The 102606-nt window shown below is 47.9% G+C and overlaps 6 protein-coding genes across 17 annotated transcripts; 2 read left to right on the top strand and 4 right to left on the bottom strand.

The window, feature by feature from the left end:
* Nucleotides 1-15567: 15567 nt before the first annotated feature.
* On the top strand, nucleotides 15568-32965 carry NPR2 (natriuretic peptide receptor 2). Of its 4 annotated transcripts, none has more exons than XM_081152411.1 (22): nucleotides 15568-16489; nucleotides 17314-17501; nucleotides 22806-22919; nucleotides 23221-23356; nucleotides 23829-23923; nucleotides 24147-24279; nucleotides 24504-24588; nucleotides 25053-25173; nucleotides 25336-25410; nucleotides 25610-25687; nucleotides 25917-26021; nucleotides 26143-26214; nucleotides 28664-28823; nucleotides 29013-29168; nucleotides 29277-29445; nucleotides 29608-29754; nucleotides 30208-30331; nucleotides 30519-30587; nucleotides 31816-31990; nucleotides 32062-32160; nucleotides 32425-32516; nucleotides 32648-32965. In XM_081152411.1, exons 1-22 carry the CDS (start codon nucleotides 15823-15825, stop codon nucleotides 32711-32713), a joined length of 3126 nt encoding a protein of 1041 aa, XP_081008537.1. In that variant the 5' UTR covers nucleotides 15568-15822; the 3' UTR covers nucleotides 32714-32965. The 4 variants fall into 4 exon arrangements, with proteins under 4 accessions (XP_081008537.1, XP_081008536.1, XP_081008539.1 ...); XM_081152410.1 differs by having other exon boundaries at nucleotides 15725-16489; nucleotides 25044-25173; XM_081152413.1 differs by lacking the exon at nucleotides 25336-25410 and having other exon boundaries at nucleotides 15725-16489.
* A 107-nt stretch (nucleotides 32966-33072) lies between these two features.
* SPAG8 (sperm associated antigen 8) lies at nucleotides 33073-35704 on the bottom strand. The gene is made up of 7 exons (XM_081152414.1): nucleotides 35414-35704; nucleotides 34444-35311; nucleotides 34147-34321; nucleotides 33900-33945; nucleotides 33705-33819; nucleotides 33507-33569; nucleotides 33073-33397 (listed from the first exon to the last, which is right to left on the bottom strand). Exons 1-7 carry the CDS (start codon nucleotides 35632-35634, stop codon nucleotides 33209-33211), a joined length of 1677 nt encoding a protein of 558 aa, XP_081008540.1. The 5' UTR covers nucleotides 35635-35704; the 3' UTR covers nucleotides 33073-33208.
* A 540-nt stretch (nucleotides 35705-36244) lies between these two features.
* On the bottom strand, nucleotides 36245-38588 carry HINT2 (histidine triad nucleotide binding protein 2). Of its 2 annotated transcripts, none has more exons than XM_081152415.1 (5): nucleotides 38262-38588; nucleotides 36927-37067; nucleotides 36726-36830; nucleotides 36549-36621; nucleotides 36245-36429 (listed from the first exon to the last, which is right to left on the bottom strand). In XM_081152415.1, the coding sequence occupies exons 1-5, from the start codon at nucleotides 38340-38342 to the stop codon at nucleotides 36338-36340; spliced, it is 492 nt and encodes a 163-aa protein (XP_081008541.1). In that variant the 5' UTR covers nucleotides 38343-38588; the 3' UTR covers nucleotides 36245-36337. The 2 variants fall into 2 exon arrangements, with proteins under 2 accessions (XP_081008541.1, XP_081008542.1); XM_081152416.1 differs by having other exon boundaries at nucleotides 36245-36440; nucleotides 38262-38412.
* Nucleotides 38589-42155: 3567 nt separating this feature from the next.
* On the bottom strand, nucleotides 42156-51067 carry FAM221B (family with sequence similarity 221 member B). 2 transcript variants are annotated; one of them, XM_081151201.1, is made up of 7 exons: nucleotides 50907-51067; nucleotides 48489-49224; nucleotides 48198-48341; nucleotides 43398-43508; nucleotides 42983-43180; nucleotides 42671-42790; nucleotides 42156-42306 (listed from the first exon to the last, which is right to left on the bottom strand). In XM_081151201.1, the coding sequence occupies exons 2-7, from the start codon at nucleotides 49222-49224 to the stop codon at nucleotides 42269-42271; spliced, it is 1347 nt and encodes a 448-aa protein (XP_081007327.1). In that variant the 5' UTR covers nucleotides 50907-51067; the 3' UTR covers nucleotides 42156-42268. The 2 variants fall into 2 exon arrangements, with proteins under 2 accessions (XP_081007327.1, XP_081007326.1); XM_081151200.1 differs by lacking the exon at nucleotides 50907-51067 and having other exon boundaries at nucleotides 48489-49299.
* Nucleotides 51068-51442: 375 nt separating this feature from the next.
* TMEM8B (transmembrane protein 8B) lies at nucleotides 51443-77684 on the top strand (the record flags this gene model as incomplete). Of its 7 annotated transcripts, none has more annotated exons than XM_081151192.1 (13): nucleotides 51443-52346; nucleotides 56847-57036; nucleotides 57416-57623; nucleotides 63747-63880; nucleotides 64208-64473; nucleotides 65061-65386; nucleotides 68492-68585; nucleotides 68778-68901; nucleotides 68970-69112; nucleotides 69366-69544; nucleotides 76128-76274; nucleotides 76408-76524; nucleotides 76778-77684. In XM_081151192.1, 13 exons carry the CDS (start codon nucleotides 51443-51445, stop codon nucleotides 77141-77143), a joined length of 3198 nt encoding a protein of 1065 aa, XP_081007318.1. In that variant the 3' UTR covers nucleotides 77144-77684. The 7 variants fall into 7 exon arrangements, with proteins under 7 accessions (XP_081007318.1, XP_081007319.1, XP_081007320.1 ...); XM_081151193.1 differs by having other exon boundaries at nucleotides 76774-77684; XM_081151194.1 differs by lacking the exons at nucleotides 76128-76274; nucleotides 76408-76524; nucleotides 76778-77684 and adding an exon at nucleotides 71004-71116.
* Nucleotides 77685-79568: 1884 nt separating this feature from the next.
* LOC308564067 (uncharacterized protein) lies at nucleotides 79569-90670 on the bottom strand (the record flags this gene model as incomplete). Its single annotated transcript, XM_081151773.1, is given in 7 exon segments — nucleotides 79569-79654; nucleotides 80589-80676; nucleotides 80678-81615; nucleotides 81618-81662; nucleotides 81665-81817; nucleotides 89264-89382; nucleotides 89736-90670. Coding segments are annotated over 7 exon segments (2364 nt in total).
* Between the last annotated feature and the right edge of the window lie 11936 nt (nucleotides 90671-102606).

Genomic DNA, 102606 nt, shown 5'->3' with positions numbered 1-102606 from the left:
CCCACCCGAGGAAAGTTAGGATAGATGCCAGCGGCATGTGGCCTGGCTGGGCAGGTAGCTCCGGGCACTCGGCTGCATGCGTACCTGCCTCAGCACCACCACTGTCCCAGCACTGGCTGCACCCATTGCCAAGGAAGAACCATGTGGTTGAAACACATCCACTACGCCTGACCCTGTCAAACCTGTGGATAGATTCTTGTGGTCTGTTATTTCTGTTGGCACCCACTTTTTCTGCATGCTGTACTTTTTCAGTAATAATCTATGGAGCTCTCCACCATATGCTTTTGTTTGTTTCCTGCAAGGATTAGTCAGAAATTAGCCAAAAATTGCTGTCTTCCTGTTCCAAAAGTCTGTAACCTTTATGTTTGGGCACTGGGTGCAAGGGATGCCTATAGACCTTAGCTTATTTCAGGACCCATGATTAACATACCCTGAGTATAAATAATGAATTTGTAGGCCCAGTGGTGTCTTGCAATTTCTATATAGGAGAAGCTTAAGGACAGAAATCTGATTGGAAGGCGGAGGGAGGCAGAAGATTTGTCTTGAAGTTGAGTCCACATAGTAATGTGATTTGCTGACTAGGACTGACCACCAGAAACCGAAAAGATGGGAATAATAAACATGTACTTTGTTCATATAAGCGAGTTTTGTAAATGTAGAATCTAGGACCTTTTTAAAAAATCTTCTTTGGCTGATCATTTCATTTACTTAGTTTCTTCTATCTCCAAACCAGATATGACACCATTAACCTGACCATTTCAAGCACATGCTTTGCTGACTTTTTTTTCAATTTATGTATTTTTATTTGGTTTACTTTATGGGGAGGGGGAAGGAGTTCATTGCCATTGATGCCAACAACTCTTCCGCAGATCCTCCAAGCAATCTTTCCCTTGTGAGCTGTACTGTAAAATTCTAGTCATTGCTGTTGTGCAATATCAAAATACCTTATACATGTAGCAATGACAGCACACATGTCCACACCCAATGAAATAAGGTCATGTCCCTGAAATTATCCCCATTGAGGTGATAGCTAATGCCATGACTGTGGATGAACTCACCAAGGAAGTGAGTATGGGAAGGAGAATGCAGAAAGCCGAAAACTAAGGCATGGGGGTGGGAAGCCTACAGTTCAAAGGAGGAAGAGGGTCTTTGCTGGACTGAGAGATCACCGGGCAGTGAGATGGAAGGATGACTGGGAGAATGAGCTGTGGCAGAAGCCATGGTAAGAGTTTTAAGAAGAAGGTGATGGGAAGCAGCCCAAGTGCCCATCAGTAGATGAGTGGGTAAAAAAGCTGTGTGACATTTACACCATGGAATACTACGCAGCTGAAAGAAGGATCTCATACCCTTTGGGACAGTGTGGATGGACCTGGAGAATATTATGCTAAGTGAAATAAGCCAGGCAGAGAAAGACAAACATCACATGATCTCGCTTATACGTGGAATCTAAAGAACTTAATAAACTGATGACCAGAATAGATTCAATGACATGGAAGCATCGATGAGACTGACGAATGTCAGAGGGATGGAGGAGTGCAGGTGGGTGGAGGGGAAGAGAGTAACCAAAGAATTTATATGCATCTATGCACAACCCAAGGACACGGACAATGGTGGGGAGAGGGACTGGGGAGGGACATGGAATGGGGTGGAATGGGTCATTGGGGAGAAAAAGGGACATCTGTAATATTTTAAACAAAAATTAAAAAAATAATAATTTAAAAGAAGGTGGTGGTCAACAGTGTCCAATGTGATTGAGGTATAGTGGAGGAGCTTGCTGCCATCTGTAAACTGGGAACTTCAGTGTTCTTCCTCATCTAGATTGTTTATAAAAATTTTACACTAATTCGATTCCACAAATATTTGTTGAGCTGCATACTGACTGCAGTAGGGTTGTATAAAAGGCATAAAGTGTTTTAGGTAATATGTCTTTGTAAACAAATATACCAGTAATTTATATATAAAAGCTACATGAATTTTTATTGGTATATTTGTTAAATGGAAACTACAGACTTATTTTAATGATATAAAAATTTTTTTGGTATCTTTTCATCGCCATGACACCTTTTAAAAGAGAAAATACCCTCATATTTCTTACTACAAAACCAATACATAATCATTGAAAATACAGTTAAATATAAAATTCTAATCCATACTGTCCAAGGATAGCCATTCTCAACATTTTGATTTATTTCATTCCAGATTCTTCTGCGTGTGCGTGTGCTTTTAATGAAACTGGGTTTGTTCCATACATCTTTCAACATTCTATTTTCACCTGATGGTGTGTGGTAAACAATTTTTCTTATCACACATCTCTGGAATAGTGTTTAATGGGCCACTTGGATTTTAATGTATAAGGGTAATATAATTTAATTACACAGTGCCCTATAATTAGAAATTGAGATCTCTCCTAATTTTTCATTATTAAAGACAAGACTGTGTTAGTATCTTTGTGGCTAAATCTGTGATTTTCTTTAGCTAAATTCTTGAAGTGGAATTGATGGGTTAGTGGTAAAAATGTTTTAAAGGCTTTTGATGGAGATTGCCAAGCTGCTTTTTAAAGTTATACCAGATCATACCTCACGAACAGTTATGAGAATATTTTCCTGCACAGTTGCTAGCATTAGGTATTATTATTTCTAAAACAGTTTTTATAGATGAAAAAATAGTTTTTCATTTTAATTTTATAGCCAGTTTAAAATTACACATATGGCACTTGCCAGTTCGGCTCAGTGGTTGTTAGGGCATCAGCCTTCGGACCAAAGGCTCCTGGGTTCGATTCTGGCCAAGGGCACATAGCTCCGTTGCAGGCTCCATCCTGAGCCCTGGGGGTGCGTGCAGGAGGCAATCAGTTGATGTGTCTCTCACATTGATGTTTTCCTCTTTCTCTCCCTTCCACTCTCTCTGAAAAGCAATGGAAAAAATATCCTCAGGTGAGAATTCAAATATAATAAAAAATTTTAAAATTATATATATGTATATATGTATACATATGTATATATACATATGTGGTAAATAATAATTCTTTGAAGATAAATTTTATCAAAAGAGCTAAAAATTATTCTAAATTGGTTTAATGAAGTGGATGACCAATCTGGGTGCTACTGTTTTTAGCTGAATGTAGATGGGACTCTGAAGTGATCATATCCCTGTTCTGTCACTTACTAACTAGGTAGTTGTGGGTAGTTGGTTAATGTCTCTAGGTCTGTGTCTTTACCAAATGGGGACTATAATAGTACCTGTCTTAGAGGGTTGTTAGGCAGGTCAAATAAGATACTAGATGCAACACTCATGGCACAGTAGTTGGCATAGGCACAAAATAAACATTAGCAATAGTTATTAGTGAGACTGATTGAAGGCAGCATCACAAGTGGAATTCAGAAAGAGTTTTTTAAAGATATCATTTTGGAAGTAATCATCTAGGCTCTGAAGGATAGTGCTCTTTCCATCAACAAATACTCTAGGTGCTAAGGGGATCCAAAGATGAATAAAACATGTCTTCTGTTTTCAAGTAGCTTACTGCCTGGCAGGAGGGATGAGAAGCACCCACATTACTCAGTGCAGGCCAAAAGTGAAAGCCTCCACGCAAGAGATACAGATAAGACACTGAAGGTTCAGGTGAAAGACAATCCTCTAACCCAAGGCAGCATGTGAACCAGACCTTGAAGAATGGTTAGGATTTGAATACGCAAAACAGGATGGGAGTGGGGAGGGCGTTCGAGGCAGCAGGAATCAGCAGGAATCACATAAAGGCAAGTAAAGCTGGAGATAGAAATCTCAGCATTGTCAACCTCTGGCACTAGCTAAAACCATGAAGGTGGATAAATAGGTAATTGGTACAGAGTGCACAGCCAGACTTGGAAGTGCAGAGATTTTGAACTTTTATTTTTAGGCCTGACGTTTCCCTCCCAGGGATACTGTATCTTTCAGGTATATTTGGTCTGATCCAGAGAGAAAGAAAGGGCAGGGGGCGAGGAGAAGAGAGAAAACTAAGATTCATAACTCCCAGTCCAATCTGAAGCTCCATCTCCGGGCTTTCTGCCTATTCCCTGCCATGCACGGCCAGGCCCTTGTAGAAGAGGCTTGTGTCCTTGTTATCAGTCTCCTCTGGGTCACTTCCTCTCTCTGCAACAAAGCTTGTCTTGCTCTCCCCTTCCCCACAGTTGGTTCAAAGAAGATGATGGCCAGTGGTGGTTTTGATAGATGGTGCATTAGCTTTTTACGCACATGGATAACCCCTTAGACACACATGCATTGCATATCTCACCACCAGCAGGTGAACCCTGTACATCCTCTTGCTCTTCCAGAAAGTTCTGTTAGGGTTGGCACACCAGCTCGCCTTCCCTTCCAAAGCCCACAGCTCCCGTTGGGACCACGTGAATTTAAAAATCCCTTCTCATCACTCCTGGGTCCTCAGGAGACAGCCTCCAGCCGCCCACACCCTCAGAAGCGCATGCATATCCCTGAGAGGCTGGCCACCAGAGCTCTGGAGAGGGCAGGCTGCAGGGGCCTGTCACTGGATGACCCAACGGGCAAAGTGTGTGCCTAGGGCACCGGGAAAACAAGGCCACCAAACAGATTTGGAGGAAAAGATTTTGATACATATTTTAAGTGTGAAACATCTGAATTTATTTCACTTCCTTACACATACATTGTACGGATTGATTTTATTTTCATTTATTCTTTAAGGGGTGGGATACAATAACCTTTCAGTGTTTTGGGTTTCTAAAGGTCTTAACCTAGCTCTGTGCAGGTACAGGCTCCTCTTGACTCATCCTAAATTTTAAGGGGGACTCAATCATGTCCATGTCCTTATGAGTGTCAGCAGTCCCCTCCCCATATTATCCTGGGGGAATGAAGCCCATAATACTCCTTTCTCTGTCTTTCCCCCAAATTCCTTTTCTCTACTGTGTTCTTTTGGGAGAAGAGAAAAATCAATTCACTCCTCTGTGTAACTCAGTCTGGACTCACAACAAGAGCAGTGAACTTTGAATTTAGCAATTTTGGAATCAGAGTCTTTGCTCTCAGTATCAGTGAATGCATTTTTGATTTAGCTACCACATTTAGAGTCCAGCCAGGAAAACAGAAATCACTCTAAGTATTAAGCCAAAGGGAGTTTTACCCAAAGGATTAACTATGAAAGTGAAAAAAGAGCTGGGAAGCCATTCAAGGGAAGGTGAGGCAACCCAGAGATTAGCAACAGCAGGAATTTTCTGTCACCCCTAAGCTGAAGGTAGGAGGAGAGGGAACCCAGGAGCCAGGATAAGTTAGAGGCTGGAACTTGGAAGGGCCTACCTCAGGGAAGCTGGGGCCATAGGGGACACACAGCTTCTGTCAGAGATGTTGGCCAAGGCAGAGAGAGCAGGGGAAGAAATGCTCTTCCTTCCTTCTGACTCCAGTCTTCTGCGGATCTGATAAACAGGCGGAGGACTGAAGGGGTTGGATAGGGCCAGCGGGGGGGGGGGGGGGGGGGGGCTCACATCCATTTACGACTTCACACAGTCATATAACCGCTCTGTCCCATAAACTGGCTCTTGTCCCTTCCTAGTTGGTTTACTTCCTAAGGGTGGGTGGGGCAGGGAATCAAATTACCTCTGAAGGCCCTCAACAAATACTTGTTATATTGAACTGAATTTAACAGTTTCTAAACTGTCTTCTGGTCGTGTCAATGACTTTCTCCCCTCCTTAGAGTTTTCAACAAAGAGATAAAAGATTTGAAAACCTTTGCATGATCTTAAGAAAATAAGTAAACTCATTCTTTTAGAACATCTCACCTCTCTAGAATATGCCCTTAGATTGCTGATGGTAGGGACAGCCTGCTTCATTTTGGGGTAGGAAATCGCCACAATGATTACTGTGATAATGGGCACTTATCTAATCCTTTTCAATTTAACAAGGTACTCAGACATTTATTGTCATTGTAAATTGGTTTGAATATGGGGTTCTTGGAACCTGTTTATTGACCTCTGTCAGGTTAGTGTAAAGCTTAGATTTGAAAGAAAAACATTAGGGCTCTTCTCTTGTTTTCTTAACTGCAACCTTCTCTGCTTTAGTTGTTAGACAATTCAGTTACTTACAGTTTTAAAAATATATCCTCACCTAAGGATATGTTTATTGATTTTGGGGGGGAGGGGGAGAGGGAAACGTTGCCTCCCATATGTGCCCGACTGGGGATCAATCAAACCCACGACCTACGTATGTGCCCTGATCAGAAATGGGACCTGCAACCTTTTGGTGTATGCTACAACCAACTGAGCCACCCGGCTGGGGCTCAGTTACTTTCAATAATTGGTGGGAGATTTTCTCAGCTGTCATTTGGTGGGAGAGGCTGGTGTCACATTACCACTCCATTTTTCTCTCCTAGGGACCTAGCAGGTGTTTGAGGACGATGACTGACTCATCTATTTACATGGAGTCTTTGCAGTCATGTATATCATACCTGTTGTCTGGGGAGTCCAATTTTCATCCAAATGTGTGTGCATGAATGTATTTTAATAATCAGCCCTGAAATAATATGCAAAAATTTTTATATGCATATGTGCCCTTTTTTTATTGGAAAGAAAGTGTCCATGGCTTTCATCCAGTATTCTATCCCCAGTCTGTCTCTGTCTTCTTTCTTTATTCTGCCTGAACCTTCAACTCCTGGTTCTTTCTCTCACTCAGAAGATGACCTTGCCTCTTCATATAGGAATGCAGTTGAGCTCCTTATTTCGTATAATCTCTCCTTCACTTCAGCATATTGTAGAATATATTGAGTTGATTTTTTCTATTTCCCTGAAATTAGTTACTGAGGTTCAAAGATGGGGACAAAGAAGCACTAAGTACCACACATTCTAGAGAGAGTTGTTAATAATTAATGTCAGATACTCTCTCCAGGGCTTATAAAGAGGTTGCAGAACTAGCCCTGATACTTCCAACAACTAACCCCACCCATCCCTCATCAACCCACCTCATTCCCAGTCTAAGATACAAGATAACTCAAGGGAGGGAGTCATGAGCCCAGCAGGGAGTACTCCCCCCCCCCCCCCCAACCAAGCAAGAAGGTATCAAAGAGAGTCCACATGAAAGAGACCGATTTCACATTCTCTGGTTAGGCTGTATGTTCGGACAGTGGACTTTGTCAGCTCTGCATTTATCTGGGAAGAGGAAAGGAAATTAGAGAGAGGTGGAAGGACAGGTGGTTCTGGCGGTGGAATAGCCTGTATTTATTTCTGTTTGGCTTAGCAAACACACATGAGTTTCTTGTGGTCAAAGGGACGCTGAGAAAGCTGACCCCAGCCGTCTTGCTGGTAGCCCATCCAAGAGGCTTCCTGCTGGACAGGAGGTAGAAAGGGCTAAAGGAGATGACTTGGAGCAGGGTTGTCTGTATGAGAGCTCAGTTCAGTGGAGAGGCCTCACGGGACTTTCTAAAGAACACACACAAGTGCACCATAAGAGGTCTGGCATTTTGACATCTGCCGGAAAACGGGCTGGGATGGCCTGTCATCCACAGCCAGCAGTGATTTGCAGTAACTACCCTGTTAACTGAAGAGACAACTATCTCTTTCCTCTCTGTTTTCCTCCTGGTGCCCAACCCCTGAAGAGCTAAAACCCTTCTAGAGAACCTTCTAGAGAACTAGAAGAGGAAGAGGAGAAGCCACAGAAAGGACCATATTCTCCTGCCTACTTCAGGTTCCTTAAGTCATGGCTCGAGCTTGGGCTGGAAAAGGGGAGGAGATGAGTTCTACATTGGACCTCAGATTCGAGTTTTAAACCATTTGGGTTGGACTGAGTTTTTTCACATAACCAAAAGGGAGAAGAGAGTTGTAGAATCTGTTCATGCTGTTGTGACAAGTGGGAAGGAGACATTTGTCATGGCATAGATAAAGAAGACTGTGATAGGGTGGGGGGTTATGTTTATACCTGAGTTCAAAGCTCAGTAGATAAATTTAGCTATCACTAAATCCATCCTTGAATCCATTGTCCCATCTTTGCCTGCAGTCTCAGGGGAAATATTCCTTTTCCTATCAAGTGAATCCGTTCATCTGTACTCTTATTTACTCATTGAGAGAACATTTATTTGACTCTAAAATGTATTGCCAGTGTTGAGGCACAAAGATTAAACATGACAGCATTCTTTCTTCATGGAACACGCAATCCAGTGGGGTAGGTAGAAAGTAGCTGCCTATTTTAAAAACAGTGTATGAAGGGTTATAAAAACTGGGGTGGAAGGACTCAGAGAAGAGTAGTTAGAAGTCAAGGGAAGATAAGACATTTCAGGCTGATGAACTAATGCGGCCCACTTAGAGAACTAAGAATAGTTCTGCATGTTTAGAAGGCAGACGTAGCAGCAGGGGAGGCTGAGAGGAAGGCCAGAGCCGAATCCCAATGGGCTGACATGCTTGCTCTCTACCCTGTAGGCCAGTGGTTCTTAACAGCAGTGGTACTGCCCTGGAGGGGCATTTGGGACATTTGTGGGGCATTTTTGATTGCTATAGTGATAGGAGGTGGAATTTACTGGCATTTTAGTAGTTGGGAGCTACAGATGCTGGACTCTGTGCAATGTGCAATGTGAGAACATTTCCACATAATTAAGAACATATTGTTTTAAAATAAGTATTAACCTTTCTACCTACTCCTCTCAGTCAGGTATTCCATGAGAGAAGAAATTTTATCCTGTTAATCTTTGTACTTCAACACTGGCAATGCATTTTGGATGTCAAATAAATGTCCTGAATTCTGTATGATTTAGAATTCCTGAATCTTGCATAATTTTCTAATGTTCCACCAAACTTTTGTACAGGGTGTTTTATATAAATAAATCTGGTCTATGATTGCTTATCCTAACACTAGTGTTTAATCTAGCACGTTTTTTAATGTAATGGCTTCTGATCTTAATTCTCTTACACCCTAACTTACTCATTTTTTATAGTTATGTACACACATCTGAGTGCTTCCTTAAGTCTTAAATAGTCAGGTCCAACCATTTATGATTTGAAATACCTATTATTATTATTGTCTTTCATTCCTCTTTTATATTACAGCTAGGACACTTTTGGTGTTTTGAAATTACGTGTATAGATAGGTTGTGTTATCTATGAATTTAATTTTAGATCAGTAAAGGTGCTGTTATTTAAAATATTTATTTGAAGAAGAGAGACTTAGGTCTGATAGGGTTGAGTTACTATGTAGCCAATGATTTTCAAAACATTATTTTGAGCCTCAGAGCTCAAAACTTTTTTGCTCATGAGCTCCCTAAAGTAATAATAACCCTCTTGCACAGTTTTAAGTGGAATTCTTACATTTATTATCACAAGTTTAAATTTATGACTTGTTAACGGGAGATAGAAAACATCAGTCACTTTATAAGTTGAAATCAGCTGAGGATTGACTGTAATCATAATAAATATCTCATGATGACTTGATAAAGTAGACTAAAACCTTACTGAATCAAGCATGCCAAATACAAAATAAATTACTTAACTTTTATCCACGCTTTTTATTCAGTGTATTTGAACTTTTTGGTAGCCTGCAAAACTTTCCAATTACAATTTTTGTTTGTTTGTTTGAAGTCAAGTCATTGAACTATAATTTATATACAGTACAATTCAACTATTTTAGTGTACTCATTACTTTTAAAAGGAAGTATGTCACTAATGTAGTCTCCTTCGGCTGTGCTGATTGTAGGGAAGCCCAGCATGGGCTAAACACCCCCCATTTCCAATGCCAAGTTTTACCCTTAACAGATGTATAAACATGGTGGGAGAAGGCAGGAAGCCCCATTAGTTTAAGTTACCTTGATTAATCTTTAAATTTCCCTAGACTAGTATCTTCATTTATACATCCCTTTGCTTTGGGTCCCTGCCGTTTTTACACCCTAGAACAGTTCATCATAATAAGATTGGCAAGGGCAAGGGACAAGCCTTTCTTTTGTAAAGTGGGAGGAGGACTGTGTGACACAGGCCCGTTCTCGGGCAGATCAGTTTTAGGGAAGAGTGCACGTGCAAGATGAGGACCTGGACGTGGATTCCTTTGAATACCCCTTGGGACATCTTTCTGTGCTGCCCCTTTTGAAGGGCACCACCCAGAGGGTCAGGGTCTCGGAAGGCACTAAGGGCAAGGGACCCTGTTTCTGGGTCCACCACTGCTACTTCATCTGTAACAGCTGGACTTCTTTTCTGTTTTATGCTTAAGCTTTTGTTTGAAAGAAGGGTTTTGCTGCTAAAAATAACAGTTTGAAAAACACAGCTTTCATGGGGAACCTTTTAAGGATTTTAAGCAGTGAAGTGACATAATTAGGTTTTTGTTTCAAAAGGTCACTTTGGCATCTGAACACACTGTGGAGAATGAACTGGAGGGAGGTGAGATGGGAGGCCCAGGGATTTGTCACAGAGGCTGTTGCAACAGTCCGAAGGAAAAATGTAAGAAATGGCAGCTCTGGGCCCCATCCCACAGTGGTGGCACCCACTTTAGAGGGAGCAGGGCTTCCTGGTTTGCAAATCGCCACCCAGCTGCTTCTCACACTTACATTCTCTGCTGGCCTTTGCCTCTGTGATCCCTGCCTTAGAGAGCCATCTTTCCTCTTTATCCAGTAGATCCTGATGACCACCAAGTCCTGTTGTTTCTTCCTTCAGATTATCTCATATTTGTTTCTCTCTCTTTATTATTAGTCCATCATCCCAGACAGGGCACTTACCATCTCCTGGTTAGATTTCTCCAGAAGCCTCTAAACTGGTCTTCCTGCCTTCAGCCTGTCTGTCAACCAACCCTACATCACCACGGCCAACTACTCTTTTGTTTGTGCTGACATATTGCAGCCACACAAAAGAATACAGTTTTGTCAAACCTTGCTTCAGATTTCCCCTCCTCTTCCAGTCTTTGGCTTCTCTAGAAAAATTCTAAGTAGAGCAGAACGAAATAGTGATGAACGCATGTCAGTTCCCTAGAAGCTGTTGTGATCATGCTTCCTTTGTTGCTGCTTTTTAAAAAATCTTCACCCTAGGATATTTTCTCCATTGCTTTTCAGAGAAAGTGGAAGGATGGGGGCGGGGGGATATAGATGTGAGAGCACATTGATGAGTTGCCTCCCGCTCGCCAAGCAGGGCTGGGGACTGTGCCCTTGGCTGGAATTGAACCTGGGGCCCTTCGGTCTGTGGGCCGACACTCTAACTGCTGAGCCAGACCAGCTAGGACCCGTTGCTTCTTTTTATGTGAGATATTTGTAAATTGAGCAGGACTTAAAAGGTGAGGGAACGCATGCCACTTTTTCTTAGTAGAAGTTTTTGTGCAGACAGAATTTTAAGTGGCCTGGAGAAGGAAATAGAACAGAGAATATTGTAGTTGAGCCTTTATGCTATCAGATGATCCCCAGGGGTGGTAATTACTGGGCTTGATAATAATGGTGAAGGGTGCTAATAGGAACATAGGGAAGCAGTACATGTACCTGGGAAACAGGCCAAGTGTGGGAGAGCCACGGATGCCACTGGGACCTTTCTGGACACTCACAGAGGTGCTGCTTTGAGCTTGGTTGGAGCAAATGAGTGAAAAATGAGTTCGCTTGGACCTTGAATCATCTTGAAGATAAATTCTCCTGACAATTCTAAAATTCCTTTTTAGGAATCACTGGCTCTCTATGAAGGATTTTCCATAGAAAAACTACTCTTCTGGACTGTCTTTTCACAAAACTGGTATTTCTGACCCTTAGAGTATGGTATCAGTTCAACTCTTAGAATACGTATCTAGACAGGTAAGTTAGAAGGTGAGATATGATTTGAAAATATTTTAAATGTAAAAACTTTTTAACTCTAAAAGAAAGCAGTGTGTAAATTCGAAGTAAAAACCCTGACTCTTTAAACAATAACAGCAGCTCTTTAAGGTTATTGAATATTATGAGAAGGGGAATGAACTGGACCTAAGGTCTAGAACCAGACTGCGCTGCTATATGGAGAGAGGGAAGTAGGGAAGGGAGGGGGCCACGTGAGCAATAATGGGGGTTTGACCTGTTTTCAGGATTCTCTCTCTCCCTTGGTGGGGCTAAAAGAAATAATGCAGAATTTTAGTAAAGTTTTTCTTTGTCATCAGTATATTTCACTATGTTTCTCTTTTTACACTGCTTCCTCCTCTCCCTTATTGAAATGCTGCATTTGAAATGTATCTTTTCTGCCTCATTTTATCTTAGTTTCCATGGCTGTTCTCTTCCCTCTGTTGGCAGGTTCTCCTGGACCTGTCTGTCTTGTGTGCAGTAGACAATCACATATAATCAAAGCCTTGTTCAGCAAGTCAGGTGAGTCAAGCAGAGAGAAGGCTGGAAGGTGTTTTGTTTCGCTGGAATCATAGACCCAAGGCATTGTCTGGTGTAGAGCAAACCTGAGGGTCCAGAGTTAGCTGTAACATCAGGTAAGTTATAAAACCGCTGAGTGCTGAACTGGGAGTCAATTTACAGCATCAAGGCTTGTCATGGAGATCAGCATGAGCCTAAATCCTACGGTGGTTACAGGACTTAGCAAGGGTCTTGAGGTTCCTTAGGCCTGAGAGTGACTGAGGTCAGGATTTCTTTCCACTAAGGAACAGGGCAGCTTGGAAACCACAGCAGCGTCTAGCAGCTAGCTGATCTGATGTTCCACAGTTTTGTTCTGGATTCAAAGTGAGGTGTTTGGGCTGGCCCTGGCGCAGAAGAAATTATAGATGGTGTCTGCAAAAGAGGCATTATCAACCTGACAGAGAGAAAGTTGGATCCTAACTGGGTGCTACTCAGGCCAGCAGGATCTTTAGATTTCCCAGGCTTTGTATGAGCTGCAGTGAAGTCACCAAATATAGCCAAAACCTTACTGTCCACATCAGTGAGAGCAGTGATGACTTAGATAATTCGAATGTATAGGTAACCAAAGTTTTCATTTACCTAACATTTTCAACCCTCTTTCCCCAAATGAAAAACAAAACCTTTTTACTGCCTTTCATACATTAAGCGATTAACTTTTCTTTCTCTGCCCTTTCCCCCTTTTTAGTATTAGTGGCCAGCTGGAAGGAAGAGGGAGTGAGAAAGATGCTTGAAATGACATACCACTCACTTGAACTTGTTTGGGAGTCTGGGCAACAGTGGTGATTGGTCCTTAGCTGGGTCTGCAGGTGTTCCAGAGAGACTTGTCTGGGTCTTCAGTGGCCATTACCCTGTAAGGTTGGCTTCACATGGTGAGTTCCATGAGTCAGTGGGATAGCTGTACAGAGCTCCACCTTAGAGACCAGCAAACCTGATTTTAGTCTCCGCTCTGTTATTAAAAGCCAAGTCGGGTTGGGGGAGGAAGCTATGTGACTTCCCCCTCTGGGACTCAGTTTCAATTATCTTTACAAGAGGGGACTGAACAACATATTTATAAAATTCCTCCTAGCCCTGACATTCTGTGATTCTGGCAGAGATTGTGTCATTTGGGATTTGCTTCTCTCATTAAGCTGTGTGTAGTTGCTTTATAAGTGTTATTTGGTTGGCTTGGTCTAAAGTTAGGGCCATGTCTTTCCCCATCACCCTTCTATCCTTCTTTTCCTTGCTCAGAGAAAACGAAAATCCTTTTCACTACCAGTGTTGGAAGCTGGAACTGGAGTTGCCATCCCTCCTTGTTAAAAAAGGAGCTTACTTCTACTTCTACTGGGCTTGGGGCAAAAGACAGTTGTTGGGGGGCTTGCCTTTGGTCTTGGACCCTCAGGGACCCAATTATATGTTCCTTAAAGGGAAGGGCTGCATCATTCAGCCCCCTTTTTTTTTCCTTTTAATTCACCCCTCCCTGCCACTGTGCCAGGCAGCCAGTGTTCAATAAAGAAATAGCGTACCTAAGAATAAAATAGCATTGTCCTTAAATTTCCCCCAAAAACCACTAGGTGTCGCCTTCATCTCAGAGAAACTACACCCCCTCCTCTCTCCCCGCACTCCCACCCTGGCCTCCCTCCCACTACCCAGAAGCTCTCTCAGCTTCTTGGCGCTGTGATTTCTGGAGAAGCAGCTTGAAGGGGGAGACAAACTGTGGCTCTTGGCAGGGGGAGGAGAATGGGTTTATGTGCATGTCCTTTATGACAACTGAGAAAAACTCCCCAAGGTCCCATAGCAGTCCCTCCCAGCAATCATGATATCACCCCTCGCAAGCTGTTCCTCAGAATCAGATCAGCACTCCAGATATGGGGTATCTGGGGTGAGCCTTCTAGGTTGGAAGCTTGGGAGTGGCGTGGAACCCAAGGGGGATACAGTAGACTTCTCTTGCTGGGGGACTGTTCTGCTTAGTCAATCCATGAGCTTTTATCGGGTGCTAGCCTGTGCTGTGTCGCGACACAAAAGAGACAAGAGTCTGTTCTGGGCTCCTGCCCTGGAGCAGATGGTATGGTGGGAGCCCAGTGGGCTGTGGCGGGCCGGCCTCTAAGGACACGGAGGGCACGCGGGGGGCATGGGGTGGGAAGAGGGAGCTCGGAGGAGTGTTGAGTCCTAAGGAAGAAGGAGACTCATGGGCATTGTAAGAACGCAGGAAAAATCGATCCTGGGCGCCTCTTGGTCCTGGAGGGGCCAGTCTTCAGCCGGCAGGCATGTCTTACTGGTGCAGGAGCGAGAGGTTCCTGGCAGTGAGGAGGGTGGTATGGTTTCCTAGGTGGAGGACTCGCGAAGATTCCAAATAGTTGGGGATTCCTGGCTGCTTCCTGGAGACTGGAGTGTTTGAGGGACCCTGCGGAGTTAGGAGAGGGGACCCTAACAAGGGAGGGCCCCTGAGGGGTGTGGGAAGAGAGGCTCCGGGCCGGTAGGACAGTGTGAGATGGAGAGAGCGAGCGAGCCCAGGGGCCTGGGGGAGACAGGGGTAGGCCCTTAAAGTGAAGGGACACCCGGAAACCTCGCCGGCCTGCGAGGCCCCGGGTGGAGCCCCCGAATTGTCACCGGGGGGTTGAGACCTGGGAGGTCCCTTGGCGCCCCGTTGGGGGGTGGAGGCGGGGAGACGGCAGGCGCCGGAGGGTGGGGCGGGGCCGCGGGGAGGGGGCGGGGAGGCGCGGGCGGGGCGGGCAGCTCGCCCGGGGAGTCACACTGGCCGCCGCCGCCGCCGGCGCAGCGAGCGGAGACGGGCCGGGCCGCGGCGACCTGACCTGGACGAGCGGCGCCGGGGGCCCCGGCGGGGGGCGGGAGGAAGCGCCGGGCAGCGCCTGCAGCCCGGGCCCGGCGGAGCGGAGCAGAGAGGAGCTGGGACGCGGGTGGGGCCGCCGCAGCCCCGGATGGGACCAGCGCCCTGGGCCCGTTAGTCCGAGCTGGAGCTTCAGGAGAAGCCTTCCCAGGGAGCTTCACCCCTGCCCGTCTCCCCTCCGGCCCAGGCCTCGCTTCGCTCCCCGCCCGCCCATGGTCCCAGTCTTGCCGCGGTGCGGGCCCCCTCCCACCTTACCCCCGTGGTCGCCGCTCTCTGCCCTCCCAGCCCCTTCGGCTGGGAGGTACCCCCAGGCCTTTTCTTTTTACCAGCCTCCCCCCCAACCCCCACCCCATCCCAGCCTCGGATCCCCTTCTCCTTCTGAACTGTAGATTCAAAAACCTGCTTCACCCCTCACTGCCCCCATCCTAGTCGCAGCCCCCTCGGCCCGTCCTCCTCCTGCCACCCTGCTCTTGGTCCTGGGTCCTTGCCCTGGGCAGGCGGGCAGACCCACTCCTCACCCACCCTGGGCCTTCCTCCATCTCCTCCTCTCCCACCCACCACTTTTGATCCCTGCCTGTCTAGCTTGCCCTCACTTCTCTCCCCGCCGTCTTCCCCAGGTTCCAGGCTGGGTGGTGCTTGTGCCTCCAGGGTAGGCCAGAGTGGCCCCAGGTTCTGGGGGGGGTGGGACTTCTGCTTTCTCCCCATGGCACTGCCATCACTCCTGCTGTTGGTGGCAGCCCTGGCAGGTGGGGTGCGTCCTCCCTTGGCACGGAACCTGACGCTGGCAGTGGTGCTGCCAGAACACAACCTGAGCTATGCCTGGGCCTGGCCACGGGTGGGTCCTGCTGTGGCACTAGCTGTGGAAGCGCTGGGCAGGGCACTGCCCGTGGACTTGCGGTTTGTCAGCTCTGAACTAGATGGCGCCTGCTCTGAGTACCTGGCACCACTGCGCGCGGTGGACCTCAAGCTGTACCATGACCCTGACCTGCTGTTGGGCCCCGGTTGCGTGTACCCCGCTGCCTCTGTGGCCCGCTTTGCCTCTCACTGGCACCTTCCCTTGCTGACTGCGGGTGCTGTGGCCTCTGGGTTTGCGGCTAAGAATGAGCATTATCGTACCCTGGTGCGCACTGGCCCCTCTGCTCCCAAGCTGGGTGAGTTTGTAGTGACATTACACGGGCACTTCAATTGGACTACCCGTGCTGCCTTGCTGTACCTGGATGCTCGCACAGACGACCGGCCGCACTACTTCACCATCGAGGGCGTCTTTGAGGCCCTGCAGGGCAGCAACCTCAGTGTGCAGCACCACGTGTATGCCCGTGAGCCAGGGGGTCCTGAGCAGGCCACCCACTTCATCCGGTCCAACGGGCGCAGTGAGTGTGGCCCGGGCTATTTTAGGGTCAGGGGAGGAGGGTCGCTGCGCTCTTGGAGCTGAGCACTGGGGAACTGTAGATGGAGACAGGCGTTGAGAAGCTGTTTGTGGTGGTTGGGTTATCAAGCAGCACGTGTGGACAGGGCACCTGTGTGAGGGCTAAGGCATTGTATTATGGGAACTTGCTGACGTCATAGGCAGACGTAAACAAGGAATGAGATAGTGTGAGGGCTGAAGCATGTGTCGGGGGAGAAGGTGGGGTTGGGGGGAAATTGCATTTGTGGAGCAATGTGAGTGCCCTAGAGTAGAGAGTGAGGTGCACTCAAAATGTGTGACTATCAGACTGGGGAGCCAAGACCCCCATAGTGTGGGCCTATGATAAATCACTAAAACAGTGATGCCTTTATAAATGGGCTTGGGGATTCAGCAGACTGGGTTGGGAAAGACAAGTAAAGCTCACACTGAGAAATTCTGAGCAGCCAGTGCCTTTGAGTCTAGAGAAAGGCAGGGCAAAGTGGGGGAGTGAGGAGGGCTGGGTGGGGAGCAGCAGGCAGGGGTCTGGGAAGAGAAGGAGCTTCAGTCTGATAGCTCCCTTCCTCTGGGGGCTGGAGTCGGGCCCTGACCTCTGCCAGATGGTTCATACAGCCCGAGGGTACTTATGACATATACTCCAAGGGGGAGGGATGGGGAGCATCTGTTGGGTGGTTGATAGGTTAGGGCACTCTTCCTTGCTAAAGATGGAAATGCAGATGGTTTTAGAGAGGGGGCTGTTTGGGGACCTGGAGACGTTCTCAGAGTGCCCCTCTGTTGTATACCTGCTCCCAGTTGTATATATCTGCGGCCCTCTGGAGATGCTGCATGAGATCCTGCTTCAGGCCCAGAGGGAGAACCTGACCAATGGGGATTATGTCTTCTTTTACCTGGATGTCTTTGGGGAGAGTCTCCGTGCAGGCCGGCCCTGGCAGGACAATCGCACCTGGGAACAGGCCCAGGCCCTCAGAGAGGCCTTTCAGGTATCATTTAAGCCAACTTGAAGGAGGTGGGGGAAGTGGAGCTTCTTTGGAGATTCTCTGTCTCTCACAAGACACCCCCTACCCAGAAACCCCCCAAACAGGGCAAGAATTGTGAGCTGCAGGAGTGAAATGAACAGAGGTTTTTCTAGCCTAGTATCATTCTTTATTACTTCCCCACCTTTGTGACTCTTTTTCAGTGTGTCTGCCCAGACTACCTCCCAAGATCCCAGAACACTGACTTTCCTAAGTGCCAGTAGTAGACTATAGTGTGGGGGAGAAATGTTCAGGAAAAGATCTGGTCCCAGGTGGTAGGAGGGCTTCTACCCTTTCTGGAGAGGTGAGGCATGGTGTGATACAATTAGATACAAGTGTGCTAAAGGATATGATTATGTGTCCTGGAGCAGACACTAGGAACTTCAGTGGTTCAGAGGAAGGAGAATCAGTATGTATGGCTGGGGTTAGGGATGGCTTTTATAAAGGAAGTGAAGCTCTATTGTGACTTTAAAGATAGATGTCATATTCCTAGTCAGAGTGTGAGTGAGGATCCAGGCAGGCTGAGCAAAGAGTAAAAGATTGGAATGGGCATGTTTGGGAGACCAAGAAGATACTGATTTGGCAAGCAAGAACAGTTCACCTGAAGTGGATACAGAAAATAATATTGTAGAGGTATAATCAAATTAAGGAGAGCTCCAAACCTAAGATTAAGGCACTTGGACTTGAATGTGGTCTGTGAGTTGGACTGGAAGAAGAGGAGGCCAGAGGCAGTGAGACCACCTGTAATAGGTTAGAATGGAGGGAGGTGATAGGACCTTGAACTAGGGTGATGATAGCAGGAATGGAAAGATGGATTTGAGAAACAATTTGTAGGGCAAATTGACATTACTCTGTTCATTTCACTCCTCTTATCAAAACTTTCAATGACTTATTTCCTACAGAATTAAGTCCCAACTCATTATTTCATTTAAGACCTTCTACAGTCTGCCCTCAACCTACTTTTTCAGTCTACCTCCTAGTACCCTTCATGCCAAGTATTCCAGCCTCCGACCCCTGGGCTTCCCTGTCCCTCCCACTCCATCTTTGTGACCTGTGATCCTTTTGTCTGGAATACTCTTCCTTCCCTCCCCCCAAATCTCTGCCTCTCAAGATCATACCCATGAATTGTTCTCTGATCCTCTCACTAATTTTTCACTAACTTATGTACATAAGTATTTCTTAATTATTTACCCATATCCATCCTTTCCTCAAAAAGGATTTGAGATGGTGTCTGGGATAACCTTAAGGTCCTTGCAGCCTGGAGATTCTTTAACTCTAAGTAGATGTGTATGAGGGCTGGTCTTAGGTGACTACCTTTCCCAGTGAAAAAGATTTCATGAGTAATATTTGTGTATGCGATCGTGACTGACTAATGTGTGTCTGACCGTGAATGACATCTGTTTGCGTGCCTGAGTATGAGTCTGTGACTGTCACACTTGAACATAGGCAGTGGCAGGACAGGTTTTGCTTATGTCATAACTTTTGCCTAAAACAACCTTTTCACCTTTGTCCATCTGGGTAATGCTTAAGTGTTCTTCAGATAGATTATTTTTCCTTCTAGGAAACAATGCCTGAATCTCCAGGTTAGACTGAGTTTTTCAGTGTCTGATTCATTTGAAGACTGATTTTTTTCCTGTTAGTGTTTATTGAGCACCTATTATGTCCCACTCACTGTGCTAGGTACTGGTGTACAGTGGAGAACATAACAGATGTAGTCCCTTCTTTTTTGGAGCTTTCATTTCGTAGGATAGACAGACATTAAGCAAATAAATACAAATATAGAATAAAATGTGATGTGTTAAAAAAAAAAAAAAGACAATAGACTGGTATAAGAAGAAAATAGCAAGGGGATTGTATTTTAGCTAGTTTGATCAAAGAAGGTCCCTAGGACCCTCCTGGATGGGAGGATTCCATAGCCTTTGGGATGTATTTTTCTCTGTGGAAGGAACATTTCTGTTTCTTATGTGAGAATTTCTATCAGTCAAGGGGCCCCAGCACTTAGGGTAGGGGAAGGAGGGATCTTGTCAGCTAACAATCAGTTATATAAATTAATTTTCAGTTCTCCCACTCATTGCAGGCATTATTCAGACAGAAAAAGAGGAAGAGTTTGCTTACAACACAACAGAAGGGGAGAGAGGCTGTCAAGAATATGCTGAGGGGAAACCAAAGCTTTGGGGTGGGATGGGGGTGACTGGGTGGTAAGATGTCCTCTGGCAAAGCTACTCTCCTCCTTTTCCAAAGCTGAAGCAGGGCAGGGGTAAGGGGAGTTGGGTCGTCAGCCCAGCCAAGGATTAAAGTGCAGAGCACCCTACTCCAGAGATACCTGGCCCACTCGGGTCCAAAACCAGGCCAGTCTGAAAGAGGTGGCAGTAGAGGCGAGGAGTCCTTGGTGCAGATGCTCAAAGCGTTTCCAGAAGGGTCTCCTGCTCAAGGAAAGGTCCCAGCTCATGTTAGATAGCTGCTTGAGGGCAGGGATCATGTTCATCTTTGTATTCCATGTGCCGAGCACGTATTTGTTGAATTAAAATGTACGTTGGGGGGAGCAGGGAGAGGGCTAGGAATTCCTTTGGACAGGAGTAGAGCTCGCAGGTATTGTAAACCAAGATGATCAACCAGCATAGGGAAAAATAAGCAGACGCAGTGGAACTAAATGAGCAAATGGCCAGGCTCTTAAGGATCCAGAGGCCCAGGCTGAGCATTTGAGGACTACAGGGTCAGAAGCCCAGGCAGAGGTCACAACCTGGATGACCAGGGTGATATTGTGCTCCAGATGGGAGACAGCAGCAGCTAGAATGGAACAAGCACTAAACCAAGGGCTGTGTGTGAGGCCGAACCTCTTTGGGAGACCTTTCTTTGTCTTTTTAAGCCACAGTTAACAGGGCCTCCTGTGGCTGGCTGCTGGAGCAGGTCGCAGTGTGGGGGGGCCCCCAGGCAGCGGCAGGCGCTTGCACGTTTCCTGGGTGCACCCCTGGCTTCCAGCCACAGCTAAGCCCACTTATGGCAGCCTCTGCTTGTTTCGTGTGTGTTTTTTCCACTGGGGGTCCACTGTGAAATGGGACACAGTTACTTACCCTCACCTTCTTCTCTTTGACTCCGGCACAAGCACAGGGGCTCTATGGAAGTTCTTCTTCTTTTTTTTTTAAGTAGCTAGTAACCACAGCAAAACAGAGTCTAGCAAAGCAGTTTTTAAAGTGTGGTCTTGGGATCCTGGGGGCCCCTGAAGTCAAAACTATTTTAAAAATTAGACTAAGATGTTATTTGCCTCTGTCACTCTCATTCTTCCATGATTGTACAGTGGAGTTTTCCAGAGGCTACGTGACGTGTGATGATGTCATCACTCTGGCAGCTATGGGAAACATGCTTGTGTTTTAAATTTCTGTTGGTTTTAATTTCTAATATTGTAAATATGATAGATATAACCCAAATAAATAAAAGCGCTTTGGGGTCCTCAATAATTTTTAGTAGTGTAAAGGAGTCATGAGACTAAGCAGTTTGAGAACTGCTAGTCTAGCAAACAAACAAACCTCTCTAGGTTTAGTAAGTGTTTAAAAAGCATTAAAAATCTATCATTAACCTTTATGTTGAAATATAAATTGTGTTAAACCTAATCTCTTCCAGCTCTTTTACTGACTTTTTACATTGTTTGCCAACAATATCCTACCCTTCTATTTTTCTTTTATTCTTGGAACAGGTGTCACTGAAAGAGCCCTTCCAACCCCATCCTCAGTCCCTCCCTCCTTTTTAATTTTCCCGAGAGCAGGAGAGTATTAGAAGTGTGTGATCAAGCATCCAAGTGCTCCAGTAAGAATAATTATGTCATAAAGCAAACGCCAGTCTAATATAATGAATGTACATTAGAAACTGATCTCTCCCGAGCCGATTTGGCTCAGTGGTTAGAGCATCGGCCCTCAGACTGAAGGTCTTGGGTTTGATTTCTGCCAAGGGCACACACCTTGGTTGCAGGCTTGATCCCCAGCCCTGGTCGGGGCCCGTGCAGGAGGCAACCAATCCATGTGTCACTCTCACATTGATGTTTTTCTCTCTCTCTCTGTTCCCCCCTCTCCCTTCGAATCTCTCAGAAGAGCAATGGAAAAAAATATCCTTAGGTGAGGATTAAAAAAAAAAAGAAGAAAGAAACTGACTTCATTATTTCCTACCTGGAATGAATTGATATATAATAGATTGTATGTGACCAATGTGTATCTCTATGATCTATATGTGCTTTCTGTAACAGGAATTAACAAAACTGATAGAAATGACTAGGTTTAAATCTGTCATTTCACAATGTCACATTTCACGATATATATTCATCTGAAGTCTTTCCCTGAAGCTGCAGAGCCAGTTTCTTGTCCAGGTCAGAGGCTGGTCTCAGTGATTGTGCAGGACTGGAGTGGAGGTAGAGGCCAGTGTGTCCATCAGCTAAGAAAGGGGAAATGTGTGAGGCCAGTGGGAACAAGGCAGCCAGCCAGCCCAGTGAGAGAAGAGACACGCCGACTTGTGGCCAGTGAGATGTGTACATGGCTGAGACCAGATATGTCATTAGCTTATCTGTGAAATGTGTGTAGGCGTGTGACTATGTGTTTTCGCTGTGATGCATGTCTATTACTTAGTGACGTGTAGGATCGCGCCAGTATGCAGGACCGTGCTGCTGATGGTAGGTGTTCCACACATGTTAAATGAATGGGCTCATGGTTTTTCACAGATGGAATCACTGTCGCAAAGTATTTCCCCCAGTTGTCATAGGATCTGAAATATCTTTGATTCACTGGGTGGAGGCACTGTGTTCAAATGTCCCAAATGGAAATGTAAACATTTTATTGATAACATTAATAGTAATTAACACCTCAGATAGGACCTGTTACTCAGTGGCCCTCTTGATTGTGAACAGGTACCCAGAAAGGATGGGACAGAGATGCTGTGAGTGCTGTGGCACCCCTAGGTTGTGGTAGGGGCTTCAGGAAGATGAGGGCCTGGGTTTTAGGGATGGAGTTGACTTCATCTGTTTTCCAGGCTCCACCATCCCAGAACCATCCTATCTACCTTTCATGGAGGTGTGCCACTCCCTCTCCCCAGATGTATTAAACACACACTACACATACTGTCCCCCCGCAACAGGCACATAACATAGAGTTTAGTATCCTCTCAGCCTTCAGACACATCCATGTATATTTTATATCATGTGTATTTCACAAGTTCCCCTCTCCTGCTTCCTCTCTTCTAATGCCCATCTTGAATATCCTGTTCACTCTTCCCCATGTGCTGCTGGTACAGACGGTATTGGTTATCACATACCGAGAACCCCCAAATCCTGAGTATCAAGAATTCCAGAATCGTCTGCTGATAAGAGCCCGGGAAGATTTTGGTGTGGAGCTGGCCCCCTCCCTGGTGAGTAGATCTCTTTCCTGAGAATCAGGCCAGGCTGTGAGGGAAGGCTTTTCTCTCTAACTCAGCATTAAGTCGTGGCCATGGAGCCAGCCCTACTTTGAGGGCTGTCCACTTCCATGCAGGATTTTCCTTCTGCCCTAGCGTCCAGTGAGGTAGGGATGGCCCCTTAGAAATGAGAGGAGGAAAGAAAGCAAACCAGAAGAGAGAAAAGGTAGAAGGAAACCCCAGTGATGGGAAAGGGGGCTGGGGAAGGGGGCCTGGCAGAGTATTTGGAGAGCACTGTTGGAGTTACCACCCCCAGATGAACCTCATCGCCGGCTGCTTCTATGATGGGATCCTGCTATATGCTGAAGTCCTGAATGAGACAATCCAGGAAGGAGGCACCCGGGAAGATGGACTTCGAATTGTGGAAAAAATGCAGGGACGAAGATACCACGGTAATAAAGAGGGTCAGATGGAGGCCAGAGGGCTGCTATCAGGCTCAGGAGTGAAGTGGGCAGAAGAAAATACAGATACTGGAGCAGGGAGGAGAGTTAGTAGGGATTAGAGAACATGGCAGAGGTGGACACATATTAAAAGTGGGGTCAGGAGCTCTGGCCAGGTGGCTCTGTTGGAGTGTCCCATGCACCAAAGGGTTGCGGGTTCAATTCCAGTCAGGGCAGATACTTAGGTTGCAGGTTCGAACCCTGGTTGGGGCACATAAGGGAGGCAACCAATTAATGTTTCTCACATTGATGTTCTCTCTCTCTGTCTCAAAGAAAAAAAAAATCAATAAAGACATATCCTCGGGTGAGAGAAAAAAACCAAAACAGGGTCAGGGAAGGACTGTGGGGAAATTGGAGGGACTGTAGAGATAGGAGAGGGGCCTAAGGTAGATCTTAATGTAAGGGCTACGCTTTTCTGTCTTAGGTGTAACTGGACTGGTTGTTATGGACAAGAACAATGACCGGGAGACTGATTTTGTCCTGTGGGCCATGGGAGACCTGGATTCTGGAAACTTTCAGGTGATGGGGGAGCAGACAAGGAGAGTGTGGGCCTTGCAAGTCCAGCTTTCAAGGGTTCAATGGGGCAGAATCAGAGGTACTGGAGGCAGGGACTTATTTTCTCTGCTGGAGTTGCATCCTGGGTGGGTAGAAGGTTGGGGAGAAGAGAAACCAAGTAACGGGGGTCCTGGGGAGGAGGCTGGTGGGAGCAGGCCCGTGGGCCCAGTCCTTTCCTTCCTCACAGCCTGCAGCCCACTACTCAGGAGCCGAGAAGCAGATTTGGTGGACGGGACGGCCTATCCCCTGGGTGAAAGGGGCACCCCCCTTGGACAATCCCCCCTGTGCCTTTGACTTGGACGACCCATCCTGTGATAAAAGTGGGTGTGTGCAGGGACTGGGAGAGATCCTTCCTCCCTCTACTTCCCGGTCTTCTCCCTGCCCTCACGATTCCCCACCTTAGCTCTACTTTTACCCCTACTCCTACACCCCTCCTTACTTCTTCCCCTCAAAAAACCTGTCTACTCCCTGCATCCTGAGCATCACCCTCCCCATCTTACAACTCCACACACAGTCTTTCTCAGGGTCCCCCTCTCCCCTTTAGCTCCACTTTCAACTCTGGCCATTGTGGCGCTGGGCACAGGAATCACCTTCATCATGTTTGGCGTGTCCAGCTTCCTCATCTTCCGGTGAGTTCTGGGCTTTCCGCTGACTGCGTCCCTCTCTCCCCATTGCCACCCTTCTGGCTGAGCCCTACCGCCTGGGGTGGGGGCAGGCCTCTTAATTTGGTGGTTGTCTCTTAGACCTAATGTCCTCCTCTCTAGCCTTTTTTTTAGTTGTCTTTTAGCCTCAGTGTTGTTTTCCCACTTTTGGTTCAAGACTAAGTATATTAAATAGTGATTTTGAGTGGGGTGAATTTTCCACGGATGCTACCATTTCAAGTAACAACTTTTTCCTTCAGCCTCTGTATTTCTAAGTGAACACAAGGCGTGTGTCAGATATGCCGAGAACGCCACCTTCTCTCTCAGTCCTGTGTCTCAGGTGTAACAATCGCAGCTTCAGGAGCTGCAGGGAAGCCCCTGCAACCCCACTGTTGCTTTATGGGGTGGTAGAATTGGGCTTGCCAGTCAACTGAGGTGTGCAGTCCTTACAGAAAACTGATGCTGGAGAAGGAGCTGGCCAGCATGTTGTGGCGCATTCGCTGGGAAGAGCTGCAATTTGGCAATTCAGAGCGATATCACAAAGGTGCAGGCAGTCGCCTCACACTGTCACTGGTGAGCCCCCGTCTCAGCTGTCCCTCTGCTTTCCCTTGAGTTCCTGTCCTTTCTTACCCTGGACCTTTCCCAGCACATTGGCCTGTAATGATAGCCCCTGCACTACCACCATCATCTAATGTTCCTTTCATCCTTCCGCCTCCATGTTGCCCTTGGCCCCAGCGGGGATCCAGTTACGGCTCGCTTATGACAGCCCATGGGAAATACCAGATCTTTGCCAACACCGGTCACTTCAAGGTGAACAGTCATCCGCTTGCCCTGGTCCCCACCATTTCATCCTGTCTCATCCCCATCTGTCACCTCTTCCCATGAACCTCTGCCCCTCATAATGTCCAGCTGAGCTCCTGGATGCTCCCACCGTTCTCCAGTATTCTGAGCACCCAGAAACTCCTTTTGATATTAATTTTCCCTTTTCTCCTTTCACTCCCACTATCAGGGAAATGTTGTTGCCATCAAACATGTGAATAAGAAGCGCATTGAGCTGACCCGGCAGGTTCTGTTTGAACTCAAACATGTACGTAAAGGTGTATGGGTTGAAGGCAAAGGCTAAACAGGGATGGGGAAGAGAGTGAGGAGGACTGTGGAATAGTGAAATTGGCTAGGAGGGCAATGGATTCATTTATAAACGACTTTAAGTTGTAAGTACAATTAAGAGAAAGGTCATCTCATACAGTGGTCGATTTCTGTATCTACTTTTCAGCTTTTTCAATTCTCTTTTCCTTCCTCCTTTTTTTCCCCCCTAGATGAGAGATGTTCAGTTCAACCATCTCACTCGCTTCATTGGTGCTTGCATAGACCCTCCCAACATTTGCATTGTCACTGAGTATTGTACTCGTGGGAGTTTACAGGTGAGGGATAGGTGGAGATTACAGGGGTGGGGGAGATAGACCCAAAGTTACATTGACTCTCTGCAGGTGATAGCTAGTGGGACTAGGATAGTCACATAATCCATTTCATGTCACTTGCCAGGATATTCTGGAAAATGACAGCATCAACTTGGACTGGATGTTTCGCTACTCACTCATTAATGACCTTGTTAAGGTGAGTCTTCCATACGCCTCTTTAAGAGTTCATCTACTTTAAATGCCTCCATCTTTCTATCTTTGCTTATGCTCTGAAAGTCCCATAGTCTCCATCCCCCTATTCCTATTGTTGGGTAATAATGGGTAAAAAAGGGTCTGAGGTTTTTAATTGGGGGGAATGAGTTTTATCTGCCACAAACAGTCCTGTACTTGTAGAGAGTTTCTGTTTTTCTGCCCTAGATATCTCAAATCTCCATTTTTATTTTTTTTTAACCCTTCGAGAGCTTATATTAAAATCCCTCAGCAGGGAAAAGATGAATGGGGTCTCAAAATATATATATATATATTTTTTTTAGGTTTCCTTTTTAAAAAATGTTTTTATTGATTTCAGAGAGAGTAAGGGAGAGGGAGAGAGAAACATCAACGATGAGAGACAATCATCAATCTGCTGCCTCCTGCACGCCCCCTACTGGGGATCGAGCCCGCAACCCAGACATGTGCTGTGACCAGGAATCAAACCATGACCTCCAGGTTCATGGGTTGATGCTCAACCACTGAGCCACCCTGGCCGGGCTATCTCAGTTTTTTCATAATTTACTCTCTGACCAATATTTGGCATATCTTCTCTTTTGTTCCAAAAAACTGAAATGTAAAAAAGAACATTTACTAATAAAACTAAGAGAAACCAAAGACAATGATTATAAACCTTTGGTATCTTCTGATTAGTATGTTTCAGCTATTTTTCAGGTGACCCAGAGGTCCATGAATTTGCAAGGGTATCAATTTGAATCTTGCATGGGTTTGACAGGTGTTTAGAAACAAGTGCCGTAGCCAATGAGCTAGACTAGCAGATCATTCGTACCACACTTGAAGCTGGCTTTGATTTTTTCTGCTTAATTTTCATGAAATTATTTTAATATCTTTTGTGTGTGTGAAAGCTTGCCATCAAATGAAGGACAAAAAGTTGATGTAGCCCGGCCATTGTCCCATGCACCAGGAGGTTGCAGGTTCAATTCCTGGTCAGGGCAAATGCCCGGGTTGCAGGCTCATTCCTAGTAGGGGGTGTGCAGGAGGCAGCTGATTGATGTTTCTCTCTCATCGATGTTTCTATCTCTCTTTCCCTTCCTCTCTCTAAAATCAATAAAAACATATTTTAAAAAAAAGTTGATATGGTGCCCAACTGGAGGTATGATGATAAATATAAGAAAAACATGATTTGAGAGAACAGTGATTTGATGCAAAAGTGATTTAGGCCCTAGTCAGTTTTGCGCAGTGATTAGAGCATCAGTCTGCGGACTGAAGGGTCCTGGGCTCAAATCTGGCCAAGGGCACGTACCTTGGTTGCAGGCTCAATCCCGGGCCCTGGTTGAGGTCGGGGTGCTTGCAGGAGGCAACCAGTCGATGTGTCTCCCTCACACTGAGAAACGACGATGTTTTTCTCTCTCTCTTTCTCTCTCACTCTCTCTGAAAAGCAATGGAAAAAATACCCTCAGGTGAGGATTAAAAAAAAAAAAGAAGTGATTTAGAACAAAGGAGAAGTCGAATCATTTCTGTATTCACAAATTTGGAGATTCTCAAAGGTTTTGTTGGTATCAAAAAGAATAAAAAGGAAGAGGTCACAGAAGCTGGTGTTAGGAATTTAGTTTAGGCAGAGGTGTTTTGGTTAGCATACGAAACATTGTACCCTTTTTCCACTCCACATGAACTGACTAGGGTGGGTCCCAGGGTTTCATTTTGCTAAACACTGCTCTGCCCTCTTAGGACCTGCCTTATAATCCCGTATAGGCAAAGATTCTCTCCTATCAGCTCCATGGGGCCAGAAGTGTCAGCCTTCTGCATTGGCTTGGCAGCTGTCTCCTACTTTGGTCCATTTTCCAGGCTTTTATTTTTTTCTAGGTTTTTCTAATTTACTTCTTTCTACACTTTCTCTTTGGCCCAGCATCCCCGCTGGTAGATCGCTTTCCTCCTGCATCCTGACTTGCCTGCCTACACATGGGTATACATTAAAGTTTACAACTAGTTAGTCTTCCTTGATGCATCTAGGCACTCTTGATACCTGCTTGGGTCTTAAGCCATGTCTTCCTACACAGTGGCTATGCATCTGAGGCAACCATGGGTGTCATACCATTCTTGGAGTTCACCCTCATAGTTCCGTTCCCTTTGCTACTCAGAAGACTGACTGCCCTTTCCAGGATAATAACTGATAGCTACCCTTGTCCTTCCTCTTAAGCATTTCTCCTACCCCTGGTACCTGAGTACCAATAGTCTGCATACGGTACAAAGAAGGGATGGCTCTCCTATTCCGCCTGCTTCCTCGGTGGAAACTGTGCTCAGGAAGCCTTCCACAATTAGCTTACTATTTTTATGGTCCCAAGATCTTTAGACAGCTAGTTAATGCCCATCTCATGAAAAGGGGGTATCCTAAGCCAGAAACTATCTAATCCCATGACTTGATCTGTGTCCTGCAGGGCATGGCCTTTCTCCATAACAGCATTATTGCATTCCATGGGAGTCTCAAGTCCTCCAACTGTGTGGTGGATAGTCGTTTTGTGCTCAAAATCACAGACTATGGCCTGGCCAGCTTCCGATCAACTGCTGAACCTGATGACAGCCATGCTCTCTATGCCAGTGAGGCCTCCCCCTACCCCCATCCCTCAAACCCACTTTTATATTGCTCTTCTAGCCCTGGTCATTTCCACCTAGGGAGGGTGGGAGAGGGAGATGGAGTGACAGTATGGTGAGCATTGTGGGAATGAGCCTAGGTGGTCTTGGGAATACCCTTTTTGAGAACTTGACCAGCCTATTCCTTCTTTTCAGAGAAGCTATGGACTGCCCCAGAACTGCTCAGTGGGAACCCCTTGCCAACCACAGGAATGCAGAAGGCTGATGTCTATAGCTTTGGGATCATCTTACAGGAGATAGCACTTCGCAGTGGTCCTTTCTACTTGGAGAGCCTGGACCTCAGCCCCAAAGGTGAGAGTCAGTCATCTACTACGCCCAACCTCCTCTGCCTGGGGCTCCTCTACCTGGGGGGGGGGGGGGGAGGCGCTGTTCTTTATCCAAACTCTTTATCTCCTTCAGAGATTGTTCAGAAGGTCAGAAATGGTCAGCGGCCATATTTCCGGCCTAGCATTGACCGGACCCAACTGAATGAGGAACTAGTTTTGCTGATGGAGCGATGTTGGGCCCAGGACTCAGCTGAGCGGCCAGACTTTGGACAGATTAAGTGCTTCATTCGCCGTTTTAACAAGTGAGAGGGCACTGAGGGGCAGGGGCTCCCCAGGGATAGAGCCTCATCAGGTTTAATGGATGAGGTGGGGCTGGTCGGGGCCAAGAGTGTGGGTTGGGTAGAAGAGTCCTGGGAGTCTTGAGAATCTTGGAGCAGGTACTATATTCTTGCTTCCTCCCCCAGGGAGGGTGGCACGAGCATACTGGACAACCTCCTATTGCGCATGGAGCAGTATGCCAATAACCTGGAGAAGCTGGTGGAGGAACGCACACAGGCCTATCTGGAGGAGAAACGCAAGGCTGAGGCTCTGCTCTATCAAATTCTACCCCAGTGAGACTTTTGTCCCCCTTCCTGACTTTTCCTTTGATATTCTGCTCTGTTGGATTCTGCCTCATCAATCTCCTAACTTGCCTCCCAACTCTCAGAACACTGCTTTGTTGCGTCTGGCCACAGTGAGCCTTCCTGGCTAGAGACTGTTTTCATTCTGTCTCCAAATGAGCTGTGCTGCCTTCTTCTTACGACACTGGTCTACATGCCTTTGCTCTAGCAAGTGTATGTAGAACAATCCCAACTTGAGACATTTAGCCACCATCCCCAGGGAGCCCATTTCACTCACCCATTACCTTGTGCTAGACCGTGATGTCTTCCCAGCCACCTTCCTTCTCCTCCACCAGGCTCAGCTTTCATGTTAGAACTCATTTCTGATCCAGCCACACACTCCTTTCTGTCCTCCCCATCTCATCATCTTTCTGAGTTGGCTCAAACTACACCCTTGCTTTCTAGTTCAGTGGCAGAGCAGTTAAAGCGGGGAGAGACTGTGCAGGCCGAGGCCTTTGACAGTGTTACCATCTACTTCAGTGACATCGTTGGCTTCACAGCTTTATCAGCAGAGAGCACCCCCATGCAGGTGAGACCATGGGTGAGATTAGGGGGTGGGATAGCGACCTGGGGGAACTTCACTGGGTAATAGGGATCCTTGATAATAGGAAAGATTAATTTGTTTTAGAGTTCCTGTATCTTGTTCTGGTTCTTGGGTTAAGAATCATTAGAAAGTTGGGCACAATTCTCAGGGCCTCAACTTTTCCATCCATTAGGTGGTGACACTTCTTAACGACCTGTATACCTGCTTTGATGCCATAATTGACAACTTTGACGTCTACAAGGTGAGAGCTGGGGCCACCTTCCTACTGAGACCCCTTTAAAACCCAGTCTCCCTGAACCCCACATGCCTTACCTGTTCCATGGTCAATTTTCCCTCCTGAGTCTCCAGCATCCTAGTGCTGGAGTGCCCTTTGTAGACAAATGAGGCTCTGGCACTCTAACTGTATGTTCCAGTCTAATTTCTTGGGAATCCTTAGGCTCCCTTAATTGGAACCGTTACAATATTTAGCCCCCATCTGCTAAATTTTCCTAAGGGTATAAATGCAACCCATCCATCTTTTCTCTTCTCTCCATCCCCCCAGACATGGAAGAATCATACAGGATGTGGGTACAGAATGATGCATTGGGGTGAGGGACAGACTATGTTGTAAAAGTTTTTTGTTGAAGTCAGTGATTTGGCACAGGGTGGGCTGTATTGTGCTTGGGAGTAAAAATTATTTGAATATTGGCTTTGTGGCTAATTGTATGGCCTTGGGCAAGTAACAGAAACTCCCTGTGTCTCAGATGTCTTACTTGTAATATGGGAACTACCTAACACTGTGTAGTTAATAAATATCCATTCCTGTCCCTTCCCTTTGGATTTACTCTACCATCTCTGTTATAACTGTAACAAAGACCTCCCATAAACCCTTTACTCAGATTCACCAATTTTTTATATTTCCCCCATTTGTTTTATTTTAAAAATCTATATAATTACTTCCTGAATCATTTGAGAGTGAGTTTCAGACATAGTTTCCCTTTTTCCTAAACAGTTCAGTGTTTAGTTCCTAAAAACAGGACATTCTCTTACACAGCTTCAGTACAATTGACAAAACCAAGCACCTGTCTTCTAACCTTTGACAGTTTATGCTGTCTGAGGCCCATTTCATTGGGCCTACTTGACCTCCTCCAGCCTCTGTGCTCTTCAGGTCAGTCTTGTTTTCTTGCTTCCCATTTTCTGACAGCAACCTCTTTGTCCCTGTCCTGTTGCAAACAGTGTCCATTCAGCAAACATTAACCGAGTATTCACCAGGTGCTGGGGTGGAGCAAGAGGATTTAGATTCCCTTGACTTCCCCTTCCTTGTCCCCCTATTCTTAGGACCATGACCCTTATTTTTCTAGTCAGTGTCAGTGTTCTGGCCTCCCAGGTTGTCAGGATGACTTACAGTGGTATCCAGCTTGTCTCCTTTTACTCTTCCCTATTCCCATTGATACAGATAGAAGTGACATTTCAATCCCCCTCTCAATCAGGTAGAGACGATTGGAGATGCCTACATGGTGGTATCTGGTCTCCCAGGCCGAAATGGTCAACGCCATGCCCCGGAAATTGCTCGTATGGCCCTAGCATTACTGGATGCAGTTTCTTCCTTCCGAATTCGCCACCGACCCCATGACCAACTGAGGCTACGCATAGGGGTCCACACGGGTAAGGTTAACTCTCACTCCAGCCCTAGTATCCACTTTTCCCAGGTTCTCCCAACCTGTTTCTTCTCATAGGCCCAGTCTGTGCTGGGGTTGTTGGCCTGAAGATGCCCCGCTATTGCCTTTTCGGAGACACGGTGAACACTGCTTCCCGAATGGAGTCTAATGGTCAAGGTGAGACGTTAGCCCTCAATCTCAGCTTCAGTCTCAACCTGTGTTGCCCTTTTCTTCTTTTCAGAATTCCTCAAAATCTCTCAGTCTGAAACCACAGTTCCTGACTGCCCCATCCTTGGACATATTTAGGGTCTGGCGCATGGGCACTGGGAAGACAGAGCCTCCTGAGGGGTGGTGGTTGGGTAAATCTCTCTCTAACACCACCAATTCTTCTGTTGCCTTTTCTTTTATTCTCCTTTCCACCATTCCCCCGTCCCACCCCAGCCCTGAAGATCCATGTCTCCTCTACCACCAAGGATGCCCTGGATGAGCTAGGATGCTTCCAGCTAGAGCTTCGGGGGGATGTGGAGATGAAGGTGATGGCAGGCCATGGGGAGGGGGTCATGGAAAGGAGGATGAAAGTGATTATGGGGATCCTGGGGGAAGAGAGGGAGACAAAGGGAATAACACAGAAGAATCTGAATTATATCCACTCCCCTGCTCCCAGGGAAAAGGAAAGATGCGAACTTACTGGCTCCTAGGAGAGCGGAAAGGACCTGCTGGACTCCTGTAAACCCCTATTCTTTTCAAGTCAGACAATCTCCTGCTGCTGGTACCTGGGTAGGCAGTGGCTATCATCTCTCCATACACCAGAAATGGACATTGCCATATGAGATGGAAACCAGCGTGCACAAAAACCCTACCTTATATGGAAGTTCTTGACCTTTGCAGCTCAGCCTTGTACATATACCTGCCCCTCTCTGGCCTGGTCCTCTTCTTCCCTTCCTTCTGTAAATATCTGTATCTAAACCAGAATATTTTGGCCAAATATAAAACAAACAAAAAAAATCATGATGTCATAGTCTGGGTTAAGGGCAACTCCAAGGGAATGTTATGGGGTGTGAACATGGAAATTCAGGGAATCACTGAATTAGCAGACTCAGGATGAGAAAGAACCCTTTATGTAAAGCCCCTTCACCAAGTACAAACAGAATTCACTTCCTCCCCACCTCTCCAGTACAGACAGAAGTAGATTCCATATTCCAGACATCACTTCCCTCCTTAACCCTTAGACAGTTCTACCCCCTCTGCAACCCTGCCCTCTTCCCTGACAGCCAAGAGAAGAGATTTCTCCCAATTGGTGGGAATAATTCTCAGGGTCATAGGGCAAAGGCTCCCCCAGGGACAAAGGCACTGGTGTTGAGAAGCTGCAGTTCTTCCGGAATGGCGTGTCCCATGTCTTGATGTTACTGACACCCTGCAGGAATGCCAGAATGAGGACAGATCCTACTCTCTGCCAAGCCAGAACAGAACAGCCTTTTCCCTTCCTTCTCCCCCACTCCCAACACCTAGTCACCCTCACACACTGGTAGCTGTGGTGCCCTCTGTATCCAGAAAGTTTCAGGCTGCTCCTTACGGTAGTCATGAGGCTGTGAGAGAGAAATACTGAATAACTCTTGGCGTGAAGTCCCCTCTCTTAACCTCTGGGCCTGCTGCTTTCCCACAGCTCCCCCTCCCCTCCCCCCCGAGCCCAGCTGTACATGTGGGGTGGGATGGGTTCTCACCTTTTTTGGGGCAGGAGGCCCTGCCTGCACCAGCTCCTTCTGGTAGTCATGGTGTGTCACAGACTCCATCTCAAAGTGCTTCCTTGTGGGTTCCTGCTCTGCCTGCACCTCTTTACTATACAGTCATGGGAGCATCAAAGCCATTCTTCCCTGGTTTTTGTCCCTCCCCCCCTTCCCCTTCACCCAGCCTCTCACCAGATCTGGTGGCACAGGAGCATCTCCAGCATGGCTGTACGCTTTCCTGTGGGAGTGCAGGAGTGGACAGAGTGAGGGAGTCTGGTTAAGAAGCAGGTCCAGAATAAACGAAGTTGAGAAAAGGAGGAAAATCATGGGGTTTTGCCCTTAAACCCACTGGACAATCTATAGTCCCACTAGAAATCCCTTTCTCTCTTTTTTCTCTGACTAGTAGACTCATTCTGGTCCATTGCCTCATGTTTCATACCTTGCATTGGCTGATAGCGGTTTCCTGGGGGCTGGTATGAGTCTTTCATGGTGGTGCTGAGGGGTATGGGTGACTGTGGCTGCAGAGTTAGCAGTCCTTGGTGTCCATGTCGGAAATAGAAACTTTCGGAGCCATCCTGCATGCTTGGGACTTGATCCAGGTGGTTGGTGGCTCTCTGTGGGCCCCAAGTTGAGTGATCATATCCTTTCTGGTACCCACTCTCATCATACACTAATTACTCCCCCAGGAAACTGGGGGCAGCCTTCAAGAAAAGGGAGCAGGTCAAAACCTTAATACCTCTTCCTCCCAGTTGTAGAGAAGGGAGTGGCCCCGTGGCAATGTTTCATTCAGAAACTCATGCTTCCCTTCAACTCCAGGGGGCTTCCATAGGCTTTCATTGAGAACCTTATGCTTCCCTTCAACCTCAGGCAGCTTCCATAGCCTTCCAGCAGCAGGTTCTGGTACTGGCAAAAATTTCCAGGTTTGTTTCTGAGGCTCCCAGTTTTGGCTGTGATTCCAGGAGGCATAATTAGGGGCCAGGTTTGTCACAGGATTTCTGAAGCTTTTAACAGTATAGGGCCTGAACTTAGGGTCATTGCCAGAGCCTGGAGCAGGCCTAGAGTCACAGGCAGGACAAGGGCGAGAATCAGGATCAGTGCCTTGACCAGAGCCAGAGCCATGGCCAGGACCATGGCCAGGACCATAGCTGGAGCCAGGAACAGGGCCAGGGCCAGAGCTGGAGCCAGGAACAGGGCCAGGGCCAGGGCCAGGGCCAGGAACCGGGAAAAAGCTAGAGCCAGTATAAGGGTCAGGGGTAGAGCTAAGATCATTTGTAGTACAAGGGTCCCGAACAATATAGGAAACATCAGGCTTAAAGCCAAGTCTCCCATGGACTATCTTGTGAGTAAAATTGGGTCCAGGGCAGGGCGTCCCAATCAGACTGTCAGAGGAGGGATCCGTGAGAAGGCTTCGCTCAGAATAGGGCACATGGATCTTTGCAGATAATACAGCTGCTTTGGCGGTGGAGGCTGCTGCACTGGCTGCAGCAGCAGCTGCAGCTGCTGCGGCTGCAGCTGCCAGGGCAGACCTAGGAGCGGCATCTGAAGAAGGAAACGGTTCCGAAGAGGACTCTAGTCCTTCGGAGCTGGGCTGTGCTGGTAAAGATCTGAAAGAAAGTGAATGCGTCAAAATTGTCCAAAACTCGGCAGAGGAAGTCCACTGACTTTCCTTGTCCCCTAATGCCTGCAGTCAGAGCTGCGTCTCTCACCGTGACCACGATCCCTCCTCGGTAGAATCAAGGGTCTCCATCTTCAGACACCAGCTACCGGGTTGCCATAGAGACGGCAAATAATTCCAGGAGACTGCGCAGAACCTGAGCTGGGCGGACTGAAGGGTGGGGAGGCGGAGGCAAATTCCCTGCAGGGCGGAAGTCATAAATCTGGTGCGGGGCGGAAGTCCAATTTCCGTCCGGACTACATTCCGTCTCATCCCCGGCTTTTAAGGTTCCGCTGATCTAAGGCCTCGCCCTCTATACCGAAGCATGATTCTTTGAGGTTTTCTAAGGTGGTTGTATTGGAGACAGGCACAGGGATGTTATGTAGTGGGTAACAGCAGCTTCCCCTTAGCTCATTCTCAAAAGTTGGGGGAGCCTTTTCAAATATTTTAAGGATGAAAATACATCAGACAACAGCTTAAAGGCAAAATGGTGAGACTCGGGGCTTAGTCAAAGGGTAGCAGCTTTTCTGGGGTGTGATTACTTCATTCCCAATAAAAGGCCCTCGCATTGACCACTCTCCTCCCAGAACCTCTTATAATTTATTTGGATTGGCAGCTGGATAAGGGCCAGGATTGAGCATATCTCACTCCTGGGATTCAGTCTCTTCATTTAGGCTTATTCCTACTGCTACTTGTCTAGAAGCTTGATTCAGGTGGATCACTAGTCATGAGGACTCACAGATCTATATAGACAAATGCTTTTTTAACTACAGAATGGGCCTCCTTAGTGTTTCTTACTCAGACCATAGTCAAAGGGGATCATAACCCTTTCTTTCCTATTTGTGGTAAAACCTCTCTATATATTTAAGACAGGGATCCAAAATTGAGGGAGAGCAAGTTTATTAGCATCACAGGGTCCCTTTCCCTCTACCCCATCCAAGCATCCAGGAATGGGGTCCTTGGGCAGTTGGTAGGTTCAGCCTGGAGGCCACTGGAGCTGTCGGCCCCCAAGTACGTGAATGTGCAGGTGATACACAGATTGTGCTCCCAGCTTCCCATCATTGATCACTGAAATGGAGCTTGGGGTTAGTGGGTCAGGATCATGGGAAAAGTCAAAGAATGAAGATCATATTAAGAAGTGGGTATGAGAATTCATTGGTGAGGGGCTCAAGGGCCAAGCCACTCACCAAGTCGGTATCCATCTCCCAGCCCCTCAGCCTTTGCTGTCTTCTTGGCCACAAGGAGAAGGTGTCCTAGAAGCTACAGGGAAAGGGGAGGGAGACAGGTGGCTTTATTTGCAAGGAGCAAAACCTTTAGCTGAAGCCAGTGCTCCCCCAGCCAAACCCTGGCCCTATTTTTCCCACCTGCTGGTCTTCTTCTTCAGCCTGGCTGATCCGAGGAATGGGCTTCTTGGGAATGACCAGGAAGTGCACAGGAGCCTGAGGGGCCACATCACGGAATACGAGACACTGGGAGCAGTAATAGGCCAGAGGCCACTATGTTACTTCCACAGGCTGGATGGTATCTATGAAATTCCTATGGGATGGGCACTAAGGGCACCCCACCTGCTGGTCCTCATATAGAATATCAGCTGGAAGGCTTCGATCCAGAATCCTTGAGAAGATGGTTGGGGCTGTTCCCTTAGGAGCTGCCTGCTGGGCCTTGGCCACTTCATTCCCATCATTCACACCTGCAGCTCCTCGGACCTGAAGGTGGGTCAAACACATCTGAGGGAGAGATTTGGTAATACCTCTCTCATGTACTCAGTTGGGGCTGGCAGAGGCTGGGCTGATGGTCATTAACTTCACCCTTCTATGAACCTACTAGTGGTTCCCACCCAAAGAAACAGTTCCTCGGTTTCAGAGCATCAGCAGCAGAGTAGGGCCAGAGAGTGCTGGGCCTGGTTAGATAACAGGCAGTACCATAATGCAAGATTCAGCAGTCCAGTTGATTTCTGCTTCTAAAGTGTTTAGGAAATCTAGCACTGTTCAGGGGGAAAGATCCAAAATGAGAACCTGGAGACTTAGTTCCCAATTCCTATTTACCAGTGATTTACTTTAGATAAATCCCTTCTCTTGGCTTCAAATGTAAAATAAAGGGAGCTGTTTGCATCATTTCTTAATACCACTTGGAGTTCTTTCCATATACTTTCACCTTGTTAATGTTTCTACTTATTTCCATTACTTGTTTTCTGATCTTTAAGCGATGTTACCTGTTTTATTCAGGTTTCAATAAAATTGCCTTTTGACACAAGGGCGTCTGGGTGTCACATTTGACCTCTTACAGCGATTAACTCCAGTCCCTTGAATCAGTGGAAGAGTTCAGTTAAGTGAACTCAGACCCAGGGGAGTGAGGGTAGGCAAGTCCCAGTTTCTCTGGGACTCAGAAAGGCTGAAGTTAGTGCTGTCACGTTGTGGGAGAAAAGGACAGGATGAATCTGACCCCTCCAGTAGCTCTGGCAAAGTGGGAAAGATGAGACGTTAACACTAGTACTCAATAGAAGGCCAGCAGCCTGAAAGAGGACAGACAACTGGCTGCAGAGACCAGAAAGCTCACTTCCTGCAGGGGGCACTGAGGGGGCTGCCCGGACCAGGCGTCCGGTCGGCTGGGCTGCAGGCAGGTTTAGAAGGCAGCAGCCGCTGCACGGACCCTGTCCGGACCTCGGCGCCTGGGGCTGTGCAGGGCGTCGGTCATCGCCACTTCACTTCTCCTGCGTGGAGGACGCCAGGACCACCAGTCCGACCTCACCGCGCAGCCCCGGACTTTGCACCCCGCGCTCCGTCCCCGCGAGGCCGCAGGGCTGCGCGCGTCTGGGGGAGCCGGGGAGGACTACGGCCGCCGGCCCCGGAGGGCGTCAGAGCCCACAGTACCCCCTCCTCGCCCCCTCGGCCACTTCTCACCTGCGCCCCCCGCAGCCCCGCGACCGCCACAACCCTGCGCGTCGCGCGCAGCCCGGCTGCCAGCGCCAGGGCAGCCGCCATCTTCCCCTCGGCCGCGGGAACCTGTCACCCGGGCCAGCACGGGGCTCTGCTGGCAGCCGGCCGGGGTAGCTCCGCGAGATTGGCGGCGAGCGAGCGGCGGCGATTGGCTCGGCCAGCAGCCACCGGCGAGTCCTGCCATCCCATTGGTTGCTCTCCTCCAGGCCGCCCCTTAGCCCGGAGGAGCGGAATCTTTTCATCCCGTTGGCGCCTTTGCCAACTCGACTATTTTTTCACTCCATTGACTCCGTCTTCTCATCAGCGTGAAAGTCCCTTTTCCATTGGATCCCCTAACTAGTTTCTCACTCCATTGGAAGGAAAAGGAGACCAAGAGGTGGGATTTTCCCTGCAATTGGCTCTGATTCACACTGAGGCCGCGTGTAGGTGCGGCGCTGGAGGGGGCGGGGCTTTTGCTATTCCCGTCAGGCCCCCACTGCTGGGCCCGCCGGGCAGGCGGCGCTGTCACCTGCCGGCAAAGCCTGTGAGGCTGTAGACCAGAGATTTTCAACCTTTTCCGTCTCATGCCACACATAAGTTACTGAAATTCTGCAGCACACCAAAAATTTTAGTGATGTTAAAAAAAAAAAAGTATAATTTTGATTCATTCACACCTGACGGCTATTGTGTTGGCTGTTGTCATTTTTTTGACTGCTGGGAAAAGAGGTCCAAGTCAGGTGCCCCTGACTAAATAGTCAAGTATTGCATGTTTTAAAAATTCTTGACACACACCGGTTGAAAATCGCTGACCTAGAGGCAACTCCTCCTTTATGTTCTCGTTAATATGTTCATTCCAAGGTGAAAGATTCTGCAGTTTTAAGGACAGCTTTTGCATTTTTCTCTCTACCAGGCAGGGCTGGGTGTGTGTCCTATCTTGGCAACAGGACTAATAAGCAACTGTCCTTTCCTAATTAGAAAAGGTGGGTGATACGGTTAACTCTGTGCCTGATATTTTCAGTGAGTAGAGTTAGGAGGACAAGGGAAATGTGTCATGGCTAGGTCTGAAGTATATTTTGTTCTGCTGGAATACATATCTTTGACATAAGAAATACGAGGGTCATGAAATGCGAATATACTTATACCAGGTTTTAGTCTCATGTTTAACATAGGATAAAGGTCTCCACTGTAATTTTAGTTTTTTTGTTTTGTAGCATATGGCCTAATTTGCAGAATGAATAACATTTGGTGTTTTTTTTCTTTTATAGTATAATACATATATATTGCATATTTTATTTTTCCACTTAGAATTTTTCATATTATAGTCTGTGTGAATATACTGTACTTTGTAAGGGCTGCATAATACTTCCTTGAATGTGTTTATTATAGTAACCATTCCTTTATCATTGACTATTAACTTAGTTTTAGTGAATGGTCATCATGGTGCTAATTGCATGTAACCAGTGAGGAGGAACTCTTTACTTCTGGAACTAGTAATGATCTCTTTGGTATAGCCGTGCTATTATTTATTTTAAATATGTCTTTATTGATTTCAGAGAGAGGGAGGGAGAGGGAGAGAGATGGAAACATCAATGATGAGTCATTGATTGGCTGCCTCCTGCACGCCCCCTACTGGGGATGGAGCCCGAAACCGGCTATGTGCCCTGACTGGGAATTGAACCTTGATCTCCTGGATCACAGGTTGATGCTCAACCACTGAGCAACACCAGCTGGGCAGCCATGCTATTATTGTTAGAAAGTCCTTTCTCCTCCAAAGGGCAGACATTTGACCATGTGATTTCCCCCAAGAGTTCTGGCAGTCCAAGTTGCATTTCTTCTCTTGGAAGGATAGACAGCCTCCCCAAATGTGAGGAAATGTAGATGAGCCTTTTCTTAGTGCCCTAGAGGCTACAGTTCTTAGTGATGCCTGTTGATTCCAAGAAGGAATATACCTGCCAGAAGAACTCCTTATGGTTAACTGGGTTCAAATTTATAATCAGAGTCCAGCAGCCATTGCTGACAGAGGCCTCTAACACACACTGCATTTCAGGGGAAAGCCACAAACAGAACTGCCAGCCTCCTGGCCAGTGTTCCAGCCGGCTGAGCCCACCCTTATAAAGGAGTTTCTGGAATTATCTTTCAACCAATAGTCTGAGACCTACCTTATCCAATCAGAATTGCACAGCTATATCCTTATTTGCATATTTACTGACCAATCAGAGCAACTCTATAATGACCAATCAGATTTAGTGATTCTGACCAATCAGGACAATGCTATTTGGATTAATGAGACTGCAAATTTGGATTTTTCATCTGCACAGAAATGGACCAGTTAGGGATGGGGCAGGAAGGAACTTTATAAAAGCAGGCCTCTTTGATTTGGCAGAGTGTACTTTCCGATTCTGTCATAGGCTGTCTCCCTGGTTTACAAACTTTACCTGAATAAAGTTTCTCCTTTTATTGCACCCCAGATTGGGGACTCCTGTTATCATTGGCTTGAGTGCAGCACCTTTTGTTGATATGCTTCTGTGATAGCAGCAGCCCCTAAAGCTGCTCTGGAGAAGGGCAAGAGATAAGAGGAACTGGAATTTGAGAAGAGGATGGGTAGCAGGTGAGTGCGAAGTACTTTGAAACTGGTTATTTCTTTGGGTTCTCATAGGAGGCAGCACAGAGATTATTCCTGTTTTACAGATCCAGAAACTGAGTCCCAGAGAGGGAAAGTGACTTGCCTAGGATCACAGAGCCCATTAGTGTCAGAATCTCCTACACCCCATAAGAGCCACCTATGGGCTTTCAGGTCACACTCGCTGACATTCACTGATTTTGGCGCCTGGCCCACAGTCTTCTCTAATCCAAGCCTTGTAATCACCAGCAGCTACTCTAATCTGAAAGCTGAACCGCTCTGCAGGTTCTGACCACTGTTTCATGTACTCCCATCCCCACCACTACATCTGCTACTGGACCTCACTAGAGACTTCTTTCTATTCCTTTGCTTCCTGGCTTCACTTTCCCCAAGTGTATGGTCAGCTCCCTCCACATCTTCAGTCCTTCTTTTGCCTTATTTTCCTGATGATTATCCTCCCCCGCATCAAAACCCATTAATCTAAATATTTTGCTTCTCTGCTTTTCTAACTAGGTTCCTGTTTCCAACTGTACCTTAATCCTCAAGCACCCCACTGATCAGATTTTTCTCCAATTCCTCACATTAGCCTTCTCAAACCTTCACCTCTTTTCCTGTCTCCTACTCTCCACTCTTAGCCTTCCCTCCCTCCCCACCAGAAACTGACCTCACCTCCTACTTCACGGGAACTGTCATGAGATCCTGCTCCCTGCAGTGCAGTGAAGGCCCCATCCTTTCTTCTTTCCTTCCTCTTGGTTTTAGGAAGTAGTGTCTCTCCTGTCCAAAGCAAATCCCTTCACTTCATCCCCTCTCTCCATCTCTGGGATCTTGTCTCACCAGGCATTTCTCTTTCTCTTCTGCATCCTTCAAGGTCTTTTTATCTACTGGCCTCTTCCCTTTTTTCTTCTTAAAAAATGCTTCCTCAACTCCACATCTCCCTCTGGACATTGTCTAACTTCTCTACTGCTCTTTTCATTCAAGTTTCTTAAAGAAACTCCTGCCTCCACTGCACCACTGAAATTACTCTCTGAAGTCCTCGAAGACCTTCTAATTGCAAAATCCAATGGGCACTTTTTAGTCTTTACCTTACTGGCAACCACAGCTGCATCTAACGTCACTGCACACTCTATCCTTGAAACCCCCTGCCTCCTTGGCTTCTCTGAAGCCACTCTCTCCTAATGCCAGGTTAAATGTGGGTATGGTGAAGGCAGATGGCTGGATCCTGCCTCTCTCCTGAGTGGTGCTCTCTTTTGCCCCCAGTAGGTGCGGACTCTAAGGTCTTAGAATGTCTGTCTCTGGGCTGGGCTCCAGCTGCCCCAAATAGAGCCAGATCAGAATCCAGTAGCTTCTCCTTTATTGCCGATTTGGGCCAGGCTCACAGAGGCCTGTGCCAGGTGTTGCCAGTGTCTGTCCCTAGAGGGGGGAAGAGCAGAGGTGAAAGGGTCAGGTATGGGGGTTAGATGTAGGGCCAGGTTGGAGGTGGCGTGGACCAGGGAGCCCAGGGGGACGAGGGTGGGAGCTGGGATGGCCAGAGGGCCCCTGCTTCTGTAGGGCCTCGAAGTCAGTGTTGCTGATGATGGTTTCTTGGAGGGTAGGAATCTCTGCCAAAGGCACATAGTCTGCTCCTAGGGGTGGAAACCAATGCAGGCATGGGATGCAGGGGGTAAAGGTGGGGAGGTAGTCTTAGATGGGATGGTTGAGGATGGGAGTGCCTTTCTGCCTGGTTTTCTGACTACAGACCCTGGAATGGTTCCCTTTTCCAGGTTACCCCCCTCACCGTGAGGCCTCCCTCCTCGTCGCCGGGTCTCCTCAGTCTCGAAGTAAGTCTCGTGTTCCTCCCAGCGCCGGTCACAGGCCGAACAGAGGAAATTAGACTCAAAGCAGTTGCAGCGACAGCCTAGGGCAAGAGGACAGCCAAGAAAAGTATAGGGAATTGGGGCTTCCCCATGGGCTGACTACATTCTCATCTCTTCTTCACCACCCACAAAACCAAGTCTCTCCTACCAGCTTCCGTATCCTTACTTCCAAACTATATGCATCCTATCCCCACCCATGCCCACCTCTGCACTCCCTTTGTTTTAGAAGGTACCTTTGACCCTGCAGGGGTGGGACCCGGTAGCTGCATGGTTTTCATGGCTGTGTTTGCAGCGACATTGAGCTCTCCAGGCTTTGGGGTCAAAGGTGGCCCGTCTCTTGAGCCAGAACTCACCCACCTCCTCTGGGCGTGATGGGATAAAGCAAAACATGAGGCAGCGACACTGGCTCACTTTGCAGGGCACAGATATGTCTATGGGAATGGGGATGGGTGGTAGGATTAGACCAGCTCCTGATAGGGCCTGGCATTCCCATGCCAACACCCTCTTCCATACCAACACACACACACACACACACACACACACACACACACACACACACACACTTTCTCTCATACATCCCAACACATGACAGTACAGTTATCCCGCCTCACCTACAGGGGCTGGGAGGGATAACTCAGTTCTCCCTACCTGATATGATCTGGTGCTCTCTCAACAAGTGTCCACAAAAGCACTTGGACTCATCCCCAACCCGGAAACAGTCCCATAGATAATGGGGGCAACGCCAGCCAATGTAGAGACCTGGAATTGGTGGGATTGAGTAATAGGACAAGTAAGAAGGAAAAATAGCCTAAGCTCCCCCAGGTGTTCTCACCTATCTCCTGGTGGGGCCTCGCCTCTTCCCCCAGGTGTATTTATCCCTACCCATTTAGATTGTTTTCCTCAAGGTTTTCTTATTGCCCATAAGTGTTTTAGTTCCCTTCCCACCCCAGGATCTACTCCATCTCTGTCAACCTGTCAGAGATGCCTAAACTCAGTCTTCAGTTTCTGAGCAGGAAGATTATAAATGAAATTTTGTTTGAAGATGAACATGAATCTCAATGAGTTTTCTGTGACTGTTGGGATTCTCATGTCATCTACCTTAGAGCCCAACTTTGTTTGGTTTCCATGAAGTGTCTAAGGTGAGGGAAAGAGAAGATGATTGGCCAGGTGTAGAATAGATGGTGGGGGTTGGCTACTAAGGAGCATGGTTGTTGAAGGAACCTGAAGAAGAGCATGATGGAGCAGGCATGGAGCCAAAAGGAGGGCTTCCCTCATTTCTTCAGGTTGTCACCTTCATACTTTCCTTCTGTGTTCCTGGTATTATTGAACTAATGCTCTCTATGAACTGGAGAAGGACTCCCTAGGGCTCCCCAAGGGTCAGGAGAAAGAGGTAGGCCACAAGTCATGAGTGGAAAGACCAAAAAATATAAGCTTGTGAGACTAAGAAAGAAGGTGTGGAAAGGAAGGTGAGGCTAGGAATTATTCCTGAGCTCAGGCACCAGCAAGATGCCACAACCTTTAGAGCCTGGTTTTAGTAGTGGGATCTGAAAATGTCTGGTTTCATGGTCAATCTCACCACAAGCAAGGGTGGTGGTGCTGTGTAAATATGGGAGGAGAACCAGAGAGCACCTCCCACTCAGATTTTCTCATTCTCCATGACACCTGAGAGTACCCCAACTTCTAACCAAGAATTCTGTGTAAGTCCCCATGGAGTGGGACCTTCAGCTGTAGGACTCTTATTCCAATTTAAAGGCTGCAATAAAGTGTCGCCTCCACCAAAAAATGTCCCTGACTTCCCCTTTTCTAGGGACCCCTCCTTTTTTTTTTTTTTTTTTAAATGTCTTTATTGATTTAAGAGAGAGAAAGAGAGAGATAGAAACATTAGTGGTGAGAGCGTCATTGATTGGCTGCCTCCTGCATGCCCCCCACTGGGGATTGAGCCCACAACCCGGGCATGTCCCCTGATCGGGAATTGATCCTTGATCTCCTGCATCATAGGTCAACGCTCAACTGCTGAGCTACACCAGCCGAGCAGGACCCCTTCTCTTGCCTTCCATGGCTCCTGGTGCTACTCTTATCACAGAACAGTGCATTGTAATGAACTGTTCACTTGTATTCCTGTTAGACTGTGAGTTCCTCCAAGAAAGGGCCTATCTTTTCACCCATATCTCTAGACCTAGCACAGGTCCTGGCACAAAACTGCTTGACTGAATAAATGAATGAGCAAATTCCTTCAGGAGGGAAGAGAATTCCTTCAGTATTCCAGGCATAACCCTGACATTCTATAAGGAGGATGAGAAAGAATTAGTGTCCTCTGGTCTTTGACTCTGGCCAGGGCCATAATCTACAATTCTGTGCCTAATGGTAAGACTAGGTTTTCTTGTATTACCCATCGTCTCTCAGGATCTAAAGCCTGTCCAGATGTGGCTTTTGGCTTTGCTGCTTCTGCCTTGATGCTGATAGCCTGTAGTTCCAGTGCCCCATTACACCAGGGAGTCTTGGTTGACAGGGCAGGGTATAGGTAGAGTCACAATGGAGATAGGTGGGGTCCAGGATTCTACTAGAGGAATTCTGAATTCTATCCAGAATAGCAGGATACACTGGGTGAGCAGGTGTGGTGTGGAAGTGAACAGGTGTCAGTGCCCAGAGATCAAGGCCTGTCATGAGAGCCTGAGAGAGTAAAGTCCAAGCACTGATGTAGGAGTCAGTGTCTAGCTTTCAGATGAAGAAGGCTGAAGTTTGAAGATGTAGACTGGTAAACTACACTTCAGACTCTTATTACAGGTGTCAGCATCCTTTAAGTGGGACAACTGACATCTGGTTGTGTATTCCAGAATAGTGCCCTGATTCCAAATCCTCTTCTGTTTGAATGGACAAGGACTGGCAGGGGGAGGAGACATTACCTGGGATGCCATTTTGATTCTGTACAACACAGTCAATTCCATGATCACATAATCACATTTGCATGATAACATTTCTTTGTGCTTAGAATGTCTGCATACAAGATACAGCTGTTTTTATATAAAGGATGTCTCCAGCCCAGACCTCTTTCCTGAGCTTTGGACCCATATAGCCAGTTGTCTACTAGACTCTTTCACCAGCATGTTCCACAAGCACTTTAAATGTGTTATATCCAATTATTCTTTCCAAACCTGGCCCTCATCCTTTGTCCAACACACACTTAGCAAGCATGTACTCCATTTTAGGCAATCAGTTAATGGCACCATTATCCAATCAGTTACTTAAGCCAATAACCTAGATGTCATTTCATGCATGTCCCTTCCTCTTATCCAATGATCCAAAGGTCAGTTTTACCTTCTTAGCATTTCTTGAGTTTGTCTACTTCTTTTCACCTCCACTCGTTCATTTCTTACTCGGATTATTACCAGTGCCCCACAATGTAGTTGTCCTGTCTCCAGTTCTTTTTAAAAATAGTATGTTTTTATTGATTTTTTTTGGTTTGTTTTTTAGAGAGAGAGGGAGAGGGAGATAGAAACATTGACCAGCTGCCTCTTGCATGCCCCTTACTGGGGATGGAGGCTGCAGCCCAGGCATGTGCTCTGACGAGGAATCGAACCAGCAACCTCTTGGTGCTTGTGACTGTGCTCAACCACTGAACCACACCAGCTGGGCCTGCCTCCAGTTCTTGTCTTTCTTTAGTGTACCCTACTGCCAGAGTGATCTTACAAAAACCCGTCTGTTCATGCTATTGTTCCATTTAAAATCTTTCAGTTGCCCTCAGGATATAATCCCAGCTCTTGAGCTTGACACAGAAATGCCTGCACAATGCTGCCCTTCCATAGCTGAGCAGGGCCACTCTGCCCAATACTCTATGCAGCAGGCATAATGCATTGCTTACAGTTTCCTACTGATGCCTTGCTCTGTCATATCTCACCGTATCCCATATTTACCTGGCTACCTCTTCTTACTCAGCTTACAGATTCCAGCTGAGAAGTCATTCCTTCCAAGGGTTATTCCTCAAGCTCCCACAATTGGGTGCCTGTCCCTTTTCTCTGTTCAGGCTGAGCTCAATGATAGCAATTATTAGAATGAATTATGATTGTCCTTTTACTTATTGGTGTCTCTCATTAAAGTGTAAATTATATAAGGGTTTGTTTTTTCCTTGGAAACCCCATCAGCACCACCACCTCCACAGCTAGCATTGAGCCTGGTGCATTGCTGGTGCTCAGTAAGTGTTGAATGAATAAGAGAAAAGCTTACACTTCTCTACAGAGCACATATATTGGCTCTCCAGGGACAGAAGATCCCCAGTATTAGAAGAGAACCCAAAATATCTTTGTCCAGGATTGCATGACACTTAAATTTTAGTATAAAAATGCCTGTTTAAACAAGAAAGTGAAGTCCAATCTCAAGTACAGTGGCCTTGAAGAGTGGGGAGGAGAAAGGAGGTGCTAAGGAGAAGGAGGGTACTGAACACACCCTACATTTGCAAGAAAAATAAAAGTGACATAAGATGTTAAAATAAGCAAACAAAGCTATTTCAATGATTGAAGTAAGACTGAGAAACAAAGGAAATCACTATGACTTTCTTGCCCAGAGGTGGAGCTGGGAGGTCCCTGCATGGGACTGAGGAAAGTAAATTAGATGGAGGAGGAGTATGGACATAGAATTACCTGGTTGTCTTTATATCTTAGGCCCATCTAGTTTTGACATAACTCTACTTCCATCATAAGGAGGAAGTATGAAAAACCGAAATAAATGCAGTGACATATATTGAATTCAGTCTAGAAACCACAGACTCCGCATAGCAGGTGAGAGTGACCCTCTTACTGAAGGTAACCCCTGCAGATATAAAGTTCAGTAGCATCGGTACACATGCTCACGCACAGGATGGCATGCATTTACATAGTACATAGGCATGCCCTTTATATAGACATAGATAAGCATAGCAGGCCACTAACAGGACTGTCAAGAGTACTAATTCTGGGCTGAGACTTGGAACCAACAGGGCTAGAAGACATGACTCCACTCTGGTGGAGACTCACAGTTTTTGGGTACCCAAGTGATCATGGCTCTCATATTCAGGGTTGACTGCCTTTTAATGGAGTTCCACCAAGGGACAAAGGTCCTTTGCCATGTAAGAGCAGTAAGTCACTTGGAGACTGTTCAGGTCCTCTTCCTTAGGGTCTGTTTGGTGCAGGTGAGCTGAGCCCGATCTGGGGCTGGCCTGTAGCCCTTCTGTTTTTAACAATTTTAGTTCAGTCACCTGCTCCTACCTGGGCTTTATATGAATATCCCCATTTTTCATCTGCAACTACGCCATCCATCTTGGCCCACCTGTCTGCTTCCCTCCCAGATTTCAGGCAGGTGGCACTGCCATTTCCACAATGTGTGGCTCTCCACTGAATGGGCAAGTTCCCAGGAACTGATGGGTTGGAGGATGGCCCAGGGCCTGTTGGAAGCCTCCGAAAGGCAGTCTGGGCTCACCTGTCTGGATGGCATTCAGGGCTGCATTCTTCTCCCACTGGAAAAGATTCTTTACCCGAGCACCAAACTTCTCTCTGTGCATTGCCTTAGCCACTTCCACCAACTCTGCCTGCTTAGCAGGCACCACTGGGCTGACTGTGTAACCTGGGAAGAGAGGGACTGAGTAATCAAGGAGAAGTGAGGAAGCCCCAAAACTAACAGAAAGGGTCAGGTCAAAGAGTAACCCAATCCCCTTCTCCTAGGGCAGGTGAAAGACACTGATGAGAATGGGGAAAGGGCAAGAGTAATTACAGCTAACTCCTTTCTTCTCCCTCTTCTTGCCCAGATGACATCCAGGCTGAGCTGTGTGAGTGGTGCTGTTGGTGGCATTCTGTCCCTCCTTGTCTTCTCCTTCTTCTTCCCTTTCCTTTGCAGATGTGTCCAGGTGGACCTGGGCTGAAGGGCCTGAGAGGGAATGCTCTTGAAGGATCTCAGATTCAGGTTTCTGGAGGGATCTTCTTACCCATGAGACCCCACTGGAGGAAGACTCGGAGGAGAGGCCTTTCTTCAGAGCATCAGAGGCAGACACAGAGATATGGTCTGGTGATGAGTCATGGATAGTAAGGTTTTCCTCTGGGACCTTAGGGATGTGAATCTCCATTGGGCTTTTAGGGATAGAGTGTTCTGAAGAGGCTTTGGAGGTGGAAGGCTCCAAAGAGGATTCAGAGGTATGGGTCTCTAAAGGGGTATGGGAAGTGGGTGGCATCATGTGAGATTCAGAGGTCTGGGGCTCTAAAGGAGTCTTGGAGATGGAAAGCTCCAAAAGGGTTTCAGAGGTGTAGGTCTCTAAAAGGTTCTGGGAAGTGGAAGGTTCCAAAGGAGTTTCAGAGGTAAGGGGCTGTATGGGGTCCTCAGAGATGGGAGGCTCTAAGGGGGTTTCACGGTTAGGGGGCTCCTGTGAGTCCTCAGCAGAGAGGTCCTTTGAAGAAGGGTGCTCCTCTGCATCCATGGTGGTATGAGGCTCTTCTGTGACTTCGTCTGCTTCCATCTAGTGGTAGAATAGGGTACAGGCTTTAGGTTGGGATTAGAGGGTCTACAAGTCAGGGTTCACAGACAGGTAATTAGGATATATCTCAGAGCACCTAAGATATAAGGGGGAAGCAAGATGAGCTCTGTGTTAGGGCATGGTGCAAGGAGGTTCACACGTGTCTAGACCCCATGTGGCATCCTACTATGGGTTGTGAGGGAGCTGGATGAAAGACTGAAGCAGCCAGAATCCCATCAGTAGATGGTAGCAGAGGACCATGCCCCAGGAGGGAGCCTGAACACAGCAACTTGGCCAATCCAAAAGCAGGCTGTGGAATTCTAGAGACTGGGAATGCCAGGCAAAGTTGGGGGTTTGCTCTCAAGAGTGCAGGAGGATGCCATGATGGCAGGACACTGACCACGGTCTTCTTTTGTCTAGGGACTACACACACCTTCCCTTGATGATGTCATTCATGTTCAAGGCTTCAAATACTTCCAGCTGTATTCTGATGACCCCTAAATCCATAATTCCAACTCAGACCTCTTTAAACTCCTAAACTTCACACTTATACCCAACTGCCTACTGGACTTAGCTAAATAGATAAACAGGGCATAAAAACTGACACTTGCAGTTTTGATTGATGTTTCTCTCTCATTGATGCTTCTCTCTTTCTCTCTCTAATCAATAAAAACATATCCCCCAAAACAAAAAATAAAAATAAACGCATATCCTTGGGTGAGAATTTAAAAAAACTGACTCTAGGAATTATCCTAGTTTTCTCCCGTTTCCTCAGCCCTTAGCTTCAAATAGGCACCAAGGATTGTATTTTCTCTCTTCTAAATATCCCCGAAATTCATTCTCTCCTCTCCTTTCCCTCCAATTTTGTTCAAGTTCTCATCATTTTCTACCTGTATTATGAAATAACTTTGTCCCTCTGCTCCCTCCCCCAGCATATTAATCCACCCCCCCATTCTTTCATTGATTTATGTAACTTACACTTTTATAAAGGGCCTAACCTTACACTTTTACTCAGACACTGTGCTAAGCACTGGACTCAGTTGAAAAAATCTGGGAAGGAGACTGGCTAACCAAAATGACAATATAAATGAACTGGTATTGTGCTGGGGTAAGTCCGGGATGCTGTGGAGAGCAGGGTATGCCTAATTTATCTTGCAATTATGTCCAAAAGAAGTGAGTCCTCCTTAATGATCCAATGGCTATCTTTCTAAAATACCAGCCTAACAATGGCATTTCCTTGCTTAAAAATACCCATTGACTCAGTCTAAGGATTAAGTCCAAATTTCTTGGCCCTGATATTCAAGGCCTGTCATCATTTGCAACAGTGCCTAAGAATTCCAGCCTTAACTTTACCTGCACCTACTTCCCCCCATGCTCCAGACATACTAAATACATCACTGACACTCATCAGAGCCTTTCCAAAGGGGAAGTTTGGAACAGGAAATAGGGGGAGAGGTAGGATGTGGGGAGGAAGATGACTAGACTTCAGCTAGAGGAAAAAGGGACCTGAGGGGTCGGGGTGGAAAATCAGAGGAGGGGAAGAGAGGAAGGGGAAAAGGAAGGGGAAGAGGGTCAGGATGAAAAGTAGAGAATGGGAGTGGGGTTGACTGGGTGGGCAGGGACAGAGGTGTTAGGAGGGAAATGGGATGAGGGTTGGGGGGGGGGGAGCGGCAGAGACTACATACCTCTGGGCTTTGGCTTAAGTCCTTAGGTCACGATCTTGCCTGAAGCTGGGAATGGGAAGTGTTAGCCCGGAGAGAGAGAGAGAAGGCTCTCGGTTGTGGATGAAACGGCTGCAGCGTGTTGTGTGGTGACAGGTCTTGCCTGCAAGGCAACGACTTGGGGAGGAGACTTGGACACCTGCAGAAATTCTCATAGGAGCTTTATCCAGATCTGGGGAGGGGGGAGGGAGGGGGAACGAGGGGTCCGGGGCCGACGGAGGGACTTGATTGAAGCCTCTGGAAGCCAGGCGGGAAGAGAAGGGATCCGTCACCAGGGCAACCGGAACGCCGAGGAGTCTCCGCGTCAACAGCAGTGGCCGCCTCGGGGTGGACGAGGTCTCCCGAGAGGGCTGCGCCGGACCTGGAGCGGGGGAGCCTAAGGGGCTCGCATCATTTAAGGGGGTTGCGGGACCTCTTTGAGAGTCTCTGGGTAGCGTTTGCGGATATCTGTGGGGACGTCCGTGGGTATCTGGGTTTGCGAGGGTCCGTGTAGGGTTCCGATGGGATGCCTGTGGGGCGGCCAGTGGGGCCTGCGAGGGTCTGAGGGGGACCTGGGGCTCGGCTGTTGGGACGAGAGGGAGGCAGGGCTGGGTGGAGCCTGTCCTCGGAGCCCAGCAGGGACCAATCGAACTGACCGAGGGGCGGAGCGCCACGCACGTCAGGCCGAGGCCGCCGCCGCGGGGCCTGCTTATCGCCGGTTCAGCGCAGCCCGGAGTCGCCCAGGCCTGAACTCCTACCCAAGTCCCCGGCTCGGCCCCGGGCCCTCGGGGACACGGAGGCCACCCCGGGGGTGGGGAGCGGAGCCGCGGGTCAGCTCAGCGAGCGCCCCCCGCTGGCCTGTCCGGGCCCCGCCCCTGCCCCGGGCCATGGCCCAGCCCCTATCCCGGCCCCTTGTCCTATCACCCGGATCCAGGCCTTGGCCCCCCGCCCCTCCCTCGCCCTGCTTCCCAAATCCGTCCCAGTCCCCGCCTGGGCACCAGCGAATGCCCGGATCCAGATCCCAACCCAGGCGCCCCCTCCAGCCTCAGTCCCAGGCCCTGGCCTGGCCCCCATCCCCGCCTCTGCCCTTGTTCCACCTCCTCTCACAAATCCCAGCCCAGCCCCTGTCCCAATCCCACCCCCAGTGTTTGTTTAAGCCCAGGGCCCAAACCTTGCCCTTACTCCAGTCCCCATCGCAGCCTCTTCCATCCCATCCCCTGCCCTTGCTCAAAGCCTCCTGCCCAGCCCAGCCCAACCCGTTATCTCAGCCTTTGCCCTCATCTCTGTATTTACCCAAGTCTCTCCCACTACCCACCCCTCTGTCTCACACCCTGCCCCTCTCCCAGCCTCGACTCAGGACTGGGCTCCAGCTGCCACCAGCCCTGTTGCTGCTGTTGCTGTTTTCTGTCCTTGGCCCAGGGGCTGGTGAGTGCAGAAGCAGCAATGACTGAGGCAGGGATGGGGTTCTGGCAGGGAAGGGTGGACTGGAGGGATTTGGGAGAGGTGGGACCTTGGTAACCAGATAATTGGGGAAGAAGTGGGGAGAAATAGGGAGGAGAGACTTCTTACACATCTGAGAGGAAATGGGAGGGTCAGAAGAGAGGCTCGGCTGGTGGCTAGTAGTCTCTAGGACACCCAGGTTTTCTTTCCTGGTGTCTATTCTGACCCCACTTTGATTCTTGCTTTTCCAAGGAAGTCTTGTTCCTGCTCATAAAGTTTGATGGGAGAAACATAGTCCCATACCAGACAGCCTCTAGTCCAGTGCTGGCAAGAGCTAGCCTAAAATTTTGAGATATGGGGTATGCATTAAAACAGGGTTTAAAAAGCTGTTTTGAAAATAACATGCAGCAAACAGACGGACATGGGTTAGTTGCAATTATAACAGTTTTTCTTCTTGTAATGAGTTTTGTTCCAAATAAGCTTGATTTGCCTAGGAATAATTCCTGACACTTTTTGTTTGTTTTGTGTGTTTAAAAAAAATTCTCACCAGAAGGTATTTTTTCCATTTTTCCAGCTTTTCGGGGGGGGGGGGGGAAGAGAGACAAACATTGATGTCAGAGAGACACATCTATTGGTTGCCTCCTGCACGTGGTGGAGATCAAGCCTGCAACCAAGTTACCTGCCCTTGGCTGGAATCGAACCCAGGACCCTTCAGTCCCAGGGAGCCAACACTCTAACCACTGAACCAAACTGGCTAGGGTAATTCTTGACACTTTTAGAGCTGGGTTGAAACTCAGATGGCCATTTTACAGATGGGGAAACTGAGGCTCAGCAGGGAAGCAATTTGGGCAAGGTCATACAGCTTGTAAATTACAGTACTGGGGCTAGAGAAAAGTTTCCTAATTTCTATCCCACAGTAGTGGTCTTTTTCACTGCAATATATGCCTAACAGAAGGACAAATGCAAGTGGGGAAAGGCTCCAAGCACAGCCCATCCTCTCCCCTGTCTGCCCACAAGGGGGCTTCATCACAAACTGTTCCGCATTTGCCAGTTGTCAGCCTAGGGCCACCATCCACTAGAACAGGGAGAGGTCCAACTTCCTAATGAGTGGAATGTGGGAGGAGGAGGGGGGTCCTGATCATAGGAGATGTGCCATAAATATGATCCCATCCTAAGGAGATGACTATGGTCTTCATGGCCCCAACCCTCAGCCACTTCTGGTGAGTGGCACTCTAGATGGAGATACGCCTGAGGGAGTCTTTGGCACTAATGGGAGTAGGGGTTGGGTTTCAGTGAGCTCTGGGGACCTGGTTCAGTGTACAAGCTTGAGGAGATCAATACATGCCAAATGTCACCGCCCCAGCAGAGATGTCCAAGCTCACTGGTGTCTGGATACTTACATGTCTGAGTGTATACAGACATGAGGGATCTGTGGGAATACTGGACATATGAAGTATGTGTACATGCTTGTGCATTGGTGAGTGTAGGCACATATATGTTGTGTGGGGTGCATGTGAGCCTGTGTGTCCTCTGAGTACCCTATATTATTGTGTAAGGGGGAGGGTACATGTTGTGGACCACAATGTTCTCTTTAGCTTTTCCTGCTCCTGTAGACAGAACACAGAAGTGTTACCTTCCCAGTGGGTAGTTCCTTGTTTGGATGCCTCTCATAACACAAATAAGTAATCCATCTGTTCCCAGCCAGGTCAGTTTTTCAGTTTGGGTGAGGGGAGTCCATACTGTTGAGCCCAATTCATAGCTTCCATTTTGTCATTGTGGCTTCTTTGTTCATGAGTCCATTGAGCAAGCATGAACTGGCTAGGGGAGGAGGGTAACGGACAGCCACAGAGCTCTAGAAAGCAGAAAAACATGATTGTCCAGAAGCAGGTTTAGGTGGTTTGGGGAGAATTGTAATGAAGTTGGAAAGAGTGCTGAATAGGCCCTACTGCTGGCAGGGGTGCCCTTAGTGCTGTTGATAGTCCCTGCCTTGGTAACTGTGGCCTGGCCTGCAGGAGTGTTCTGTGGGGGTGATAGATTTTGCTTGAGGAGAGGCTGGCAGTGTCACAGGACCATAGCAGTGCAGTTGGTCTCCATATATGCTTATTGTTGGCTTCAATCTCATTTCAGGAATGGAAGGTATCTCCTGGGTCTCCTGGTCCTACCTCAATCCTTGAGTCTTTTCCTTGGGCTCAGCTGACTACATTTGCATTACCCAGGCATGCCTTGCCATTCCAGAAAGTGACCGTTGATTCTACCTAGTGCTGTCCTTAGCAGGGCCAGCCTTAGCCTGTGTGTGTGTGTGTGTGTGTGTGTGTGTGTGCACGTGTGTGCGTTTCAGGTGGTGGTGGAGAATCACACATGCTTCATCTGGAAATACTAGGGCATCCAGGATAGAGTCATCTGCGCTTTCCTGGGGCCTTACTCATGCTTCCTTTGGGACATAGCTCTGTAGGCTCTGTTGAAACCCCAAATGAAAGCCTGGAGTGAATGAGACTGTGAATGCTTTCTCAAGCATCTACCCTTAGAACTTCTAGGTTCCTCCCACCACCAGTTACTGATCACTCCCTTTTCCTAGCAGCCTATTCTGTGACCTCTGTAGCCCCTGGCCACTTTTGCAGTGGCTCAACTAGTTTCCCAATTCTCCAGGCCATGCCATATTTCTTTGAATCACAGGGCTCTGTGTGCTTGTCTGTCTATTGTTTCCCAAAGATTGTTAGCTGTTTTTCATGAGCAGCTCTCTGAGGGTGTGCACTGGGGGCCTGGCCAAGATTTCTTCCTAACAGTAGCAATGGCTCATTCCATGACCCATCCTGGTACCAGCTTTGGGGAGGAGAAGCCCCCCATCCAATCCCAGCAGAGGGGGCTCCAGAGCCCTGCTTTCTTGTGATAATAGATTCAGGCTGTTCAGCTCTTGGCTTTCTGCCTTCCAGTTGTCATAGCCAGGGCCCCTAGGAAACCTATCTTCCCATCAGTTTGTTCATTTCCCTACGTCCATCTTGGATACATTGCCACTGCTCTCTCAGTGCTGCTCTTTGAGCCTCTGGTTCCTGGGCAGTACTCAGCTTGCAAGGTGGCAGGTCTTCCTTGCTGACAGCTGAGATTGATCATGTGGTCTGAACCGGACAGACTAGTCCTTCGTGTAACCATGGCCTTTAGAGATGAGCACAGGCCAATCTAGGGCCACTGGCCTCCACCTCTCTGCAGGGTGACTCGAGGTTGCTGCAGTTCAGTGGGGCCAAACTTAACCCACATTGCCTCCTTCTGCAGCCTCCCTTTCCTAGATGCCTCTCTCTCTGTTATTTCAAATACCTCATTTTTGGAGTTATATCTCCCATTTCTAGAGAGGGAGATTGTCAGACTAGGTAAGCCCTGTGGGTATTTCCTACTTGGCTGAAAACTCTGCTTCAGGGTCTCCCCTACCCACCCCCTCCTGAAGCTGCTGATTTCCTAACCTTCTCACCTATCCTGGGGGCAGCTTTTGGGCTTCTCTGGGGCTGGTCTTAAGTCTCCAGAGCAGTCAGATTTCCCAGAATTTTGCCTGCCATCTGGAACTTTCTTCTATCCAGCCAAGCTATTGGGTTATTTTCACTATTATAGCAGCCTTAGCCCCCTTGTGTTTACCAGGATAGCTGCTGACACCAGGCTTTCCTGCTCACCTGGGCTCTGCTCCTAACAGCCATGATCAGGTGTCTTGACATTTCATTTTGAGATGAACCCCATTCCCTCTGCCCTGAATATGAATAGTCCCAAGTGGTTTGAGATTCCACTAAGTCACCAGTTGACTGCCTCCCTGGGCCTCCCTCCGGGAAGCGCCCTCTGGCTGCTCATTCTGAATCCTAGAGGACCTGGTGACTCTCCTTTCCTCCTCTCCCATGGGCTTTCATGGTGGCCTGCCAGCTCCTGTCCTTGCCTCTGCCACCCAAGCAGGCCCCTTGCAGACTCACCACACTTTCCCCTTCCCCCTCCTGCCCTGAGCCAGTATACAGACAGCTCTTGTGAAGCTTCTGAGGGTTTTTACTGCTCCTGACCACAGGGGAACAGAAAGGAGGAGAAAATCAACAAGGAAGTTACACAGTTTCATGCTGACTCCCAAGCCCCACAGGTGAATTCCAGCCAGCTCCGTGGCCTAAGAGCCCACGCCAACGCACACACTCGCATGCTCGCTGTCCACACCTCTGTTGTGTTAGGCTTGGGAAGAGAACAATGACTCCTAAGTGAGGGGTAGCTGTGGGGTCATATAAAGGGCCCCGAGTTTTGATTTATATAGATCTAGGTTTAAGCCTCAGTTTCCTCATCTATAAAAACAGGCCATTTTCTTCAAGATCATTGTAAAGATAAAGCAGATGATGGTTAAGGCAGCATGAGGCCCAGTCCCTGGCTCAGAGAAGAGAGTTGGTTGAGTTGGTGCCACTGGTGTGCCTGCTGCTTAACGGAAATGACCTCTGTCCTACCTGCTCCTTTCTTTTTTTCCTGCCTGCTCCCCAGGAGGCCTCTTCCTGACGGATTACTCCACCTGCTCACCTCGCAAGCTGAGTCCTTTCCGCTCCTTTGCCAGCACTGAACTCTTCCACTTCCATGTTCCTGAGGACACATTCCTGGCTGTTTGGAACCTCATCATCTTCAAGGAGCAGGGGGGATCCTTTGGGGACCACTGCCCAGACCAAAGTGTGACTGTGTGAGTGTCTGAGTTAACCTCCTGACCCTGACTTCTAACCCCAGACCACTTTCCAAACTAAAGTGTGACTTTATGAATATCAAAATTGACTTCCTGACCCTGACCCCTGACCCTTGTTGAGATTGAAGTATGACCGAGTGAGGGCCAAGAGCCCTGTTTCCTGATTACTTCCTGACTACTGTTGGCTGTGCGAGTGCCTGAGCTGAACTTTTACGCCTTCTGTGCCAACCCCTGGCCTGGAACCACTTTGTTTGTTGTACGTGTCAGTATAGGGAATCTACTGTTTGCTGCTAATGAGTGACTGTTCTCCTTTCTTTTCCCCATTTCCCATCTCCCACCTCATTGTCTGCTTTCTTCCTCTCCTCATTCTGGTCCCCAGGTATTTCCGGTCCGGGGCACCCCCTGTCATCAATCCCCTGCACACACACTTCCCAGGGGACACAGCTGTGCCTGGGGTTTTCTCACTGACCCTCAGCTGGACACTGCCCAACCGCACTTCAGGCATCTTTAACGTCAGCAGCCCCTTACCTGGGGACTGGTTCTTGGCAGCCCACCTTCCCCAGGCCCATGGCCACATCTCTGTCAAGGTGGGTTGATGCTGCCTAGGGCAGGAGGGGCCAGAGCTGCTTCTCCATCTCTGCTGACCCCCCCCCCCCCCCCATGGGTTACATGGAACACCAGCCTTGTACCAGGATGGGCAACTGCATGAGGGTAGCTGGGGTGGAGCCCAGCTAGGGGCCAACAGGCCATATGGTGGGCCAGAGCCCAAGATCTGTATGAGGCAATTTGGGAGCTTTAGGAGGACATTGTAGGTCCATGTAAGCTGAAGGGAAAGTCCAGAGTCTGCCATCAGCCAGAGGCCCCGGCACTGCAGAGTAGTGTCCCTTCCTATTGGAAGGTGCAGGGGTTAATTGAGGTGATCAGATACTAGCTAGGGACAGCAGGTCAAATGCTGCTGCACAAACCCAGGATAGCCCTGCAGACTCGTAGGCTACAACCCAGTTGCTAGTTCATCTGGGAGAATGCATTCCTCTTCTTTCATGATTTCAGCTCCCTACACCCTCTGGAAGACCATACAAGAACACTCTGGGGCAGGGTGGCCCTTTCCTGTTAAAAGGAGACTTTGGGCAGCTGGTGTCCATCCTGACTGTTTCCTCTCTTTCCTCCAAATATCTGCACTGATTTCATAGAGCAGAGGTTGTTAACATCTGAAGTGTAGGTTTTAAGGTCAGAATGCTTTTCCATTCTGGTTTGGAGGGGAAGAAAATGCCACAAAGTTTTCTTGCCACTCTTGGTGTTGGGCAGACTTCCTCCTTATAGTGAGATGATTATAGTTTTCTTTCTCCTGTCTGTTGGCGGGAAGGAGTAAGAATATGATAAGTTGGCCATGGTCAAGATGGGATGGCAAAGTGTGTGGGGGGCCAGTGGTAAGGACCCAGCATGAGCAGAGTGAGAATTTGAAGAACAGGGTGCTCAAGAACATGAAAGCTATCAGGGTTTGGCCATTGAGAATGGAGAGGGACGGAAATTCCCGATCAGGTGAAGATTTGATTTGGAGATACCTCTCCAGGCTGAGTTCCTTGAGGGCAGGGGCTCTGTGACTATGTTAGACTCACCTCTCTTCCCCTACTGTAGCTGAATGAGCTGAGAATCACACAGGGACACATGTACTGGCACTGCTGTTTTCCAAATGGGAGCTAGGGCTGAGGTAGTGTCTGGAGGCCTCAGTGATAGGTCTGTTTTTCCTGAGAGTGATGTACAAGAGAACTTCCTGTCAAGGTCTGGGAGTCCCCTGGATGAGAGCATGTTGGGAGCTCACCTGGAAATAGCTCTGGGTGGGTCTTGACTCCCATCAGAACTAAGGGCTATTCTAGTTGGTGGAATGTCTTAGGTCTTTGGTTAAATTCCAAAGAGCCTATTCCTGATCCTAACTCTGATCCTGGACTCTCTTTGTGAGGACTTGCAGGGAAAATAGTTCTGAAGCCCTGCTCTGGTTATCCAAAAACCTTTCTGGGTGGTCAGGAGGAACTGGGGGCCTAGGCCTGGGCTGGTATTATGGGAGCTGGGGCCTGTTTAGGAGAGGTCAGAACCAGGTTTGGTTGACCTTCCCATTTGAAACTAGATATAGCAAGGGGGGTCTGGGGGACTTGGTACTGTAAGCTGGAGTGCTAGCCAGCCGAGTTCCCAGCAGTGTGGTGAGATTGGAGAGAAGAGGGCACAGTTACACCTTGCCCATGAATGGCAGCAGACCTGGATACCATGAGAGATGTAGCTTTTCAATCAGGCTTGTTTTAGAGGTTCAGGGGGTGGGGGGTGGGGTTGGGCTGGGCTAGGGAAGGAAGGATCATTTTTGTTGTCCCTCTGAGAATTTGATTACCTTTAGGAATCTTAAAGGGGCCTCTAAGGATTCTTAAGTTTTCTGGTTAATTCCTTAGACTCAAGCCTATGGGTTGGTTGTCCAGAACATTCCTCCGGGGCTCCATCTTCTGGAGTTGTTTCCTTCATATTCCAGGTCCTGACTTCCTATAAGGCTTGGCCAATGTAGGAAGTCATGTAGGTTCAGGGGTATCCTTGGGTGGGGATGGAAGAGTCCTAGTAACAAGAAGGCGGTGCTGTTTCTAGGGCCCTCCTTAGCTTTGGGGGTAAGCTCAGACCTCCCTTTAGACCTTAGTCCTTGAGCACCTGCTTTGTCCCAGGCATTGGGGTGGTGCTAGAGACACAGATAAATAAGATGTATGTTAGCGAGATATAGGAGATGTTTTAAGAGGACAAAGGCAAGATGGCTAACTCAGCTGGGTAGAATGGTAGAGGTGGTCGTAGGAAACTGTTAGAAGGTGAGGCCTGAAGTTGAGAAGGCATGGAAAGGCACTGTAGGTGCTGAGGGTAGCATGGGCTAAAGCGTGAGAACTGCAGTGGTTCGGTGTGGGCGGTTGTTGGAGTGGGTAAGAGAGCTGGAGGGATGAGCAGACACCAGATCATGAAGGGCCTAGAAGTTTGAACTTTATCCTGAGAGTGATAGGGAGCCTTAGGAGGTTGTAAAAGGGAAGTGACTTATCTGATCCAAGCCACTGTCCTGAGCTCTGGTCCCACACTTCTGCTAGCCCCTGTCTCTCTGCTATTCACCACTGTATTCCCAGCATCCAGCACAGAGCCTGGCACATAGTGAGGGTATGGGAAAATTTTGTTGCTCTTCTGCCACCTTCTCAAACTCATATTGTCCCAAACTGATCTCACTTCTCCTCCTTTCCTCGCCCCTTCTTCCTCTCAACCTCTTCCATCTTGACCCATGCCCACCATCTCCTTGCCTTTCCTGTCTTGGGACATGTGTTCATCCTGTGGTGCCCAGCTGCCAGTCTGCCCTGAGAGACTGGCCTTTGGGCTGTGGGGAACATCTGGCACCCAAATGGCTCATTAGGGGAAAGTTCTCTAACTGTCTGGGGCACAGTTCTCCTTGAGTGCTTCCTCTCTCCAGTCTAAGACTTGAAAGTAAATGAAAGCAGGTAAAATAATGAAAACCACGATAAGGAAACCAAAGAAGCAGATTGTACAAAAGAAAAGATTTGGTTGAATGCACCAACTAGGACAAAGCATGACTCAGTATCTCAACTGAAGAGGTTAAAATCTGCCAGCAGTGCTCATTCTTCTCTTCATCCTACTCCTAAATTATTTTGTTTGTGTTTTGAATAGGTAATATATGCACCTGGTACAACATTCAAAAGGTACAAAAGGCAGTGAAAAGTAAGTCTTCCTCTTCCCTCGTTTCCTTCCAGTCCTCACTTCCCCTTTCCACAGCTGACTAGCAACTAGCTGTTAATGAGTGTCTTACATTCTCTTCCCTTCCTGAAAGACTCTCCTCTGCGCCTTTGCGACTTTCCAGACTGTCCTGGCTTTCTTCCTGCCCACCGCCCACTCCTTCTCTGCTTCCTTTCCTGGCGTCCCCTCTTCTTGATCAAACATATTGTGGGGCCCCAATGCTTGGTCCTGGGACAACTCCTTTCTTATCTCTCCATTCTCTTGCTAGGTGTCTCCAGCACAATAGTTTTAAGTACTGCCTATAAGTTAATGCCTTCCAAGTGTATTCAGTGAGTCCTAATGTCTTTGAATCTCAGACTTCACATCCAGCTGCTTACTTGACATCTCTGATTAGATATCCAAGAAATGTCTCAAACTTAGCATGTACAAATCCGAACAAAGCTAAACATAAAAATCTCTTCAATTCCCATTTCACCTCTCCCAGCCCAAGTCCTTTCTTTCTCTAGTCTTTTCAGTAAAAGGCACAGCTGCTCACCGATTGCTCAAGCTCCGCATTTAGGTGCCTACTTGAGTCTTCTTTCTCCCGTACTTCTCTCCAACCAATCCATAAAGAAAAGTCTTGTTGGTGCTACTTCTAAAGCATGCCCTGAATGCATCTACTTCTCTCTCTTTCCACTCTTAGCACACCTACCCTCAGCGTTCTCCTGGGCCACTTCAGTAACCTTTAAGTGGTCTCCCGGCTTCCACTCTTGTCCCCTGTAGTCTGTCCAGGATTCATTTACAGCCATGTTGACTGCTGCTGACCAACAGTGGGCCAGGAGCTGTACTGGGTACTGGGATATTCCCACAGAGAAGGCCAAGTGTTTTAGGCCATCTTCAGTCTGAAAGCCCCATCCAGAGCCTGGGACTGGCCCCCTGCTTAGGCCTTTCTAAAGAAACCCAGCCCACCCATACTAGGACAGTCTAAGAATCAATCTAGGGCCTTCTGTTCCAGCTTCTTTCAGACTGTTTCCCTCACCACTTCTCACTTTTGGCCCTCTTGGTTTCTCAGGTTTCCTGGCTTTGACCCTGTTCCTTCCATGGCTGCTGATGTTGACTCATTTCACTTGGCTTCTGCCTTGGCCGTTCTTGAGGACTTGCATTTTGGTGCCCTTTCTCTAGCCCCACCACACGGTGAAGGTTGCTGCATCTCTGCACCTTCCCTAGTCTCCACTGACTGAACACTCCCCTCTGCAATAGGGAGGGGTTGGGTATGCGCCTTATACAGTTTAAGGAAAGAGCACATCTTAACCATTGAGGTCGTAGCCAGTGATCCTTCAGTTAAGCCAATAGCAAGCAAAATGCAGAGCAAAGTTTTTCTTGCCCCAGACTACCCAACAAGGAAATGGGCCACCTCCTGAGCATGGGCTGCCACCCTCAAGGATCCTTCACCTCAAGATTACTGTGGGTGATTCCTGTCGTAGGAAGTGGGGTTGATGAAATGACTTGCAATAGTAGTTCTGGTCCTTAGGGTTTCACACCAAAGATGAGGGACATCTGCTTTGGATATCAGAGATTGAGGCCCCTGAGCAACGAGGTGGATTTAGGAGCTTGCCGAAGGAGTACTCTTTTTGATACCCATTCTTTAACTCAACAGATATTTTTTTAGCACCTAGTGTTTGCCAGGTAGTGTACTAGGCATTGGGGATGCAGTGATGCAAAAATTATAGGAAAATTCCAGGCAGAGGGTAACAGGATTTTCTGGCCTGGCATCCATCAAGGCCTCCTTCCAGCTTTGTGGAGTTTTGCTGGAAGTCTGTGCCTTGGCTGGCTTGTTCCATGGCATGGAAGTCAGTGGGATGTCAGAACATGGAACTTTCATCCCAGAACAAGGCTTAGAGATATGTCTGGGTCAGAATAAACATGTAAGTGAACTGTGGCCTCTAGTTTATTGGGCCAGCACAGGGTCATATGTCCTTCAGAAGATCAGAGAACCCTAATCAGGAGGCCCCTTCTCCTCTCAACTGCTATAGTTGCAGGGCTTAGATAGCTGCAAATGCTGCAGAAAGGAACCAGAATAAATGGAACTGTGCTCACTGAAGAATGCTGAGGCTGAGTGGGCCAGGGGTGGTGTCAACTGAGTAGAGAAGGGTTAGGGATCTGATCCAGAGCAACTCAGGGAGATGGGGCTATTCTTAGCCTGAGGCAGAAGAAGCAGATGTGTCTGTGGGTCCCTGAGACAGAGCAGTGGGAGGGGAGATGGAAGACAGGCTTTGGCTTCATAAAGATCAGAGCTGCCCTCAGCTGGGTTGTTTCATTTCTTCATTCATTGATTCAGCAAACTCATCTATAAAGTATATACTTTACATTAGGCTCTGTGTCTGAGAAAACAAAAATTAACTAAGACCAGGTTCCTATTCTCAAGTTGCTTACAGTCTGGAGGTGGCCTGGGAGGTAAAGAGTGGCCTTTCTCTGGGGGTATTAAAACAGAGGCTGGACACAAATACTTGGAAAGGACAGTGTGGAATAAGGGAAATTAAAGATTCACATTGTAGGGGAAGGAGGAGGTTTGGACTGGAGGCCTTTATGGAGCTTTCCAATGCCCAAAGAGAGCCAGTGTTGTAAGTTCCTGAGGGCTTGGTGGGGGATTGAGGTGATTTGAAATTACCTGAGGGGGTATTCAGGAATGCTTAGGAGGAGGGGTTAGATTGGAGGAGCAGGCAGGGCCTGATTGTCAGAAGGGCCTGGGTTTGAATCCCAAACTTCAGCATTAGCTAAGAATCACAGTAGATCTACAGACCTAGGAAGGACAGAGGTAATTGGGCAGGAAGGACCCAGAACTTAGAGAGATCTCAGTCACTGCCCTGGGAGCAGAAGGCCAGAGGAGGTTTGTCTCTCCCATCAGCAGGTTCTGTTCACCTTGTTTTAGTAGCACCCTTGCTGTCTCTCCCCTCCCACCACCCTTGCTTTTGTCTTAGGGTCTCCAGGATGAGTGTCAGTACCTCCTTCAGCCGCAGCTGATTGTCCGGCGTTTACTGGATGTTGCTGTGTTGGTGCCTGGCCGTCCCTCAGAGCAAACTCTCTCTCCCCACAATCACTCAGCCCTATATAAGTAAGTCAAATCCCCCCTACACCTTGCACTTTTCCTCTTCCTTCCCTGGCCTCAAACAGGGAAGGGTTCTCTTGGCCTCTAAGCCTACCTACCTGCTCCTGTTCTCCCATTGGCCAAGCTGGACTGCTGGGCCACCCAGAGCCCTCAGGGTGGGTTGGAGCCCTGCCTCCCTCTCTCCCAGCACAGAGGGGAGGACCTGAAAAGGCTCCTATTCTCCTGTGTACCTTACTCCTCCTTGCCCCCTTCTTCCTAGTGTTTCCCTCATTCTGGTGTCCCTCGCACCTTTCCATATCCTATTTTCTTACCCCTAAACTCTCCTCTGCCCAGGGTCTTTGTGCCCAGCTTCACTTACAGGGTTTCAGCACAGCTGGTGTGTATGGGGGGCCGTGGGGCATCCGCCTGCCCCCTGACACTTCGCCTACGTCCCAAGGCCCCACCCCTGCACAACTCAAGCTCTGTGGCATGTGGAGGTGCCTCAGTATGCCAGCTGGAGCTAGCACTGCCCCCTTGGGGGCGCTGGGTCTACGTGCGTGTGGAGACATCTCGGGGCTCTGGCAGGACCATCCGCTTCCAGCTGTGTGTGCGGTTGCAAGGTCAGAAGCTCCACATCTGTCCCAGCCACCCGACCTGTGTTGACATCTGTGACTGGAAAGAGGCAGGCATGCTGGCTGTGTCCCTTGCCCCTCTGCCATGTCCCTACAATCTCCCTGACCCCACTCCAGCTCCTTCACACTCCCTGAAGCCCTTCGACTTGGAGCATCAAGTTATTGGAAGGCCTTCAGATAATTTTTCCACCACTTGGGGCTCACTAAGGGACCTGATTATTCTCCTTAATTTAATCTCTCTTTCAGTTTCCTGGGGTAGGCAGGACCTTCGGGACACTGGCCTTGTAGAAGCCCATGCAAGTCAGTGAGAGGGCTGTCATCTGTTTCAGCAGTATCCTTAGGGAGGGAGAGATGACCTTAATTTCCTCCAACCTGACATTCTATTGGCTGTGACCACTAGGAAAGCCCTGGGCCCTATCCTGTGACCCTGGATGCCCCACACTCCCAAGGGCATGATTCTAGTTCTCACCCCTCCCGCCCTTTGCTAAGTTCTGTCTGGCTCAGATCTGGTTTGTGGTGGGGCTGAAGGGATGTGAGGGGGGCAGGCCTTAGCTCTGATTTCCTTTGTCCCACAGAGTGCCCGAAGCCCAGCCTGTCCCGTGCCCTGGTCCCTGGAGCTGCCATGAACATGCCCCAGTCGCTGGGCAATCAACCACTGCCCCTAGAGCCACCATCCGTTGGGGCTCCTGTGGAAGCGCCTGGGGTCAGACCTCCACCTGAGCACTGCTGGCCAGTGCGCCCGACTCTGCGCAATGAGCTGGACACCTTCTCCATCCATTTCTACATCTTCTTTGGCCCCAGCGTGGCCCTGCCCCCTGAGCGCCCCGCTGTGTTTAGCCTGAGGTTGCTGCCAGTGCTGGACAGCGGAGGTGTCCTTAGCCTGGAGCTCCACCTCAATGCGGTACTTTGTGGAGAGTGGGGAGGTTGCTCCTATGGGGGATCTCAAGGTGATGGGTGTAGAAGCCTACATAGGTTGCTTTCACCCAACTTTATGATTAGAGACCATGTCTCAGCCCAATTCTGGTCAACAAACATGCGCTGGGTATTGACTCTACTATGAATGGGCTGGGTCAGCCAGGGTAATTCAGAGTGGTCCAGATTTCTCCAGTTTTATAGCCTAACCTCCCTCTTACTAAGGGCCTCTCTCTATGGCAGGTGTTCAGTTTTTTGCATATCTCCAGTGATGGGGAGTACACCACCTCTTGAGGCCCTGAAGTCCATATTTAGACACTCCAATTGCTAATGGCAGTCCCGACATTCCACGCAAACCTGCCTCCGTGGATTTTTACCCACTGATCTTTGTTTTGCCCCATAAGCTGTATTTCAGTAAACCTACCCCAGTCCCTTTTTTAAAAACAAAGTTAATAGACTTGATTTTTCAGAGCAGTGTTAGGCTTATTGGAAAATTGAGTGGAAAGTACATAGAGTTTCCATATCCCCCCTCTTTCCTGCACAGTTTCCCCAATTATTCGCATCTTATATAAGCGTGGTGCATGTTACATCCCTATCTTATTTTAGCAGCTCTTCAGATGCCCCTCAACCTTCTGAAAGCTGAATAATATCAGCATCTTAGACCTCTCGTTGACCTCCACTGTCTCCTCTGGTCAAACTTCTGGTCATCATGTCTCTGAAATAAGTGATCCGAGGTAGTCTGACCAGGGTGGCAGGCGGCATGTGTGCAACCTGAGATTAAATTACCTCTTTCTGCTGCTACATCACACTGATCTCGTGGGACTTGGGTGAATGAAGAACTCTGGGTCTTCTTCGTTTCCTTCCTTTTTATTTTCTTCAAAACAATTGTATTCATTTACTTTTTAATTATAAAAAGAATAGAATCACATGTAAAAGCTTTGGGAAGGAGAGGAAGACATCCTCATAACACAACTGCTAAGCCTTTTGGTGTGCATCTTCCCAGTCCTTTTCCACATTAACTGCTGTATTTATCTAGTTGTAACCAAGGGGCATACATAATTTTGTGCCCTGAGCCTATTTCATATGACCTGCTGCTAATTCACAGCTCATATTTTTGCAGTGGACTTTTTAACCTGAATGGAAGAATTTATGTTCATCTTTGAGGCATTGCCTAATGATGCCGGTTTGGGTCTTGGGCTTTCTCCACTATGTGTAATTCACACATTTGAAATTAGTCATTAATTTCCAACCTCTTAGTCATTATTTTCAGCATTGAATAAGACTGGGCTGAGGGCAGAGCCCTGTGTCAGGCCATTAGCAATTGTCTTAGGTTGGCATTGATCCGATAAGGATCCCTCAGCCAGTTCTCCTTTTAATTCTACTGTCCCCCAGCTCTGGGGCCAGGGACCATTTTCCTATGAGGTGACCTGAGACCTGGTCTGTGGCTTGATGTGCTCTTTTATGGGACATGGCTCAGAACTTTCAAATGGTCCTGCTGGTCAGGACAGCTGATTCTTCAGCCTGAAAGTGTTCCTTATTTTCATTCTCAAATTCTGTCTGACTCTGTTCTGGCTAAAACTGTATGTATTTTATGTTTGCTTATTGCTATGCCTTTGGGCAATGACAGTGAAGCCTTGATTTGATCTTGAAGCTGTAGAGCCCATATCGGAGACCATATGCACCCATACTTGTTCTTCCTCAGTGTCCTGAGAGTAGAGGCCCAGCCCCCTGCAGCCCCTCACCCTGTCCCTCTCTGCATTCTTGTCCATTTACTCTAATGGGCATCTGCTTACTTTCCATCTATTTGCATGCTATGACCCTTGCTATCCACCTCAGACAGTTGTATGTATTCTGAAAGGTATATTGGAACATCTACTCTGATTTTTCCAAGTATTTTGACCCCCCCCCCCCCCCGGATTAAGAACTGGTCATTTGGGTCAGAGAATGCATACCTAGAGAACATTTTTAAATCTTTGCTCCCCCTCTTCCAGAATGATTTTTACTGAATAATACTTTGGCATATTGCCCTGGGCTTGCATTGAGGAAAGTTATGAGCAAGTTGTATGAAATTCACTCTTGTGTTCTCACAAGAGTGAATTTCAGCTGTCTGAGGTGTATAACAAGGGTCATAGCACGCAGATAAATGGAATGTAAGCAGATACCCTTTAGAGTAAATGGACAGGAATGAGGATAGGATGCACACCAGCACACAGTGCTGCTTCAATGAAACTTACCCGAGAACCACACCTTTGGATGCTATACTTCTGTGACTCTGATTCACCTTTATCTGATGGACTCACAAATCTGGTCACTCATCATGTTTCCTTCTTTGCTTTGGTTGCTTGGAAGTCAGCATCAAATATATGGCCCACATTTATTTTCCTATCCTGAGTTTTCAATTTCCCTCATGCATTTATTTTATCCTGTTATATGTATTTAATAAGCTGCCTCAAATCCTTCTTGAATGAGGTGAGTTTATGACAACCTGCTTCCTGTAAACAGCTCTTTACATTTACTCCTGTGGATATACGGTTTCTTTTAATCCCAGCAAGGTTGCTACATTTAATCCCTCAGGCATTCTACTACCACTCTTGAGTACCTGAGCATTTCACCTGAGGGAGAGTACATTTCTTTACATGCCTTCTGCCTTTGGACTCAGATGAAGAGGTGAAGATGATTGAAAACCTTACAGTTACCTTTGTGCACAACTAATTTTTACATCCAGCAACAGCACTCTCCCTCCCCCCAGTAACAAGCTAGATAAGATTGAAGAAGAGGGTATTCTCTTTAGCCTAAGCAGCTTCAAAATTCTGCCCAAAGAAAGGATTTGGATTTGGGCCTTGCCTTTTCATCAGTCTTTGAAAGATCTCTGATGTGAGAGATTTGGTGTTTCCCAAGTTTTTCTGTCCTAAAAAGGGAAGAGAGATGGAAGAGAGATTGGCTTTGGTGTTGAGAGCACCTGCAGGAATGTGATGTCTGGTGAGAGCCTGGAGGAGTTTATGGGGAAGGACTAACCGGTGTAGGAGTCTGGGGTGGTGGTGGTGATAGGACCTGGAGGGTGGGGCAGCTTCATCTTCAAACCTGCCCTCTCCAGAGCTCCCTGCGCCAGGAAAATGTGACGGTGTTTGGATGCCTGACGCACGAGGTGCCCTTGAGTCTGGGGGATGCAGCAGTGACCTGTTCCAAAGGTGAGGATGAGGAATGGGGAAAGGAGAGAAGGCTGGTAGGACGGGCAGGGGGCGCGGTTGAAGTGGGTATTGGTTTGGTGGAAGGAGGGGCTAGGGCCACTGGGAAGCGGGGACAGGCGGGTGAGGATTCTTCAGGCCCCGACCCCACACTGACCCCTCCTCTCTCCCACTGACCCCTCCCTCTCCCCTCAGAGTCCCTGGCTGGCTTCCTCCTCTCGGTCAGCGCCACCTCCAGAGTGGCCAGGCTGCGAATCCCGTTCCCGCAGACCGGGACCTGGTTCCTGACCCTCCGCTCCCTGTGCGGGGCGGGGCCTCGGTGAGCCGCTGGTGGCCGGGCTGGGCGGGAGGGAGCGGGGAGCCCCGGGTGACCGCGTGTGTGCGCAGGTTTGTGCGGTGCCGGAACGCCACTGCCGAGGTGCGGCTGCGCACCTTCCTGTCCCCGTGCGTGGACGACTGCGGGCCCTACGGGCAGTGCAAGCTGCTGCGCACGCACAACTACCTGTATGCGGCCTGCGAGTGCAAAGCGGGTGAGCGCCCTGGGCTGCGAGGGGGCGCGGGGGGGGGGGGGGGGGGCTCCTGAGCCCCGGAGCTGTCGGGAGGGGGCGGCGACCTGAACTGGGGCTGGGTTAGGAGGGAGTGGGAGGGCGGACCCAGGGTGAGACCACCCTCCCCTGGCAGGGCACAGGGCTTAGCTAGAGGCCCGCGGCCCAGGCGTCAGCTGAACCCACGGCTGCCTCTGTGCCCCCCCCCCCCCCCCCCCCGTGCCCTCCCCGCCCGCAGGGTGGCGGGGCTGGGGCTGCACCGACAGTGCCGACGCGCTCACCTACGGATTCCAGCTGCTGTCCACACTGCTGCTCTGCCTGAGCAACCTCATGTTTTTGCCACCTGTGGTCCTGGCCATTCGGAGCCGATATGTTCTGGAAGCTGCTGTCTACACGTTCACCATGTTCTTTTCCACGGTATGCGGTGCGTCAGTGTCTTCACCGAGGCATTATCCGTGGTGGTGGGCGAGGCTCTACCTGTTCCCCATGTTCTCCACGGGTTTGGGGATGTCTGTACCTTTATAATATGAGGATGCCTCCAATTCGCTGTGTCTTCTATAGCAGTGCCTCCCCACCTTTTCATATCACAGCATGCGTAGAGTATGGTCATTTTTGTAAGGCACACTGGGATCAATGAACAAGCCTGTTTGTAACTTAAAATAGCCAACAGCCACTGCAGACAGTGTGGGGTCTCTAGTTGTCTCACACCCTGCGTGTCCACCCCGAGGGCCGAGGGGACCTTTACTTCAATGTGCTGGACTGGAGGAGTAACTCCGTTCTGCAGTAGGAAATCGTGCCTTCACCACGAGAGCTGCATGCAGGCAGGAAATCTGCTCTTTCACCTACGTGTCTAATGGAGAGTTGTCAGCTTCATCATACGCTTTCACGATGTGAGGGCTAGCTATACTGTTCATGTTCCTCATCGGACGGAGGGTCTCTACAGCGAGCATGCTCTTTCTTATGGTATGAAAAGACCATATGACAATACATATGTCCAAATGACAAAAATTCTACTTATCTCTTAGGAGAAGGGGGTGGGGCATGGTCTCCTTGAATTTGCATGGGAACTTTAGGAAGGCAGAGGGGATCTATAATTGGATAATTTATAGAACAATATGGTCCTTAGGAGCCTAAGAAACTTTACAGATTCAACTATGTTCTGAGGCATCATGGGAGGTGTAATAAAATATAAAATCCCAGCCCAAAGGAGCATATTTTGATGAAGATTAATATAGTTTTAAACCCTTCTCCTCCCATTACAGAATCTCCACAATCTCTCCTCTGTGTCTTCCCATTCTTCCATAATCATAAAAATTCATTTTACAAGCATGCATCACAGATATTCTAAGGAAAGGTAGAGGAGTGAGTCTGCTAATGTGACTTAACCTGCATGTAGATCCCCCCCTGCCCCTGAGATTCTGCATCTAGGGATCTTTTCATCTCATCTCTGGGCTCTTGGCATCTTGTGACATACAGTGCTTACCTATGAGTGCTGCAAAAATCTTAGATGGATTTAGACTTTCCTTATGTCTTGGCAGCAAAGATACCACAAAAACCAATAGATGCCTCTCTTTTGTTCAACATTAATAGATCAGACATATGTCCAAATGACAAAAATTCTACTTATCTCTTAGAAGAAGGGGGTGGGGCAAGTGCCCTGAAACTGAGGGTCATGTCATACCTAGGTCCCTCCTGGACTTTCATCCACAGGCAAGGAAGAGTAGCCTGTGTCCATGCCATGTAGAGAAACCTTGGCCCCTTCAGCTGGATGAGAAGAGCACATGCCAGTTTTGTTTTACTGCCCCCTTTTAGGCCTGCTCTAACAGTGCCTCATTCTATTTTTATATTAGACACTGTTTCTCTTCTTTATTGCCAGATGCCCTTATACTGTTGCTCACCAAATCCTCTAGCAACAGCTGTTCCACCAGCCCACTCTTCGCAGCATGCAGATCTAACGTGATTCACAATTAGTAAGAGTACCTAAGTGTGTTAGGAGCCTGCGGCGTGTGGGAGTGTATGTGTTCTGCGCTTCATACAGCATCCCAGGCATTGGCTCTAGAGTGTTCAGTCCTGGATGACTCCTCATTTCCTGGATACGGTGGCAAATCAACCTGAGAGTAAAACACTTCCCACCCAGTAGAAACACTGGGGGAGCCTAAAGTGCCTGGCGTCACATGCAGAGCTTCTACTTTCCCTAAATAAGGAAATAAGCAAAAGATTAAGGAAAAGATATTGGCACTGCGGTGTTGCCTAAAGTCCTGCTCCAGCTCCTGTGCTTTTCCATGTGGGCCAAAATGTAGAGCTGCTGGTCTTCCAGTTTTCCCAGGTGGGTTCCCTGTTGTCCCTCATCTTCCATTCTTAGTTTAGATTTATCCGATTCCGAAAGTCTTCATTTAAGGACCCATTGGTCACGTTGTAGGTCACAGTACTAGGAGAGTAGATGACAGTCTTCTCTGTCTTCAAATCCAGGACTGTCCACGCCTGGGAGTAGTGCATCAATTCTTATCCAGGACATAGGAACAGACATTAGGTTTGTTCTTCAGGAGTTTAAAATGTAAAACATGTAAAATATGTTAAAAAACAAACAAAACGAGCCACAAACCCAGCACTTGATTTTGTATATAACCAGACAGTTCATGTAATAACAGCAAAGTAACATCTACCGAATACGCACTGTGTGTCAACACTGCTAACTGAATCCTCACAATAGGGTTATAATAACAGGTAGGTACTTTTTGCAGATGAGGGAAGTTTAAATACTTTGCCTAAGGTAGAAGGTGAGTGGTGGGGCCAACATTTTCACTCAGCCTGACCCCAGGTCCCCCACATGTAATCCCTGCGATGCATTGCTCCCCTTGCACGGGGGCAGCGAGCATGCACTAAGTTTCCCACCTGATTTTAGTTTCTCAGGGTCCTGGTTTACATAGAGAAACTCGTGACCTCAGTTTAGTGGTTTCCGATTTCTTAAAAAATAAGGAGAACCAATAGAAAGATAAGAAGGTATAACCAAACCAAATATAAGAAACCACGAGGGAAAATAAATCAACATTGCAGTTGTGCAGCCTATCCTTCCCAGTGCTCCTTGAGTCTGTCCCCAAAATCAGATCCCAGAAGACACCTACAGAGCTGATATCCTGGGGACCCTGCAGCCTTCCTTGCGGATTGCTGATGCCCTGGCTGCAAGCCTGCCTTCTCCTCACCTCTCTGTTCGTCAGACCATCACAAGTTATTCTCAGTGGCCCTGGGCAAAATCCTATGACTGTTTCCAAGAGAAAATGGAAGCAGAAAATAAGAGAACAGAGAACATCAGTAAATTCCATTATATCCTGAGTGTAAATATAATAATCTTTGCATGAATTAAAGATATTTGCATTTCCAGTTTTATATTCTATAGTGCTTGGGTACTCTTTTTTGGAGCATTAGACGAACTATATGTTATAAAAATATAAAATTTTACAGAAAAATAATCTAGGACAATTTTCTAAAATTATCTCATAAGTAAAGAGAGATACCCAAAACTAAGGAAAGTATCACATTTAGAATTATATTAATAGAAGCCAGTTTGTACTCTAAATTTCTATTCTTAGATTCAACATTTTTTATGTGTCATTTTTCACCACTTTTTTGCCACTGACAAAAGGAAAACTGTTCAAAAATTAGCCCACACTTTTAGTGGAACAATAATTCCCTCACACTGCAATTTTGATTTACCTCTATCCCTGTGCGTTTTCTACAATCTCAAACAATCTCTTTGACTTTTTAGTATATACTTGGAGCACAATCAGTCATTATTATTCTGTGATTAAAATATTAGTGAGATGGTTTTCCCCCCAAACCTGTCTGCTCCAGAGACAGTCTCTCCATTATTTGCCATTGTTTTTTCAGTGCAGAGAAAGTAAAGAACATCAGCCTTCAATTAATTATTCTCTTAGATGTGTCTTTAATACTGGGCTATTCAGCTTTGCTTTTCTTCTTCTGATATATATCCTTTCTTATCTGAGATAGAAGGATTTATTACAAGTCCCTCTTCCAGAAATGTTTAGGCATTTCCTTCTCTATATTTGAAAGTCAGGTGTATGGAGCAAGTACTTGGTTAACCCTGAAATGTAAAATTAATGCTTTAGCCCTAGCCGGTTTGGCTCAGTGGTCAGAGCGTTGGCCTGTGGACTGATGGGTCCTGGGTTCAATTACTGCCAAGGGCATGTACCTTGGTTGTAGGCTCAACCCCTGGCCCCAGTCAGGGCATGAACTGGAGGCAACCAATCGAGGTGTCTCTCACGTTGATGTTCCTCTCCCCCCCCAAAAAAAAGCAATGGAAAAAAACATCCTTGGGTGAGGATTTAAAAAAAAAAAATGCTTTAAGATAAAATCCAAATCATAAAACAGTATGGGGTAATTTATTGGCTTGTAGTACTTATAGTTGGTCTTGGAGGTACAGAATAATCATCCTACAGCAAAAATAGAAAAAAAAGAAGACCAAAACATTGATTTGTTTAGGAACCAAATTAACTCTCAATTAATCAACACATATAAGAAGAATAAAGAATTGAAAAGTAAACAAATTCTTTAGGCATATTTAAACATTAACTCTAATGCCAATGTGGACCCACATGAAAAGTCTCAGTGTTTCCCAGTAAGAACTCATTTTCTCAATTTAATGATTTATTAAGAGGAAACCATGTCCCCAGACTTTAAGCCCTTTCAAAAGTCTGAGAAAACTCACTTAAAACATGATTATTCCTATTTTTAAAAACCAAAAAAAACAAAAACACCCATGACCATTCCAAGGCAGTCTCTTCCTGAAGGTATAGCATTCTTTACCTCCTAGCTTCTCCCTGCCCTTATATTATTTACCTTTTCTTTCCCATTTGTCTGTTGAAGTTATGATTTTATAATTTGAATGACTGGATGAACTCTCAACAGGTTCAAAAGAAGCATTAACAGTTGATTTCTCATCCTTTGTCTCTAGAGACTAAACTTTCAAATCTTTTCCCCATTCTGTTGGTGGCAATGCAGCATCTCAGCTGGATTCTGTCAGTTTTCACAGAAGACCTGCCTCAATTTCCCACATGCTTTTTCCTAAGGAGGATGCTGTTTGATTAAGGCCGGGGTGTCATGATTTGTAATGTGCATTTGGGATATAACGCTTTTCTCCCAAATTATTTTTCCTGCCCTCATCTCCACCTTGTTCTCAGCCCTAAATCATTCAGAGACCAGGTTCTCCCATTCCCATTCTTTCCAAAGTTAGGGATCCTACTGCTGCCAGTGAGGGAATGACTTGCAATATTGCTCAGCTCTCTTTCCTCAGCTGTGGACTGGACATCCCTGCCCTCTTCCCACACCCAAGGCCATACCTCTAAAGGCCTGGAGACCTGTCTCACCAAGGTCTGTAAAGCTACTGCTCTTAGGGGCTCAGAGCTCTTGTGACTTAGGGTTGCCTTTTAATAGAATGATGAAGAAACTGGCCTGGGCTGAAAGTAGTGCCTAAAGAGTCCCTTCTGTCAATGATCAAGACACTTCAAAAGCCACCTTTGGATGCCATAGCACTTACCCTTCCTGCCCCAGCTTCAGTTCATCCTGATGTATTTCAGTCCAACCCTGGAAACGACACCAACTTGTTTCTCCTACCAAGAGATGCCCTCAATAGCCATGGCTTCCAGAGAACCTGGGGTAATAGGCAGAGATCAGACAGACTGATTCACAGAAATCTTAAACTTTTTTGATCCCTTAAAATCTGCTGGCATGCCTCAAGCTCAGCTCCATTGAGTAGATTTTGATCAAGTTTATGTAGGTCAAAACCTTTCTCTCCATTATAGCTTCTTAGTTTTCTTCCTGATGGACCAAGGGCAACGTCAGGAGGTGTGAGGTGTGAGTATGCTGCTATGGTGTTTGTTCTCAGTCTGGAGCTGTTTTTCCTCAGACCTCTGCCCAGTATCTTTTCTTTGGGTAGGGTCATAAGGCAAATGTCAGAAATCCTCAGAGGGATATGTGTTCCCATCACCTTTGCACCAGATATTCTTACAACCATACATGTTCTTAGTGTTTGGCATCAATAAATACTCAAATCACATAAATTATACAAGAAATAAAGAGAAAAGTGACAGCAAATGTTTCAAGACAAAGAGAACTCAGGTAACTCCTTGGTAACCCTTTTCACAAATAAGGGAACATAGAATGCCACAGGCTATGATAGCATTGTCCAGAGAAGCACAAGGGTTGGGACCATAGACCAAGAGGGGCTGATGGCAAACCATGATTCTTTAATTGAGGTGCCCAGAACAGCTTGATACAATTCTACTTGTGTCCCTTGCACCCCTCTTTGAATCTCCTCAATACCCTACTCTTCACTATTTTCCCCACAGTGTGGGAAAGGTGGACACTCTCATCTCCATACTTTTTCCTGTCGTGTGAAGTGTCGTGCTCTTCTCTGTGGCTGTAGGGACTGCCTTTTTTTCTTACTGTGTCTACCATGGTATTGGGTGGGAGGGGATAAAGAAGGCCAGTTAGTGCAAAGCCTGAGGGTAAAGCCCAACTCAGCGTCTGAGCTATCAGAGGAGACTGCGACATACTGGGGAGACTCAAGGTATGGGTTGGCCAAGAGGCCAGAGGCCAACCCCAGAGCTTGGGTCAAGAATGGAGATTACAGATGGGACCCACGGCAAGCATGAGAACATGGGGAAGGATTGGCCTCAGCTTGAGAGACCTGGACCTCCTTGCCCTGGTGCTCTCCATACCCCATTCCAGAAGCAGGAAGATTAGGAAGGTGGGGTTGAAGGTGAGGGTTACCAGATACATACAACTTATGAGGCAGACTTGGCCTCCCTGCCATATTTTTCTCAGGAGTGGGGAGTGGGACATTTCCCAAATCTGTGCAGCCTCTGACCTCTGACCTCTGCTTCTCTGAGAGCAGCACACCACCACCCTCTGGTCTCTTTCTTCAGTTTTGTAGACCTGAACCTCTGCCCTCAGTCCTCTCAATGCCTGTCATTTCTTTCTCCAGTTCTACCATGCCTGTGACCAGCCAGGAATTGTGGTTTTCTGCATCATGGACTATGATGTACTACAGTTTTGTGATTTCCTGGGCTCCTTAATGTCCGTGTGGGTCACTGTCATTGCCATGGCTCGTTTACAGCCTGTGGTCAAGCAGGTCAGTCCAGAATGGGCCCTGGGGGACAACCATAGCTGAAGTCCACTTGAAATCCATTCCCAACTTCTCCCTGAGGGCACTGCCCAGTGCCTCTCTCCACGCTGGCCCAGCCCCTGCAGTCCTCTTTCTCTAGGTGCTGTATTTGCTGGGGGCTATGCTGCTGTCAATGGCTCTGCAGCTTGACCGACATGGACTCTGGAACCTGCTTGGACCCAGTCTCTTCGCCCTGGGGATTTTGGCCACAGCCTGGGTAAGAGTGGGGAGAGCTGTGGGTGGGGCATCCCAATAGTACTTGGGTGCAGGGCTCTGGGTATCTGGTCCCCAATTTAAGATGAGCTCGGACCCTGCCACCATCACTGTTCTGCTCATGGTACCCATCCTAGTCTTAGAAGGTACCTTCAGGTCACAACCATGGCTCAGGGGAAGCCTGAGAGTGACTGGCTCTGGCTTGGGTTCCAGGGCCTGGCATTCCTGAACCCCACTTCTCTGCCTTCCCTAGACAGTACGTAGCGTCCGCCGCCGGCACTGCTACCCACCCACGTGGCGCCGCTGGCTTTTCTACCTGTGCCCAGGCAGCCTTATTGCAGGCAGTGCCATCCTACTCTATGCTTTCGTGGAGACCCGAGACAACTACTTCTACATTCACAGCATTTGGCATATGCTCATCGCTGGCAGTGTGGGCTTCTTGCTGCCCCCTCGTGCCAAGACTGACCACAGGGTGCCATCTGGAGCCCGGGCCCGGGGCTGTGGTTACCAGCTATGCATCAATGAGCAGGAGGAACTGGGCCTTGTGGGCCCAGGAGGGGCCCCTGTCAGCAGTATCTGTACCAGCTGAGAGGGGCTTTGGGCCTGGCCCTTGGGGAACATGAATCCTTCCCAGGGGCAGAGAGCCCTTCCTGGGGTTTTCCCAGGCAGCGTGGAGCCTTCCCAGGGATGAGAGACAAGTTGTGTTTCTTGAGGACTTGGCCTTTCTTGACATGGAATCTTCCAGGGACCTGGCATACTTCCTGAGGGCCTGGAGTCATCCTGCATCCACAGAGTCCTTCAGAACTATAGCCTGTGCAGGGCCACAGAGCCCTTTCAGGACCAAGCAGTCCCTCCTAGGGTGTGGAGCCCCTCCCAGGGATGTGGAGCCTTCCTGAGGACATAGGTTCCTTCCTGGGAAGACAAAGCCCTCCCACGACATGTCATCATTCCTGAGGAAGTGGAGGTCATTTTGGGGAAACTGAGTCTCCACATCTTCCCAGAAGCTCAGCAACTCTGGCCTCAGGCCTCCTTCTCAGAAGCAGATTCTGGGCTGTGCTACGCTGGGAGGGGAACTGCAGGACAGATGGGGCTGGGACTGGGGCTGGTATTCTGAGCTGATGCAGGTGGAGTCTGGTGTCTCTCCAATGAAGTATTTGCTGGTTCCATGCTGCCTTTTTTTCTGGGGCCAAAGGAGTGGGGAGGGGAGGGAAAGAGTGACCATGAGGAGATCAGCAGGGGTGATGGGAACCCAGCTGGAGTGAGCTGCTGGAGCCACTGCCTGAGGCTTTAGTCCCATTGTGTTAGGCTGCTGCAGCTGGGAACAGGGAGTTGTGGGTGAGTGAGTGAGTGTGAGTGTGTGTGCGCCCAATAGTTTAAATCAGTGAAACAGATCTCCCCTGTGGCAGCCACACCCAACAGCAAAGGAAGTTAAGGTCCCAGGAAACTGGACTAGTGAGTACAAATCTCAAATGTGCAAGAAATATCCCAAGAATGTAACTTCTGTTTTGAGCCCCATTTTGCCTGAGTGCTAGACATATAATCCTTTGTCAATTTGGAATTTCTTCTCTTTCCACAAGAGTCAAAGCTGAGTCCCAAGGGTCTTATATAATCAAAGATGTTGGGAGAGTGTGCTTTCTGGTCGCCACAGACCATACAGCACCCACCCCCTGAGATTTCCCTTGTTCCACCTGGTCCCCGGTCAGGAAAGCACTAGAACACAGTACAGTGCCTATCCTGGTACGTGATGGGTCCCGTACATGTTAGCTAAAGATCAAGAAGTGCTTGGGCATGAGGAGGAACTGCAAGGGAGAGACACAGAGGAAGGAAAGACTGATATTTATTGGGCAATTGAGAATAATTCAGTGTGCCTGGGTGGGAGAGGGTGTGTGAGTGGAGTGGGGTGAATGCAGGCAGCCAGTAATGAGGTTGGACCTATAGGTGGGGTCTGGTTTTTCTCCTGTGGGAAATGAGCCACTGGAGAGGTTAAGCAGGAGAGTAGCATGAACAGATTGGTGTTTTGTTTTCGTTTTTATAGATTAGTGTTTTGGTGGCTCATGCAGAGATGGGTTTTGGAGAGAGTTTGGACGATAAAAGTCCAGTGGCACCTCCACTGCAATATTTAAGAAGCAGGTGGGAAGGCTTAAGGCAGCGTCCGTGAAAAGGAGTGGACTGATTTAGGAGCTATTGTGAGGTGGATTCTGTAGGACCTAGTGACTGATTGGATGTAGGGAGTAATGAGGGATGAGAGGAAGCCTGTGACTGCCATGTTCCTGGTGTGGTGATTTGTGGGAGCTGGTGGCCCACCTTTGGAGGGCAGAATGATGAGTTCAGTTTGCATGTTTGAGGGGTCTGTGGGGTTCCTCTGGGGAGAAGCCCAGCAAAAAGACCATGCTGGGCAGAGCAGCTGAACCAGGTCTGGAACCCTGGTCTCCTGGCCCCAAAACAGGGTCCTTGGTTATCTCCTGACTTGTATCAGTAGGTGAGAAGCCAAAGATGCCAACAACCGAAGCCTTCTGGAAATACAGGGCTTTGGCCAACAGATACTGCGGCTCCTCACTTGTGTCTGTCTACACAATGCTCAGCAGCATGCCGGCTCAATCCCCAGATGGTGACATTGTGAGGGCTTCCGAGTGATGATTCAGTTCAGTGAAACTTCTATAGGGAAATCTCTGTGGGAGCTGCAGAGACGAGCCAGACCTGGGTGAATCCTGACCTCAAAAAGCTCACGTGGTGGTGAAATACCATGAATGCAAAGCAGAATGGAATAGATGCCGAGTGAAATGTTCCAACAAGGTGCTGTGGGATGGAAGGAAAGAGAACGCTTTCCAAGTGCATTGGGAAAGGATGCGTGAATGAGATGAGATGGTGTCTAAGATAGTCCTGGTCTCACCAGAGAACAGCATGAACAGGAGATGGTGTGGTGATGTAGTGAGGGGTGGCGTGTGAAGGGGTTAGTGGAGCATCAGACTGAAGGCGCAGGGTGTGTGTGTGTGTGTGTGTGTGTGCACGTGCGTGCGCATGTGCCTGGATTCTGGAGGGCCTGAGGACTCAGCTGAAGATTTCAGACTTCACACTGTGGTAGTGGGGAGCTATCAAATGTTCTTGATCAGAAGAATGATGAATTGGGGTTTGACCTAAATAGCACACCACTCTGAGTGATACAGGGATTTATGAAGGAACCTATAGAATTGTGGGAGCACTTAGAGAAGTTTATGCAAAGCTGTTACCTCTGCATCTGGTGTTGGACCCAAAGTCATTGTGGGTACCTGGGCTGGTGGGGATGAAGTGGGGGAGGGTAAGGGCACACTAGCACCTGGGAGAACAAGCTGGAACCTGTGTCTGGCCCTCACTGCCCTTAATCTCAGTGATACTTGTGACCTGCATGAGAAGCTGGCACTCTTTGCCATGGAGCTGCAGGTGGCACAGGACTCAGAACAGCTGAGTGGGACTTGGAGGGGCTGCACTAACAACGAGCTGAGCCAGCAGCTCAGCGACAGCACGAGAGTGCTCCTGCAGGGTCTGCTGCTGCGTCAGTGTTGCCTTCCAAATCTCATGCAAATTTTCACCCTAACCCAGAACCATCTAGGGAAGGAAATTCTGGGAGGCACAGCACAAAGCCACCACGAGTGAGCTAATGGGAGCTTTCCTGGGATGACTAACCTGGCATCAGCCAGTGAAGGACGGATGGTCAGAGAAAAGGAAGGCAACTCTCTGGTAGCTTTTGGGGTGACGGTGGGATAGTGTGGCAGTCAGCAGGCTGTTCACAGCTTTCTCAGTCCTCCTCACCCCAGACATGTGGCAGGCGTGCCTCCCCTCCCCCTTGACGTTCACTGTGGCCATGTGCCTTGTAATGGCCAGTAAAATGTAAGCGGAAGTCACATGCCCCTTCTGAGTGGAAGAGTGAAGGGTCACAGTCAGTGCAGGCCTTGTCATTTTCCCTTTTCCTTCTGTTGTGGTCACCAGGAATGATCCAGTAGTTGCTCTGTTATCCTGAGTCCCAGAGGGGTGAAGACTACAATACAGAGCAGACCCCCCCCAGCCAACCTCTAGCATGAGAGAGAAATAAACCTTTGTGGTTCAAAGTCACTGAAATTTTGAAGTTATTGCCACAATATAACCTAGGCTCTCCTGCTAGGAGAACAACAGGAAAGGCAGGGCATTTTCCTGGAGAGCAGATTTCCTCCCAGCAGAGCTACGGCGGCAGCTTTTACCTCCGCGTTTCTCAGGCTGTAGATAATGGGGTTCAGTGAGGGTGTCACGACCCCATAGAACAATGCAATAATCTTATCCAAGTTAGGGTCCTTGGCCTTGGGCTTGAAGTACATGAAAGAGATAGTCCCATAGAAAATCACTACCACTGTGAGGTGGGCACAGCAGGTGGAGAAGGCTTTGCGCCGGCCTGCAGCAGAGGGCACCCTGAGGATGGCAGCCAGGATGAAGAGGTAGGACAGACAGATGAGCAGGAGCGGGGCCAGTGACAGGACGGCTGTGGCCACCATTAAAAGCAGCGCGTTGAGAGAGATGTCCCCGCAGGCCAGTTTCAGCACTGCCAAGATCTCACAGAAAAAGTGGTTAATGACATTGTGGCCACAGAAGGGGAGGCTCCAGGTGACGACAGACTGCAGCAGTGAGTTAGCCAAGCCTGCGCCCCAGCTCAGCACTGCCATCCGCACGCACATCTGCTCACTCATGAGCTCTGGGTACCTGAGCGGCTGGCAGATAGCTACATAACGGTCATATGCCATCACGGCCAAGAGCACGCACTCCGTGGAGCCCAGCGCCAGGGTCAGGTACATCTGCAGGGCACAGCCAGGGAAGGAGATGGAAGTCCTTTGGACCTCCAGGAAGCTGACCAGCATGAAAGGCACAATGGAGGATGTGCCACAGATGTCCATGAGAGAGAGGTTGCTGAGGAAGAAGTACATGGGGCTGTGCAGGCGGGGATCCAGCATGCTCAGCCCCATGAGGAGGGCGTTCCCCAGCACATTCACGGAGTAGATGCCCAGGCAGAGCACAAACAGGACAATCTCTATGTTATGGTGGCCGCACAGCCCCAGCAGGATATATTCTGTCACAGCTGTCTGGTTGGCCTCGCCCATCTCATTTTCCTTCCTTTCAAATCTGGACCACACAAGTATTGGAAAAAGCTCTGGCTGGCCTGAGAGCCAAGCAACCTGAATGTGTGCTCTGGGGCAGGTCAGCCCCACCTCTGGAATTTAGTTTCATCATATATATAAGGAGAGATTTAGACTTAAGGTCTGCAAGCTGGCCCTCTGGGCTCTGCAGTTCTGACCTCCCTAGGGGAGATGAGACAAGTTCTAGTCCATTAGGTTCTTTGTCATTCCCCGCAGGGCAGGCTCGGGATACAATAGAGTAGGATTAGAGTTTGACACCCTCCTTTGGAATTTAGAGCTCTTGACTATTAAAAGGAAGCATGGTTACTAGGTTATAACTTCATATGGCTGAATCATGCCTACAGTATTTCAGATTCATATACTGCTGAATATTTTTTTGAATGCTTACTTTGTATTGTCTTGTTTAGGAGTTGTGGCTCAGCAGTAAGAAAATTAAGTGGACAGAAAGATGCCACACCTATCACCAGGGCTTCCCTTCTTCCCTGGGTTAGGTGAGATGAGCTCTGTCAGGCAGATGGATGGTACTCACCTAAAGGTCAAACATTTCCACTCCACAGGGTGTGTAAACCTGATTTCTGGTCATCACTCCCTAAGGAATCATAGACCATCCGTTGATTTTTATAACAACACACAAGAACATACATATCCCAGTAGAGCCACTGGTCACAGGATTGAATCCTAGTCATGAAAGCCGAGTGACTCTGTCTTGACCTCCCTATTGCTTTTTAGCATAGATGATATTGGCACTTTTGTCACACAAGGAGGGAAGATCAGGATCCAATCTGGCAGAGGTGTTGTCAGCCATTGACTAGCTTTATACAGGGAGGGGTGGGAAGAGGCCGCAGTTTTCTCCCAGGTGGCTTTCATTGCTGCTCTGTGCTGGTCTCACTGTCTCCTTGGGAAATGCCAGGGTCAGGTATTCACAGGATGAAGCTGAAATGTCCCCAGGCACAGCAGTTTCGTTAGATGGGAAAGCTGTCTTATGACCCAGGTGACCTCTGGTCTAAAGGAGAAATAGGAGCTGAGTGTAACTCTTATCATTCAGAAGATATAATCACCCCCTCCCTCAGCCCCTTCACTCTGGATTGACTGTAAGGCCAATGTCCTGTGACAGCACTGGAGCCCTGGGTACCTTTAGGGATGGATTTTCCCCTCATTCTTCCTCCTTTATTGCATTTACCTGTTTGTGGGGCCAGAGGGCTCACCCTCTCTGAATAAACCTTGTCTTTTCCCAGTGCTACATCTTTGCCTAAGTTCCCTTTTGTAGCATGTCCTCCCTCCCTTCCCCAGGGGGAATTCCGGCTCATTCCTCAGAGCCCAGCTCAATCTCTCCTTTCTTCTCCCTCCTGCTCCTGCAGTTACCTGCTCTCTTCTGATGCTTTTAGCCATCCTTCTGTGTTCTTGTATAGTGTGCTCTGTACTGTCTCCCCTACTACAGTTGAGAGCAGGACTCTGTCTTCTTACTTTCAGCACTTCTTACAGCAGAGTGCTGCCAAGGGCAGTCACTCAACAGATAAACAATGCATGATTCAAAAAACCTAGTTTAAGAGGAACCCAAAGAGGCCCCACAGAGACACATCATAATTAAAACACCAAAGGTTAAAGGCAAAGAGAGAATCTTAAAAGCAGCAAGAGAAAAACAATTAGTTACCTACAAGGGAGCACCCATATGACTGTCAGCTGATTTCTCAACAGAAACTTTGTAGGCCAGAAGGGAGTGGCAAGAAATATTCAAAGTGATGAAAAGCAAGAACCTACAACCAAGATTACTCTACCCAGCAAAGCTGTCATTTAGAACTGAAGGTCAGATAAAGAGCTTCACAAATAAGAAAAAGCTAAAGGAGTTCATCACCACCAGACCAGTACTACATGAAATGTTGAAGGGTCTTCTTTAAGAAAAAGCTAATGAACAAAAGAATCTGACAAAATAGACTCAGAGACATTGAAGCATGCAACAGATGGTCATATCTCAGAGGGAAGAGGGAAAGGGGGTGAGGGGTGGGAAGAGATTAACCAAAGAAATTATATGCATAGATGCATAACCCATGGACACGGGCAATAATGGTGTGAAGGCCTGGGGAGAGGGTGGGAGCGAGATGGAAGGGGTCAATGGGGGGAAAAATGAGACACCTATAATATTTTCAATAATAAAAATAAATGAAAAAAGAAAAATAAAACAAAAAAAACCCCACCTAACTTTGTGTCCACCTTCAGCACTAACTAGCTGTGTGATATTGACCAAATCACATGATCTCTCTGAGACTCAGTTGCCTTTTGAGAAATGGGGTTGCTGTGTAGCTCAGATGAAACATACATGTGAAGGTGCTGGTGAGCCACCCAGCACTAACATGTTGTTACTGAGGTTCTAGATCAAAGGATTTGTCTCTTCAGCCACAAGGCACATGCTGGGCTGTGCTTGACACCTCTGGGACAAGAGCTGTGAGGTTACTGACAGCTTTCTCTACAATATGGGCACAGAACGGGACATCAGGGTGCAGTTGTTATTTCCTCTGTGATTCAGTTAAGATGAGCTACATTTTGCTGCGGTAACATACAACCTCATATTTTATTGGTTTACCATGACAAAGGTTTCTTTCTTTCTCATGCTACATCTCCATTGTAGGTTTCAGGGGGCTCTGTTTCATGTCGTCCTCCTCAGAGACCCTGCCATGACCTCTTCTGTCCCCAGAGCCTGTGCTAGTTTTCCCTCCTCCAGCCTGAATCAGGGTGATTGCTAAGGAAGTTCCTGGAACACATGGGCAGATGATTAATCTGGGTCAGTAACTGACCTTAAATCTTATCTGTGCAGAGTTTCTCTTGCTAAGATTTGGTGTAAAGATAAAGAATTGCCTGAGTGTGATGGCTCATTCATTCACTCATTCAGTGGATATTTGTTGAGCACCTATATGTGCAGAAAATGCAGACTTCTGCACTAACAGAGGTCACACTCATTCCCTTTCTCTCTCGGTGACCTTGGACACATCCCTTCCTCTCTCTGGGCTTTAGAAACCTCTGAGATTCTTTTTGAGTCTGGGATATAAAGACAAAGTAAAACCTGAAATCTGGAAAGAAGTGAAAAGAAAGCATCTTTTTTTTCCCCTAGGTTATGACTTCATGTGGCTGGATTGTGCCACAGTATTTCAGATTCAAAGATAAGGACTTGGACTTTGTTGGGCGCGTTGCTACAAAAAGACCTATGTTGACCTCAAATTATGACTGTGGACATGGATGTGGGGGTGTTTTCAAGCAGTGAAAGGTGACCCTGCATCTCTCTTCCTCATCTTTGTCTCTAACAGAAAGGCCCCGTAGGAATGGCAGAGGCATTTGAGAGCTTTTGTGATCAGGCTTGACCTGCCCTCCTGCCTCACTCCCCTCTATGTCTCTCACCAGACACTCCCCATTAATGGACAAATACCCCACCACTGTCTCATCCTTCTTCTCATACTCTGTCTTCATCCCGCTGTGGCCTTTCTCTTCCACTTTCCCTTAAAGCTCAGCTCCCACACGTCCTCTGTGCGGCCTTCTCAGATGCCTCCATAGAATTCACCACCCCAACAACATGACGCCCACACAGCTGCTACCCCGGGGACTCATCCCTGCCACGCAGGAGGTGTTGGTGACTGTCATCTACTGCTATTCTTCTGCCCCAAACCCGGATCCCAGAAGTCTTGCCCGAGACTGCCTCTCCCTCCCAATGCACCCCCCAGCAGAAGGATGAGCTCTTGTAACTGCTGGGAGAAGAGCCGTGGGGGTGCCAGTCCCCTACCTATAGTAACAGCTGCTTTCTGAAGAGCTAAATCACAAGAAGAGTGGGTTTCCTCACAATTTAAGAGTCTGACAATAGCATATTCATGGAAATTAGGACCAGCCCATGAGGCCACAGGCTAATGGCCCCAAACAAATAAGTCTGTGTTGAGAAAATACCATGCTGCCAGGTCACTGACAGCTTTGACTCTGCAACATGGGCACAGAATTGGACATCAGGGTGCAGCTGCTGTTTCCTTTGTGATTTAGTTAAGATGAGCTAGGTTTTACTGCAGTAACATACAACCTCATAATTTCAGTGGCTTAGCATGGCAAAGGTTTATTTCTTTCTCACGCTACATCTCCCTTGTAGGATTCTAGGGAGCTCCGTTCCATGTCTCCTCCTCAGAGACCTGGCTGATGGAGGCTCCTCCAACTGGGACATCACCAGTTCTTATGACTTGGGAAGCACACACTAGAGCATCTCACACCAGCAGTTAAATGCTCTGACCCAGTAGTGACACATGTGCCCACAACCTGCTGGCCCTGTGTAATCCTACTGCATGCCCAGGAGGAGGAGAACTGGAAATATAGCTGAGTATTTGGGTGTGATGGCTTTCACAATACACTAAAAAAACCACTGTGCCTATCGGTCAGTGTTTCACACTCTGTCATGTCCCGGTTCACAGAGAGATAGGAATGTCTCTGAGAATAATTGTCTAATTCCAGTCCCCAGATTCACACCTCCTGAGAGGCAGGGTGATGCCATGAACTGGACTGGGAGTGAGGGAACTGGGTTTGATTCTTGCCTTTCGTCTGATTCTGCTATATGACCTTGGTCAAATGTCTCCTCTTGTGAAAAGGAACTATTCAATTAGGCGGTCTCTGGTACTCCGTAACCTCCAAAACATTTCCTCACATCCTTTAGCAACTTCCAACCCTGAAGTCTAACAGTAACCCTGAAGGGTTACTTTTCAAGGTAAATAGCATATCAATTTCATTGGTTGATAAATTGAGTATGAAGCATTTAATACTTAATTTAGGCTTCACAAATTATTTTAAAAGAAAGGTCAGTGACTCAACAAGAAGAAAACTTCTGTTCCAGTTTTGCTGACGTGCCTGGGTCTGGGATTCCTGCCTCACCACCTCCTTGCTGTGTAGCAGAGCAGGTGAGTGTGGCTTTCGAGTCAGACTGACCAGGGCCCAAGTCCCAGTCTGGCCACTCACTGACAGTTTCCTCAACCTCACCTTCCCTACCTGTAATATGGAGATGGAAATAATATTTCCTTGTGGGGTTATTGTGGGGATCCAGTGAGATGATGCATGCGAAGATCTCAGCACAGAGCCTGGCTCATGGTAAGGAATCAGTCAGTGGTAGCTGAATTTATTAGTATTATGCCCTTTTCCCCAAGCAGGTATTCTGGTTTTCACATGTTTAAAAAAGATTTAATGAGAATAGTCAACATGCTATGGATTCTCCTTACCTTCTACCTCTCAGCCCAGTGGCGTTAGTGCATGCAGGTAGCTGGAGCGGGCTGCCAGGTGAGCTAGTCCGAGAGCAGAGCTGGGAAGTGCCCAGTTCATTACCAGCAGACACACTGTGCTGGGATGGGCCAGGGCCGTGCCCATGAGGACCAGCCTCTTGGTATCCTGCCACGTAGACAACATGCCTGCGCCCTGCCTTCAGGGACTTCGCAGTCCCTGCCCAATTTAAAGTTCAAACTCTGCAACGACACAAGTTTGCAGGTTCAGCAGCTGTGGGGCTTCAGAGACCCCGGGTTCCTTGTGCTGTCCCAGGAGGGCCTGGCTGGGGTGAGATGGACACAAGAGAGACACTGTACAGAGACTCTGAAGACGGATCTCACTGCAGTCCTGCCCTTTGGATCTGAGGCTTGGGGACCATGACTCCCTTGCCCTAGACCTGGGTGTATTGGTCTGTGCAACGGGCTGTCTCCTTCCAGGATTGTTGTAAGGACCTGGGTTCATGGAAGTTTAAGGAAAGCGAATTGCTCTATAGGATATGAGACCCCAAGCACTTGTGAGGGATCATTAATTCCGAGATTTAGTCAGGTGCATGAGTTTCTACAGGTTTCTTTTTCCCTTTCCCTTCCCATTTCCTTCTCTTTCCTTTCCTATTTCCTTTCCGCAATAAAAAATAACTTGACACAGTTTAGGGACTAAAAAAAAAGCCTTAAATAAAGCAACAACTGCTGTAAAATTTTCCATTAGATTATAATTTGGCTTTTGGAATTTTCATCAAGAACACAAGTCATGATTGTGATAATTTGTTTTCTTTCTTTTTCTTTTTTTTAAATTTATTTTTAAAAATTTTTATTGAATTTATTGGGGTGACATTGTTGACAACATAGATGGACCTGAAGAGCATTATACTAAGTGAAATAAGCCAGTCAGAGAAAGACAAATACCATATGGCCACTTTCTAATTGCTCATAGAACAGCACTCTCTTGCAATTAACATTGTGAGCATTTTCCATCATCGAATATTTGTCAAAAAAATAAGATTTCTAATGGCTATATCACATTCTATCATTGGATTCCACCAGAATTTATTTAAACATTCTTCTATGGTTGGACATTGAGATTCTGACAATTTTTTGTTACTCTAAATAAGGCCACGATTAATATTCTTCTACATAATTCTTTGTGCCTCTACTTGTCTTCTTCCTAGAAGTAGAGGTGTTGGGTGAAAGGGTGAGTTTTGAAGTCTCTTGATTCAATTCCAACTAACTTTTCAGGAAATTCATATCAATTTACTCCCATCCCCACCAGCAGTATATGTCATTACCTACTTCAGTGCACCTTAATTAACAATAGACATTTTAAAAAGTCTCTACCAATTTCATGGGTGATGAATTGTATATAATCAGTGGCCTCTCTAAAAGTTAACAAAAGAAATCCAATGCCCACAGGATGAAGTCCAAACTCCTACAGTGTCATCGAAGGCTCAGCAGAAAGTCCTGGCTGGCAGCCTTCCCTCTGGCTTGGTCAAGAGGGTTGAGGTGTGGGGAGGGGGGTGCTTCTCTCCTCTGTGCCTCTGTTCTGACCAACAGAAGCAGAAAGAGGGACAGAGGGGAACTGAGGACTCAAGCAAGGGCTGTGCTTACCTGCTTGGAGGCCAAGACCAGCTCTCCCGTCATACAGATGATACTACTGGGCCAGAGGGGGCAGGGAACGGAGATGCTGTGAGAATCTCTGTCCACTTCTACTGTGCTCATTAGCTCTCAGAAAGGAAAACTGGGAAGAGGCTGAGCACCAGGAAGAGTCAGCTATGGCAGGATCCCGGGGGGTGGGGTGAAGAGCGGTAGAGCAGGACTCCCCAAAGCCAGGTGAGGCCTGGATGCCGCACAGGGAGGTACTGGAAGCTGCTGCTACTAACGGAAGATGAGGCCCTGGGCTGCTCCAGGTGACTGGTGTCCTGGTGGCTGGGCAGATCTGGAAATCTTGGACTTGGGGCCTCATCACTGCCTCTCCTCTCCTCTCCCAGGGGCACTGAGCCTTGCCTGCCATCTGTGCACTCATCTCAGCTCTGCTCAGATTTGGGAAGAACCCCAGGCTCTGCCATTATTATTCCTATATTGACATGTTCATTTGTTTATTGCGGAAACCTGTGTGGGGCCTGGGGTCGGGCAGGGCTGGACTTTGGGAAATAGAGGAATTCAACACTCCCTGCTCTTAACAGTAACATGAAAAAAGAGCAGGAGGAGCACAGTGCGAGGAGCAAAGGGCGGCAGCTTCCTGGTGGAGGTGGCTTTTGTGCTGGGCCTTGAGGGTCAGGCAGTCCTTTTACAGGAGGAGTTGTGTGCTGGGTCGGGGCTGCTTTGTGGGGAGAACCAAGAAGAGCACCGAGCTGGGCAACACGAGGCCCCCCGCTGCCTGGTGTGTGGCTGTCAGGAGGGGGGTGTGGGGCCAGCAGGGCCAGCTTATAAGGGCCTCGCTGCCTGCTGAAGAGGTCGCACTTTGTCCTGAGAGCAGGGGAAGCCATTTAGGGGTTTCAATCAGGAGAGTGACAAGATCACGTGCTTTTTAAAATGACCCCGCTGCCTGCCCCTCGGAGGACAGATTGGAAGGAGGAGGAAGACTAGAGTCTGGAGGCTGCGGGAGGCCACCTGAAGGCCACCGGGAGGCCACCGGGAGGCCGCCGGGGGCCGGAGCAAACACGCAGGGAGCGCTGCTGGGCGCTGCCGGGCGCACGGGGGGCTGTTCTGCGCTCTTGGCGGGCTCGGTGCTGCCTTCCCCGGACGGAGACTCCAGAAACCCAGCCCTGCGCCCCCGCCGTCCTCGCCTCGCAGGTGGCTGACCCGCGGGCCCCCCTCACCCGGAGGCCCGCCCCCTGCCCCACACCTTCCTGGCGGCCTCCTGCACCTCCTGGTTCCTCAGGCTGTAGATGAGGGGGTTCAGCATGGGCGTGACCACGGCGTAGAGGACCGTGAAGGCCTCGTCGGGGACGCGGGCCTCCTGGCGCTTGGGCCTCATGTACATGAAGATGACGGTGCCGTAGAAAAGCAGCACGGCAGCCAGGTGCGCCGAGCAGGTGGAGAAGGCTCTGCGGCGCCCGGCCGCCGACGGCACCCTCAGGACGGCGGCCAGGATGAGCGCGTAGGACAGGCCGATGAGCGCCAGGGGCACGGGCAGCAGCAGGACGGCGCCCGCCAGCAGGAAGGCCTCGCTGACCGACGTGTCGCCGCGGGCCAGCTTCAGCACCGCCAGGATCTCGCAGGTGAAGTGATTGACCACGCGGTGGCCACAGAAGGGCAGCCTCATGGCCATGACCGTCTCAGCCACTGACTTGAAGAGACAGAGGACCCAGGCGGCTCCCGCCAGCAGCACGCAGAGCCGGTGGCTCATGAGCGCCGGGTACCGGAGTGGCCGGCAGATGGCCAGGTAGCGATCGTAGGCCATGACGGCCAGCAGCAGACACTCTGTGGAGCCCGTGGACAGGCTCAGGCACATCTGGATCGCGCAGCCAATGAAGGAGATGGTCTTCCAGGCCGACAGGAGGTGGACCAGCATCAGGGGCACAAAGGTGGACGTGTAGCAGATGTCCAGGATGGAGAGGTTGCCCAGGAAGAAGTACATGGGCGTGTGCAGACGGACGTCCCGCACGCTCACCGCTATGATGGCCGCGTTCCCCAGCAGAGTCACCAGGTACATGGCCAAGCACAGAGGGAAGAGCAGGCGCTCCAGGGCCGGGTAGCCGGAGAATCCTTTCAGAAAGAACTCAGAGCCCTCGGTCCCGTTGACCAGCTCCATCCTTCAGGGTTCTGGGGAAACACACGGCTGCGATGGGCGGAAAGAACGTGTGGGATGGTGGGGAGCCCCCAGAGCCTCTTTCGGGATGAGTGTGTGTCCAGCTCTGACACACACTCTCTCTGTGACTTTGGGCAATCCCCGTACCTCTAGGCTGCAATTTATCAACGTGAAAAATGATTTAAATCAGCATTTCACTAAGAGAGTGTTAATGGAAATGTTAGTAGGCAAACTGAAAAGTCAAACTGAGACAACGCTGGATTAATCAAAAATAAATAAAGCTCTACTACAGGACTTCTCAGAGCCTTTAATACACCAATGTGATTTGTGACTTTCCAAAAGCCATGCAGAACATGTAATTCCCAAACTTATTTGACCACAATTTTCCTTTTACAGAGCACCCATCAACCTACTGTAGATAAATATTCAATGGGCTGGACCAGAGATCCTCACATGCACCAGAATCACCTGGAAAGTTTGTTAAAACACATTGGTGGACTCCTTCCCCAGAGTTCCTGACTCAGTAGGTCTGGGTGATCTGCTGCTGTTGGACAAGGTACCACACTTTGAGAACCAATGTGCTAGCCGGTGTCTGAGGGTACTCCTGATTTAAGGAAGCCTCTAGCCATTGCTTTACACTGTTCCCACTATGGGAATGCTCTTCTCCTTTTCCCTTAGCCTACAGAAATCTGATTTGTCTCTCAGGTCAGCTCGGGTCTCCATGCATGAAGCACACCTTGAGCCTTGCACTGGAGGTGTTGCTGGCCTCTGAACTCAGTGGGCTCGTTCACCTGCCCCTTCACACGGCCTGCTTCATCAGCTACTCTGTGTGAATTGACCTTCAGAATCTGCTTTTATCATGGCCCTTTGAGCTAAAATTCTTAGCTCAGCCCCAAACCTATTTTCTCTGGGACTGAGCCCAAGCTGCTTTGACCTCATGAATTCCTAGGGCATCAGCACAGAAAGTACCCTGAGAGGTCAACTCGTGGGATCTCCCATTGTTCAGGTGGGGAAACTGAGGTCACAATGCAGGTCCCTGGCAAGGTGAATCTAGAACCCAGTCCTCCCAGCACTGTGACACCTACACCATGCTCAGAGCATATTTTGCTTCTGTCAAGCCCCAAATGTTGGTGGTTCTTTTCCTGTACTAGATGGATGTCTTTTTCTGATGTCCTCCCTACAATCTTCTCACTGAGAAGGAGCATGATTCAGTCTCTCCTTAGTGTTTCAAGTGCTTGGCGTGGTGTCAATAAACCCATGGGACATGCTGCCCAAGCCTGGGTCTGGGCTGAGCACCAGTTCCTGGCAGTGATTCCCTTGCACGAGACGATTTAGTCTTCCCCTGTTCATTCCTTCTAGAATCGAGAAGTGATTGAGTTCCTACCACACGCCAGACATTGTACTAGGCGTTAGGGGAACAACTGAGAACACGTGCTCCCGGGTCACTGAATCCAAACCATTCCCAGGTAGAAATCCTTTCCAATTTCCATGCCTTGCCTGCCCTGCTTCTGTTTGCAAGCCTCTAGTGACAGGAAGCCCATTACTCCCATAGACATATTTTTATGCAGAGTCCAGAGCTCTGGGCCCTCCTTCAGGGGGTAAGGGGTCATTTCTGTAGTAAGGAGGGCACTGACCTAGCTCTGGGACTTCAGATAGAAGGTCTTGGCCCAGCTTGATTGTGTATAGAGACTCTGCGGGCTCGGGGGAGTATGAGCTTTGAGCTTCCTCCAAGACTCAGCTGGGAAACTCTGAGGCTGGGTTCCTGGAGGGGCTCCCTCTCAGCAGAGTGTCAACAGCAGCAGGCACGGAGCCAGGGCTGGCCGAAGTACAGAGGTGGCATTGTGCTTTCCTGCAGCCCCTGTGACCACAGGCTCCCTTTATATGGTTCCATACAGTAAATTTATACTATAATTTATCCCCTAAATACTAGCAAACATCTGCAGCCATTGGCAAACACATACACTCACATAGGGCCAACATATATGCACCCACCTACATGTGTATGCACAAAAACCTGTTTCACACCCAGGTACACACATATGTGCCTAGGAGTCTACATGCACACATAGGCTCATGTGTGTACATGAACAGTCATTCACATGAGCGTGTGCATATGTAGCAGGCACTCTCACCTTGCCCTCTCTTATACACACTGCACACGCACGCACACACAGAGAAGCAGTCCTACAGACCCTTGGACCTGGGGCCAGGGTGTCAGAGGACTGGCAGGACTGCTTCTCCCTGGGAGGAGGTTCGTGGAAACCAGGCCGGGGCCGTGGAAGTGTCCCTAGAGAAGGCAGCCCTGAAGGTGGGGAGCATACTCTACCCAGGATGAGCCGGTAGGTCAAAGGAACCTCAGAGCAGGGACAAGGTCACCAGACCAGCTGAGGGCCTTGTCTGCTTCGCAGTGTGCGTGCTGAGGATCGGAGCCTCCCTGCTCTACTGTCCCTCCTTCAGCTGGGGGACGGGGCCTGCGGGGAGAAGGGAGCAGAGAGGATGTGGAGCTCTGGCCCCCAAAGCAAGCAGGGGACTTTGTCTGCAGAGCCCACGGTGTCCTTTCTGCCTTCACTTCTCTCTCCTGGCTATCGAAAATCAGTTCAAATGCCACCTCCCCCAGGGAACCTTTCTTCACTCTCTCCTTTGTGCCCCACAGGCCTCTAGGATGGCTCTCACCTTTCTCCCGAACTTTCTGCCTGTTGCCTATCCCTGCCAGCCCACAGGGATGCCACCACCCTCTTTTTCTCACCCAGGTCCTAAAGGCTAAGTTCAAGCTCCCAGCATGGCCACAGCCAACTTCTTCCTGTCTTGTTGTGACTTCTTGGGCCTACGACAAATTGGGAGTGAGCAGGCTGCCAAATGTGAGCTGTTCTTAGCTTACATGACACCACAGAGCTGGGAGGGGTCTTACAGACCAGCAAGGCCACCTCCTTGTTATCCGTGAGGAAACAGAGGCCCAGAGAGGGGAAGAGGCTTGCCCAGCATCACACAGTGGGTTAGAGGGGGAAGCCGAGACTCCAGTAATTCCCTGTGCTCCTGACTCCCAGCCGGGGCTCCTTCCTCTGCCCCCACATCCCCATTTTCTCACTTACCTTCAGGCTCTTTCAGATGCATATCCCTGGGTTCCTGAGTGATGTTTCAGAGGGTCTGAGGCCAGGGACCTTCTGTGGCAGGAGCTGGGGGAATGCATGTCAAAAAACAGGGCCAAATCCAGGTGGGAGGACGTGAGGTTTCATGCTGACCCAGCTTTCCAAACTGAGCACCCTGCCTAGACTTCCGTAGAATTCAGTGAGGAGTTTGCAACTTGAGAGAATTAAGTGGAACTTTTAGAATTTGGTGGAATTAGACAAAGCGCGTAGACTCCAGCTGGGTTCTCTGGAGAGTGTCAGGCTTGGTAGAATGAGGAAATTGTTGGGCTCGAGGCTGAATGGGGTCCCCAGTTTACTGTGGGCAGCCAGGGATCCCCTGGCCTGGACAGCTCCCAGCTCCATCCTGGATGATAGCCTCCTGGAGAGCAGGCAAAATCAGAGGCACCCTTCAAAGATCCCTGTGTGCCAAGGGACGGCACAGTCCCCAAGGCAATTTAGAGGGACAGGGGAAATGTGCCCAACTTAGAAACTTTGGGGTGCTTCAGGGATGATGTCCCAGAGACCCAATTACACAAAGTCTATTTAGAAATCTTAATTGGTGTGAAAAAGTTGGAGGAAGTGGCTCAGGGCCGGGATCCATCCTCACAGGTAAGTCCCCAGACAGTGCTGGCCCAGGAATGTTTACGGAATGAATAAATGACTGATGGATGAACAATTAAATGAATGCATAAGCTATTATCAAAGCATAAATTTTAAAAGGAGTGAGTGAGTAAACAAATGATAGGCAGAGTTGCTTTCCAGGAGAGTTAGAGGTCTTGGCTCAACTGTCATAGGGATCTTAAGAAAATGCAAAATCTGGAAAAAGTGTAATGGAGGAGTGAGCTGGAAGAAGAGAGACAACATGTTAGGCTATCAGAGCAAGAAGGTCCTATAGGCCATCTGGACCAATCCCCATCGTATGGAGAGGAAAACCGCCCTAGAGAGGCCACGGAGTCACCTAGTGAGGCAGAGCATGGCCCTGGGTTAGCTCTAGGACACTGCTTTGCCCACCCTTGTCTCACCATATTTTGTGCCCATTTATCAAATTTTGAAAAAGATTGATTTCTAGGAGTCCTTTATCTAGTCTCTATAGTATTCCTTTGTCTATTACATGGTGGCAAACATTTTGTCACTTCTCTTTTTTGTTTGTTTATGGTGTATTTTGTTACACAGAGGTTTATTTTGGGTAGTCAAATTTCTTTCTTTGTTTCTCTCTTCCTCCCTTTCTTTCTTTCTCCTCCCTTTCTTTCTTTCTTTCTTTCTTTCTTTCTTTCTTTCTTTCTTTCTTTCTTTCTTTCTTTCTTTCTTTTTCTTTCTATTTCCCTCCCTCCCTCCCTCCCTCCCTCCCTCCCTCCCTCCCTCCCTTCCTCCCTCCCTCCTTCCCTTCCTTCCCTTTTTCTTTTTCTTTCTTTCATGTCTTCCTTCATATTTCCAAGGTTTTAAATTTTCCCTTCTTATTTTCTTTTAATACTTTTCGAGTTTTGTTTTAAATTTTTACTCTTATTTTAATCTGGATTTATTTATTTAGTGAGTGAGGTAGGGTACGTTTATTTACTTGCCCCAACAGAATTTATTGTTAAAAAATTCCTTTCTCACTAATTTTTAAATGTTGTCTTTATTGTATACTAATTTCTCATATATTTATGAGTCTCTTTTTAGACCCACTGTAATGTTCTAAAGAAACTTTATTGTCTCTTACTGCCCTTTTTTAATTACTGGAAATTTATAGAGTTTGGTATCTGCTAGGGCAAATTCCCTCTTATGAGCCTTTTCCAATAATTTTTTGGCTATCCTTACGCATTTTCTTTTCCAGATATATTTTGCAATCAGTTTGTCAAATTTCATAAAAATTCTTCTGGAATTTTGCCTTTAATTTGTTGACAAATCTGGAGGCATAATTGACATCTTTATAAAGTCAAGTTTTCTCATCTAGAAACATTATTTGTCTCTCTGTTAATCCAGGTCTTTTACTATATCCTGATCATATAGCTCTTCTCTTTCTAATATGTTAATGAAGTGATTTTAATCAATATATATATATATTCCTAAAGTTGAACTTTCCTTGCACTTCTGGGATACATACTTCTTCCTCATAATGTTTTATCCTTGTCACGATGCGCAGAATTGACTTGGGGGCCAGCGGATGGGCTCCAGCTCCTGGGCTCCACCTGGCGGGCATCAGGCCCTTCTTTGGCGAAGGGCTGGGGGTGGTAGGAACCGATGTGAAGTCCTGAATTCTAGGGCTCAGGCCCAGACAGCTCACTGTGGCAGCAGGATGACAGATCTAGGAATCTGGTAGACATAAAATTTGCGTGCCCCATTTATGTGTCTGTCTATCCTGCCACCTTGGGCTCTACTAGTTTTTCACTGCTAGGAGGCTTGGAGAAAAGAGACCATATTTGTGTTAAAAGAATTTATTCTCTCAGAATCCAGCTGTCTATTCATTGATATATCCTTTTCTCTAAGCTTTATAATTATCTTTCTGTCATTTTCAGTGAGGGCAAACCCAAATATATTTTAGTTTTAATGAATATGTATGGACTTTTATAACAGTAAACTTAAAATCAGAAAGCTGTGTCCCAACGTTGGTCCAGAAAGTAAGGTCCTGAGTCCTTGGCACCAGCCCAGTTTGGAGGCTCAACAGTTATTTGGAGATTTTCTTGAAAAGTTGTAGAAGATAGAACTTGTATAAGTTTAAATGAAAATACATTCTTACTAGCACTGAAAACCAGAGAAAGTGCCACCCTGAAAGAGATATCCCTGAAATATGGTTAAGCAAATGAGATTGGGTTGTTGGAGGAAACCATGGCCAAAGTAAGGAAGGAATTACTGTAACAAGGGGAATGGTTTGGGGGGTGTTCTCAGTTTAGAGGCAACAGTTACCAGGGGTGGGAGGAAGGTTAGGGAGGCAACCATCAGGATGGGTGGTTAGGGGCTCTAATGTGCAGCAAGTGGGAAGGTTCAGGTAGAGAGCATGAGATATTTGCCCTCAGACTGAGTCAATCATTGTCAATGCTGGACCCAGAGACTCAGAAAAGTCCCTGCAGGAACGGGGAGCTGCCAAGCCCAGATGATGTCATCCCTGGAACGCTCCTGCCCCTCCACTATAGTTCCTGGAGATAGGAAATGGAAGCTGAATCCACAGACAGGCCAATGGGGAATCTTAAATCAGAAGGTGCGCCTACCAATAGATTAAGCATCACCAGAGAAGAGAGAAACCAAACCCAACCCAGAGGAAATAACATTGAAGGGGAAATAAAATAAGCAGAAGACTTTGAGAGAAATCTATTAATGCCACCAGAGGGACAAGAATAGAAATTTTCATCCATGGAAAAATAACAAGCTAATATGAAAAAATAATTAATTAGAGATTCTGTCAGTTGTTGCAATGAAAACCAAAACCCCACAGAAACCTCCATGGGTTAGCCGAGTATGAAGGGATACATCTGAAGAGCAGATTATCGAGCCACGGGGTGAATAAAGGACTACTTCCAGATGCCCTGTAAAAAGGTAAATAAATATGTGGAAAGAAATTTCAAGCTATAGTTTCATCATTTCCATCCCAAATAACAGGAATTCGAGGTGGGTCGAATGGAAAGAATGGGGGCCAGGGGAAGGAATTATTTATTATCTACTTATCATCATCATCAATCTGTATTGTCAGAAGAAAATTGATCAGGGCTGAAGTAACATGTTACCCTACAGATTGAAGGGGCCCATCGAACAGATGGAAGGAATACACAAAACCGCGCACACCCAGACGTATTCCAGAGCCCCACTGAAGAGAATTCCTAAAGTCCCCTAGCGAGGAAAACAAGTTTCTTCTCAAGGGTGGAAATCGTATCGACTTCGGGCTTCCCATCCTTTATCCACGTAGATGTGTGTTAGCACTGCCAGGTAGCTTGGCTGAAACGAAGCTATTGGTACTCCTCTAACCTGCCAGCCTTCCCACAGCTCGAGTACCTTTTTAGCTAAAATCCCTAGTAATCATACTTACTTTTCTTCCCATTACCAACCTAGTCACTCCATCGATAAGTCTTAGTGACTTCACTAGCGGATCATATGCTGAATCTGCCTGCTTCTCTCCTCTTTACCAGGACCAGCCGGTCCCATCCAACATCATCTATCCTAGGCCACCCGATTGGTGGTGACCATCCCCCCCACGCTCTTCCTGTGACCACGTACTGCTCCTTCCCCAAACAGGCCACACTCATTCTTATTGGAGCTTTTTGTTTCTTCTACTTGGAAACTCCTGCACCCCCCACCTCCAGCTCAAATATTTACACGGCTCACTCTTCATTCAGATCTCAGCTCAAAAGTCCCCATGTCAGAAAAATCTTTCCCAATATAATTTTTCAATATGCCTAACTAATATCCCTAGTAGATTTGTTGAAAATACCATCCCTTCCCCAACAATTTGCAATGCCAGCTGTGTCATAAATAACATTTCCTCGTACATGTGGGTCTTTTCTGAGTTCTTTAGTATGGCCTATTTGTCTATCACTGCAGCATTATTGCACTGTCTTACTAACAATAGCTTTTGAATAATTGTTGATGGCTGGTGAGATGAGCACTCCTGCCTTGTTATTGCCCTTCATAAGTGCCTTGATGATTTCATATGTATTTAAGAATCAGCTTGACAAGTTCTAAAAAAACTTTCAGAATTTTCATAAGAACACAGTACTATGTTGCTCCATTTATTTTATTTAGTTTTATTATACATACGTATTTTTATTGGAGTAAAATACACATAATATAAAATTTACCATCTTGAGCCCTAACCCTACCAAAATGAATTTATCATTTTAACTGTACATTTTTACTGTATAGTTTAGAAATATTAAATACTTTCAGATTTGTGTGCAACCGTCCCCATCATCCATCCCCTTAACTCTTTTCATCTTGTAAAACTGAAAATGTATGCCTCCCCCTAGCCTTTGGCAACCACCATTACAATTTCTGTCTTTATGATTTTGACTACACTAGGTGCCTCACATAAGTGGGATCATGCAGTATTTGTCTTCCTGTGATTAGCTTATTTCACTTAGCGTAATGTCCTCAAGTTTCATCCATGGTACAGTATATTGCAGAACTTCTTTCCCTCTAAAGGCTGAATAATGCTCTGCTGTGAGTATAGACCACACTGTGGTATCTATCCATCACCTGATGGACACGTGGGCTGCTTCCACGTTTTAGCTACTGTGAATAGTACTGCTATGAACATGGGTGAACAAATAGCTCTTCGAGACTCTGCTTCCAATTTTTTTCTTATATACCCATAAGTGGAGTTGCTGGATCACATGGTAACTGTACTTTTAATTTTGGGGGAGCCTCCATACTGTTTTCCACAGCAGCTGTACCATTTTACATTCCTACCAGCAGTGCACAAAGATTCCAGTTTCTCCACATTCTTATTAACATTTATTATTTTCTGTGTTTTTTTTTACAGTGGCCACCCTAATGGGTAAAAAATGGCATCTCATTGTAGTTTTGATTTGCATTTCCCTAATGGTTAGTGACATTGAGCATATTTTCATGTGCTTGTTGGCTGTTCATACAGCTTTTTTGGTGAAATGTTTATTCAAGTCCGCCTCCCTCTGATTCTTCACACCTTTACCTGTCCCTCAGCCAAGGCCTTTTGGGACCTGCGGAGTTTTGGGACCTTCTTGTCCTTCAACCAGAGTTATGTGGGACACCCACCCACACCCCCCATCTCCCATAGCTCCAGCGCCTGAGATGAGACCAGAGGGATGACTCGTTTTTACTGGGCACCACCCCCAGATTCCTGTTCCTGTGGCATTTTAGGGCCTGATGCTGGAGGCTGGCACCCTGAGCTCTAGAGACAGGCTCCCAGTGGGCCAATTAGGCTGGGCTAATTGAATACTGCCATTGACAGTCTACATAATCAGATGGGTTTTTTGCTGGGAACCAAGCCCTTGGGTGTCCTTGGCTGTCCCAGGGTGTTTTTCCCACCCTTAAGAAGATACAGAATTAGATTATGTGACTCAGTACCCCAGGAAGCTCCTCGTTTTTGCCTCCAGAGACATAACGGTGCTGCCCTGTGTGGGCTGGAGAGCAGGCCTCGGAGTCCTTGTCCAGCGGGCAGGCATAAGTGTGCCATTCTTCTACTTCTGGGTTTCTCAGCAGGCACACTCCTGGCATTTTGGACATGTTCCCTCATGTGGGATCCTCCTGCTCCTTGTGGGATGTTTATCATCCCTGGTTTCTGCATGCGCAGTGCTGACCCCACCTTCCTAGTAATCCTGACAACCTCAAATACCCCCATGTATTTTCAAGGGTTCTCTAGGAAGGTGGAATCCAAAAGTCTAATGCAAAAGGCACCAAGTGAACACTCACAGGCAAGGAAACCACTGAGGTTCCCAAGATACTGAAATCACCTGGTCTTCTCCGCTCTGTCTTGGCTTGTCCCCAGGACTTGACCTACGGCTCTCTGAGGTCTGGACTGTGTTTGATTCATCTCTGCCTCCCTGGCGCAGGTGTGAGTGAGCAAAGGAACAGGACCAGTGGTGGCGGGATGCCCTAGAGGGCGCTGTCCAGTAGAAATACAATGCAAGTCAAGTATGTAATTTAAAATTTTCTGGTAGCCACATTAGAAAAGTTAAAAGAAACAGGTGAAGTTAATCTCAATAATATATTTTATTTAACCCAATATAGCAAAAATTGTCCTTTCAACATATAAGTAAGATAAAAAATTATTAATGAGGTATTTTACATTCTTTTGTGTCCTAAGATTTTGAAATTTAGAGTCTGTATCACATACATAGCACCTCTCAACTCAGACTAGCCACATTTCCTTGTACTCATAGTCATGTGGATGGTGACTACCACATGGGACAGTCTAGAAAACTCTCTTCTCCTACTCCCCCCAACTATTACCTACTCTTCCCCAAACATTTGTGTGTGAGAGAGAGTATTTTCAAACACATAGAAAGATTGAAAAAAATTGTAGCATGGATAAGCCATATACGTAAAACCTTGTTTCTACAATTGCTAAAGATTTGCTTTATCACGTATCAGCTCATCTATCCAACCAGGGATAGTTTGGGAACCACTCAGGAGGCTATTATCTCTTTGAAAATTGTTCTACAAAAGCCTAACAGGAGTTTTTCAGATTTTTAGGGCAAAAGTCCTTGAAAGGCTCCCCCCTTTCTGCCTCTGTTACCCTCTCATGGCCTCCTGTTGCTCAGGTTGGATTCTGGGGAGCAGGGCACTGAGGGTCAGCTTTCCAAGGGAGGCGTCACGCCTGGTTCAGTTCCACCTCTCAGTCCCTCTCAGAGGATTTAACCACATGGGTTCCAATTATGATCTATAAACAAAAATCAAGGTTACTGTAACTTTTCTCGGGACAGAATATGAAACGGATTTATTTATGGTGTGACCACTAGGTGGTGCCACCAATTAGTAAAAACAATTGTTGCTAATGTGACAACCAAGAACCACTTGTCGCTAGTATAAGCACAAGTTTGTGAGGTTGTTTGAAACTTGTATGCGCCTGTGATATGTGCATGAGTGTGTGTGCACATATTTTACAATGCATGAGTTTGCCCACATAGCAATGTTGGTTTATAGGTACATAGACACATGCAAGAACATGCATAAGTCTGTGCACCCTGAAAAGTTATGGGTATAAAGCTAAATGATGTGAACTCCAAAAGGCTAATCCATCAGCCATGTGGTCTGGAACCCTGGTCCTTAACAGCTAAGAAGGTTGCTTGTGGAGTGTGCAGAAGACCCAATCCTATGGGAGAAACAACAACAGCACCACGGGGCAGCTTTTCTGAGGAAGGGGATCCCTAAATACAGCCACAGGTTCCTCTAAAGTCATCGGTCCTACAAGCTCTGTGTCCAGTCAGGCCTTCAAGAAGGTCTCAGTCACGTTTGAATTCTCAACACCTTCCCTGCAGTGCCCAAAGCATCTAGTAAAATGTTCACCTTGGGATCCTATTGTCTGTCCAGGTGAGGAGTCACCCTGCACCTAAAAAAATAATGTTCTGTGTATGTGTGTGAGAGGGGTGGGGGCTCCCCATAATCCATGCTCCCTCAAGTCATCCATATCCACACAGCCTCCTCCCTCTTAGCTCTGTGGAAGGTCCCCAGCTGAGCTCAGACTCTCACTCTGGATACACTCCCTCCAAGAATAGTGCTGCCTTGATTGCCTGCTAGATAGTGTGGCCCACAAAGCTGGGGGAGCTTAGATAAGTCCCTTCACTTCTCTGGCCTCAGTTTCCCCAACTCTCAGTGAGGGGGGGTCAGGGTGATTCTGAGAGGCCCTCTGTGCTGACTGAAGTCCTTCGGTCTGCAGGCTGCAGGGCTCTGCCCCTCCGGTGGCTGCTGTGGCCTGCGAGTCTTGGAGATGTTCAGAAGGAGAAAGTTCCTCCCCCTCCTAGCAGACTTCCCTCCTTAACAGGCGCCCTAGGGAAGGCAGCTGGGCTCCCAGGGCCCCAGAAGCGGCAGGAGAAAGTTCTCCACTCCAGCATCATTAAAAGTTCAAGTGGCTTCCCCTGGGGAGGCCAAAGCCCCAGGATTCATTAGACCTGCTGTCCTCTGAGTCCAATTTGGCTGAAGGAATGTTTGGCATTTTCACTGAGAGGAGGTTTTCACTAAGGGTTTGAGGCCTCCCTGCGAGAGCTCATCCCCCACAGAGGTCAGAGAGGGAAGGTGGCTCGGGTCGCCTCTTGCCCTGGCACTTTTCCAGAGGAGGAAACAGGCCGAGTCAGGGAAGACACTTGCCCAAGGCCACCTGGAACCAGCCTTGCCAGCTGCTGGAACATTCTTCCAAGTGGCAGGGAGATG

This window comes from Miniopterus schreibersii (genome assembly GCF_964146895.1).
Source record: "Miniopterus schreibersii genome assembly, chromosome: 11".
Classification (NCBI taxonomy): domain Eukaryota; kingdom Metazoa; phylum Chordata; class Mammalia; order Chiroptera; family Miniopteridae; genus Miniopterus; species Miniopterus schreibersii.
This window is presented reverse-complemented; position numbering and strand designations above follow the sequence as displayed.

Excerpts from the sequence above, each read along its gene's own strand:
- HINT2 (XM_081152415.1), bottom strand. The coding sequence starts at position 38,342 with ATGGCGGCTGCCCTGGCGCTGGCAGCCGGGCTGCGCGCGACGCGCAGG. Across the intron at positions 36,831-36,926 it reads TTCTATATGAGGACCAGCAG|TGTCTCGTATTCCGTGATGT; the intron begins GTGGGGTGCCCT and ends TACTGCTCCCAG. Across the intron at positions 36,622-36,725 it reads CTGAAGAAGAAGACCAGCAG|CTTCTAGGACACCTTCTCCT; the intron begins GTGGGAAAAATA and ends CTTTCCCTGTAG.
- SPAG8 (XM_081152414.1), bottom strand. The coding sequence starts at position 35,634 with ATGAGACGGAATGTAGTCCGGACGGAAATTGGACTTCCGCCCCGCACC. Across the intron at positions 34,322-34,443 it reads TCTACAACTGGGAGGAAGAG|AGAGCCACCAACCACCTGGA; the intron begins GTATTAAGGTTT and ends TGGGGCCCACAG. Across the intron at positions 33,570-33,704 it reads GGCCTCCTGCCCCAAAAAAG|CCTCATGACTACCGTAAGGA; the intron begins GTGAGAACCCAT and ends TCTCTCTCACAG.
- FAM221B (XM_081151201.1), bottom strand. The coding sequence starts at position 49,224 with ATGGAAGCAGACGAAGTCACAGAAGAGCCTCATACCACCATGGATGCA. Across the intron at positions 48,342-48,488 it reads GGAGAAGAAAGGAGTTAGCT|GTTACACAGTCAGCCCAGTG; the intron begins GTAATTACTCTT and ends CTCTCTTCCCAG. Across the intron at positions 43,181-43,397 it reads AGAGCACCAGATCATATCAG|ACATATCTGTGCCCTGCAAA; the intron begins GTAGGGAGAACT and ends CCATTCCCATAG.
- NPR2 (XM_081152410.1), top strand. The coding sequence starts at position 15,823 with ATGGCACTGCCATCACTCCTGCTGTTGGTGGCAGCCCTGGCAGGTGGG. Across the intron at positions 24,589-25,043 it reads TCCAGCTTCCTCATCTTCCG|TCCTTACAGAAAACTGATGC; the intron begins GTGAGTTCTGGG and ends TGAGGTGTGCAG. Across the intron at positions 32,161-32,424 it reads AATGGAGTCTAATGGTCAAG|CCCTGAAGATCCATGTCTCC; the intron begins GTGAGACGTTAG and ends GTCCCACCCCAG.